Source organism: Sinocyclocheilus grahami, unplaced genomic scaffold (assembly GCF_001515645.1).
Source record: "Sinocyclocheilus grahami isolate Dianchi unplaced genomic scaffold, SAMN03320097.WGS_v1.1 scaffold421.1, whole genome shotgun sequence".
In the NCBI taxonomy this organism is placed as follows: domain Eukaryota; kingdom Metazoa; phylum Chordata; class Actinopteri; order Cypriniformes; family Cyprinidae; genus Sinocyclocheilus; species Sinocyclocheilus grahami.
The window spans coordinates 266,260-410,438 of NW_015505600.1; the positions used below are offsets into that span (position 1 = coordinate 266,260).

Sequence of the window (144,179 nt, forward strand, 5' to 3'; positions counted from 1 at the left end):
GTACTTATATTTGCCTGTTACATGTTTTATATTGTTCAGAAGTGGGTAGGTTTAGGGTAGTGGTGGGGTTAGGTGCTATAAAGTATACATTTATATAAAATTATTTATATTTTTACAAATGCATGCAAACTTCCAACACAAGAAATTCAAGAACTGACTGTTCACCCCTTGACAGGTACTATTGTAATGATACAATCAATGTTATTTACATCACCTGTCAGTGGTTTTAATGTTGTGGCTGATCAGTGAAATTTAAATGAGTCTTTTCAGAACAGAGCAAAATTTAAGCTGTTATTCATAAACAATCTTCCCCTCTGCTGAAGCTCTGAAATCACATTTGCACTGTTTGTTTAAAAAGTGTTGTTAGATGATTCATTTAAGCTTTTGATATTGTGACGGCTGGTTCCCAGGTGTCTGGTGAGCAGTTGTGACATGGCAAGCTTGAAGAACATGGCAGTGAATGAGATTTAAGATTTTTTTGGCAGGGGTGTAAAATATTTGAGTAAATGTAATTAATTACTGTACTTGAGTATCTTTTTGGATACATTGTAGTTTTACTGAGTATCAAAGATATTAGCAGATATTAGATATTTAGATATTAAAATGAACTTTTACTTCACTGCATTTTTTTGAATAAGTATCTGTACTCTTTACTCAACTACATTTGAAATGAGTGTTGCAGTTACACATTCCATTTTTTCTGCAGCAGTTTGTTTCTGCTACAAAATACATGATATCACCAACTATAGGGCACTGAACGTACTATATCTTATGAGTTCTGCCCTTACTTACCCAAACTTGTCAACAAAGCTACTTTACATGAAAGCAAGTTCCTTAGCAAGTAGTTGTGAATTGCAGGTGTTTTATATATGAGATGAGGACATGACTGCAGCCAGCGATGAGGTAAGAACCAGTACATCCAGTGCAAGAAAGTGATTTTTCGCCATTTTAAGGTGCTCAGTTTTATTTTGGTTTTAGAAGTGATCATAAATCAACTCTTTCTTGCTTTTGTTACATATTCTCTGTGCCTTGCCTTGGACTTTTATGTCACTTTCTGTCTCCCGTGGTGTTTGTAGTCAGTTTGTAGTCTGTTTGTTCATTGGTTGTCCCTTGATTATTCTCCCCAAGTGTGTCTTGTATCTTGTTAAGCTTGTTAGCCACCTTTGTATATAGTATATAGTATATAGCCTTAGTGTTTCTTTAGTTCTTTGTGAGTTGTTGAATGCAATGGTTGCTGTTTGCCCATCTTTGTTCCCTTTGGTTTTTGGTTTATTGTTTGTTGTAGTTTTTTCCATTAAATACCTACCTATAGATCCTTGCCTCTGCCTGTTTTCCCCAGCTTCTCCACAAGGTTACAGTTTTCCGGTACCCTTTCTGTATCTTGGGGTCGGTAGAATAAGTCTCTTATGCTCACCAAGGCTACCAAAATACAGTAAAACGTCTTGTATGTCTTGTAAATGTCTTGTATTTTAATCTATTTTAAAGTGTAATTTATTCCTGTGACACAAAGCTGAATTTTCAGCATCATTACTATAATAATTTTAATATGCTGATTTACTGCTCAAGGAACGTTTATTATTATCAATGTTGAAAACAGTGTGTGCTGCTTAAAATTTCATTCATCAACCATTCTTTGATGAATGGAAAGTCAAAAGAACATTACATTACAAATGTATTTACTCTTATTTTTGATCAAAGAAAAAAAAACTTGCTGACCCAAAACTTTTTACTCGTAGTGTATATAAAAGTCTCTTTGGGAGTGTATGTAATAGTAATTTTGGTGGACAGCTTACAACCTACTGTCTCTAGCATTAAGAATAATTGGTGTAACAAATTATGCACCAAACATATCAGAAGTTACTAAGCACCTTGTGTGATCTTCACATCTCCATGTTCACAAACGGCTAACACAATCCTACCCCGAGTGAGCCCACAAGCTGCTCTGAGGCTCGATGCGAGTCTGGACAGAGAGGTGTAAGAGATAACAGTCAGGCTTGAGCACATGTTCGTCTGCTGATGGCTGATGGAGGCTGACGGTGCCAGCGTCCGTCAGCGTAAGTGAGCAGCCAGGAGCAAATGAGATTCATTGAAGTTAAACGCTCAGGTTTGGCTAGCCGGCCACACAGCACACTGGTGTCATGTCACATTATGACCTGAAAGTGACGAGAAGGGGGAGTGAATGTGGAGATGTGTGAGGAGTGTGTGCTCTCTTAGTCATCTCAGAGAACATCCTTACTGCCGGAACACTCGCTTAAACTGCTATTAGGACGCATTTACATTTATCGACAATTAGTCTCATATGTTCTCAGTCTCAGTTTCAGATGGCACATCCACGGTCTGTTCACTGATTTTCTGATGGTAACTGCACACAAAACTGGCAAGCGCTAGCCCGAAAATCAACTGACTGGATGGCTTTATACAACTTCCAGCACTCAGCATGCACCAGTTTTGCTGGCGATGATTGTGTTTTGAGGAAGAAAGTCTGGCGGTTTATTGATATCAAATCTTTGAAAGATACTCAACATTTATTTGTCACAAGTATACTTGTTATCCACAAGGTTTTTTTTTTGTCTTGATCTGTATTAATTTTGTATCTGTAGTTAATATTTTATTCAAATAAATTTTAAATTTGACAGAACTTTAATATTGACATTTTTATATATAATAATTTCAATAATATTAATATTAATATTATTATATATTATATTATATTATAAATACTTTTTATTATTTACAATTTTTACATTTAAATTAATTATACATTTCCACATTTCCTATACTCATGGCCCAAAATGCTTATTTTACTTATTTTATTTATTTTAATTGTATTGCAGATAATCTAAACTTAAATAGCATGCTAAAAAGAAAAACTAACTAACTAACTGAATGCATGAATGGATGAATGAATGAAACTGTTTTATGATGGTCTTTGTCTGCATAATTAAGTGTTTTTTTCTTGATCAGAATAAGCAGCAAAGTGGAACAGACTTTATGCTTTATGCTAAATTGTTTTCCTTTGCAACTAGTTCTTCTTTGTATACAACCATGAAATGACTTCCATTGACTTGGAAACCTGTGCACGTGCATTGATTATGGAAATTCTCAAGCCATTCAGACTGGAGCTTATGATATTATCTGTCAAACAGTCTGTTTCAGAAACTTGACTGTTGATAACATTGCTTTTTTTGTTGCATCAGCTGAAAGTTGCATTAAATGTCTCTTTTTGTCTCAGTTTCAGAGAAAGTACTGCAATTTTTGCACACAATTTGTCAGGCGGTCTGTGGGTGTACTGTCTGGGGTTGATACTAACTGACAACTGACAGCAGTTGAATAATCAAATTAGCAAATAAGTAATTGAAGTCACTGGGTGACACTTTTTATGTCTCCTATAAGTTGCGTTAAATGCATATCCATCTTTACAAAGCTTCTGCTCTTGAGGTAGAATTCCGTTCCATTCAACAAAGGAACAACATCAAACTCTGTCTTTTATTCCTTCTGTATTGACTTGTCACATTTGAACACTGGGCCTTCAGAAACTCTTGGTTTAAAACAAAGAAATCTCACTATTGTCCCTCTCAAGGAAATCAGTCAGAGGCTGAGAAAACAAAACAGAAAGCTCTTCTAAATGAGACAAACCTTATGAAGATAAAACGACAATCAGAGCTCAGTGGATTCATGCCAGCTAAAACAAAGGAGGCCTTTATTGGCCTCTGTTGAATACTGGTGCTTTGATTGTGCAGAAACACAGCTGTGCGTCTTTATAGAGACAAACTGATTGTCTGTCTATACCTTGACTGTGCTGTGCAGGATAAAGCCCCATTATCCACAGTCACCTTCATCTGTGTCAGACTTATAATGGAGATTTTATAAAGCTGGCACTTTAGACAAATGTTTTGGGGAGAACGTCACACAGCCAATACAATGGCATCACGAGGCAGCAGCGTGAATAATACTTACCTAACAGCAGATGTACAACGTAATTGTAGACTTGATTTTTCATTCATTTTAGCCCTTGTCTGTGTTCTGCTATTGTGGTTTCAAGGACTTCTGATTTTCAGAAGCCGAATCTATAATAAGTCTGTCTGGGATCATAAAACAAATTTAAATTGTATTGTCAACAGCATGGTTCATGTTCATGAATTAAGCCAAATTCAACCCACGCTCATTAAAAAATGGTGCCTGTGGCGCCATTTCTGTAAAATGATTTATGTTGCTTCTTGCACATTTTGTGTCATTTTCAAAGTAAAATGACCAGTGTGCTGTACTACGAGCATGTTTAGTTTATCCGAAGCACATGAACGTGAATTTAGCAATGTTTTATTACTTTGATTTGTAATATGTATCATGACAATTTAGAAATGAAATGTCCGTTGAGTTGTGCTAAAAGGTTAAAACTCCATGTATAATAGCTCCATATATAATAATATTAAGAATAACATAGTGTACCACCTATACTAAACCCTATAAACATAACTTATTGTGCTAACAAAAACAAATATGCAATAAAAAACTATGCTGTTTTAGCTTGCTTCTGTAAGTCTCTGAGCTCTTTTATCATGACTCGTGTTTCACAGAATCTGTACCCAAGCATTTTGAAGTGTAGTGCTGTACCGGGTGAGTAACTGAACAAGTTTACTACGTCTGGAAAGCCATACATATGGAGCTGGTTATGTGTGCAAATGCCAAAGTTTATTAGTCATACATGTAAAAGCATGCAAAAATGTTTTGAGGTCATAACATAGTATCGCATGAGTTTTAGAGTTACTGTATGGTGTTTTACACCAACCAAAAGGCATTTTGAAAACAATCAAAAAGACTCGGTAGGCACCAAGTATGAAAGCACCTAAAACATAGCAAGCAAAACTTATAATCAGGTCAGCAATACTTGGCAATAATGGGACGTGCATCATTTCCCTTACCAAAAAGTTGTATACTTCAAGTTTATTTTATTAAGTATACTTAAGTAAATTTCAAGTGTATTTTTAAGTATACTTTATGTAGTAAGTATACAAATATCAGTGTACTAGTAGTATACTCGTAAGTGTACTATTTCAATACTCCTTGAGACTAAATACTTTTAAGTATTCTTGAAGTATAACAGTAGTTTTCTTTAAGTGAATTTTACATCATACTTTAAATATACTACTACGTTCCTATTTAGGTATTAATTTGTCTATATTTTGTTATATGAATATCTGAACATACAAAACATCAAAAGAAAGAACAGGGTATCTGCTTGTAAACAAAAACATTTTATTCTAGCTTCATGCATTCTTTTCTTAAACACTTGAATGTGGGTAAGTTTAAAAAAAAAGAAAGAAAGAAAGAAAGAAAGAAACAATATTTTGAACAAAAAGCTGAAAAAAGACTATGAATTGGATTCAGAACGATAATCAAAACGTAGATGGAGTCGATCAACACCTCAAAGCTTGAAAGTCATTATTACCTCTAAATGGGTTGACATTTTATTCCTTAACGTTGCACAGTTTTGATGCTGTTTTATGTCTGATGATCGTGTTAGAATACACGTGGAAGCATCTGTTGTTTCGGTTTCTTCTTCTCTTGTGTTTTGGAAATTCTGTTCAGAAGATGTGTACTAGCGCCCCCTACCATATAACAATGAAAACACGGATTCTCGAAGCACAAGTATAGCTCAAATATAAGACTTTTTCTAAGTATAAGTCAAGTATACTTAAATGTCATTTTGAGTGTATTTCTGAGAAGTACATAAAGCCCATGTCTGAGAAGTACACAAAAAGTTAACTGAAAGAATACTTTCCTATTTTTTTTTGTTTAAAATAAGTATACTAATAGCACACTTAATTAAACTTCTTTTTCGTAAGGGTTATAAAGCTCACACATCCCCTAAGTGTTTTTGTTAGTCTTTTTCAGGTATCAATACACATCTCAGCTCCGTTTAAGACTTTTTACCATGTTTCAAACCATTCCAAAATATTGTCCTTCAAAATAGTATAGAAGATCTAGAAAATTAGATCATGGCAATGCCAAGGTCATGGTTTCAATTCCCAAGTAATGTATAAACTAATCTATTCCTTTTTTTTGTAATGCAAGTCAATTTGGATAAAAGTCAGAGTTAAAATAATCAATACAATGTTTTATACTTTTAGAGTATTGTGTAGAAACCTCCCTTAGTTTGGTACTATTGCGGACTTTAGCAAATCCAATATACGAACACCTAAACCAAGTTTTGTAATTCTGGATATTTTTTTTACCTACAGTACAAGCAGCAGTCCAGCAGTTTTGTCTTCTGCATCAGCCCACCCTGCTGGTGCGTGTATATGTGTGTGTGAAACTTGCCCAGTTTCCCGCGCTAACACAGATGCACCAACATCTGTGCGCTGCAGCTCCTGCGTGTGGCCCTCTGACTGCCAGAGTGGATGGAGAGAACAATCTGGAACTTCTGTTGCATCACATGTCCTCTGGGATCTGGATTTATCAATTATAAATGTGCTGAGATGACACTCTCTTTCTCCTTTTACCTTTTTCTTTAATTTCCCATTTTTAAGTATTACATGTAGCCTAAATCTTAATAGGAAACACGCCGTACATTCCTAGTGTTAAGAAAGTTACTATGAAAATGTACTAATAATAATTAAAATGAAAGTAGTGTCAGGCCACACTTTCGATTAAACAGTTAGTGTCACTACAAACTAGAAACAAGCTAACTATAAATCTATTTGAGTGTGCTAAACGTACATGTACACAACCATTCAAAATGGAATTGTTTTTAAAGAAAAAATACTTTTCTTTAGCAAGAATGCAATACATTGACCAAAATTGACAATAAATGTTACATTGCTACAAATAAATAAATACAGCAAATTATTAAAATTCCGTTTTAAATCACAGGAGGTAATTATATTTTAAATACATTAGAATAGAAAACATTACTTTAAACTGTAAAATATTTTACATTGCAGCAAATGATTTCTGAGGGATCATATGACATTTGAAGCTGGTGTATTGATGTTGAAAATTCCGTTTTAAATCATAGGAGGTAATTATATTTTAAATACATTAGAATAGAAAACATTACTTTAAACTGTAAAATATTTTACATTAAGTTTACTGTATTTATTGATCATCATAGTAAAAAACAGTACTCAGCTAAATATTTTGCTTCAGAACACTTAAAAGTTTAGAAAATGAGTTTTGAGGATAGTTTAGGAAAACATTTGATTATTACATCAGCTTGATCAAATATAAAGCTGTATGCACTATATTAGCTTTGGAAAAGTAACACCATTTTGAAAACAGCTGAGAAGCTTGAATCTTTCCTGACTTGTGGGTTCAAGGTCATGAATTTTACTTTAGTATGGTAGATAGCTGCAAGTGAGCGTGTAGTTAGTGAACAGCTCAGGGCTAATGACTAGTCTGACAGGGGTGATTATTATCAGCTATCTAACTTTAGTCCACAGTGCAGGCCAAATGAGCGCCTGCGTGTTAGCCAAGGCATGTTAATAAGGTGCCAAACCGATAATGACTTTATGATTGGATAATTAGACAAATGTGTGTAATTGCTTTCTCTCCTGGCATTCTAACTGCAGGAAGACTCCCCACTGGCTCGGCAAGGTTGTTTATATGCTGCCGTGTGCAAATGTCACCTCCACAGACCGGTTGTGTAAATCTTTAAAGTTTAAAGTTTAACAATGAGACTTTCTCTTATGGACCCTTGTACAACTCTGCAGAAATGACACACTTCAGCTTCAAAAACGCACTAATTTACCTTGGCCTTGAGTTTTATTTTATTTTGTTTTAATTTAATTTAATTTAATTTAATTTTATTTTGTTTAATTTTTTTATTTTTTATTTTAAATAACTGATACTTTTATTCAGCAAGGACTCATTAAATTGATCAAACATGGCATTAAAATATTTATAATGTTACATTCTATTTCTAGTAATAATCTATTCATCAAAGAATCTTGAAAAAAATGTTAACAAATATATCAAGCGGCACAGCTGCTTTCTACATGGATAATAATAAATGCTGCTTATCAATAACTAATAAATGAATGATTTCTGAAGGATCATGTAAGAATGAAAACTGGAGTAAACTTAGCTGCTGAAAATTCAGCTTTGCGTCATAGAAATAAATCATTTAAAAATATATATTAAAAAGAAAACAGTTTATTTGAACTGTAATAATATTGCTATATATATATATATATATATATATATATTTTTTTTTTTTTTTTTTTTTTTTCCTTTTTCAGGTAAAATGTTATCAATAGTTATTGCATATTTTAACAAAGTTGGAATGTCATATTCGCTCAGTATCCATATGGGAACTCTCTGTTTTATAAAATATAATATTATACTGTATATCTTCTACCTGGTACAGCGTGTGCTTTCAAGCGATTCAGATAAAAGATGTATGCCAGTTTTATATATTATTTATGTTATTTCATGGTAAAACCCTAAAATCTCCAATAAACCCAGCCCACAAGACATTAGTATAAAACGACACTGTAATTGAATAAATGCCTGTTAATTTCCTCTCTCACGCTTCATCAGCAATGTTCAATCTGACAAGTCAATAAGCTCCAATCATTATGTACCAATTACAGAAACTGACAAAACAGTCGGAATACTGACATATACTGAGACTGTTGAATAACAATTTAACAGAGCAATTAAGGCGTCAATTCCAAAGACAATTATGTTAAACTAATAATTAACAAAATGATTAATTCTCAGTAAGATCAAAAAATAAATTAATGTAACAATTTCTTCCCGTCTGAAACGTGAAGAGCTTTGGTTTTTGGAGAGGGTATTTCCCTGACTTTCCGCAGCCAGGCCCACTGCTTTTTAATCCTTTGGAAAATTACTCTCCAGCTAACGAGTTCTCTTCAACCAACTCCAGACATCATTAAGGACTGGCTTTTGCCCAAGGCTGCGCATGAACCCCTTTTTCAGACTGTACACTTTATCCATAATTCAGCTCTCTTTCTTCAATTATTCAAGCAAATAGTGCAGGAAAATAATGGAGTTCACTGGATCTTACACATAAAACAATTTTAATGTTAGTTTGAATTTTTGAGGCTTTGAATTTGTGCGTACGAGCGAGAGAGAGGGTTAGTAGCACACTACTTCCCTTCCCCGAACTGAGCGGCCTGCCAGTGCCCATAAACACATTATCAAAGAGCCAGCGCAGTAAATATATGACCAGCGAAGCTGTGCGTCTGCGCATGTTCGACCCGGTGTCTAGCCGTAATCGCTTGGGCCCGCGAGAGCTTTCTCCACAAAATGCGAATTCCATCCGTTCGAAGGTCCTGTGTGCGTTAAACCTTCACAAAAGTTAAAATGTGAAATGTGCATCTGCACGGGATGTCAAAAATCATGATGATAATATCAAGAAGTCTCTCTAAATTTGTAGCCTAAATTGTTTTTTAAAACAAAATGACATGATTATCCTCATTACTGACAGTTGTACAAACCACGGACTGCTTTGATGCTTCACGAGCCTGTATGAATTAAGGGGTTGGCCTCACTAAACTGCTGGCATCATTAAAGATGACCTCTGGGGTTTAAGCTTATGCCGCGCACACACTGCTGCTTTTGATTTGGCACTTTGATTTGGGCTCCTAATGTGTGAGAATAAAAAAAAGAAAGGCAGTGATACGAAATAAAACATGTTGGTTTAAACCCAGCATTTTCATAAATGGCTTGATTTCCAAGAATCTCTTTTGGAAAAAACTGCTTAATCCAGGGAGTTATATGCCATCATCGTGCAACAGTTTGCAGCATCGCACAGAACTGCACAGACGTTACTCTGCAAGCATTTTGCAATAGCCAGTTGTCAAAGTAAAATAACAGTATCGCTTTTCCAGTAAAAATTAAGTAGTTGTACATGTCACATTGTATCACGCACTTAACTTTACTGTTGAGTGAGCTGTAGTTTTATCAAATGTGCTTGGATAACAGGTCCTCTGTATTATATCTAGCATTGATTCATTTTATTGGATCTGTTTGATTTCAAGAACAGTTCACCAATTCAAATGTGCAGCATTTTAGTACTTCTTTATAGCTACATATTTTTTTATAAATTCTGCTAAATTCTTCAAAGTGTATTCTAGTTGTTTAGTTATATTAAGTGTACATTTACTCTTCTGATCAAAAGTTTGGAATTATTAAGATATGAAAAATTAAATTTTTTTAAATGTAAGTTGTGGCCTAATGGTTAGAGAGTCGGACTTGTAACCTAAGGGTTGCTGGTTCGAGTCTCGTACCAGCAGGGATTGTAGGTGGGGGGAGTGAATGTACAGCGCTCTCTCCCACCTTCAATACCACGACTGAGGTGCCCTTGAGGCAAGGCACCGAACCCCCAACTGCTCCCCGGGTGCTGCAGCAAAAAAAATGGCTGCCCATTGCTCCGGGTGTGTGTTCACTGCTGTGTGTGTGCACTTTTGATGGGTTAAATGCAGAGCACTAATTCCAAGTATGGGTCACCATACTTGGCCACATGTCACTTCACTCTAATATTATTACGGTTTTCTATTTAAATATATTTTAGGATGTAATTTATTCCTGTGATGCAAAGCTGAATTTCCAGCATCGTTACTCCAGTCTTCAGTGTCACATTATCCTTCAGAAATCATTCTAAAATACTGATTTGGTGGTCAGTTATTAGAAAAAATTGACTTATTTTAATATTGGCTCTTCTGCTTTGATGAATATAAAGTTCAAAAGAACATGTATTTGAGATATACATCTTTGTAACATTATAAATGTCTTTACTATCATTTGATTGATCAATTTGATGCATCTTTCTGAATAAATTATAATTGTTATAAAAACAAAAATATTAAGTGGCCAAAAAAAAGTTGTAACATTTATAGTACTAAGAAATGTAACACCAAATCAGCATATTAAAATGATTTCTGAAGGATGGAGTAATGTTAAATTCAGCTTTGCATCACAGAAATAAATTACATTTTAAAATACATTCAGTGAAAGACACTTCTTTTAAATTGTAATACTATTTCACAATATCACTTTTTTAATGTATTTTTCATCAAACATTCAGCCTCGGTTAGTATAAGACACTTCTTTTAAAAACATTAAAAAACCATAGTTATTTCTGTTCAAGTTTCATTGTTTTCATGGTTTTAACTTTAGTGTTGTTAGCTATTTTTGTTGGTAGCTTCTAGTGTAGCTTTTAAAGGAGTACAGTATATTTACTGTAGCTGAACTACTTTAAATACTGACTAGCTTGTAGCTCGACAGGCATAGTTTCCTCTAACACTGATTTGCTGTCTTTCTGTTTGTGTACTTGACTGACATTACTCCTGCTGGCTCCAAAAAAAAAGCAAGTGAGTTCTTTAAGCAGAAAAGTTTGTTAATTGGGATGCAATCCATTTTTTTTTTGAACAGCGCCTCATGTTTTGAGACTGTCACTGCGCAGGCTGAATGTTTGAGAGCCCCTGTAGACGGCACGTGCAGTATTTCTCAGTAGGACAAAGACAGCCCGTGTCTGGCTGAGGTAGCGTCTAACTAATGGCCATCTGTGTGCGGCAATAATGAAAAATCTCAATCACGTATGGCCACGCAGGCTCGTTAGGGAGCAAAATAAAACAGACGATGGGCTCCGACATGTGAGAGCCATCACGCTAATTTCTGCCTAAAGGATACCTTTCAGATCTTCCAGACAGTGAAGCTTATTTCTTGGTAAAATTCCGTTTAATTTATACGAGACTCTTTCTGATGTAGTTAGTGGGTAGTCTGGCATGACTCCTGAAGGTCTTGTTCTTGTTGCCTAGAGTTAAACAAAACAGAAACAGGCAAAACCTACTGTTTTGCCAACAATCTTTCGTTTAGACTGAGGTGAGGTCTCGACGTTCCTCGCAAACCTGCTCCCGCACTGGAGGTGTGAACGACTGGGAGGGAAATAAAAACATACCACAGGCATGTACATTTACAAACGTGGCCCTGTAGATGGTGTGCCTTTGCTCTGCTCAATATTGTAATGTCTCACACATGATTCCAGCTGCAGAAGCTAAATGTGTGTGTGTATGTAAGCTATTCACGGCGCTCTCACCCCGAGCGTCCCAGGGCATTGGGTGTGTGGGTGTATGTGAGACTGTCCTGAGATAAAGCCACGCAAGCCCCTGAACGGCATGACTAATTTGACACATATCTCCGCGTCTCTTCTCTCACTGTCTGCCACCATCAACACTTTCCTCCTTGCCAGCCTGCCGTGGAAATGATCCCAGCGCGGTCCGACGCGCCGCTTAGAGCCATCCGTGCCGCATTTCTCTTAATGGACGCGGAAATCTCGAGCAGCCTTGACTTGCTTTTATTGTGGCAAAGGATCAGTCCTGGATTCGTTTAACCCCGCATGAGAGATTGTTATGTGTTCATAGGAAATTGGATGCATATGAGTGTCTCTCATTTTATGAGCGTCACGGTTCGGTTCCATTCGCTTTCTCTTTCACTCATACACGTCTTTCAAAACAAGCTGTTGTGCCTTAAGTTCCCATCATGGTCCCAACCGCTTGTTGGTTAAGCAAACCAGCATGTTTGTGACGAGTGGTGGGCCTGGTATAAGCAAAATTTGATATCATGGTATTGGCGATTTTATACCATTAATGTCTAAATTAAATATAATTCAGCATCAGCAAAAAAAGCTTCGCATTATATTGAAAACAGAAATCTTGAAATAGTGTAACTAGTATTATAAATCTAATACTTCTGACTGTAAAATCTGATTGGATGAGCCACATTCAAAGCCAATGTAAATAGTAGACATACACACATGATGCACACAACAGTCATAACAAAATCTGACTATTTTGGTTACTTTTCTTTTAATTATTCACATTAAGAATGATTCATAATACCACTATTAGTGATTCCTTTAGTACTTGTAGATTCCAGAGAAATGTATTAAGGTTTTCCATCCAGACAAATGCATGTACAAGGACCCAATAATGTTCAGTTATTGTTTTGTTTTGTTTTTTCCAAGAACTGGAACAGGTTCCCAATATCAGATTCTCACTAAATGAATATCATGGACAAGAACACTTAAACACTCAAAAAAACAAAACAAAAAAAAGCATACATCACGATTATATCGTTATATCGTGAGTGTTTGAGTGTAGGGAGGTAGAAAGATCGTTTGTAATCTGTACAAAAATTGCTTGCTCTTGTTGGTGCAGATAGCCTTGTGGTTACTGTGTCGACATACAGCACAACTGTGCTCGTGGTGACCTGAGTTTGATTCCTGTCTCGGCGTCCTTTGCCGATCCCGCCCCCCTCTCACCACCCAACGCTTTCCTGTTGTCTCTCTACTGTCCTATCTGCATAAAAGCCCATAAAAACTTTAAAAAATTGCTTGCTCATGATTGGCACTTTCTGGAGATCATCAAAAGGCGTTAACATTATTGAAATTTTGGTGAAAATTTGCAGGCAAAAATGGTCATTGCCGCTTGCAGGCGGCTATGGTAAGGGGCATTTACCCACCAGGTCAATCACAACACACACTGGCCCAGCTAACCAATCACAACACATTTCGTATTTCAGAAGGCGGGCCTTCATTTGATGCAGGAACTATTCAAGCCGTTCATGCCAGACTGGGCAGAGAGGTGTTGTAATAATGTAAAATATGTGAAAAATAATGTATTTTCGAACAACCTTGTATGAGAGCCTGTTCTAGTACACCCCCAAAACAAAATCAAGACTTTGTAAAAGAGCATAATAGGACCCCTTTAAGACACAATACTGCCACCTACTATGCTGGAATGTCGACCAGTTATTGTCACTGAATTACCATATGCCTAGTATTAACATAAAATTAATATTTCATTTTTAAATATTACAGTTGTCAATACTGGTATATCTTAGCAACCCTATTTAAAATAATGGTAATACTTCATTTAAAGCCTTTTATGTATAATGCATTTTAAAGGAATTCATAATATGCATTGCCTTGCTTTGTCTTTTCATAAACAATTGTAACAAAAGTTAAAATGCATTATAATATTTGAAGGTTAATTTGTCTTGTATTTTAATCCATACTTCAATGCATACTTTCTGTGTAACAATGAATAGACAAGTATTATAATGTATTATAACTGTGATTACAATTATTCATCACACTATGCCTTATAAGGTGCATTACAAGGCAAATTTAATGCATTTAAACTATTTATTAAAAGCTTTAAGTTACCAAAATAAGTATAACTGGTTCTCAGTCACCATGTACTCATGAAATGAATTCTATATTAATGTGACAAAGTTGCATTGTTGCATCATGGCTAAATTCCACATTGTATAATGCCTAACAACACAATATATCTAAATCAATATAAATATATCTACTGCCATACCGCATAGTCCTAGTTGTGTCCTTCATTCATCTGTGAGTGAAACAGGAAGACACAGAGAGAGAGAGTCAGACAGTAAGTGAATACTAAACAAAGACTTTAACTCTTCTATTATGTCTCTATAGACATCCAATTAAATCACTTGAAGGTTTACATTATTCTTTAATGATAGCAAGTCAGATTATAGCCTGGTGAAATCTTAATGCATCAGACTCTTTTCGGTAAAAGTGGCCTTGTCTTCTGTAATGAGATATGCGCTGTGAAATGTTAATTACACGCAGGGCGAGAAGCAAGAACTGCTTCCAGTTCTGACCCCATTTCTATTCTTTTAATAACAATTACTTGAAGAGAAAGTGGGTTAGAAGAAATTGTAGAGACTTCACATCTGAGACAAAGAAAGCCCTATGCGAACACACCTTACGCTTGTGTTACGCACTGAACCGCCGATATCAGATACTCTTTCGAATATTCTTTCCCACCCTCTCTTGAATTCTAACCAGACGGAATGTTCTGCGGAATTCTGTGAAACGAATGTAAACATGGTTAAAAGGGATAAACTGACCTGAGAGTGGCTAATCAAATTAGCCAAAATATGTCACAAACTAACTTTGTGAATGACAAAAGCCCTAATTCTGTGGAAATCAGAGTCCGGATTCCATGTGGGCCTGATTAGAAACTTTTTCTGTCTACACTTGAGCTACACTTCCAGTGTGTATTCACACCAGACACGGACTGACAGACGATTAAGAGTATTTCTACTCTTTGGGTGCGTCTGACACAACATTTTTGCACAAATCTGGTCCTGAGCGCACAGCGGCTCTGTTATGAATAACAGTAATTGTTCGGTCGCTCGCCGCCTTTGCGCCTGTGCCAACTGGCACCTGCTCCCCCGCGCGTCACATGACACTACAGCTGTGTCCACATGTTCCCCGGGTCGCCACATCAGTGCGAATAATGCCTGCTTTTGATCAGTCCCCCTGACTTTTTCCAAATGATCTCATCATATTACCGCAGATTGCTACCTATTACGGAGCGATACTCATTCGGCAATTTAGCTGCGAAAATTGCCCGGCTCCGAGGCTAATTTCAGCGGTGACATTTTACTGCGCCGCTGCTGGATAGACAGTAAATGACAAAGAGTAATTAACGCTAAATGAGTCCTTCGTTTTGTGTGTGTTTAAAGGTCTAGCCCATTCACTGAGTTCTCTTGTCTGACCCAGAAGGAATTAAACTTTGTGTTTGTCTATTAAAACAAAGGCGAACACAGCAGTGAGCTAAACAACATAACTCAGGAGTCTAGGGTAATGCTATACTGCTTCAGGGACACTGTGAGATAATTGCTATGTGTTGTGTGTGTCTTACACCCCATTTCCCTCGCACACAAAGAGCTTCACATACTCACAAAAAGAAACACATGGATTTATTGTGTCGCCTCACTCACTTGCTGGTAATTTGTTTGTCGGCTTACAGAGGACATTGGTGTGGTAAAAAAAAAAAAAGACTGTGAGTGATTAGATGTTTAGCATGATTGTGTTGCACGTCCAGTCAGATGAATGAGCCACTGGCTTTTTCCCAGGCATTTCATGACACCACTTCAGGAAGAAAAGCAATTCCAGTGTAGATTTATGCTGGCTCATTTGACGTGAGTTAGTAGTTTTTTTCTTTTCGTCGAATTCAATTGTACACGATAGATGTTAATTCGCGATTTACGCGTTTTGGCATGTTTTTAACTTCGTATTTTTGCTCTAAAGTAGACAGCTGTGTGGGTTACAGGAAGGGAGATGCACCCAAAAATACGCCTATGTGCTCAAGTCACTATTTCATCTAAGATGCATCATTCAAAAAGCTCAAAACCGAGTGCAAACACTGCGACACGCGCAGAGAGTTATGAACTCATCTCCATTATGGACTGACCCCGGGATTTATGGAAGAGGAAGTTCGGACGAGGTAGTAAAAATGAAATCATGATGACATTTAAATACGCTGCCTATTAATCGTACGAAAACAGAAGCTCCTCCTGCCAAAAATAACTTGCTGCGGCCCGCCGTCCAAGGCTAAAGTGTGGCGCATCGATCAGACCGATAGATATTTCCCCATATGTCTCTCACACGCTGGAAAAATCTCCACAGGCTTATATATCGGCAATATTATCTATTAGGAGAGATGAAAACCAAGAAATATCTTTTGTGGAAGGCTCGGATGATAAAAACGGCCTTGGTTATGAGCAGCCTTGGGAAAAAAGCCACCAGAGATGCCATTATTAGATATAATTTCCACATTAGCGAATGAACGGCATTCGAATGATATACTAATGATGACCTATTCGAGGATCCTACAGGACTCAGCTGTGTTTAGGGCCAGAAGTATTGGCCTTTGATGAGGAAAAGCCAGACCACTTAATGGAGAGAGCTCTGCAGAGTGGCTCTGCCACCAAAACATATATGCATAATGGAAAAATAATGGAATTTATAATAATTTGTTTAGCTGGAGAGAGAAACAGAGGGAATTAGAGCTGCTTGGTGCTGCAGCCTGCAGACTACATGCACCTCTGCCATAACAAGATTAGAATTTAAACTATGGAGCGAAAGACTCTCTCTGGCTAGATTAAATATTAAAATAGGCCATGCCTTGGCACTAGGCTGGAAAGCCTAGCTCTGTCTCTTTCTCCATGTGACATTTTCCAATTCTGACATATGCCTGCCAATCAAAGTGATTGACACCGAACACATCAGGCCACCTGAGCCCGATGAATTGCTAAGCGCTGCATAAGCATTTCTGCATACGTTACGCTTACGGTATATTGTGTCTGTTTTTATGCTTTTTTGGGAGCTTTATCCCCCGAATGCCCTATTTGAATGCGAATTGTCATGAATTATCCACAGCGTTCAGGCTCGGCCAGCGGAGACTGGATGAGCATCCTCGTGTGTCTGTTTATTTCACAGCGAGACGGGTTAAAAGGTTGTCAGAGTCTTCCTCAGGGCTTTAGGCTGATGCGAACACGTGTTTCCCTCCTGTGATCTTATGGAGCTGTTGTGTTGTGTGGGGCTCGTCAGAAGGCATTTGGATCTAGAGAATCTCTGAATGATGCAGGAGGTGTGGAGCACCACCGTGACCTGCCCTCCAGGGAAAGAGACCTGTTCCAGACAGACCTGTACCTGTTGTGTGAGTTGCAACTCAATCTAAACAGTAAAGAGACTTTTTTTTAGGATGCCATAATGAATAACTTTTGTATGTAGATGCAATCAGATCAAACGCCAGTACAAAGTGTGTGATTTAATTTTGGCCCTGCACTAGATTATCGTAGTTCTTATCATAACTTTTGTGTCTCTCAGATGTATGTGTCTGATGTGACGAGGAATTAGTTGTATTATTGAAGTTATGACATTAGAATGAACACAAAGTGCACTGAGCTCTAATGGGGGAAAAGGAAGGTAAAGATTTTCACTCACTAATTTGTAATTGCCACCAGAGGGAGCTAGGATAGTAGCTTTGGGATAGGATGAAATGAGCCGCTTCTGAAACTTCCTTTTCCTGGCCAACCAGATGGAATATTGCAACACCAAAATGCCATTTATGAACCATTAAGAAAACCCTGGGATACACAAAGGATTAAAATCGGGCAGTTTTTTCCCTTACCTATTCTTACTTGCTAATGATAAATAAATAAATAAATAAGTGAAAAGTGAAAATATTAATAAAAACACCTAATTATCTAAATAATAATAATAATAATAATTATTATTATTATTATTAGCATTCAGGTTTTTTCCCCCATGATTAGCACAAAATAAACTTGATTAGCTTATTAACTATAGACTTATTAGTAGAAGAGCTAAAAAAAACCTGTTAATTATAATAGTTGTTTTTGTTGTTCTTAATAAGAATAAGAATATTATTATTATCATCATCATTCATTATTATTATTATTTTTATTATAAAATCTCTATTTTCATCTGTTCTAATCAAAAGCTTAACTGATTTAGAATGGATGAGAATGCTGAGTTTCTCTAATGTAACTTTTGTTATATTTGTTAGATTTTGTTAGATTTGTGTCTTCCCTTAATTACATTTAAGCCAGATCCAAGTGTGGTCAAATCCACTGCTGTCTCTCACATCGGTAACAGCCATCGTGTTTCACTGCTGTTTCACCATCATAAATAGAGATATCTGCCGCAAGTCATATTGTATTTCTCTCATGCAGCCACATTTCAGCAAGCGCACTGTAAAATGCAAAATCCCTTCTTTATCATCTGATTCTAATTTTGATTTTTAATTGTAGCCTAATGTCACGCCATAGCTTCCTGTACGTGAGTCATCACTGAGGAATCTGTGCTGGCTTTGCCAGAAAGCTGTTTAGCAAGTGCATAACAGAGCAGCCCAATAGAGATGTCCCTTTATTGACACTGTTAGAGCAGACTCACCCTCACCCCGTGTGTTTACACACACAAATGAGCACACAAGCACCCACACACACAGATGTGCTGAAATCTAAGTCTTACAGCTGCCAACTCTCTCCCTCTTCATACCTGCTACATTCTAGGATTCTTGTTACCCAGAACTGTTGTTGTATCTGCTAATGATATGTTTATTTTCACTCAGTAGGTGTTCATACTGTAAAAGCATAATGACCAGAGGCCCCATCTAAGAGTGTTGATTCGATTGAAGGGTTTGATTGGCTTAGCAAGAATTTTGTCTCGTATGTGAATGCCCCGAACCAAGTCAAAAGTAAAATGAATTTAATTTGATTGAATTGATTTAATAAATGTAGTTTTGATTGGTCTCAAAATGCACAAAACAACAACGTGACTGGAAAGTAAACTTAAAAACAAATCAAATGGACCAAAGTGAGAATCTCAGCCCAGTTTTAAGGTCATACTGAGAATGTAAAGGACTATTCGGATCGCTTTTAGGTCAACTAAAGGGGGGGTTAGTTCTGTTAAAGATACTCATGTGTGAAAATACTGTAGTCTTCAAGCATGAAGAATTCTTCATGCCCCACATAAATCGCCAAAAAGGTATAATGTCACACTTTAGGGATCTGCTTGTTTATTTTTTGGAGGTTGTCAGTACTGTTTGACTGTGGCTCACGGCTCAACTAATATGGAACACACATCGGGCTAACGAACAGTGTTTAGTTGGAGCTGGTGTGAATGTTTTTCACCCCATGCAGGGTGGAGATTACCACCAGAGCTTCTGAGATTGACTAGTAAAACATTACATGGACTCCATCGTTTCACAGACTTCTCCTTTTCCCAGTGCAATTTGGAAAACATATTTGCTTTTACAATTAAGTCAGTAGCATAAGGTGTAAGGACTGTTTGCAACGCTGTCGCTGGGCAAAGAAAGAAAGAAAGAAATTTTTTTTTTTTTTTTGGAAATGGATAGGAATTTTTGGGTATGGGTTTTTAAAGTAATCTAATACAAATTAGAAAGACAGATAAAAATGTTACAGCAAAAAAAAAAAGAATAAAAACAAATTAAAACAAACATTAACTAATTATTGTAATTATTTTTTGAATGAAGTTAGCAACTACTCAGCCAGGATGCATTAACAGATCAAAAGTGACAGTAAATGTATTATTACAAAAATATGTATTTCAATAAATTATGTTCTTTTGAACTTTCTGTTCATGAAAGATCACTGAAGGATCATGTGACACTGTATTAATAGCTGCTGGAAATTCAGCTTAGCATCACATGAATAAATTACATGTTAAAATATATTGATATAGAATATATTTTTAAAATATTTTTAAAAAATATATATTTTTATTGTTTTACAATATTACAGCTTTTACTGTATTTTTGATCAAATAAATACAGCCTTTGTGAACATAAGAGACATCTTTCAAAAACATACCAATCCTAAACTTTTGAACAGTAGCGTATATTTATATATGAAATTATTTAGCGATTATTTTGTAAACAGTTTAGCTCTCTCTATATACAAAACAGGCTGCTGACAAACAGTATGTTCTCACAGTCCTGTAGAATTCCATACAGTATGTGTGTGTGTGTTTGTGTGTGTGTGTGTGTGTGTGTGTGTGGGTAAACGCCTTGTTTAAGGCACTGACGGGTGAAGGTCTCGCAGGCCGACCTTGGGGAACTTAGCTGAAACTGTATATGTGTAAATCCATTGCAAATCCCCAGACCTTTTTTCCCCCTTACAGCCCGACTGCCTCAAGAAACTGGATCACTGCACTGTTTACAAGACCTCATGATTCATTTGGGATAAAGGGGCTTGACAAGGCAGGACCCGGGTCACTATTTGCAAAGATTGTAACCTAAAACCGAGGTCGAAAAAATGTCTTTAATGAGGACATGAGGTAACTAGTATGAAATAATTGGACTTTAACCCATTTTTTACCTTTCTCCTGAAAATGGGAGAGGGATTTTAAAGGGTTTGACTGGATTGGGGTGATGCAAGATTGAACCCACTTATTTATTTATTTTTAAATATCTTTAAGAGAGCAACTGATATATGGTCAATGACATATGAAAGTGTCCAAAATAAAGAAAAGAGAAAATCTATTTTAATCTAGTGCACTCCTTGATTTTATGTTGGATCCATGTAGTTTTGGGGGGGAAAAAGAAAAGATAAAAAAAGAACACATTATACAATTTTCAAAAAAACTTACATGTATGTTATGGTGTGACAATCAAGTGAAAACTTCAAACATGTTTTCCTTACACCTTGAATACATGTGAGTGAACACATTTTAATAATGATATAATTATATTTTTTATTATTTAAAAAAAAAAATTATTATTATTTCTATTTAATTATTTTAACTATAATTGCTGTTTTTTCACTGTTATTTTGCATGATGAAAATAATTCACTAATAATTATTTTCTAACTTTTTTCCAAATTGTAATAATTATTGAAGCAGTTTTGCTAAAAAAAAAATCTAATAAATAAAACAAAAGTTTATGCAAAAGTACTTGACAATGCTTTCTTTTAAAAAATGTATTTATGCATTTATTTAAATTCATATAATATCAGGACAGTTGTATAACCCTAACATTGTTTTACTTTATGCCCCCCCCCCTCAAAAATAATAAATTTTATTTTAATTCAGAAGGTAAATGCACAAAGAAAATGTTAGTCAGTCGCTGGATTCCTCCTCGTTTGATGACCAGACGTATATGGGGCTTATCTTTGCTCAACATTATTTCTATGGAACTATCAACAGCTCGCATTCATGGAGCAAAGACAAAAACTTTGAAGACCTACTAATTCAGAAGGTAAATGCACAAAGAAAATGTTAGTCAGTCGCTGGATTCCTCCTCGTTTGATGACCAGACGTATATGGGGCTTATCTTTGCTCAACATTATTTCTATGGAACTATCAGCAGCTCGCATTCATGGAGCAAAGACAAAAACTTTGAAGACCTACTTTTGATATTGTTAAATCTTTTGTTTCTTCTTTTTGATGTATAATTTATTTTGTATTTATGTATATTTTTTATTTTTCTTGTGATTAAGTATTTCAATTTGCACCTTTCTCCGCTGCAATATCTTGTATTTCCTCAGCACGGTATAAGTCTACCTGGTTGGTGGGGGGTGTGGCTACAGTCTAATCTAATATGTTGTATTTTGTTCTATTTTAAACTGACTACTAAATAAAAAAATTGTTCACAAAAAAGAAAGTAAATGCATGCGCATCATGTTGCCGTACGTACAAACTTCATTTTTATGTATTTCTGAGTAGACGAATAGATAAGATAAAAAGAGTGTCACGTTATTGACCCTTAAAGTTAATAATGTGAAAATCGACTGAAATAAACGAATGCATTCTGTTCTTGATTCTTGATGTGTTTATTTGTGTCAAGCGACAACAAATGACAAGGCTTTTGTTTGCATGGTGCCGTCCTTTGTATACACTGTCATTATGTCTTACAGACCCTGTTTATGAGCAACACCTTTTTGATATCAGGCTTCTCTCGCTACGCTGCATTCCCTGTTGGCGCGTTATTTGATTATTTGGTACTCGCACGAAACCACAAGGTCGAAACAATCACCAGCTCATAAACTCGCTGATCGGGTTTGTACAGGGAATCATATCCACATGGCCACTCGATAATGATCAAATCTGCGATAAGCAATACAAGATTTTATGGGATATTGCAGAACTCACCCAATTGGCACCTGAGCTTAAGCGGTCGGAGTGGGAGAAATAAAGATCTGAAGCCTCTATTTGAGAGAGCTGGAGGAGCTAGTGCATTTCAGAGGAGCATCTTAACCCACCTCAAACCCCTTCATCCTCCACCTCCTCCTCCTCTTGCACCCCCCTCCTCATCCAGCGCTCTCAGTCTCTGTATCGGGTTTTGTAAGGGATTTGCCTCCCGAATCCCTCAAATCAACAGAGGATAGATGCCCATTGTGTTTAATCAAAGCACTTCCTTTTCATAATCCTTCAATTCTAACAGGAAGAATGGGAATGTGAAGGGGAATGCAATGGATGAAGCCCATGTAGGCCCACATTATACAGTCTCATTTGGATTTCTCCAGCAGGCAGTGCCAGGACCCAGGCCTTGTTTGTTGATATTTCATTTATCTGTTCTTTCTTACTTTGGTTTGTGTGTATTGGGCTGTTTGGGTTGCCATTGCTGGCATCTTCAGTTGTGGATAGATGTCAGCTCCCCAATCATGTTTACATTGGAGAATAATTGACTTGTCACCTGTAGAAACCTGCTTATGGATTTAATTCTGTAGCGGTGCTTGGCAACATACCTGCATATTGTTTATGCTCCCGTCAGGTGAAAGCAGCAAAATGTGTTGGAGTTGGCTTGCCGTAATCCTGTTCGGTCTAGTAGTCGAGTTAAACCTCGGGGATTCACCCTGTTTGCACTTTCTCCCATAAGTCCCTGGGGCAGTGCACCCACCTGACACCAAGGTATTCTAGACTGTTGTTATTGCGCTTAACACACTGCTACAGGTACGCATGAGTTAAAGGAATATTCTAAGTTCAGTACAAGTTATGCACAATTGGCTTGTGGCATAATGTTGACTACCACAAAAATTATTTCTCCTTAAAAAAACTAAAAATCTGGGTTACAGTGACAAACTTTCAATGGATATGAATTTAGATCACTTGTCAACGTGAAAATACTCACTATTTCAAAAGTATAGTAGCAACAAACAAAACAACATTTTATTGTGAAAGAATTGCACACTAATCTTGCCTGTGTGACGTTATATCCAATTTATAACAGTGTTTGCCATGATGACACAAAGCCATAAACAAAAAATCCTAAAATGAACACTAAAATAGTTTTACAGATAAACAATACAAGTCTACAGAAGAATTAATGTAAATGCTTTTCTAAAATAATAGCTACAAAGGTTCATTGGAAATATGTGCTTGTGGCGATGTTTCTTTAAAACTCCCCCCAAAAAAATACCAATATGTACAAATCACTTCAGTTTCCAGTTGAAATTAACACTAGAGGAAGTAAAACTGTGTAAAAATATGATTTACAGGGCCAGAGTTTTAAATAAGAAAGCTGCTTCATACCTTTCCTTGCACAATGTTATGCTGTGACTTCAAAACGATTTTAACATGCTGCGAAATGTTAAAACTGATACTGAAACTGATTTTCTAATGCAATAGGTTTACCTGGTAGCTCACGTGATACGGCGTTACTCTTGTGAGGTGAAGCGCATCGGTACGAATGCCATGAAACTACGGTTCGACGTAGAACAGCTCAAACTCGCGTTTAAAATAGCACGGTTGCATCAGTGAATGTGTTTTTATATCACTTTTGCTATTGTTAACACTCTCGGGTAGATTTAGGGTTGAGATTGGTGTATTTCCAACACGATAGAGCATTAACCTTTTAGCGACACTCCCCAGACATTTGAATTCTGAACTGCCGCAATATGTACCTGAAGCAACGTAATAAAAATTTAGCAACGGTCACATATTGAATGCATGTTTTAGTGTCACTCACTGGACAGTTCACTTTGAAACTACAGCGAAAAGCGCAATAACGTGTTGCAGAAATGTTGCCACAAGCACATATTTTCAGTGAACCTGGGTTGAATAATAAGCTCCTCCAAAAATTTGCCCAATACACTTTCATTCAAAGCTCCTCACTATAGCATTATTTAGTTTGCTTTTTTTAAATAAGAAAATGTGGTATGAGTCCTAATCAACATTATGCTACAAATGATTTACTTGTGCCAGACCTAGAAGATTCCCTGAGCATGTTCTGCTGACTAAAATGCTTGTGCAGAATCCAATTCCCAAAACAGTATGTCATCGGCAGACGGTAGGCAAGAGAAAGCGGAGAAAGCAAAATGGTTTAAGTTCACACGACATGGACTCTTGGTGGATCATTCATCCTTTACTCTGGACCACAAGCCTGGGCTCAGATCCAAGCAGATCTCAGCCAAGGCCTTTCCATGGGCCTGTATTACTCCTGAGGGAAAGGTATCTAAGCCTTCCCCACTACACAATTTCCCAGTGCCTTTCTACTTGAGTGGGTGGCCCCCGTGTGCCCTGGCTCCTGGTCTTTCAGTGACAGAGACCGCCCTCTGCTCTGGAGGAGGTGAAATCAAATCCCGCCGTCGGAGACAGCAGCGAACGGCAGGAGACCATAGAGCGAAGATTAAAGATCCATCTCATATTTTCCCTCCATGTGCACTGAATAAGCATTGTAACCCGTGGAATCAAATGCTTCTAATGTAGCCCTCAAGGGTCATGATATCTCGCACATGACATTTAGCTATTTTAAAACGTTTTCCCATCTCATATCAAATACTGGCAGTGAAGTCTGAACAGAATACTGTGTGTCGTCTACACTGAAGGTCTGACAATGACATTACCTTGGATCTCATGCATTTCAGCTTGAGCTGGAAACGGATGTGATGTGTAAATTGATATCGATGATCAAAGTAAACAATGTGACCCTTCATAGGAGGCTTTGATTTGAACCTTTTGAAGGGAGTCCAAACCAATTAATGAAGTTTGGAGTTGAGTCCCAAGAGTTTCATTAGAAGGCCGAACGGCGATTTCAAAGACAGCTGCCATTTCTCTCCTCTGGTTTCCTCTCAGCCCCATTCAGCACATTAGAGAACATCTAACAGTTAATTTCAGCTCACGATTTGTTCAAGAAACCCAATTGCTGAGTAGAAATTTTGGGGTCTAAGATTTGAGAGAATGGAGCCAAATGAAGTTTCAGTTTCTTCTCTGAACATGACGTTGTCAGACAGGGACAAATGTCCTTCTTCCTGGGAATGATTAATGTTAGCTGGTAATCTGACTAGGGTAGTTTAAGAGAAGAACAGGTTTGCTGGATATTGATAGCTATTCCCATCTTGGGTCATTCTCCAAGGAAACAGGAAGTGGCCATTGAGACTACTGAGCTTGGGAGGAAATGTGTTATAGCTGTTTGTGTCACTTGAGACAAGGAGTGCATTTAGATTGTTACAGTGTTGGAGTGTTACTAGTTACATGTAACAGCATTACGTAATTTAATTACAAAACAAATGTAACTGTAATCTGTTACAGTTACTGAGGAAAAAATGTGTAATTAAATTACAGTTCATCAAAAAGTAATCAAATGTAATCAGTTACGTTACTTTAATGTACTTGAACAAAAGTATTTGAAATAGTTACACTACTTATTACATTTTACATAGAGTAACTTGTAATCTGTAACCTATTACATTTCTAAAGCATAACCTCCCCAACACTGGATTTTAAAAAGCTAATTGAGGGTGAAAAATAATAATAATAAAAAAATACAAATAAACTAGAAAAATAGACAAAAACATTAAGTTTTTTGTTTTGTTTTGTTTTGTTTTGTTTTGTTTTGTTTTGATTTGATTTGATTTGATTTGCTTTGTTTTGTTTTGTTTTGTTTGTTTTCAAACTTGGTAGTTCAGTGTTTATTATATGACTAGAGCAAAACAATGACTTTTGGCATCATTGATGTAAAACTTTAACAATAATAACAGCATTTACTGCTCTGAGATTATAAAAACACCAGATAATGAGCTGCTTGTGTGTGAAAGAACACAGTTCACTCACATATATTTATTTAATTAAATCACAGCCTTTGCATTTTTTGATTGTAATTGTATCTTCATGCATTGTGTTTGAATACTTACAAGCATGAATGAGATTTGAAATAAAATTCAGTGTGTTCCTCACACACACGGCTTCAGAAGACTTGAAATACAGCGCAGATGTTGTAAAAGTAGTCATACAGACTTTTATGGTGTGATTGCTCAATTTCATCTCTTGTATGGAACATAGCAGAACAGGGAGTCATACAGGTTTGGAACGACATGACAAAATAAAAAATTTTTGGTAAACCTGAAACTATGATGTCTAAATAAAGTGTACTTTAAACCTTGGGATTTGTTTATATGTTTATTTATTAAATGCATTTATTTATTAATAGCTAAATTAACTAATATTTGCATTATCATATATACTTTAAAATATTTACATTTAAAACCTCATTTCTTTGGAGAGTGGCTTTTCCGTCTACTCTTCAGAAGTGTCAAGGAAACCCCTCAGTTACACACACTTATGAAAAGCAGTGCAGCTTAACCGAGGCCGGCCTCCTGCAGGAGATTTTGTCAGTTTGCTTTTTTCCGCCAGCAACAGGATCAGCCGTAAATACTCTCTTCCCAGGAGTGTGCATGGCTTCTCTTTTACACAGATTCACACACTCTCTATAGCTTGCTCGCCCTCTCCCTCTCTCTCTCTCTCTCTCCCTTTTTTTGTGGCTCCTACAAACAGTCCAACTCCTTTCTCAGCCATTGGTTCCTAACCCAGATCAAATGTTAGGGTTTAAAAAGCTCAAGTCTGATGTGGATGAGCAACTGCCCATAAAACACTTTAATCCCTAATGCTGTAATGTATTTAATTTCACACTCTCTGATGCCGTTGCCCCTTTTTAGGATTACTGAGGGTGGGGGTTGGGTCAGGGTCTGGGACAGAGGGGGCCACTCAAGCCCTTCCAATGCAAAAGATGAAGACTGAGGACGCCGCTCTAAAACAGTTGAGCTCTTCATAGAGCCGGATCCACAGAATGCCACTGCGCTGTTTGGATGCATGTATTTAAATTGGAGCGGAGGGCTTTAAAGAGCAGGGGAATGCAATGATATTTGCATTGTCCTAAACCCCTGTTTGAGAGACCCGGGCAAATCCCATTGTATGCGTGTTACTATGGAGCTTCATAAAGTTGAAGACCAATATAGTTGCGCCATTATTAGATGAGGATCTGCACAGGCGGATGGGATATTGGATGCAATAATTCCCTGCTAGGAGCGCACACATAGCCTCTTTTATATCGCCCTCTAATATCCAATTTAAGGGGTGAGAGGACCTCAGCCAACTGAGCCCACTAAGTTAAAATGCAAAGTCTTCAGCGTGAGATGGAATTAAGGCCAACTTTTCCTCTCTTCTGTTTGCCAACACTTTTGAGGTTTAAAGAAATATGAAACTTTTCCCCTTTTTTCTTATTTTCCCCTAGTCTCATTCACATGTGAGATAGATGCAACTGAAAACAACAACTAACTTGGTGTGAGATGAAAACCTGCAGCTTTGTGGTGTCGCATGGTGTTTGGTAAAGGGTTTGTATCATGCTTGGATAACTGTGCATTTAATTAAAAAGTAAATTAAGAAGATGACTGGCAATATTAGCACTGTTGGGCACACCAGCCGTTAACAGTTTCTAGAATCCTGTTATCCGGGTTAGGAAAATAACTTGAAACTTAACTTTATGCTCTTTAACAAAAAAGAACAGACTTCTATCTGTTTAGACAAATCCTTTAGTACCATTGTATTCAAGTGCTTCAGTTCCCCAGATCTTTGCTTGCATCTTCTAAGAGGTTTGTTTTACACATACACACACACAGTCACTTTCCACTTTCTTTTTCTGTTTAATTCTCCCATGGACTCTGATACAATCACTGCCAGCGGATGTATTTACTCATAACAAGGGCTTAGCTGCAGTCCTGTAAATAAGAATATATGGTGATTTATACTCGAAGCAGCAAGGATTGTGTTGCCCTGCTTGTTTAAGCATTTTACACTTTGATAAACTCACCCGAGGCTCTCTGCCACTTTGGGTACTAAACCCCCAGTGTTGACCCAGCCCTGCTGCCTTTTGCCCTATTAAGCAGGCAAAACCAATCTGATAAGTGCACATGCTGTTTTTGGCTCTAAATGTTGTTAGAGCTCGCCATTAAGTTTTTAGTTTGGAGTTGTGGAGATGACCTTTGCAAAAATACCACTGAAAACATCGATGTCACAGCCGACACAAAAGCATGAGATGGGGGATGTTTACTGCATTTATTATTTACTTTCCTGAATGCAAAAGCTAATGACAGTGTGCAGAAGTCATAAAACAATCCTCCATCTTATTATTTGATCATTTCTACTTGATGGCTTCATGGCCAAGAAAATGGAATGAAATACTGGCCATGTCAATAGTGGATCCATAAAGATTGTGCTATTTGGCTTTTGCTTTAGAATAATTGGAAAGCTCAGTAATCAATAACTAATCTTGGCTATAGTCAGATTAAATGAAATAAAGTGGTAAATGATGAGGCACACTATCATAAGGTACACTCACACCTTCCTTAGAAAAAATCACTATCACAATGACTTAATGGAAGAGTTTTTTTTCTCTCTCTGCATTGCCAGCTGTTTTAGATGAAAAATCTGCTCAATTCTGCGGAATAGATTGAAACATGACACAATTTGTTAAATGAGCTGAAAGTGCTAAACGCTGCATAAAATCATTCTCTTAATGACTATCTTTGTCTTGTTTTCTAACATAGAAATATCTAAACATCCAAAAAACAATATTTTACCTGATTTACCTGGGAGGGGGGGAGGGGGTTGAGAGACAAATGTATGGAGACAAAATACACATATTAAATCTATGAAATTTTTTTTTACAATTGTATGCAATTTTGCTTCCCTGGTTTTTCCCCCCTTGTTTCTTAAGGTTCCTTAAAAATAATTAGATTTATTAAGTAGTAAGATTAGATTTTTTTTTTAATTATTTATTTATTTATTTTATTTTTAAACAAGAAGACATGACAATTACAAACATTATCAAATTGCCAAAATATGCCAATATAGTTATATAATATTTGTTAACTTTAGTATAGGTGCCAATTCTTACTATTAACTAGTTGCTTATTAGCATGCCTATAATTAACATATTGGCTGTGTATTATTTCTTATAAAGCACATATTCTGCATGACCACATTCCACATTCTACCAACTCAGTTCTCTGGAAATCTGCAAAACATTCTGCAATTACAAATTCCCTTGTGGGTCTGCTCATTTCTTAGGATTTTAAGTTTCACAATCTGGAGTAAAACAGAAAGTATCTACAACTGTTAGGCTTGGGATCATGTCAAACTTCTTTATGTGGGAATTTAAGTAACCCCAAAAGTGAGTAAGTACACTCTAAAAAATGCTGGGTTAAATACAACCCAGGTTTGTAAAAATGTCCTGACAAGAAACCTGTCAAGGATTTGTCCAGGTCGTATTTCATGCCAAAAATCAGAAGAAAGAAATAAGCATATTTTTAGGACCATTCAAAAAAAAAAATTCTGCATCTGTTGGCATGGCAGTTAAGCATATTTTCAAGATATAGACACGCCTTCTTTGCAGTGTAAAGGCAATTATAGATGCATAGAAAGATGCAAAAAAGAAATGACCAATCACAATTCAGTATGCAAATAAACACAGTAAAGAAGACCAATAACATTTGGTGTGCAGATGTTTCAATGAGGTCACTGCTGTTATTTTAAAGTTGAATAGCAAACAATAATGTAGGATTTGTAAACTTTAATATAAAGTTTCTTATGAAAAATAAAAAAATCTTACATTTATAACTGTAATCAAAAATGTATAATAGTAAAATATACAGTAGACCTAAAACTGAAACGTTCAAAAGTGTGGGTTTTGTATGAAGTCTCACCAAGGCTGCCTTTATTTGATCAAAAATACAGTTTGATGCATCCTTGCATAAAACAAATAAGAAATTAAAAAAACTTTTGAAGCTGTAGTGTATCTATAATGGTAATAACATATACTATAGAATTGCTGGAGGTGTGAAAATTACAATTTATATTGTAATGCAATATAAAGACCAGCGAAAGTAAATTCATACATTTATTTGAAACACAGATTTGCATTATGCCCACTATGTAAACATGAAATTCTCAATTATTATCAGATATGTTATCTTGCATTATGGTTATTTATTTATTTAATATGGTATATTGCACATTAATTTCATGTAGAGACTTGCACATAACTATGCACATATACCCACCTTCAGCGATAAAGCCTAGTGTCTTTCCTTCTGCTTTTATCGTCACTGGGGGAACAAATGAAACCCATGTGTTGTTCAAGTGTAATTATAGTGTTGTAAAGTGACAGAACAACAAGAGTGTAGTTTTACTGTGCCGTAAATGCAGGTACGAGTCTTTATCAAGGGATCTCATGTTGCAGGGATGCTGGTCTGGGAACTCTGATCCTGCCCATGGAGACACAGACGGCCCTCGCTGTGGCTCCAGGGCCCCCACCCACACCAGGCATTACACCAACACCGAAGGGTCAGGGGTCAGTCTCTAAAATGTTTATTCTCCGTCCTGTGATTTTGAACTCCCCCCGCTATTTTGGTAGGAGCCCCAAATTTCAAAATGACTTCAAATGTGTATTTTTGTTGTCACAGACTGGAGCTCTGCAGAGATTGCTGGGGTGTGTTTATGAACACTGTCTCCGATGGTAAAGATCAGCGGCTGCTGTCTCCACAGCCAGTCGGCCGGTTATGGCTACACCATTAACTGCATTAACTGCCATCACTATGGTGTATGAAACAATGGTGAACATAATGGAGGTTATATTTTATTTTAGTCCATTATAAAATCAGGGTTATTATCGTTAACTAAACTAAAACAATAAAACCCCTATAAAAGTAAATAAATAAAACAAACAATGTCAAATAAATAATAATGCAATTATTTTATTTCAGCAGCATTTGTCATTTTAATTTAGTTAAACTTGAAGAAAAAAATGGTTAAGTAAAACTATATTGACATATAAAAAAAAACCAAACAGACAATTCATTAATAACATTTCATACTTAAAAAAATGACAGAAACACACAACAATATTACTAAAACCTTAACTAAAATTAAAGTGAAAGTATAAAAGAAAATATGAAAATAAAACCTATTTCAAAATTATACTAAAATAACACTGTGTAAAATCAACCATTGCTAACGATGGCCTTTTTTTAAACTCAACTGTTATTTTAGTCTATGAAGTACGTCAATGACACACTTCAATAAAATATCCGTGAGGCACATCAGTTCATGAAAAAATAACAACAAGTGCCATTCACAGAGGCTAAAATTGTATTTGACATTTTTTTTTAGAATAGATATTTTTATTAACCGCAAAAAATCCCCAGCATTGGTTTTTTAATAAAGAAAATATAATCTATATGTCAACAAAGTCACAGATGACAAAGACGGCTAGCTCATGCCCGTAACAACCTTCTTGTAAAGCCACACAATCACTATAGGGGTGTAAAACTCTGACAGCTTGTTATCTTTCAGTGACAGAAGCCAAATCAGCCTGGCTTACCGCCCCAATGTAAATCAGCAGCGTAAAACAAGCAGTGGCTAAATCAGCCAGAGACAGAGAGGCTCTTTGTTGCAGCGTGCAGATTAATATCTTAAGCGTGTACCATTGTTCAGAGTTATGTCACCAGTGGCCGTAATGATATCTTAAATTAATGAAGTGATGAAAGCGGCGAGGGAGAGGCCTGTGATTTACAGGATTGCTTTTAGCTGATGCACACCGCCATCACTGGAGATAAATCAGCCGCTGGGAGCCATGGGGGAAAATGAATGGATCTGCACACAGGTTTACAGTTCAATTAGTAAGGCACAAGGACGCCAGCGCAATGTAATTCGCCCGGCCAGGTGTTTGGATGAAATGAAACAATGGAAGATGTATGTTCTCCTGATGGAGGAACGTCTTAGGTCTTTGCTGAGTTTACATCTGAGTTATGCTTGTAAAATAGATATACCGTAAACACATTATTTCAGAATTTTTTGATGTTATGACTTCGTGACTGCAAGGCAAAGTGTGTTATTCTTGCACAAAATAATTCTGAATAATAATTTCTAAACACGAATTGATTGGTTGCCCAAACAGAAAGTTCCGCCCCAAACTCACGCTATTGGACCAACTGATCGAGCTGCAGTGTTTTAATAGAACCAGAATTGTTGTCTCCATATGTTCCGCTGAAAAATATTTTAACAGAAAAAAAGATCAAACGTGTGTGTAACTGATAATGGCTAAAGTTCGCCCTGATTACTACCAACCTGAGCCAGCTCCCCAGTAAAGCAGAATGACCTCCACATGCCCTGACCTTCCTTTTATTCTGCTTAAGAGGCAGGCTTAGGTAACTGCTGTGGTAACTGATGCCATTTTCTCAGAAAATCAATAATTAAATTCGGTCGTACATGGACCGGTGGCCTGCACCTGAACTGGAGTTTTGTATTCCATTCCCCCCCAAAGTGGTCCAGCATTCGCTCCAGATTACTTTCCGCCATGTCAGATCACATACACCACCAGTCAAAAGTTGGGACACATGTACTCATTGTTTATTATTACTATTTTGCACATTTTATAGTAATAGTAAAATCTGTAATGAAATGTCTATGAAATACACAATTGGAAGTGTGGAAATTATAAAATGCTCAAAAAAATAAATAAAAACAACTTTATGATGCATGCAGGATACATTATTTAACAATATTGAAGGAGATACCATGCTGAACACTTGTTGACTGATTTTCATTAATTTCACTAATCTCATTAATTTCATTGTTCAGTTTGATTTTAATTGTTAGTTTTTTTGTTTTTTTAAATGAATGAATGAGTCAATCAATCAATCAATCAGCAAGCAAGCACAAGTAATATTACAGCATAAGCATTCAGATAAAGATTTGTTTTAAGATCATGAGAAACATAAATTCAAGTATCTTTACACTTCTGACCGATAGTGTACATAATCTGTTGCAATACATGTTTTTAGCATTTGATAAGTTTGGGCTGAGGAAAGGAAAATTATTATTTTTATTCAGCAAGGACGCATTCAGTTGATCAAAAGTAACAGTAAAGACATTTATAATGTTACCAAAGATTTCTATTATTAATAAACGTTGTTTCTTGAACTTTCTATTCCTCAAAGGATCCTTAAAAAATGATCATGGTTTCCACAAAAATATTAAGCAGCACAAATATATAGTTCAGTCATGAAACTCTAGATGGTGCATTCTGACGGGGTGTTAACATAACTGATGATATTCAGAGAGTTAAACGACTTGGCACAAGCTGATTGGTTCATGCTGCATATGCAGCCAATGAGCTTACTGCCTTGCATTTATATGGCTGGCTAGCATTCACTTGAGATTCCTGCAGCGTGCTTTCAGAGTTCTCCAAAACCCTCCACCTTCCCCAGCTCCACCTGTATAGATCTGCTACGGGGTTATTTTATATGCTATTTGTGTAGCAGCAGTATGTCTTAAATACTCATGGCACCGTATCGCCATATGCATTGGCAGTAACAAGTTCCTGTACTTGCTTGCAGCAGCAATGATCTACAACTACAGCAATAACCAACAGCAGCAGCAATTCAGCAGCAGCGTAACCTATCTGTTCCGCCAAGACCAAATACATTAACATTGTCATATCCATCACCATGCTAAAATGTTCCGAGAGTTGTCATGATTGAACTGTTTTCAACACTGGTAACAATAATAAATATTTATTGTTTAAGCAGCAAATCAGCATATTTGAATGTTTTGTCTTGTGACACAGAAGTAATGATACTGAAAATTCAGCTTTGCATCACAGGAATAAATTACAAATTTTAAAAATATTAAACTAGTAAACAATTATTTTAAATGCTAATAATATTTCACAATATTACTGCATTTTTGATAAAATAATTGCAGCCTCTGTGAGCATAAGAAACTTTTACAACTTTTAAAAATCTCACCGACTCCAAACTGTTGAACGCTAATTCTTTGAGGTCTTGCTATAACATCAATTCTCAGCTGTCAGTTTCCTGTATATGTTTAAAGGGTGTTGTGGCATTACTGTGCTGTAGTTATCACCTTATCTGATGCTGGTTTTTGTTGAAGTGAGCTGTAAACTCATTTAACGGGGTGCTGCATGTGACAGTGGTGTAAACTTCACTCTCCAGCAGCACCTCAGTGTAAACCACATTCCCTGTGGCCCAGTTCAGCGCTCCTGTTCCCAGACCATTTGTTCACAAATGTCATGCTTTCCCGTGGCATGAGAGCTTCACCTTGCGAGTGAGAATAACTTTCTCTGGTGAGCCCTGTTTGTGTAATTTGGCTTGTGTGTTAAACAATCTCTTACTGATTTTACTTCTCTGCAGTTGCTTTCATTGTTACACTTATAGTGATTTTTGTATTTCAAAACTACTTATTTTTTATGTTTATTTTCATAAATTTTATAAACTGTAAATGTGATTACAGATCAGCACACACACACACACACACACACACGACCAGCGATGGCCAAGCTAACGTTTGTCTGAATGCAACCCGTTTCGCTTTGGAGCACCTCTCTCACTCTCTGGTTTAAGTTTCCTTTAGAGATTCGGAGAGACCCACAGCGTCAGACCCCATTCAGTCTATTGTTAATCGAGAGCGTCTACAATCAAAGTGAGGAGTGTTTGGGTCAGAAGCCTCAGCGATTGTGGCCTACCCCAGGGCAAGAGTGTGGCCCCCAGAGACACTAGCTCACCAACCTCCTTTACACCGCACAGCTATGAGGTTTAGCCTGGGGACTCGAGTGCTTCGAGAGCTAATGACCCACTCCAGAGATGTTTGCTTGATTGAGTACGTGGTTGACTTGAAGGCTACTTTTTTTTCTCATATTGATCCACAGGTGAGGTCTTCTGTTTCACTTCTAAACAGCCAACTCATTAATCAACCTTAACTATTAAAGTGAAATTGTAGTAGTAGATGTTCATTCATTCATCCATCCATCCATTCATTTATCAAATATCGAGTTTTCTGGCTTTCATTCCATGTCTGCTAGCATTACGATTATCTGTGTGTTAGTGTACTTAACTTAACTTGGCAGATCTAAATAAATAAATAAATAAATACACATTTGTTCAAAAGTTTGGGATTAGTTTTTAATGATTTTAAAGAAGTTTTTCATGCTAATCATGGCTACATAATTATATGATAAAAAATAAAGAAAACCAAAAGTAATGTTTAAAATGTTGTAATTTAAAATAATGGTTTTCTATTTTAATATACTTTAAAATACAAATTTATTTCTGTGATGCAAAGCTGTATTTTCAGCATCATTACTCCAGTCTTCAGTGTCACATGATCCTTCAGAAGTCACTCTAATATGCCGATTTATTATCAATGTTAGAAACAATTGTGCTGCTTAATATTTTTTTGGAACCTGTGATTCTTTTTCTCAGGATTCTTTAATGAATAAAAAGTTAAAAAGAACAGTGTTTATTCAAAATAGAAATATTTTGTAACAATATAAATCTTTACTATCACTTTTTATCAATTTAACACATATTTGCTGAATGAAAAAAAGTACTCACCCCCAATTTTTGAATGGTAGTGTATATTGTTACAAAAAACGTCTAAATAAATAAATGCCAAAAATATTGATGACTCCTCTTGAACTTGTGGGCGTATACAAATGTTGGTCCAATGAAAATCTCCCTAGATGAGGATGTCCTTCTCCTTAATACTCATCAATCAATTTTAACTATTAAAGTGAAATTGCAGTAGTAAAGAGCAAATCAAAGTAGTTATAAAGTTAATAAAAGTGGTAACACTTTACATTAAGGTTCATAAGTTAATGTTAATTAATGCATTAACTAATATTAACTATATAAGCAATACATTACAGTATTTATTAATATTTGTTCATGTTAGTAAAAGTACAACTGTTCATTGTTAGTTCATGTTAGTCCATTAATTAATATTAACAGATAAAAGTTTGGATTTTAATAATGTATTAGTAAATGATGTTTGAGATTAATAAAAGTATTTTTAATTGTAGTTAATTAATGTTAACAAATTAAAACTTATTATGAAGTGTTACCACAAAACTTTCTTTTTTGGCTTTTATTTTATGTCTGTTGGCATTGAGATCATCTAGTGTACTAGTGTACTTAAATTAACTTGACAGATACTAGTCAAAATTAAAATAATATTGATGACACTTCTTGCACCGATGTGCGCATCCAAATTTTTGTCCAATGAAATGCACTGTAGATATCAAACAGCATAGTATGGTTCAAGGCTATGAGATAAATGAAAGGCTGCTGGCTATTTAAAGGGAAAGGCCAATTCAAACATTGTTGAAAGAAAACTATATTCGTCAAGCCATTTCGAAGGTTTTCAGAGATAGTGTGACCTCATGAGTTCGATTATATTTTTTTTACTTTAATAGAACTGGCGTACTCATTTTTACAGTCCATGCTCATGTATAACCTTAGTTGGCATTGGTGGGGCTGTACAGTACAGTACATCCAAAAACATGGCCTATGTCTTCAGTATGCAAAAGCGCTGAATGTAAGGAGGCGGATGTGATGATGAACAAGAAGAGCGCTTGCCCGGCCCTCAAGGATGGTCTTAATTTTAAGACACCCTCTCGGCGTGTACAGACAGAGCTCATTAGAGTGTGCTGGTACTCTGAGCACAGGCCTGGCCCTCCCTGTGTCCTTGCACGAATATGGTCTTCACACGTCCTCCGCAAAAGCACTCCCGCCCCCACTTCTTTTTTCCCCTCTTCTCTCTTTCTCTCAAAGGTGCTGATCAATTCACAGCCTCCTCTGGAGGTGTGAGACTCATCCCTGCACTTTGTGATTGGCTCAGGCGTCACAAACCCTCCATCGTTCGCTCCCGTTCTCTTTCTCCCCCTCGCGCTATCTCTCATTGAGGGCAGCGGCCTACTCTTTTCACCTCTGGGTTCTGCCAGCCTGTGGCCAGGCTTCGGTCAAATGAAATCACACTAATCAAACTCCCCCCTCTCCTTCTGGCTCTCTCTCTCCCACTTTCTCCTCCTCTCTTGTGGCTCTGAGCCCATTAGCACACCTGAAATAATAACTCAAGTGACAAATGTTTTGGCACTTATAGCTGATAGACCAAGAGAAAGGGTGGGAGAGAGCACACCATGCTCTCAGAGACTCAGACACGGTATTTTCCAATCCCAACTGTGTCAACAGGGCAAGATGACAAATTCAGAAATCATCCTATGAGAAAACTCCAAAGCTTGATGTTAATAATAAAAACACAAATTCAAGTGCAAGTATTTGTGTGCTGCTTTAATAGAAATCTCATTTTCAAGACATTGACAGTGAGTTTCATTGATAACATGTTGTTTTAACAGTGCCCTTATAATGTAACAACATGCTGATATCTCACAAGTGCTTTTTTATGCTTGACAATAATCGACTGATATTTATTGGAAACTTCGCTATGCGTTTTTCTTAGTGTAAAATCCAATAATAATCCGTAGTAAATCAAATGTATTATAATGCTTAAAACTTAAAGGAAAGTAAGTAAACGCTGTCATATAATTTGTGAAGTTGTGAAGTCTAATTTTTAATTTTGACGCAGCCGTGCGTAGATTATTATTACCTGCATGTTCATTTAGATTTATAATTGTAATGTTACTGTTTGTGCTTCATTCCTAACTGATGTTTGCTAGTTACGGGAAAATAGAACATCATTTGCAACCGAAAACTTCAAGAAGGCAACAGGCTATTGATTTAATGAATTTTAGCTTTAGCCTATTAATAAGGCGAACAAAGGTGAAGTGAGACATTTTCTGTTGATTTGCCATTAGCGTTCTTCTTAACAAACATTATCCAAAAGCACATCAGTATCATCTCATACTACTTTGATAAACAATGGAGATTTTTTTTTAATTAATGGAAGAATAAACATCTTGTAAAGATGATTAAGCCTAGATTTTAAGTTACCATATCTGACATCCGTCATCAAACAAATACTTTGTCAAGTAGTTTTATATATTAATTAATACATAGCCTATACAGCCTCCTAAATTGTCATAATTGATTATCGTCATTATTAAACTAAGAATTCGTGTTTTAACAGTTATTTAAGAGTGGCGCGACATTATTGACTGCATTTCGCCTGATTTTGTGCGTGTCGGAAAAGTCATCGAGTCTCATTAGGAAACAAAGAAAGAAAATTCTGAAGGTTTCCAGTAGAAGGCGCACATGATCAAGCATACAGGTCACTGCAAGCCTTTGCATATGATAAATATGTTTTTCTGTTGGATCTTGTGTAGTAGTTTACATTATTGCAAATCCAATAGACCTGCAGTACGCTTCTCAATTAAGAGCGTTTGTTAAAATAATAAGATTAAGCATAAATAAAGCAAGCATAAATACAACAACAAACTGAAATAAAATAAAACCACAACGCCAAATAAAATAAAAACAGACCTATGAATATGTACATTAAAATGCATAAATGCTCAGTCAAAATAGCTCGTTCTTTTTAATGTTTCCAATTAATAAAATGTAAGCAAAGGCTAAATGTAATCATTTGAACTACACCTGTAAAAAAAAATATTTTAGCCAGTGTGTTTTTCCTTCAGACTAATCGTACCTAAAATTCGCGGACGCATGCACGTATCTGATTAATGTACGTATAGCCTAAAAAACGTATGAGCTATCCAAAGTGCCCAAAGTTTTTTGTATAGTTTTACAATTTTGTCATCATGTTATATGCGTAACCTTGTCAAGTCAATGAATTTAATTTTCCTCACGATTAGTAAAATACGAATTCCCTTTTATTATTTTATTAGCCACTAATTGTCTAAAACGTCTCTGTTGCGCGCTTGGATAAGGGAACTCTTCAAATAAATAGATACACGATTATTTGAATATTTACACACTTCACAATTGACAAGCACTTGAAACGCGCTGTAAGAGCATTATAACCAGGCAGTGGCGAGATCAAGAAAAAGTTAGTAGCCTGCTGTTTTATCCCAGCGCGTCTTACCCATTCCCGATAGTCTTGTAACTTTGAGGCAGTTGTCAGCAGTGGAGATGGCAGGGTTCACTGCTGACTGGCCCCTGGTCGCAGATTGCTGCGGGGGGATATGAAGGATGACCTCCGTTTGACTTCTGAACCACAGCGGCATGTTGATTTCAATGGCGACTTAGGCAGAGAAAGATTCAAATGAATAACAAATATTGAGGCAGAATGGGAACGTTCCTGTAATAATGACTTTATGCGTTCCAACACGTTCTTGTTAGATGGAGCTGTAGATTTATTTAGAGGCCCCTTGTTCTAAAAATAGGCATTTTTATATGCCACTTTATACTTAATCTATATGTAATGTATTATTTAGTATAGTAAATATAGTACATATTTTCCTAATTATATTTGAATTAACAAAATAAATTAAGTCTAAATTAAGTTATATAAAATATTTTAAGCATACTCAACCCCATTGCGCAGTTGTACAAATGTTGCCATTGATGCAAATACATGCTTTATCTTTTTGATTTGATAATGCATCAGGCGCACAGTTCAATTTCCTCGGTAAACAGTCGGACTTGTTTTTAAACTCCCAATTTAATTTCACCTCGAACGACTCGCATCTCTTTCTAAGCCCAAATTATCCGAAACGATGGCATTAACTCACTGATGCGTGCTGCAATCTGCTGACCCTCACTAAAAGGCAACCTAAACAGTGAAAGTCCTTGCCCTCATTGTGCTCTATAGCGTACTTTTATAGATGCTAATTGAAGGAACTTAATTACTTTATAATGCTATTCTGGTACTGTGACAGCAGTTAAGCGTTTGGGTAAGCACAGCTTTCATGTCATCCCGTTTGCTTCTCACATAATTGAGACAGACACAAAACTAATGTTGAGATTACAAACATCAATAAAACAATTGTGTTAACTAACTATAATATATATTAAATCTCAACCGCACATACTCAACTGAAATTAAAATAATGATTTAGATAAACTGAAACTTTATTGTCATAGTATATACATTATAGCCTACTTACCAATAAACGCGAGCGTGTTTATCTGTTCTACGGCGTCGGGTTAGGCATGCATTTGTTCTATCTGTTGCATGAATCCTTCTTTCATTTGTGTTTAAGTCCACATCAGATCCCTCGCCCGCGCAACGCGCACACTTCGTTTGCCGAGCGCTTTGGGAATTTGACAGTAATTTCTTGCCTGTAAATGTGCGCGGCGGATCCTACCGCTGCTCTTCCGAGGGAAGCGAGGGTTGTGTGATGCTCAAGGCGGCTGATAAGACACTGGTCCTTGCATGAATCGCTTCTGATCGGTGACAGATGCTCCTCAGACAAACTTCATTGCACCTTGTCACCGGGTCAGTTGTGTGCACTTCAGCCTAAAACAGTCAGTGTGTGTCTGAAGTCTCTTATTCAGCTATTTCATTTGAGCATTTTATGGAATGTGTATTATTTATATCAACAGAGAGGTTCTTTTGTTTAGGCAGAACACAAACCACTTCTCCAAATTGCAAATCTGAATATTTTGCACTGTACAGACTGACACTGAAACTACTGGAATGCCTGTTAAAAGTTCTATCCTCGACTTGGAGTGATAAGAACAGGAATATGATGACACGAAAGAGTTATTGTCGGGGGTTATTTATTTTGTAGTTCCTTTAACCTACAAAATAAATAAGTATGCATTCACATTTTGATATTATATATAATTATTATCTTTTCTCATTGAGTTGGCTATTATGTGTGTTTGAGTGTGTGAGAGAGACTGTGTGTGTGTGTGTGTGAGAGGAGAGAGAGAGAGAAAAGGAGTGAGAGTAGCATTAGAACAAAACAGAATAAGAAGACTACATTTTCCCTCCAGATTACAATATGTTCATTCCAGCCTTTCTTCATTTATGGAAGCATATCGACCGATAAATTAATGATTGATCATTCTTTGAACCAATAGACGACTTGATTCACTGTAGCACGCTTTGATTGGACACTGCACCAAACTCCTTAGATCCTACAGTAAGTGGATGAGCCCATTCACAAATGGCGGGGGTGTTTGGGCTGAGAGCGCACGCAGCACTGCTGAAGCGCACGCAGCATATGCTGTTTCTGAATAATGATGTTTGTGTGAAATGTAAAGTACACAGGCATATGGTAAAAACAATATTTCGTATTATTAGTGCAGTTCATTTATACAGACTTCCGCGTAAAACACAGGCGTGCGGGAAAACTTCATTACGCACACTGAACATGGTTTCCAAGTTCCTCGACTACTGTAAATGACGCTCTCCCATTTGGATACTCTGATCAGAAGTGATATTAAACAGTGTGTTGAGAGTGAACTGATGTGAAAGAGCCCACGTTCCATCTGTAGCTATATTTAAAGCATTGTTTTTATATAAACACCTACATGACTTTATAGATTGCGTTGCGTGTCTTCGAGCGCAGTGCAACCTAAAGCACAGCGCGGTCTCTGCGTGTCAGAGCTCGGTTCATGTTGAATCGTGGTAGTAGTGGTCTGCGCTTTTCTGCTTCCCACACATCTCACCCCCCTGCTTTGGCTGGAACTTGATGTGGCCCATTGCATTGTGCAAGACGCGACCTGTTATGGCCACCACTACTTCCGGGTTTCAGCAGTCTGGTCCAGATTCAGCTGCTCGAGCCGCGTTCAACACACACTCATTGTACACAAACGGGGAAAGGCAGCTCGCAGCATCGATCGTGGCTCCTTTAAGAAAAAAACTAAGCCAGAATTATCAGCCCACCTCCTCTTGATCTCATTTAGAAGCTATTGCATAAAAAATCAACTCAGGAGAAGAGAGTGATCAAAGAAACGAGAGAGAGCTTCATTTTTTGTGCATTTGAGTAGTATTCTCGTTAGGGGTGCTAACCAGTGGAAGCGCGCAGAGGATCATCATTCATTCAGCACTTTGACAAGCTCGCGTTTGATTGATTGACAGCCGGAGTGGCAAAAAGCCATGAGATGCGCTAGTTTTGTTTGAGGGGCTATTTTCATACTGCTTTGGAAAAGAAGGTTTTGCTCGATCCTTGTCGCTGTCCACGGGAAAGAAAGCGAAGGGGACCTATTCGCTGAACGCGTCTGGCTGAACTTGTGGTGAAGGACTGGCTTCATCGCTCGCTTGAAAGAGGCAGTTGGATTTTTTGGGAAAACATATCCCACGTTTGGAATTTGCGTGCTAATTTCCTATTCACCCTGGCCTCATAGGGGATATATTTTTGATAAAAGGAAGCCGAGGGAGTGTGGAGGGCGATGGCGCAGAGGGTACGTATCCCGAAAAGTTTCTTCGACTCCGTATTGTTGAATGCAGTTGGAAATACTGAAACGTGGCCGATGACATTCAGACTCGCAGTCAAACTTTCTCTTCTTTTGCCTACCAGTTTTGTTGTAACATTCAACTTTGCATCGCTCACATTCATGCATGCATACTTTCTAATTACATTTGACAGGGAGCAATTCTTAATTTTTGTTTAACCATAGTTTTTCTATATGCACTGCATTTGTTTAAGTTTCTTTAGTTTCGTCATGAGGACACATAATTTAAAAAAAAAACTTTAAAACTATTGGACTAGTTCAACTCTCATAACTAAAAGTTATTACAATACATGATATGATAATACATTGTTCAGGAATATTATTAGGGAGTTCAACAAATTCAACTCAGCTATATTGTTTATATATTCTATACAAAATAGTCTTTTTTTCAAACAGCATTACAATGAAACATAGTTGTGCGCTTTAACTCGTAAAGTTGACATTTACGGGTTGGCCACTTTTTCTTTGCATTTGTAATCAAATGTAAACAATCACAAAGTAGATTTCAACGCAACTCTCCGACCTTTTGCTTTTGATGGTGGATGTAGCACCCTGCTGTCTTGCTTACACTCTCTAGATTTAGATTTGAAATGTGTTATGGTCTCATCACACTTTCCCTGCAATATCATGGAACTTATAATAATTATGATAAATTTTCAATGTCATTGATTATTTTAAATAAACTAATCAAATATTACATTGAACTGTTAGGCACGATTGGACAATGTAAATTAGTGTTTAATTAGACTAATCCTAAAAGTGCTACGTATGTTAATATTGAACTAGTGTGTAATTAATTTAGTTTGACAACAGTAGGGTATAATAATCTATATAATACACAGTTATTACATGCAAATGACATTACTTATTACTTCAGTTGCATTTGTAAAAATAAAAATTCACATAAAAAGTGGCACAACACAACACTGCTCAGTCGTGTGATATTTTTTTGTGATGATCTCAATAAAGCTGTAGCTCAGTAGTCGATGTTGATGTGTCCGACGCTGTATTCTAAGTCTGTCTGTTTCAGTCTGTTTTTTTTTTTTGAGTTTTGCAACATCTTTTTGGATTTAGGGTTAAAACCACGAGATAGTCTGCTTGTACACTTGATATATTTAATTACTTTGTAATACCAGAACAAAGTGTTTTCATTTCGCAAAAGCCATACTGTTTTGTCCGAGAATATTCGATTTATATTTTCTTTTAGTGTATTTTTTTCCTATGTATATATTGTGTAAGAGGTAAAAGTGACAACATGGGAATGTTGCCCTTCGTGTGTGTGTGTGTGTGCAGTACGAAGATATAACCCACTATGGGATGGACGGAGTAGGAATCCCGAGCACGATGTACGGGGACCCGCACGCCGCCAGATCCATGCAGGCTGTTCACCTGAACCACGGGCCCCAGCTCCACTCCCACCAGTACCCGCACACAGCCCACGCCAACGCCATGCCGCCCAGCATGGGCTCATCCGTCAATGACGCTCTAAAAAGAGATAAAGACTCCATTTACGGGTACGTGTAGATAGCCAAGACATATTCTTTATGATTAACTTTGCCAGTAACACATTATTTGACCTGCAATAATTTCTGTAAAACATATTGAGAACTTAGGGCGCCATGCATGTTTAATCTTTGTAAAAGTTACTTATATTCTAAAAGTTTTCTCCTCTCACTTTTATATTAGTTCACCGTCTGACTGTTCGTTTTGCCTTTCTTTTTGTGACAGCGTTTTTTTTTAATTAGTTTGTTTTAAAAATCTTACTAATATTTCGTTTTAAACTTCAAAATTAAAGTTGATAAATACTGAATTTTAAAAAACACGATTGCGCATAAAACATCGATATGTATGTTATGTTTAAGCTATAGCTTTTTAATTGTTTAAACTTCAGGCCTAGTTATTAGTTAAATGGATAAAATGCATTTTTGGACAGCTTTATTACAATGAATTACAATGAACACTCTCACACAACCATAAAGGATATTTTCCACATAGCTCATAAAATGTGCAAACATATCTGGATGTGCGGAGTTACTCCAAATGCGCCTAGCATACAAAAGCTGCTGGAGCACAAGGGTTCTCATCACAGCGCTGGGTATAAATGTTGTTGTCGTTTAAAACAGCAATTTATTCGCAGAACGCGCCGTAGAACTTACTCGCATTCATTATGAATTAGATACGTCGCTAAACATTTACACAAGATATAGGCCCACTATTTGAACCATGGTTAAATTGCATGCTTGGCCTAGACTCAACGTGAGCATTTCTTAGATGCTGTGACCTCGTAGCCCACTGTTTATATTGACTGTTGTATTTCAAGTTACATGTGATCTGACACAGTATTAAACACAAGTATAAAGCTCGTTATAATGTAAGTGACAACACACTAATCGACATAAACGTACGAGTAAACACTTCATATCTATATGATCGTGGCGCAGTGGTACGCACGTACTTTTGATTGGTGACAAATTAAAAAGAGTTAATTAAAGCTAAATTTCTCAAATGCAAATTAGATTGTTCTAAAGCTTCCAGTAGAGACCGCTTATACACCGAGAAGGAGTTGTAAACTCTTATAAAATGTCATGTGCTAATCCAGAGCTTTCCCCGCATTGACCTCTGTGTTTTTTTTAATTCCAGGCACCCTCTGTTCCCACTTCTAGCACTAATTTTTGAGAAATGTGAATTAGCCACTTGCACACCTCGAGAGCCCGGTGTGGCTGGGGGCGATGTGTGTTCGTCAGAGTCTTTCAATGAGGATATAGCAGTGTTTGCAAAACAGGTCAGAAACTGTTTTATGGCGCAAAAAGTTTTTCCATGTTTTATTGTGTAGTTGCTGCGTTGACGTATTCTCTGTAACTTTAAATAATAGGCTACTACTAAAAAAAACCACACACGGGCTAATTAATGCTTTTACATTTACTTATTTATTTTTTTTAAGAATTTTTTTTTTCTCTCTCTCACAATTTTAAATTATTTACATGCATATCGTCTCAGATTCGAGCAGAAAAGCCGCTATTTTCATCAAATCCGGAGCTGGATAATTTGGTGAGTGCAAATTAGTATTATTATTTTGTATTTGCCTCCAAGAGTTTTAATGTATAACTTTTATAAAATATTCAGAAAGTGTTCTTTAGACAGAATTGTCTGATTTCTTGATGGCATTGCTATTCGCTATGGATATTTTTTTTTCAATTTTATGGAATTTTATGGTTCAATTTTTTATGCTAATTGTTTTTTAGCATTAACGCTTTATGTTGGCGGAGGACACACGTCCCTCTCATTAAAACATGGATTAAAGTGATAAATTATTCATAAATGAAGTATAATTGGACTTAATTGCAGTGCATTGTCTAGAAAGGGATCTCAAGTCAGAAATGATCCAAAATGTCATAAATCACTTAATTTGTTTGTAATTGTCTTGGGCCTGTTTATTTTGTCACATTTAAAGTGAACTTTTTTATTCATTGTCAATTTTCCCCAGATGATACAAGCCATTCAAGTTTTACGGTTTCATCTTTTGGAGCTCGAAAAGGTAATCCAAGTTTACCCCAATTGGCCGGTCCTCTCTTCAAACCTATGGGCCTCATCTGCATAAATGTATTTTTCCTGGTCTGTTGTAATTAGTGTCAAAATCAATCATGCTGCCTATTTCTCCTCCGAGTTTAATTACAATGCAACCTGCCACCACGGCCACAGATATTTCATAGCAGTAATTTCAATGTTTCTCTGCACGCTGTGCCACCTAACGTAGTCGTAAGCGCTTTTTGTTCATTTATTCTATTATATTGACTATCGTTATTCCGGAATACAGTCGACCACGTTAATGGCACGTTTTGCGCGCTTATCTGTTATCAGCAATACTCTTTGGAGGAATTTTGTCAACACCTGTTTCCACGTCGAGAGTGGGGCTATCAAGTGATTTATCGCCAAACCATATCGTTTTACAGTATTGAATACACATCCATTGGCTCCAAATCTCCAGATATTTGCATGATATGTGTGTTCAGATAACACGGCGAAGCAATAGTTTGAGCATTCAGCCATAAATGAAGAATTCTCCCCTCGCCACTAAATGTCATCCGCCATATTATTCCCTTGTAAAGAGACGGTAATGAAATAACTAGACGAAATTAAACAGTTTACCTTAAATGTCAGTCAAACAGGTCATCTCTCTAATGGCCACAACCCCGGGAGCAGATGAATTTTACACGGGTGTTGAATACGGTGTAGCCCGTGAGTCGTCTTGTCAGTGTCAATTTTCGGCGATATCTCTATTTTGAGAGGGAGTAAAGTTATTTCACATTCTGGATGCGTCTGATAGCTATCAGAGAAGGCCATTGGGAGAGGTTTTCCATGTCAATAGGAGTTCTGGATGCACTTGTCAGTTCGCTGTGATGACCCTTTGTGATTGTTCCCCCCTCCTTGCTTCCCTTTTATCTATAGGTACATGAACTTTGTGACAATTTCTGTCATCGGTACATCAGCTGTTTGAAGGGAAAGATGCCCATCGACTTGGTTATAGACGACAGAGAAGGAGGATCAAAATCAGACAGTGAAGAAATTACAAGATCATCGGGGCCCCTTGATCAGGTACGTGCAGGAGTCCATATCTTTTCTGGCCATTCAGCTCGTCTTTTGGGTCACTTTCTCTGCCCCGCCGTTATTTGCATACGATTAAGGCTTTTAAATTCCATCGGATTGAAAAATTTGGAATAATGTGGCCCATTATTGCTTCATTACGGTTTGATCCCGGAACTGACCCGAGGAGATTAGCTCGTGAAAGCATTGCCATAAACTTGACCTGTTTCTTGTCGATTTTAATTTAGTCCTTTCCCTCTTCTTTTCTCTCGCCCGCTTTCATTTAACCAAACCAAACGGTTGGGCTATCTGTGGTATCTATTACTATCAAGAACCAAGTGGAGACATATCTATAGTAGACATTTAGAGATTTGGTGCTTTGGTTTTCTGCTTCATTAGTTGCCTTGTCAGTGTTTTTTCCTCAGACGAGTGCGTACAATGCTTAAACGCAGCGTTCTACTCTCAGCCTTTTGAATAGCATAAGCAGCGCCGTCGTGTTTTAGTACTGTGCCATACAGTATTTTGCGTTTATTGGAAAATGTGTGCAATTCTGTTCCTCTGTGCCTTTTTAATGTGCGGCAGCTCATACTTGTGGATCCTTTGACGTTCTTCAACTCTAACGCACTTTTAATTCAACTATTACGCGTTGTTCAATGCTTTCATCTGGACACGCTGCATAATATGTATATATCTATTTTAAATATAATGATATAAGATTTGGGGAAAAATTAAGTGGTCATATTAAGGGGATTAGCAGATTCACCAGCATAAAAAGTAATGAAGCGATTAGGCTAAATAATTTAAATCCGTCATCTTCCATATGGCTGAGTGATCGAATAAAGCATTGACCAGTTGTAGCTTTCCAATGACTGCGTCGGCCACCAGTTTTATATGAGGGAGAGAAAACCCTGTCCCATTCATTACCAAACAGGGACTCTTAATAAAACGACCTTTGGCTGCTTTAGTCTTTTCTACCTCGGCTGTGTTCATGATTATGTTAATGCGCGGATCTGTACAGATAATGCATCGAATTCAAAGGAAGCATTAACTAGCATAATGCCAATTTTGTTTATAACTCTTTGAACAAAACTCTATCAGAAAGCACGTGTCAACATTTTTGAATACATGAATTACTGAGCAGAGATGAATTTAAGCGATAAAAATAAATTAGGCTTATATGAAGACCCCTGGGTACGTAGGTATATAACTTGATAAGAACAATTTATGCTTTGCTGGAGGCCACGAATACAGATCTTTAATTGACTTTAAGATGAAGACATGTCCTATATATTTTTTTCTTGACATGTAACACCCAAATATTAGGGTTAAGTATTAAATATTTACGTCTTCATGAAAGTCTGATTCCTCAATGTAAGCTGACCAACTTTTCAGAAGTTTGCTAATGCGAGGTAGAATCTGTTTTTATTTGATTATGAATCCTAAAAAAAATGCCGCTAGGTTAGAAATGTTCTCATTTAAATTTGGATGAGCTGCAAAGAGAGATTTAACACTTAAAATAAAAGTGTTTCTACATTTAAAAATAAGTTTAGATAGCCTACGTATGGGCGGTTTTTGGATAACAGCTACAGAGTTAAAGTTTGACTTTAGGTCCTATATGCATTTCACATCTCATTTTTTTGTGGTTACATTTCTGAGCTTGCTAGGCGGTGACATCCCTAACGAATTTGCGTCGCTCATGCATTATCTCGTTCCATATGTATTTTTAATATATGCCCTCGGGCATAAAGTTGAATTGGACTGGGAAAAAAAAATCTCCTTTGTGCAAATTCTCAACAATGTTAACAAGAGGGAGAGAGGCGGTTCATTTATTCAAAGGCCAATTTATTCCAGCAGGAATACTGCAGCATAAGAAAATCAGAAATATACATAGAATTTATTAAACTCCGTGGTCCAGCGCTGTGCTGTGTTTTCGTCCTCCGTGCAGCGAAGCATCGTATCAATAATGTCTCAACTCCGGCTTAGCATTGTTTTGCAAGTATCGAGTGAAGAGAAAGAGGGGCAGAGCTCAAGGGTGAAAAAGTCAGAGCCTCTCTCTCTCTTCACTCTGGTGAATGCGGCCCAGCCAGTTTGGATCACGTTGTTTTCCTTGTACTGCCTGATAAACGCGCGGCCATATGAGCGGAGGGAATAGTTAGCAGCTAGTTAACCCCTTCACTGCGGTCTTCACTCTGAAGAATCAAGTTTTTGGTTGTTTGACAGCTACCACGTCACATTAAGTAATTACTACACTACTGGGGAAAAATAGTTTTACATAGGCTATTAGTATTAAGTGTAGTATAATATTAAACAATATGAGCGCCACTGTAGTAGGCTAGTGTCTAAATATATACATGTATAATGGTTAAACTTTATAAACTATGCTTCATACCGGAATACTTATAAAATAACAAGCTTGATCAAACTTCAAGTGTATTTTTGTATAATGTATAATTCGTGTAATGTGTTTCACTGACTTGTTGGAGAAAGTTGGATAAGTCATCTCTGAATTAAAATACTGACTGGATTGGTAAAAACACATGGCATTTTCATTCAACCTGAAACTAAAATATTACTACTACTACTAACAAAATAAATAAATAAATAAATAAAAACTCTAAAATGATTTGTGTGATGGTAATGACAACAGAACTGACAACCATTCTTTGTTATAAAACATTACGTTAATTGAGATTATAAATTAACTAGAATTATTAAATTAATTTTACGTTCTTAGGAAGTAGTACAAAATAGAATTTCCCTGATTTAACACTGTTTATGCATTTATTATCAAGAAGACAAAACAACTTATGAAAAATAGTTTTCTTAAAAATATTTGAGTTCTTTTCTTTTCTCAATCTAGGGTACAAAAAAAGTTATCCTAGTTAAAGAATCACTCTTATGATATATTCTTCTTACTATTCTTGTTTGAAAATAAAAAAGTGTGCTGTGTTACAGAAATAGTTAAGTGAAATTAGTCATGAATGATTGATTTTGATACAACATTTACCAACAAATACATTAAATGTCGTCAGAGTGCTGACTTTATCTTTTGTTTCGGCATGTTTATTGCCTTCTTGTGCCTCAGTGCAAAGCAGGCTAATTTGTTTTCCGATGGGCTGGCTCATGGCAACTTGTTTATGACGTATTTGCTCCGTGCTGACGCTCACTGAAGGCAAAGTAAAGAGTCTGAATGCATTTCCATGGGCTGCAGCGTTTGCACAGTTGTCTTTAATTGCAGAGAGGCACTGCCATTTGCTAATGAACTCAACGCCATGAAAACCTCTGCAGTGCTTAAGACTTCAGTACTCGAGGGCTCTTTAGATTATTCCATGCGGCCTGAAGAGGGGATGAAATAATTTAAATGCTGAATAGTTTCTCTGTTTGCAGTTTCCTTTCTGTTTTGTTCAGGGCCAATTTAAAAACTAAGGGTGTTATTACAGAGTAAGCTATGTTATTAATGTATTGCATAGAGGCCACCCAGAAGTTACCTTGTTTTTGTGCTTAATAATTTGTGAAACAAAATATAATTTTGCATTATTATTTTTTTTTTGTATTATGCTCAGCTTTTAGTGAATGAGAATATATGGGCCTGTTTTAAAGCGTTGCATAAATAATGTCACTGTTTCCCTGTCATGAGAGATTCTTTCAGTTGTTGTTATATCCTCACTGTTGAATGTATCACTTGTGCTCAAGAAAACATCTTTTTGCACTTTTGAATGAGAACCGAGTGTACAAAATCTGTTTTTAGTCACTCTGTTTTTAGTCAAGTAATATTTCACGTGCTTTTGTTTTTCTTGTGAACCAAAAGTATTGTCTTTTTAAGTGTAGATTATTTGCTTCTTTTGATAGTACACTAGTTGGGCACTGTTGAAATTATTACTGTGCTATAATCATAGTCTTTGTTAAAGTAATGAGAAGGTGAGATCCCTCGTTCTTTATCTTGACAACTGTTGGCTGCTGTCAACGATTCAACAAGTGATATAAAGAACAGACATGTGACTATTTTACCCTGGCACGGGAATATCAAATTGTGGTTACTTCGATCAGTTACATTGAAAACAGGCATTATGCATTGAGTTAACTGCTCTTTTTAAAGAGGTGCTCTGAGTTAAGTTCATGAGATTGTTTAAAAAAATTGCCGTATTCATATATATATATATATATATATATAAATATATATATAAGCATATAATGTTGCTTGTGTGTAACTTTCCCCCAAAATGATAAGTTTTCCATAGTTAAACTTCTTTGCAATTCCATATTTTTTAAACATAATTTGTCTAAGAGAATGGTCAACATTGTATTTTTAAGAAATTATGCTTGAGGATCACACTATGAATTGTTTTTAAGCCAGTGATGTGAAAGCTATTGTAATTAAAGGAGATGTGTTATTATCCTACAGTGCCATTAAGGGTGACTCTACTGGTTTTTAAACGAGATCTCACCCACAGGCCATTTTAAGAGATTTTGCTTTCTCTGTAGACCAAATCCAAGCAGATTTTTTTTTTCAGCAATTATTCCCCCCTCCCCAATTTTGCTTTGTAAGATTTGTTAAAGGAGGTGTTTGGGGGATTGGACTGTTCTAGCATTCACCCTCCTTTTTTGTGTGTTTCTGTGCATGCCATTACCACATCCATTCATTTAAGAAGCCTTAATGTTTTTGCACAGAGTTGAACCAACAGCCACGTGGTCTGTTATCAACATTGAGGATCTCAGCCTTATCAACAGCCCGGAGTAAACAAATAAACAAGTGTCCTGAACAGATTTAGTTTTTGGTTGCAATCCACTGGGCAAAGTTCATGTGTGAATCTTGTGCTTCCCAAGTATTTCCCAGCAGAGCTTGAGTATTTTAGTGAGCTTGTTCAAGTGTCCTTGCTAATCTTGTTTGATGAGGCATATAAAAACTCTCTCTCTCTTTCTCACTCTGTGTGTGTGTGTGTGTGTGTCTCAGTCCATTTTGTTGTGCTATCTAGATGAAGCCAAAACCAAAAATAGTACAATGTGACACTGGTGGGTCTGTGTTAAAAAAAAAAAAAGGGAGTGAGAGAGAGCAGTCACTGTGGCATGGAATTGTAAACATATACTGTTTATGAGTTTTCTTTCCCCTGTGAAGTCTACAGTAACCTGAAACATTTTTCTTTATTATTATAAATGAATTGGAAGCCCAATATTCTTTGCATGAGTGCGTGTATAATGTGCAGAGAAAGAGAGCTTCCATCTAAGACCCAACACAATGAAAATGCAATGAATTGGAATGCCTCACCGATCATAGCAGAATCAGAATTTCCAGCAAGGAAAATCTTTTCATGGCGAATTAAGTGGTGGAGGAAGAAAATGGTAATGAAAAAAAAAGAAAAAAGGGAAAGGCACAGATGACAAACGCTGCTCCCTGGGCTACGCACTGCAGATTTAAGAACTTTAGCTAAAGCTATGCAGAATAGAATGTGGAAAATTGAATTTACTAAACAATTAAGCATTGAATTAATCTACATCCTGCACTTGAGAGAGAGAAGGACACGAGGAGGGAGAGAGAAAAGGAGCAAGGGAAGAGAAAACATGTGGAGGGGGAGGGGACGAAGCCCAAAAAAAAAGAAAACGACTGAATAAATCCTAGCTAGCTCATTAGAGGGACAGTGAATATATCAAGTGTGTTGTTGTGTGCAGCAGGACAGCATTCTCTCCGCCACGGCACTCATCTCTCTCGTAACCATCTGCATCTACACCGCCTCCACCCGCTGTTCATTTTGGCCCACATATTTACTCCTTCGCTTATGCGCCTGTGTGGTTTCCTCCGGGTGTCTGCTCACTGGTGGACTGCTCTGCGTTTTGGACATTTTTTTTTTAATTAATTAGTTGTTAGATCTGTGGTGGATGAGATTGTTGGGGCAGTTATAAATAGACTCGAGTGCACCCTGGAGATGTCACTCACCCTCGGACGAGACCCTCCCCCATTCCCATGGGGCCGAGCGGCAGCCTCCCACAAGCCCCGCTGCTCTTTTGTTCAATTACAGTTAATGCAATAGTTTGCTATTTTCTCGTTCTAATTATATTTTCGAGTGGGATTTGTTGTGCGTTAAAAAACATCCTTTTACGTATGGAGGCTCTGGGGTTCTCGGTCTCCAGGGTGCTGTACCATTCTTTTCCACAAAGCTCTGAATAAACAAGTTCCCTCCATTTTCTCTCTCTCTCTCTCTCTCTCTCTCTCTCTCTCTTTCTTTTACAAAGGGTTGTAGAAACTGGCAATTTCAGTTTTAACTGTTTGCTCCCTGGGCATGTGTTCTAGATTACCTCTTACGGCATACTTTTGGTATGCTGCAGAATACACCATTTTTTCCCCCTGGATATTAAAAAAAAAAAGCATATCTGGAGTGGCTGGCACTATTATGCCTGAGGTTTCTAGGAGACTTGTGGCAAGTCTATAAAATGCAATTTGGATTGTTTCAGAATTTTGGATTTTTTGGATTGTTTGAGAATTTTATTTTATTTTTTACCTAGAAATATTTTGAGTGGTTTTAATTCAAAGAGTACCATATAAATAAAAGAGAAGAATATTCTCATTTCTCTATACATTGGTTACATATTTTTATGATAATAATTTAACTTTTTTTTCACAAGCATGTTTGTGCATATATGTAGTAATAAACAATCTGTGGAGCAAAACCCTTAATAGATTTCCACAGAAATCGAAAGCAATTCATTCCCAGAGTTCTACTCATTTGCTTATGTAATATTTGGATTATAGTTTCAGTAAGAATACAGTATTTTACCTACATTTAGCACGTGTTTAAATCCTGAGAACTGTGAATATTCATGTCAAAACCTGCATTTAAAAACACAAAATATATTTTCTGGGCCAGAATTCTCATCTCTGATACGCTTTTTACATCAGAAAAGATGCTGTGGCCTTCATCTCATATTTTCCTGCTACTTTTGTGGAGGCAGCCAGTGATAAGAGGCAACATCTGTTTTGTTCTATAGTACAAGTAGACCCTGCATGGGGCTGAGTGTGTGCAGGCCCCGGCTCGCCATTGTTCCGTCCACTTCTCTTTATCCTCATGTCTGCTCCATTTGCCACATACCATCCGCCTAACAGCTGACACTTTCTCTTTATTATACACCTAAGCTTAATTGTCAATAGGATTTCTCTCTGTTTTTTTCTTCCTCCTCTTCCCAACTTGAAGGAGAATGGCTCTTATTTGATTTCATTTTGATTCGCTAGGCCAGCGAACTGACACATACGCACACACTTATTCCCTCCCTCGCTCTGGGATATAAGAGTGGTGACTGACTGGCTCTTGTTGTATTCAGAGATCTCAAGTTAGCTAGTGCATGTGAATGGACAAGCATGCACATCTTAGCTGCTATTGCTAATTCTTCTTTCTTTGTTTTTATATTTCGTTTCTGGACTATGGATATCCTGTCACTGGTAATACAATGTTTTTTACTTACAGTCTAGTGTGTGTTCTTTAAAATAGTGCAATTGTGCATTCTGCTCTGTGAAATGAGAAATGTGTATAAGGAAGCCAGTGATTGTGTGGCGTCATTAGAATGCTCAGTGACAGGGTTTGGTTCAATCGTTCTTGTAAACTGTGCTGACTGAATTGTCATGTGAGGTTGTAGGGCCTGGAAAGAGGTTGAAAAACAATTAAATGAGGAACATCTGATAAAGCCAGCTGTCTTTGTAGCATGGGACTGTAGCCTGTGTGTGTTTCTCTGTGATCTGATGCCTGATTGTGTGCCTTATTCCCTCTCTGTCTCTCTCTTCCTTTCCGCACAGACTTCATGGAACAGAGACCATGACGATACAGCATCTACACGCTCCGGAGGAACACCAGGACCATCCAGCGGAGGACACACATCACACAGCGGTGACAACAGCAGCGAACAAGGTAAGGATCTGAGACACCCTATGATGCATATGAAAGGGATAATGTACAGTCAGCCTGTCATTAACAGTTACTTATCAATTAAATGAATAAAAGGGCAAGGAATATTGATTTGAGTTTATTAAAGAGACCACAGAGTGATAGGACAGAAACTAGCACAGTTAGGTAGAAAATACGGGACAACGATTAGTTGCACAATACTTGATTGAAGCATCGACCAATCAGTCAAGAGAGCAGTGTAGTAAGTATGCTTCTATGGAAATGTCACTGACTATGCAGATGTGTCCAGCTTACCATCTGAAGCCGAGCATGTGTATGGAGAGAGTTAAAGCAGATGTTTAGGCCGCTGCTGGCTGGTCATGTGGCGTAGGTCCATCAGCTGGTTATGATAAGACTGCATTAATGAACCTTCCTCTGGGCCCATCTGGACAGGGTGTCTGAAGAAAGCCGCTGGTGATGACAGTCTAACAAAAGAGCTTTTACACTGATGGAGCTTTATGCGTTCTGTTATATTCCAGATGAAGATTCTGGAACTTTCAAAGAGAAATTAAATATTCTCAAAAAAAAAAAAAAAAAAACTCTCTTGGGTATCTTCTTGGTAGGATTTGACGAAAGCCAACTTCACTTCAACTGTAAACTGAGTCATCTACTGTTTGGCACTGTGATTGGCTAGTTCTGTGGTTTAGCCAATGAGAACCAATGTGGGAGGTGCCGGATGGAAGGGTGGAGGAGGGTTTCAAACAAACTGTAGGCAAAAAGCAACTTCATTTATTATTGAAAGGGATGTCAAGGCAGCAGTTTGAGGGCTGCACAGCCAGCAGGCAAAGCAGGTTGAGAGCAGAAAGGACCACATTATGTTCCAGATGACTGAGCAACGATTTATATACCAGCGCCGGTTTTCTCCCTCCGCAGAGAAGGAGAGCAAAAAGAAAAAGGCCGGCCTGGCCTAGTCGGTCAGATGGCCAATGACTAATGGCCCAGTTGCTCACAACACTCTGATTGGATGCCTTAATGAGCACATTTTGTGCCGAGTTTGGGCTCCTGCTTGTGGTGACCTTTGCTCTTTATTGACCAAAGTGACACGTCATTTTTCACATACTTCCAATTATCGCCAGGCTTTTAATGTTCACCCCCCTCCTTCCTCCCCTCACGTTCCCTCACCCAAGTGTTTTGGATGAGTGTTTGTTGTGTCATACGCTAGTGGGAAGAGGCTGAGCTATGAACCTGGACGTATGCTGAGTGTGTTCAGCTTGAACAAATGACCCAAGCACTTCAGACCCTTCAGTCTTATTCACGCCAGTGAAGGTTTAGTGGAAGTATTATGCTAATGTGGGTTAATTTCTGATTGTGTAAAGCAGTGCTGCTAACCGTATTAGCATGTTCTGTAAGGATTGACTTCATAATCCCAATAAGACCATTATTCTGCTGTTGGCCAAGAAACTCCTGCCAATATGTCCCCAACTGGTCCCCTCACTCGCTCAGACTCGCGCCCCCCCTTCTGTATTGTGCTTCTTTCTATGTGCTTATGCTTTATAATTAGCATTAACAAGCTATCTATGATACAAATATCTGTACAACTTCTGTAAAAAGGCTCTTGTTGCTACTGCGCTGTTCCTGCATCTTTAAAACCAAAAAACATCAGTGAATGAAATGAGAATGGCTTCTATACAGAAACTGCATCATAACAAACAAGGATACGCCTTCGAACTGCATAGGAACATTGTACCCACATGCATAACATAGTAAATCTGTAACCCATCAACATAGATATTGGCACCATAGCTTATGGTTCTAGTTGTTGCCATCCGCACCATGTTTTCCATGCTGCACCTAAATATCATCTCAGTATGACCGAGGACAGCATTTTCCTTGTTCGTGATTCTGTACGCTTCAAAGTGCGAGTGTCCCCTTAAGGGAGGAGGATAAAGCCCGCTCCTTCCTCTCTGCACTCACAGAAACTTTCTTTGTGGAGTCCAGCAGAGACTCAGCCCAGCCCATCTCTAATTAGACCCCGTTTATTAGTGTAGCGTGCTTGTATGCACCCGCCTTTGTTTAACAGCCACCCACTCGGGGGACATCTTCTTGAATTGTATCTTGAAGCCATCTTTTCTGAGTGTCCACCATCAGTGGGTAAAAAGAAAACAAATCATTAGTATGGACTGCTGAGTATTGCTCGCTCTGGACTCTTGGCAAGGCCAGTGCCCACCCAGATTAAAAGAGACACCCTTGGGGTGCAGCGGGAACGCAGGCGATATGAGCCCCTACCAAAAAAGGGCACGGCACGTGGAAAATGACATGCTCTCACATACGCAGAGATCATGCTGAGTGTTTTGAAAGGCTTTGGGTTTCCTCTGCCTCATCAAAGGGTCTGGGAACAAGGTGATGACTACAGGAGTCAGATATGTATCAGCAATTACCAGGACCCATTTGTGAAAGGCCCCATGTGTGCCAAGTCAAATAGTTCCTGTGAGGCTCTTGTTATTGTCTGCATATATTTACATGCAGAGCCGTGGACTCCAAAACTGTACTGCGGTAAGACTGGGGGAGCCAGTGAGAGCTCCAGCGAGTTACTCAAAGCGAGTTAAGAAGTTCATTTACTTCGACCGAACTCGACAAGAAAGACTATTGACAAATGTGACCATTCAGCTGCGGTGTGAACAGGTCAATGTACATTAAAAACCCACTGAAATATGTGAAAAAGTCTTGTGCTGTAATGTTACATTGACTCGTCAGGTGCTTTTACTTGTGTCGAGAACAGCTGCAGCTAAACGTCATGCATCAAACTGATCATTATTTTGTTAGATTGATTGTGGTGAGTGCTGTTGTCATCATTGACTTAATGGTCAGTTTGCTAGCGGCCTGTGTGAAGGTCAGTCTGAGCGAGAGCTCTCATTGGCTCCCGGCCACCATTTCTGATCTGCGATTGGCTGGCATCTGAGACTGACCAGCAGACACGGCCTCTGACAGGATGCCAACGAACCTCGGGGCCTGGATCCACCCACCGAGTCCCCGCCTCACGTGTTTGTCAAAGTCACCCGTTAATTGCAACGATTGTCCAGCAGACTGGAAGAGCCCAGCCCCTTTCTCTCTCGCGCTTTCTTTCTGTCTCTGAGTGCCGCCTGCATGCCTTTGCATTTCTCATGTGCTATTTTCAGTGCTCTCCTCAATTGCTGAGTGCACTACAATGCTGATCACTTTCCTTTTTGATTTTACAGCAGGGTCCTGGCTTTGTTTAGCTCAGTCACTTTGAGCTGTTAAGAGGACGCCTCTCCGCTCACTCGCTCGCTGCTGTCTGGATGCCCTCGCTCTTTGACTTTGTTTTTTTGCTTTAATCGTGCCTGGTGTGTGTGAGTGTTGTGCTTCAAAGAGCAATAGGAGCTCTATGTTGTCATTCAGGTGTAGTCAGTCAGTGGTTGTTCCTGCCTCACTAGATTCTCCTCTGTGTATGCAAAAGTGCTGCAAGCAGGAGGGGGAGGCTGAATGCTCTCTGCGCTCCCCGTGTATCAGTGGCAGCACGTTGGTGGAGTAATCTGGTTAAATAAGAGGCATAATGGCTGATAAAAGGTGTGCGGTTTTTATAGTGCAGGGATCTAAGAGCGGCACCGGGCGGCCCGAGCAGCCCCTGCTGTTTTTCTCTCTCATTCACATCATACACACCCACAGAAGGAGCAGAGAAGAAAGAGAGAAGGGAAAGCATAGAGAAAGCAAGGGATCACAGGAAAGAGAGCAAGGTGCCAATTCCAGTAAGTGTTTGGAAATGCATGTGCTTGACAGGAAGTACGAAATCAAAGAGCAGTTTTTATTTTACATAACACATCATGTTCTCTCTTTCAAGCCCCTTTGCATGATGCTGTCATGAATTTCACATTGTGCCTGCAAATGGCTAAATTTAGCTATTACGACAAAGTCAAGGAGATGCCAGCCGGTGTCAGTGAGGGGCACGAATGTTGCCGTGACCTCAAGAGCCACTTGGCAGTTTTGTCAGGTTACCTAAGGGAAGAATCCAGCATGGTGAACCTTGGGGAATCCAAACCACTGGCGTGTTTATGACCCCACTGAATCTCAGTAGTGATGGCACAACCAACAAGCTACCACTTGTTTCTCCAAAAACGATCAGCGCCAATTGTTTTATGGCCCCACTCCTGATAAGACTCTGTGTACGCAATGTGGTCCCATGGTGAAAAAAGGGGAAACGCCGCCGGTTCCCACACCAAGGAGCAGTTTGCCTTTGGGATTAGGCTGATGTCCTGTGTCATGTGGGAAAAGGAGAGTGAAAAGTGAGAAAGTGCAAGCAAATAACCTGCCCCCCTCCTTTCCCCATATATCAGCTGTTTCTTCTGCTTTCCTAATCATTGCCTTTAACTAGCTTTCATAGCCTGATTGAGCACCTTGTCTATGGGCAGATAATACTCATAAAGCTGGTATGATAAAGTGTCACTGTTGTGTTTGCTCTTCTGTTTGCTCTGGGATTTAACTACTGCTGAAGTACTTCTCTTCTCTCCCCCTACCCACGATCATGTGAACTCTGGGAGATGGCTGGCTATGGCACTGTTGACATCTTTCTCTTCTTCTATCCACTCTTTTTTATTCTTTGATATGAGAGTTTGGTTTAATGTGACAGTGTTCCATCTCTTCTTGTCATTTTGAAGTGGGCAATATCTGTGCCTCTAGTGGCACCTAAAAGAATTGCAAGTATTTAAACAACCCAAAATTGTCTCAAGCTATGTTGTGGGGCAGGACTGCTTGTTTGTTCTAACAATGGAAGACAGGGGAGTGTTTGAAACTGCAATTCTCTATGGTACCACTAGTAGTGCAGAAATTACACTCTTCACCTTTAAGGATGTTTAACCCCAGGGAGAGGGAGTTTTGTGTTGGACTCATTTGCTATGTGATGTTCAGTTTAAGTGGGAAGCAGATGTTAAATTTAGATCAGATGCTATAATTGTGGCGTGTTAATGATGTAGATACTTTGCATCTGTCTCCATGTGTACTGGAAGTCCTTCAAAACCAGTCCTTTTTTTCTTGCCAAAACCAGATTTTTGGTGTTTGCTAAATATTCCCTTTACAGCCACTCACTGTCATCATCGCTCATCTGCATGCACATTCTCAAACTTGAAATTATTTTATCTCTTTTCTCTCTTCATTAGATGTTCTGGTTAGAAACATTACTGTAAGATCAGAGCAACTGTAGAATTATTACATTGTTATTGATAGAATGGTGATGATTTTTGAAATAGCTAGCAAGAAGAGCTCTTTTTCTAATAAATACTTGAGATGTCCACTTCATTCATCGTTGATTCGTCAGATGCAGGGTCACTGTTAAGAGGGGTCATGTTATGTTTCTCAATTTATGTTAGCTTTCCCGATCTGCCTCTAATAGCTGGGAAACCCCATTGCTCCGTCTGAAAAATCCCCATGCCGTGCCCCGTCATCTGATCTGTGCTGGAGAGGTTCATGTGAATTTGACAGAAATCAGCACAGCTCATCACTGACGTGTCACAACGCACTAGGTCTGCTGTAGAAGACCGGAGTGAACATTACTCAACACGACCTGGGAGGAGCAGTGCGCGCCCACCAGGCGACTATCAGATACACACACATCCAACTTTTCAGGAAAGAGCTGATATAACCCAAAGAGATATGCTATCACTGCTTGGCTCGCCTGATAGAGAGGGCAGGAAGGCCAAGGAGGGAGGTGAAGAGGAAGGGAAAAGAAGGGAGGGATGCAGGGGATGTTGGGAAGGGAGTCTGAAGAACAGTGAACGACAGTAAACAAACAGGCTTTAACTCTTTGTTCATTAATTAGATGCTCTTGTGTGGCTGTGTCACATGCAATCGCCCTAGTTTATTTAGGGATTTGATAAAGAGATTAGCAATCTCTTTTTGGGGTTATCCTCTGCCAAAAAGATGTCTCTTGTTGACGACTCTCTTCTACAATATCCCCACTGACTTGTAGGAGCTATTCTAGTCAACCACGATGAGCGCCTGATAGGTTGTTTCCAAATAAAATTAGATTAAAACTATAAAACTTTCTACAGTCATCGCAGGAAAAAACATTATCCCAGCAGGATAATCCTTCCGTGATCTGTAGGGATGTGCATTTTTTCTCTAAGCAGGAGGCCAGTCTTTTTATTAGCGGTATCACAGTGGATTCGAGTCCAGCTTAAAGCCACAAACAGTATTGTGCTAATTTTAGCCTCTAAAGAGGATGAGGATGAGATGCCTGCTGCTAGTTTGCCATATGCTGCCCTACCGATAATACTGCGTGAGGAATATTTTCCTGCCGATAGCGACTGGGACTGCACGTGTGAGGTCCTGGGACTGTTACAAAGATACGTGAGCTGTCCAGAAGAGATATGACGAAGAGATGCTTGGTAGTGGGTCAAATTGTACTGATAGACCAAATTGTATTCTCTGACAGTCAATTTATTCTTCCATATGTCATCCTTTTCAAATTTATTGACTTTTCCAGAGCATTTGGTGTGTCAATTGCTGTTTTCCCTTACACATAAATTTACCCTGATGAATAGCAATTTTTGTATACCACTTGAGACCAAATAACTACATTTGGGCACGTCAGAATTCCATCACAAAGACCATTAATGCATGAAGCCTAACAAAGAATGAAGGAATTTACCAGGCCTGTTTGGAGAAACCCCAGAAAGCCAATTTCATGCGAGCAAACACCACCAAAGCTCCATATTTGGGGAATTTGGCTTCCCTTGCACTGTGTGCTAAAGCTATTTGACCTTTGTATTTGTCACCAGAGACTTCTCACAGAGAGGGATTATTTGCTGGGGTGCTGGAGTTTTGGAGTGACGGTGGACGAAGGTGTGTGCAGATGGAGACCGGTGCAAAAAGCACCAGGGGGAGGGCTGTGTTAACAACAGGCCGAAAGCTTGACCCAGGACTGACCCTTACTAAACAATCCTCTCCCAGATCCCAGCCCTGGTCTATTGACATGGATACCTGCTGAAGGGATTTAGGGGAAAAGATAAAGACCTCCTCAAGCGTTTTTTTTTAAGATTTAAGGAGTGAAAGAGAGATAACAAACAAACACAATTGTGTATGCTTTTAGAGGGTGTGTATGTGTATGGAGAGAGGGTGTGTTTACCTTAATGTGTGCTTGAGAGAGTGAATTCATGTGTGTGCAAGCATGCATGCACGTGTGGGTTGTTTTTTTTTTGCAAGAGGTAACCTGATCACCAGCCATGCCCTAGGAGCCCAACGAGTCAAAGAATGGCAGGAACCAGAAAGATTCCCAGGTTGATAACCAAAAAATGCCAAAAAGGTCCTAATAATTTTTCCTGCTATTTGTGAATATATGTGTAAGTGCGTGTGTGTGTTTGTGTTTTGTGGTCTCAATAGAGGACTGCACAGCCGAGATGTAATGGAATCGCCCACGTCCAGCCGTCCCTGCTCTGTTGCTGTCAGGAAGCAGACGTTCAGCCTAGCTCTGTTTCTGTCACTTCCAGCTCTGAGCCTTATCTCCCTAGTTCAGCCCAAGCTGATAGAACTACAATTCCCCCACATTCCCTCTGTTCCACTTCCTGTGGCCTCAGCACGTCTGACAGGGGTGAAATTGAGGCTTTTGTTAGATTGCAATATGTTTAGGCATAATGGATTTGCCACTTTGAATGAAGGACAGCATATGAAAGACGGAAATGCCCCCTGATGTTACAGTTCATCCTTGAATGACTATTTTTCCTATGTCTTTATTTTCCTGTCTTTATTCTTAACCATTACTCAGAATGAAGCGGTCAATGTTTGGCTGTCCGTATGAGTCCATTAACCCCTGCTTGTAGATGCTGTAACTACACTATTTCTCTACTGAGAGCCAATCAACATAGGATTTGTATTCTGACTGATATAGCCAGTATGTAAATCTATATGGTAATGGTAAAAGACTGTAAAAACGCTACAGTAAAAACCTATTTATTGGTTAACGGTTAAGTTCCCCTACAATATTTGGTGAAAAACTGAATTGGACATTACAAAAACTGTAAATTGACATTTCGAGAAATTCCTGCGTTACATTTCACATTTGATATTTGTTTTTTTTTGTTGTTGAAATAACTGTTTTCTTTTTTAAGGTTGTATGTTACATCTAATGTTGTTAAATTATTGTTTATTGCATTATTTCAGTTTCATGTGTGTTACCATGATGGTATTTAGTATTTATGTGACAAACTGTGCACCTTCTATATTTGTTAGTATTTTCCTACTCGGCTTGTGGAAAAGCTGCTTGTGATGAGCTTTGGTTCATGGTTCATTTGGTTCAGCATCATGTGACTTTCTCATCACCACCTGCTTTTGGTGGGTATCAGTGTATTACAAAGGTACTAAACAGATTTCAGCACTTCTATAGATTGGAATATTAACATTATATCGGTTAATGAAATGTTTTTTTTTTTAATGTAAATTTGAAGTTAAATCTGTAAAATTTAAAATGTTGCCACCATATTTTTTTTACAGTAAAATTTGGGCAACCACAGCTGCCAGTTTTTACCATAAATTTTACAGATTTTTTTTTACAGTGTTTATTTTTTGGCTCAGATGTAACTAAGATGAATAGCAGTGCTAACTGTTAGGTTTCTCCAGCTTTTATAAACTCTTTGGGTGAAACTCTTAATCTCTGGTATGTTGAGACAGGCTGCTCTTCATTCAGATTGGCGGATGCATTATATCAAAAATAGAAAAGCCATTTGATGTTACAGTTCACTTGGATTACTTAATTTTTTTCTCTGTCTTTTCAGTAGTAACAGTGCCGTCCTTTTCTTTATAAGCGGGGCTCATTGTGTGTAATTCTGCCATACAATTCACTCTCGATGTTAACTACATTTAACAAACGCAGGGGAAGCCAAGCAGGCTATTATTAGAAGTGAAATACCCTCACATTATCTACTGTACTACAGCCCAATGGATGGCGATATGCCGTAGTTGGGGAAAATCCCTATGCATTAGAGCACTTATCTCAGCCTGTGTCATTTAGATAACTGCCATGTGGAAAATTATCTGCCAGAAGCCAATAATGAAGACCGCTGCAGTTAACCACACGGCTCTGGTTCCGTTTCGCTCATTACCAAAATATACCAAAAAAACACAAATGAACAATACAAAACAGTTTGTCTCCAGGCCCCTGTCTGTTACCCATATTAAAAAAAGTTGCTATGCACAATTTAATTATATATTTCAGAGTAAAAGGATGGGTGTCATCTTTTTATTTGGCTGTGTGTGTATTGTTTCAGATTCACCTAGAGTAGATGATGAGAGGTTTAAAAGCATTCAGATGAGTTGAATTCCGGGCAGATTGCTGCAGTAGTGCTGTTGTTGTGAGCCAGCGAAGGCTCTTAGCTTTTGTTGCGAGCCATGTTCCTTTTTTAAAAAACACTTTCCTCTCAGCCATCCGGTCTGCCTGGATATCGAACAAAGCTGGCCCTGGAGAAGGTGTCAAAAGCTGTCTGAGAGAGAGAGTGCGAGGGAGAGAGAGGGAGAATAGAGTATGTATACTCTTTGTGAGTGTGTGTGTGTGTGTGTGTGTTGCCTCAGTGGAATCAGAGGACTCTTAAAGTGTTCCCGTTTGAACCTCACCCGCCTGCCTTTTCTGCCCGCCTTATATCTTCAGATTTAAAAAAAATTACAAAGGAGAAAAATCAATAGTTACACAGTAAAAGTGCTTGACATGAAAGGGTAAACTCAGGGCCCTACACTTTCATTTGACCATTTTCCCCCCTCGACACACGGACTGGAGGAAGAATAAAAAGAGGAGGAGGGGAGGGAAGGGGAGAGAGTGAGAGAGACCTCAGTTTAATGCTGTGTTTGTGCCCCTGGGCCTCCATACGCTTTCCAACGTGTCGGGGGTCTTCAGTGGAAGTGACCCCAACACAGACACGGACGAAAGAGAGCCGTAACATTTGCAATGACATTTTTGCCATCACCTGTGGGTATGTCAGCGGCCTGATCTCTGAGACCTGGGAATATGCATGAGGAGCTCTCAGCTAGGACTCACGCGGGTGACTCCATTTAATTAGAGGCATTATAACACTGAATATGAGCCACATTATGCACGTATTACCCTCTCCGTTAGCCCTGCTGCGAGGCGATGACAGAGACACACGAGGTATGGCTGAAAGACTTGTAATTACACTCTTTTTTTCACCAAATTATGAATTACAGATCTGTCATTGTCATCATATGCGGAAGAACAGAGGGAATCAAAAGCACCGTCATTATTTAAGATGCCTGCAGTTATTTAAAACTGTCATTATTTACTGTCATTATTTCAAATGAATCCCGGGTAATTACGGATTGTAATTATGACTCTCCGCAGATTAGTATTTACAGAACAATTTTTTTCTACATAATTATAAATCGGAAAACTAGTTATCTTAGCAAGTTCAGCATAAATACACAAATATGCACAGCTGTGCATGTAAATATCACAAGACACACGCGATCAAGAGGCAAAAAGAGTCGACATAACTAAAGATCTGCTACATTGCCACCATGTCGCATCTCATTAAACCCTCGACTTTTCTTTATATTTTTCTTTCCAAGTCAGAAACTAGAAGAGCTAGGGCCATTTTACTAGAGGAGCAAGTGATTGCAGTCAGTAGACCGCTACTAATGTTTGTATGTATTTTAGGAACAGAAAATGTATGGTGGGGCAAGTGTCCACGGCAAGCTCCCTGCTAATCTGAGTGTCTCTTGTTGGGAATCATACCGCAGGAATTCCTGCATGTTCAGAATATTTTTGAGGTGGGAGGCGCTTGTGACCCATGCAAAGGGAACCCCCGCTGCCTGGTCCATTCTAACCATGTGAATGGCCTGAATACAATGAACCCGGCTTTATCTTTTCTTCCCCGACCCTCCCCTCTTCCCATTCGCCCACTCTCTTTATATGCAACTCTCTGTGTGTGTGTTAGAATGGCGAGTGTGTGAACATGTGTGAATGTGTGCATAGTGAAAAGAAGGCTGAGGTTTTGCAGGACCAGGAAAACCATAGTACAGTGTGTGTTTGAATGCTAAGGGAGAGTGAGAGAGCAGCACAGGTCGCCTGACTCCCTCCACAGGGAGTGGCCAGAGGTGCTCTAGAAATCATCCATGGACCAAATGTGGTGTAAAGCAAAAGCCAATCTGTTTCCACAGCTTGGCCCCATCCATCAGACCATGGCCAATAAAATTCTGTCAAAACACTTCTTGAAATTGGGCAAGAAGCTCTACTGCATGAGCTATGACAGCCTGACTTATAACCAGGGCCTAAAATTAACACTCGCCAAGCGCCAAATGCAAGTAAAAATCAGTGATGTGAGTATATGTGTCGCCAGTAACCTTTTTTTACTTAATTTTTAACAATGCATGAGAGTGTGATATGGTTTAGCACAATTATCAACAGCACTGCTGCTCCACACAAACTCCATCTCTGCAAGTGATGGAGTTTGAGTCACCTATAACGTGCATTTGAAAATGCAACGTGCCAAGCATGTTCCCAAGTTTGTAACGAGAATGGTTGTTAAATCTGTCACAGTTCAATAGTACTTATGGATATTTCTGTATTGATTTGTTTAATTGCAAAAATAACATTCCTCTGTTTTCCATTGCTTGGACAAACAGGTAGCCCCACCCCCAAACTCACAGTATTGGTTTATCCAATGCTGTTGTTTTTGTAATCCAGTTTGGTGCCACTATTGGCACATACATTGCATACTTCATCTTCATAAAGTTCTATAGGATCAATAGGAGCCCCCGTCTAGACCTAACCAACCAGCCTAAGCTGGTCTTTTCAGCAGAGACGTCATGTCAACTTCTTCATGGCATGTGAATAAACGCTTGACATAGTGACATGGAAATGTGCTCGATGGATCGGAAGTGCCATTCTGCTAATTTGTAAAGCAGCAGAAAAATGGCTGACACTGGAGTTTTGGGTGCACAAGGCGAGAGGAACAGGTAGTGTCCTTTTTGAGTAATCAGATCATAACAGATTAGCCCACATCTTTCTGATAATGTCAGAAAACTCCTTGAGTAGGTAAGAAAGAGTGGTGGAGATAGAGAGAGAGAGAGAGAGAGAGAGAGAGAGAGACGGCTGGAGAGATCGAGAGAGCAGGAGACCGGTATCGAGATGGAGCAGATGAGCCAATCAGAAGAGCTGGCTGACAAAGGCATGTTGGGAAGTTAACCTGATTTTAGCAGCAGCCAGGCAGCTAGAGCGTCACAGGCTGATCTCACGCGTGGATGTGTGTGTGCGAGTGTACGAGGGGGTCATAAAAAATTATTTCCCTGGTTAGCCGCGGGGCATCCTCCTCAGCCTCTGGCCTGCTCCAGTCACTGGCCTGCTCTCTAATTGCTGCATAGACTCCACCACACATGGCCAGATGAGATGACATTTTCCTCTCTGTCAGTGGCGAACCGGACCGAGCGTCCCCCCTCCCTGCAGTAGTTGCTAAGACGCTGTCATAAGCCATTAGCAGTTGGCCAAAGTTCGCCCGTGGCATTTCCTCATGGCATCAGCGAAAAGGAGCATAAATCTGCCAGTGGAGCCTGCTGCTGGACTAATGAGGCTGTGAGCTTGTTTATGGACTAGCATCATTTTTATGATTATTTCCACCTTTTCAGCCTCGCCGCCATTGCTCGTCTTTATTTGGCGCGGGAAGAGTGCAGAAGCTCGGCAATGCACTGACATTTTGACACAACAGTGCCGTATAGACACTGCTATATGTCTGTGCCGACACTCCGGTGCTAAAATAGATGAAAAATTAGCCCTAGATGAATAAGGTGAAGTGTTGAAAAGAGGAAAATGGCGGAAGTTAGCATAACGACTAAAGTCACATCATATTTTTCACAGCATATATACGATTTTTCTTTTAAATAGACACTGCCATGTGCTAACAATGACAAAAAAAGAGGCAAAATGAGTTCCAGACATGAGTTGAATCGCTATCAAATTGAGTCAAAACTGGAAATCCCAATAAAATTGACAGCTTTTGTTTCTCTCCCCCTCATTTGCCTTGAAGGTCCAGGCCATCAGAGGTCAGTTTTTAAGGAAAAATATTGGGGAAGGGAGGTTAAATAGTTCAAAATGGCTAGAAGAGGCGGAAGACAAAAGCTCAAGAGAGCACACACGCAACAGTTACCTCAGACATCACTCAAACGCCCCCTGCCCTCTTTTACTCTTTTGTCGTCCCCCCCCCCTTCTTCCTCCGTCTGACCTGATATCCAGTGTGCTTCTGTTTTGCTAACTCACATGGGACAAGCCCTGGGTTTATTATTTTAGGCTTTGCTGAACACGAACTAGTCTTTACACCGGATTTGGAGCATTTGCTTCTAATGAAAATTATGTCTTAGATTACAAAACCAGCGGTGCCACTGCCTTCCCAAATGGGAGCTGGGAAGTTCTATTTGCCTAAAAACAGTCGGAAGACAAACTGCTCACTAAGCCAGGGCTGTTTTTGGCATAAGTTAATGATGTAATCGACACTCCTTTGACGTCTTATAGAATTTTCTTTCTCTTGTGTCTGTGTGTGTTGGGGGAGGGCAATTCAACTCTGGTCAGTTTCTCAGTAAGTGACTGACTGAGGGAAAGTGCCCTTGTTTAAAAGGCAAAGCCACTGTATCTACATAAGTCTTCACTTAAAAAGTCTCAGTCTTTTCTGGGGCTTCTCTCCTAGGCGGAGAGGGCTGGCAGAGTGTTTTATATGGAATATAGAAAGCCTTCGCTCTCCTAATGGCGTATATAATTCAGGTGCCTGCAAGGCATGCTTTTAGGAATTATTTTGCCTGAGGTAATGGGGAGCAAAGACTCTTTTAGACCCTTGATTATTCTATTGATGCATGGAGCTGGGAAAAAAAAAATTATCTCCAACCGGATTACTGCAGACATTTCCATTAATTATCAATGATACAGGTGCCTTATGTCGCTGACTGAAAGCTACAGCGAGAGAAAGAGTTAACCCACCATAATCTCTCTGTATGAATAGCACTGGGGCTTTTGGAAGTGCTTTATACGTAATCAATAAGTTACTCTCTCCATTCCTGTTCCTCTGCTATTGAGACCCTTGCAGTTGTGCGGTTGTTTGCCTCGCTCGTGTTTCTTTTATGGTTTATTATCTGAATCGTGGCTTCATAATAACAATTATCAGAAGTCTTCTCGGTGGCGTGTTTGGGCTCTCGTTGAGGGAGAATGCGTACAATAATTGGGGATCGGAATAAAATCAGCATACGCAAGCAAACCGGCAACATGAAGCTAAAAAGGCGACGTAAGCCATCTCCTCTGCTCTGGTATGTTGAACTGCCCATTATAAATCCTTATCAAGCACCCACAGGTTGCTGCAAGCAGCCATGCAGCATTGTTATTAAAATGCAGCTCTTTGAAAAGCTGCCGTTTTGTGCGGCAGCCATATTTACCCCCCCTTCCTCTTTTTCATAGTGTGTAACTCTCCCACCTGAGGTAAAAAGACACCGGGGCGAGCTTCAATCAATATTTCCCTGGGATAATGAAGACTAAATCTCTCTGTCATTCTCAATTCTTTGGTGACTCACTGTGTTGGAAGGCAGGGGGGAAATGCAAACTTACAAGTCCATTGTACTCTCTCTCTCTCTCTCGCTCTCTCTCTCTCTCTGAGCATTGTGTGGGGATTGAGAAAGGGGGGGTTATTTATAAAAGTATTAAAATGAATGCATTCAGACATGACGCTTCAAAGCTATACTGAAGCACTGTTGTTGCAAACTTACCCTGTTACCTAGTTTTTGGAAAACTTAAAACAAAAAAAATAATGCAAGGCCTGCATGAGTGTTGAGCGAGGAATTGACCATTTAAATGACTCCTGTGTGTATTTTGACAGGTGATGGACTGGACAACAGTGTGGCGTCACCCAGCACAGGAGATGATGACGACCCCGACAAGGAGAAGAAGAGGAATAAAAAACGTGGTATCTTCCCTAAAGTGGCGACCAACATCATGAGGGCCTGGCTCTTCCAACACTTGACGGTGAGTGGTCAAATGTAGTGCTAATGCTATGCACATGCTTGCTCACACACACAATTTATTTTATCTTGCCTAGCCTTAACCACACACACTAAGTTTGAAGCCAAGAAAAAAAACAGCCTCAAGCTAAAGATAGCAGAGATAGGATGAGACAGAAGTAAGCTGTCATTTTCCATTCATTAAACTTTTATTTGTGGAGAATTTTAGGAAAACTCTGTGCAATGTGTGTCAGGGAATTATCTGTATTAACAAAGACTGGAGATAGGGATAGGGTACATACAGTGGTCCCAAAAATATTTGGGTACTAACTCGACATTTCAAGATGTAGGGATGTCATTTAATTACTGGTATATAAGGAAATATCATACCAAGTTTGTTAGGCTGTGGGGAAAATAAAAATTATATGATATTCAAAATGAAGACTAAAGTAGTTGTAGTAACATTTTAAACCAAGTGGTGTAAGCATCTAAATACTTTTTGGGACCATTGAACATCTAAGTCACATGATCAAAACTGAGTTAGCTGGTTAGTTGAATGTGTTTTGGGAACTGGTGGTTAGTTCTCTTACTGTGGCTGTCCACACCTGGTATAGAGAAGTGATAGAGCAGCATGGGCCATTGATGTGGTTGGCTCTTCCTCTTGCTTTGATGGATTTCACTTCCTCCATTTCATTTACCACAAAGTAATCGGAGTGCTGTCAAGACACCACTTATCTCCATATATCTACCCTTCTCACAGGCTTAACGCACCTCTGCCAGCCTGTCTCTCTCTCACATACACATGCACACTCTGCACAACTCATAATAATAATGTCTCTTAATTAAAGACAGTGAAATGTTCATGTAGGTGTATTTTCAATAAACATATTACTTAAGCCTTCACTTGTTTGCATTACGCTTTATGACTGAAGTAGCTATTATGGCTCAGCAACGTGTATTTTAGGTGTTAAAAGGAAATGTGTTTCTAACCAAACTGGAAGTCAAAAGGGAATCCATTTGATCAGTGCCAAAAGCCCCCACATGCTCGCTCCCCCTTGGCCCCTCCATTCCTACATCTGTGCCACAGAAATGCGCCTAAGCACCCCAGAACTTCACCTGCCCCAAGCATGCCCCCAACACACACACATACACACTCTAAAACCCCCACCAACTACCACCTTCAGTGGCCCCAGGAGAAAGGTGTGTGAAAAGAAAGCCATTTGCCCATTCACACAGGCACACACACGTACACACAAACAACAGTGTGGAATACCCACAAAAGCACAGACTGATGGAAGTTTAGTTTCCTGTTTGTCTTGGCTGACCAATATGGTGGACAGTATGTGTCATTGAGGGCTTGTTCTGTCTCAAGTGTTTGTGTTTAACTATACTTTAGGGACAAAGCTGTCACAAGGAAGTTTGCTAAATCTGACAAAACCCTTTTAAGGAAAGCTTGAAAGTAAAACAAATATTTATAAATAGTAAATGTTTTGTTATTATTACTATAGAAATGCTAAAATACATATATATATATATATATATATACATACACACACACACACACACACACACACAAGTATGGTTAGGGTTTAGGTAAGGCTTAGAATAATATTCATACTATTGCTTAGACCTTAAGTATACCTTAAGTCAGGGGTGTCCAACCCTGCTCCTGAAGAGCTACCATCCTGCAGATTTCAGCTCTAACCCCAATCAAACACACCTGAACCAGCTAATCAAGGTGTTCAGGGTTGCTTGATAATTACAGACAGGTGTGCTGGAGCAGGGTTGGAACTAAAGTCTGCAGGATGGTAGCTCTCCAGGAGCAGGGTTGGACACCCCTGCCTTAAGTAATAAAATGATAGATGTAACTTTTCATTCATGCTCTGTATATCTTAAATCATGTGGCTTGTTAAGGAAAGGAAAGGAAAGGAAAGTGCTATTACATTTAAGCACTCAGATGTAGTATTTTTTTCACCCTAGCAAGCACTTAGCAGTGCTCTACCAACCACTTAGAACACCTTTGCAAACAACCACATAGCAATGAACAAGAAAACACCCCTAAAAGCCTAGTATCATGACGGCGAGTGCACAGAACTCTTTTGCAGCAAAAGGGTATTTACAATGACAGTGATTGCTTGTAGACGTTCCTACTTGATTGTAGTATTCAACTGTATCAGGCTGCTGATCTGTTTCTGTACTCTCATTAGTAGTCACAGAATTGTGTCCATGCTTATTCACACAAAGTTGAACTATTTTGCTGTATCGCCAACCGTCGCTATTGCTCGTTTAGCAAAAAACCCCAGTTTAGTGAAAATGACTTATTATTGCTGTGCATCTCATTGCCAGTGTAAACGTTCCTTAAAACTCGTGAGATGAAAAGTGTGTGAGATGAAAAACAAAATAGAGAAACCAATAACATGGAATCAGAGTTCCTGCTAAAAGATTGTCTGAGAAGAAAGTGTGAGAGAAAAGCATGGATAGATTTAGAGACAGACCTAAAGAGAGAGAAAGGACATTGACTTTAATACAGAGACAAAGAGTCAGATCGAAACATAAATGGAAACACTTTCAGTCTCTGCCGTAAACAGGTTTGCACAGCACTCCTTACAGCAAACTTGGGAAATTAGACTTATTTCACTCCCTGCTCCGAATGCTTCACTCTGACAGCTCAGCATTTGTGTGGGGAACAAAACAACACACAGCGCGTGAGGCATGGATGATTGACCTTACGGACAATGCAGTCGTCTTGCCTTCCGTCTCTAACTGACTTTTACTCAAAGGACGTCAGAAAGTCTCAAGTGGGGCCACAACGATGTGGGAGAAAGTGGGAGAAAGCACAGGATTGATGGAAGAGGTAGTTGCTGAACCTCTGATGTCCCTTTTCCTCTGAACTGATGTGTGAAGGAACAGTCTTCAGGTCTGGCCCTTGGAGATAAAGACAGTGGCAATTAGCAAGCGGCACAAACAACACACACAGATGATAGCCTTCTGTCTCAGGGAAATATAGATTACATATGTGTCTCGCAGTTCAACTACAGCAAGAATGCCCTCTTTGCATGTCACATGAATCAACCAGCGAAGCCATTGTGCCAAGACGGAAGTGTGAAGTGGGTGGCAGTACAAGATTATTCTGACGAGCCATTCTGTGGAAGAGAGGAGGAGAGGAAAACAATAAGCGGAACGGAGAGAGATACAGAGGAGACGGTGAAGGCTTATGGGGTAACTACACCCTGAAGCTGCACTTTAATCAGTTGTTTTCAGTACCCGGTTATTAGCCGGCTTGCGAGGCAAGTGGAAGCGGGCGTTTGCAGGTCTGAGAATAGTATGGAGGAAAAGAGGGAGAGATGCTATCTAATTACTTGCCACTCACAAGTGTTTTAGCATGCTGTAAACCGGCGTGAACACATTACAATAAACTTTGTGGTGAAGTAAAAAAAAAAATTAATAAAAACAAGACAAGAGGCCCTAAACGTCTGTTATTTTTCCTGCTTTAACTTTTGTTTGTTTTTGTTTTTTTATTTTATCTGAACAAAGATAGTGTGATTGTGCTAGGCATCCTGGAGGGGAATGCTGGGTGCACTGAGCAGCTTTCCTGTTCCTGTGGCCGTGAAATTGGACTCTTTGCCCCCCCCTCCTTCCCATTCCTTTTTCCCTCCTGATTTTCACCCTCTATCTCACAAACAGTATTTTCTTGTTTAATTTAACAAGAAATGAGTAATAAATGGAAGCCATTGCCCCAAATCCTGCTGTGCTTATGTTTTTGCACTCAGCTCCCCAGTGAAAGGGCAATTTGCTAAATTATGTGATAGAGTAATTAGATGAAAGCCAGGCTTCAGATTGTTGCTATGCAGCCGCAGTGAGGACCGATCCTGGAACAGCCAAATATTAGGCTGGCACGCCAGGCTCTAGGCTTCGTTCTGTTTGTACACAGAACCAGAGAACGGGAGGGAGCCTCCATCACAGCTCGTAAAAAGCAAACCACAGCACAATATGCAATCACCCGTTTCCCCCACCCCCCATTTTACGTGCTGCTTGTGTTCAAAATGAAACTGGAAGGCATAATCGCTTTTAATGCAATTAGGCTCCAATTTAGCACCCTCTTCACACACATGTAACAATTCTGGTGGAGGCAACATTCTTGTTTTTCTCTTACATGCTGGGAGCACATTTTGCCAAACCTCAACTGTGCTGCATCTTGAGCAGAACCAGGTGTGAAAAACGCTATAACTCATTTCTGCACTCGATGGACTGAATCGTGCAGAGGGCCCTGAGCTAGAGGGGGAACGGGCTGTGTCCTCTTCAGGGAGTTGGGCTGAATTTGTTGCCCCATAGTTGGAGGCTGGAGTCGGGGGGAGAGAGTCGGGTTTGAGTTGGCCTGCTGATGATTTCCTGGGCAAAATTACAGATGTTCAGCATATGACCTCCTCAAAAAGTAGTGCTTGGAAAGCTCAGAGGGGTTTTCAAGAGGCTGGACTTCTCGGTTTTACTTTAAAACAACACTGGCAGGGAGTCATACATTTGGCACAAAGCAGTGAATTTTCCTACATGTCCATTTTAATTCACTTTTTAAGTCAAGTTAATTTACTCACATATCTCCCACATGAATCAAAATTTAGGACCTTGTGCAGGGGAGAAGAATATATGTGGTGTAAGTGTACTGCATATCAAAATATTAGCATTTGTAATTATATTATTATGACCAAAAGCTGAATAAAAATGCAGTCTTATTCATAGTGCTTAGCATTACATACCATCCTAAAAGTTGTCTGTGAAATGGAGTGCTGCTGCGTGTTGACATTGTTCAAACAGTAAGACCCTGCCACTCATATCGCCATAGCAACTGGGTGCCCCGACATACCTTATCACAAGGGTTCGGACCAGAAGATATGCTGCCCTGACCACCTTTGGTTGTCATGCTAGCTTGTTATCATGTTATCACCTCTACAAAAAATAACTTGAATTACACATAGCAAACACATAAAAAATGGATTGCCAAACATAATTTTAGAAAAATCTTTACAATGGGACAATGATGTTATGCATGCCATAATATGTACACGTCTCCCAAAGACTACCATGGAATTACCATCATGGTAGTTTTCAAAAACGTGACAGTACAGCAGAAATTTTTGTAAAGGTAACAAGTATTTGTACGGCCCTCCCAAAAAACAAACACCCTCAGAATGGCTTTCTACATAACATCACAGCATCCCTTTTGTATTGCCTTAATACACGGATGCCATTATTGCAAGTGAGGTTCCTTTGTCAAGAAGAGTGACGTCCTTGTAAACAAACTTTAGGCATGGTAACAGTTAGCCAAGAGCCCACTCTGAATGGCCTTGTCAAAAAAGCCACCCCAGCCATTAGAGGTCAGAGGCCAGCCAGACCTCAGATGCCATTAGTCCGTGGTTGTTTATTGCCGAAGTCCTTGGATGTCAGCGCACTGGACACCCATGGCAACCCCAGTGTGGCACTTCGCATTTGGCCTGGTAGGGAGCTTACTCTCAAGTTTTCTCTCACCTTTACTACACAATTCCAAACCTCAACACAAATCAAATGACCGCAGCCAGTCACTCCTAAGAAATTGGAGCTCCGAGTATATATTGTTTTTACATTCATTCATTCATTTTTTTAACAAGAGCAGAAAGTCCATGCAGATTAATATTTGCAAATTTAATTTAGCAGCCTAAGGTCGCTGGTTATTTCTTAATTTCATCTAAGTAACAGTGAGTACTACAGGCGCCACAAAATTGAAATAGCATCAAGGAATTCTTCAGACAGTGTGGATCAAGCCTTGTGGATCTTTGAAAAAAAAAAATCGCCGCCTTCTGTACTTTGTTCCTCTGAACTGTGTCTTTGCCATTTTACTATATTTCCTGCAGCCAACTGGGACTCTACATCAGCTGTTGTAGCTGTTTTGGTCTCCGTGGTGTTTTTGTTTGAGAGAGAGGATACATGTTTATTTATGTGTGTGAGACATTTGGAAGCAATGACTTGATGCGTTTTATAAAAGTTGGTGTCAAAGAAGAGGCAGCTGAGTCAATCTTAGGGCTGTGGCTGCCCATTGAGGCAGGATGTGCCCCCCTGCTTCCACATCTTGTAATGAAAACATCATCAATTACCCCACTGACAGGCCCCTGGGATGTGGGGCAGGCAACTCTTTGGGGCTGGTCTTTGTGGATAGACAACCCCCTGCACCCCCACCCCTCACCTCCAGAGAGGGAAAGAGAGAGAGGGTGAAAAAAGACTGTATATCCATCATTGGCAAGGCTTCCAGGGTGACAGCATAAAAGGCATTGGTGTGTCATGGACAGAATGGATCGAATTGGTAAACTCCACATGGTGCAATGAGAGGTGGATGGAAGCTGCTCTGTCACTGCTGACACGGCCTTTCACAAGCCATCTGTGCCATGATTGATGAGCACCACATCAGAAGACCTTTTTCTACCCAAGCCCACCATGGCGTCCCCAACATCAGCTGCACCTTTGGACAAAGAAAGAGCCATGTTTAATTGACACCACTCTCTCTTTCTGCGTCCCTACGTGGTGAGTTGGTTCCCTTCCTCTGTAACATCCCTAAAAGGCAGTTAAGTTTTACTTCATGTAACCTCTGAACTTTTGGAGCATAACTGGTCCAGATGAGAGCTGTCCCTCAGTCTTAATCTCCCATCAGTCTTCCTCACTGCTCTCAAGAACCTGACAATTTTATAATGCCCAGAGGGCCAGCCACTGTTGCAGCCACGTCAATGAAGAAGATAATGTTCATGTACTCCATTTTCCAGAAGCACACAGGTGGGCCTCACTGAATTCCATCCATGCAGCTTGTGAACATGCACTCTTCGGCAGTTTCATTACGTTGTCAGTTAGAGAAAGTTATACGCTGGCCTGCTATATTATAACAGTATTGTATTTCATTATCAGCTACTTGTGAAGAGTTAGCAGCTAGCGTCTGTTTAGTGTGAGATCATGCTAGGCCTGCATACCAGCCATTGCCTTAATATGAGAAAGCGTGCTCTCAGTTTTAGTTTCTGTGTAAATCCCACTAAAACGCACTGTCAGCATGAACTCCTCAGCCTTTCTAGAGGAAGCTTGAAGCTCAGGTGTGGTGCAAGTTTCTCTATTATTCACCAACTCCTGAGCAGTCTGTCTGTCAAATAAATTCAGAAGCCAACTGAGGAAATAAAGTATAAATATCCTGAAGTCTAGTACATTCCATTTACATATCCACTAAGCACCCAAATGTTGGTGACCACAGTAGTGTTAGTTCAGTTGTCATTGGGATGGATTTATGGGGCATTTAGGGAGGATGTTAATCAGGGATTATGGTAGGTGCTTGATCCACAACTGCCAAAGCTGGGAAGGGCAGAGGGTACAACCCAAGGTGACATAAGGACAGTGGAGACAACAATATTTGGATGTCTGTGCAAGTCTATATTCTACAGCATTGCCAATTTGAAACTTTGGGTGCCAGTCCAGCATGCTCTCTTCTGTAATCCAACATAATCAGAAGTGTCCAGTTGGCCAGGGTTTAGCTATGGTCTGATAAAGGTCCATTGGTGTTTTTAGATGTTGCTACGTTTGTTGATTCAGACCAGGCTTTGCTGAATTACCCTAGCTATGCTGTAATCGTCAGTGCTCAGGGATCTTTCCGCCTGCAGTCAGCAGCTCAATACCTTTTACTTACAGCCACTGCAGAGCATTCCCCCACAGAGCAGAGCTCCAGCAGTCTGTCCCAGATGCTCTTGGCTCACTCTGTTTGTGTGCATGTGCTCGCCAGTGTATGCCTGATGGATTATATGGCAGCAAAGACGCGGTAATCAGTTTGCACGTTTGCTGAACTAATTTATCAATTTGGTTCCTCTTACTTGTAATCTCAGCCATGCGTGCCACTCTGAGCTCATTGTGCTTTTCATCTGGGGACAAACAGTTCTTCAGGAGGAAAGGGCACTACCCTCAGGCCTCTTGATGGGGCTTATTTTCCCCTTCGTGAAGAAGTCACAGGGCATCAATAGAATAATTGTCTGGCAATGTGTCTGGAAAAAAGTACACACATATAAAAACACAAGCTCATTTATGCATCAGTATCACACCTAGACTGATACTGCTTTATTTTGCATTTCCCCATTCCATTTTTTCAAGCGGAGTGGTCTGAAACAGAAAAAAAGAGAGGGCAAGCATTTTATAGTCTATGGTGTATCATTAAGTGTGCTGGCTTGGAGAGGAGATAAATTCAATTATTTTATACCATCATGCGTAAGTGCATAAATTGTTTTATGGAGCTAGCATGTCCTGTGCACTGAATCCAAGACCCTTTTAAAGTGCCGTTGTCTTTGTTGTCATTGATTTCCCAAGGCGATGAACAAAGGGGAAATGGTCTCAGACACTTAAAACCTCTTAGATTTGTCTTATTTGCCTTAACTTTATCCAGGACCTGGCATATATTCAACTATTGAATAGGATTCTCTCCATTTAGCTTCGATAGTGGATCTTGACCTTTTCCTGCCGCGCTGAGGGCATGGTGTTTCCTGTCGCAATAAGGGATGCATGGCTGCATGGGAGTTCCATTGAGAGCACTTGCTGATCCATGTCGTCCCCATGGAGATTGCTGCGTGCAGCCAGGGGATCACTCCCTTCTGTGTGAGGAATCTGCAATGTGTGTCTTGAACCACATTTCATCAGATTAGATTCACACGTTAATAGAAAGTGAGGTCACTAAGAGAGCGGATGAGAGTGTTGGTCCATGGGCCTTTTTATTCTTCTTTCTGTTATCAGCAGAGTGTTTTAGCTGTGGTGGAAAAAGAAGCAGACAGAGTCAAGGCGCTGCTCACTTGTTTGTTACGACAGATTAAGTCATTGATTTGTATAAGCTGTGCACCGATGGAGAAAGATCCCTCTTCCGCTCAGTGAAAGATAGAGAGAGAGAGAGAGAGAGAGAATGGAAGAAAGAAGAGGTAGGAGAAGGATATAAAACAAGATGGCAAAAAAGAGGAGAGGAGAGATATGTCTCTGTAAGGCAGTTAAGTTTTACTTCATGTAACCTCTGAACTTTTGGAGCATAACTGGTCCAGATGAGAGCTGTCCCTCAGTCTTAATCTCCCATCAGTCTTCCTCACTGCTCTCAAGAACCTGACAATTTTATAATGCCCAGAGGGCCAGCCACTGTTGCAGCCACGTCATCGGAGAAGATAATGTTCATGTACTCCATTTTCCAGAAGCACACAGGTGGGCCTCACTGAATTCCATCCATGCAGCTTGTGAACATGCACTCTTCGGCAGTTTCATTACGTTGTCAGTTAGAGAAAGTTATACGCTGGCCTGCTATATTATAACAGTATTGTATTTCATTATCAGCTACTTGTGAAGAGTTAGCAGCTAGCGTCTGTTTAGTGTGAGATCATGCTAGGCCTGCATACCAGCCATTGCCTTAATATGAGAAAGCGTGCTCTCAGTTTTAGTTTCTGTGTAAATCCCACTAAAACGCACTGTCAGCATGAACTCCTCAGCCTTTCTAGAGGAAGCTTGAAGCTCAGGTGTGGTGCAAGTTTCTCTATTATTCACCAACTCCTGAGCAGTCTGTCTGTCAAATAAATTCAGAAGCCAACTGAGGAAATAAAGTATAAATATCCTGAAGTCTAGTACATTCCATTTACATATCCACTAAGCACCCAAATGTTGGTGACCACAGTAGTGTTAGTTCAGTTGTCATTGGGATGGATTTATGGGGCATTTAGGGAGGATGTTAATCAGGGATTATGGTAGGTGCTTGATCCACAACTGCCAAAGCTGGGAAGGGCAGAGGGTACAACCCAAGGTGACATAAGGACAGTGGAGACAACAATATTTGGATGTCTGTGCAAGTCTATATTCTACAGCATTGCCAATTTGAAACTTTGGGTGCCAGTCCAGCATGCTCTCTTCTGTAATCCAACATAATCAGAAGTGTCCAGTTGGCCAGGGTTTAGCTATGGTCTGATAAAGGTCCATTGGTGTTTTTAGATGTTGCTACGTTTGTTGATTCAGACCAGGCTTTGCTGAATTACCCTAGCTATGCTGTAATCGTCAGTGCTCAGGGATCTTTCCGCCTGCAGTCAGCAGCTCAATACCTTTTACTTACAGCCACTGCAGAGCATTCCCCCACAGAGCAGAGCTCCAGCAGTCTGTCCCAGATACTCTTGGCTCACTCTGTTTGTGTGCATGTGCTCGCCAGTGTATGCCTGATGGATTATATGGCAGCAAAGACGCGGTAATCAGTTTGCACGTTTGCTGAACTAATTTATCAATTTGGTTCCTCTTACTTGTAATCTCAGCCATGCGTGCCACTCTGAGCTCATTGTGCTTTTCATCTGGGGACAAACAGTTCTTCAGGAGGAAAGGGCACTACCCTCAGGCCTCTTGATGGGGCTTATTTTCCCCTTCGTGAAGAAGTCACAGGGCATCAATAGAATAATTGTCTGGCAATGTGTCTGGAAAAAAGTACACACATATAAAAACACAAGCTCATTTATGCATCAGTATCACACCTAGACTGATACTGCTTTATTTTGCATTTCCCCATTCCATTTTTTCAAGCGGAGTGGTCTGAAACAGAAAAAAAGAGAGGGCAAGCATTTTATAGTCTATGGTGTATCATTAAGTGTGCTGGCTTGGAGAGGAGATAAATTCAATTATTTTATACCATCATGCGTAAGTGCATAAATTGTTTTATGGAGCTAGCATGTCCTGTGCACTGAATCCAAGACCCTTTTAAAGTGCCGTTGTCTTTGTTGTCATTGATTTCCCAAGGCGATGAACAAAGGGGAAATGGTCTCAGACACTTAAAACCTCTTAGATTTGTCTTATTTGCCTTAACTTTATCCAGGACCTGGCATATATTCAACTATTGAATAGGATTCTCTCCATTTAGCTTCGATAGTGGATCTTGACCTTTTCCTGCCGCGCTGAGGGCATGGTGTTTCCTGTCGCAATAAGGGATGCATGGCTGCATGGGAGTTCCATTGAGAGCACTTGCTGATCCATGTCGTCCCCATGGAGATTGCTGCGTGCAGCCAGGGGATCACTCCCTTCTGTGTGAGGAATCTGCAATGTGTGTCTTGAACCACATTTCATCAGATTAGATTCACACGTTAATAGAAAGTGAGGTCACTAAGAGAGCGGATGAGAGTGTTGGTCCATGGGCCTTTTTATTCTTCTTTCTGTTATCAGCAGAGTGTTTTAGCTGTGGTGGAAAAAGAAGCAGACAGAGTCAAGGCGCTGCTCACTTGTTTGTTACGACAGATTAAGTCATTGATTTGTATAAGCTGTGCACCGATGGAGAAAGATCCCTCTTCCGCTCAGTGAAAGATAGAGAGAGAGAGAGAGAGAGAGAATGGAAGAAAGAAGAGGTAGGAGAAGGATATAAAACAAGATGGCAAAAAAGAGGAGAGGAGAGATACAGTGGGTACGGAAAGTATTCAGACCCCCTTACATTTTTCACTCTTTGTTATATTGCAGCCATTTGCTAAAAGAGAGAAAATGGAAGAAAGAAGAGGTAGGAGAAGGATATAAAACAAGATGGCAAAAAAGAGGAGAGGAGAGATATGTCTCTGTGTTCTTCCTTCCTTCACTCTGCCCTTCTTTTATTGAGACAGTGAAATGACATAAGGGAGCAACTGTAAAATGCCTTTACCTTCTTTTAACTCTTTTCCAACCGTGACCAGGTTTCTCCTCCCCCTCAGGCCTTCCATTGAACATTAATTAAAATGGCCAGGGCAAAAGGGTAATTATGATAATAACATAATAATATCGCACAGGTTATTAGAATTTTTGTGTGGTTCCGAAATTGCTTCCTTTGAGTATCCCATTTCAGTGGAATTAGCTAAAGGATAATTTCCTTGAGAGTAAAGGCATTGGAAAGGATTCCTCGGTCAAGGTGCAATATGGTAACCTGATCCTCTTAACATTTAATGCACCATGAGTTCCTGCTCCTGGCACTCGGCCCCCACCTTCAACAAACCCAGTTTTGGCTACTGGGAGGCAGGAGGGTGGAGTAGCTTGTGTACCGAAGCATGCATTAATAGCACTGCTTTGCATTTCACTTGCAGCCCTCTTGATAATAGCTAAAACAATCATTTGGGTTTTTATCAGCTTTAAACGATCACAAGCCACTCTGATTTTGTGTGTCAAGCAAAGCCGCTGGCAGGCGCTCTCTGGAACAGGGCCGGCCGAGTTGGTGTACCTCTTTGTCCGTGATGCTACCTGACTGACTGTGCTAAAATCCCCATCCCAGCAGATATTAGACTCCCCCGCCGAATGCCGGCAACCCACCTCCAGCTGCGGTCGGCGTGGCACGGCACGGCGCAGCTGAATTGCTTTTGAATGTTCCCCCCTCAAATAGGCTGTAATTACAAGCTTAAAGAGGTTTAGTGGTCCAGTAAACTACATAATCACCCCTGAATTAGCCCGGGCTCATCAGCCGCAGTCCACCAAGCTCCAGTCAGTGTTTGCAGGCTGGCCCCCTTATTACCGTGTGACTGTGAACAGCAGGTGTGGAACAACACGCATCCCCCTTAAACACAGACTCCCCACCCTTCCACTGGGATCTGTAATGAGACCGAATAAGAGGCTGCTTACCCTACTGCGACTGACTTTAGATCAGTGCCTGAACCTGGCTTACCTCTTTGCAGAGTCTGGTGGCGCTTGAAGCTATAGGCCACCCCATAAAAATTTAGCTCTGCTCTACTCTATGTAAAACTATTCAAATACCAGCCACTGTCTTCAAATGAAGTGCCTTACAAATCTGGGTGTCCAGATACGTGTTATTTTGTCTTTTGCCTGTTGCACTTTGCATTTTTGAATGCAAAGCCCTTAGCTCAAATTTGATAATGTTGATTTAGCACATTGTGGGCTTGGAAGTTTACACAGATATGGATAGATCTGATTTGTATTCCGGCCCACACCCATCCTTTAATTTTAGACTTACATTCTGACCTCAGCTGCCTCCAAACCGAAAGTGCCTATTGCCTACCCAAAAGCACTTGTGTTACACCCTCTTCCCTATCCCAACAAAAAATATTGACAAAAAAGGATGACTAATTACCATGCTGGAAACCAAATTAAACATCTTCTTTTATCAAAAGTAGAGATTAAATGGCAAAAAATTGCTTCCAAGGGTGAAATTTCCCCAGCTTAATCTTGTTGTAGTACAAGGATTTCTAAAAACGCTGCGTGTGAATAATTCATGTGCTGGCTTTGTGTTGACTTAGCTCACTACAAACTTAGTGGCGCTCCCAATGAAGCACTCCCACTTTCTGTGAGCCAGCCAGTCACCAACTCCGCCAGGGCATCTTAAGCCCTGGCCTCCAGTTGTTTTCCAAATCTAAGATCTTTCTCCCTCTTTTGTTGTTGTCTCATTGGTGAATCAGAGTTAGGAAGAAATTGGGTTACAGAAGCTTTGTTGTTTTGTCTTTTTGCTCTCGCTCTCTCTCTTCAGTTTTCCATATGAATCATGTTTTGTTTTTCTTAATGAAGGACAAAACTTTATGTTTATGCCACATACACAAAAAGGAATTTGAAATGTCTCAACTCTTCCTCAGCCAAGAAATATCTCTAAAGTCAAGACTTACTGTGCTTTCTTGAGAAATAACACCTTTCTCTGATAATAAATAACTTTCCAACAAAGCTGTGATTGTTTCTCTCATGCATGTTTTACTGATGAAGACAACGAGTGCACAATTTTCTGGTGAGACGATAATGCTCTTTGCCAAATATCAAGGGTAATCCTTCCTCCCCCACCCTGAGGTTTGGGCTGAATGTTGTAGGTGGCCCAATCGCAGAAGGCCTGAAGCTGTGGCTCTGGTGCAGTTAATGCTAGCAGAGCTGGAGTAGGTGGAGCACTAAACTTCAGACCTAATCCTGTTTTCTCAAGGGCCAAGCCACGGAAGAGTGGTGGACGCAGCCCACGCATACAGTGGCTGGTTCTGAGATAGGATGTTGAAATGATACTCAGTAGACACTTTGGCCAAAATGGCCCCTGGATCAAGCCTCAGGCATTCCTCAGGGGCAGCTTGGCTTCCATGGGGATTAGCCACAAGGAATATGGAAGTGAGGCAGCAGAAATGAACCCATACATACTCACCTTAAAAGGACCTGTTGACCTGAGTCGCCCCTGCAACGTATTTACTATTTAGACAGCACGTTGCTTAGCGAGATAGGCACATAGTGGAAGCATTGTCAGATGGAGCCACTAGGATTAATTCCCGTGTTCTGCGACTCAAGGGGCATGCCTCATTTTTGTGCCATGCCTCCCCACTCCTTTTCTGTGTGAAGAATAAGCACCATGTTCAGCGCACACTTATTTTATGAAGTTAATCTTGTGTGGAAAGCTTCTTTAATCCAAATCACACAGGATAGAGAGAAATGTTCCCTTAAATAGAACATAACGATAATAACGGTAATGTGGGTAATGAAGGCAGCGGAGTGGGGAAGAGGGGGTTGTGGCTGATTGTAATTAATTGGTTAAATGGAACACAAAAAGACGTGTCCACAGCAATTGGGGGGAGGATGTGTTCAGTATGTGGCCCTAGCCAACCCTGGGAGTTGACGGGTAAAGAAATACTGCTGGGATTCTGGCTTTTTTTTGTGGGGGAAGCAAAATGATGAAGAAAACACAGAGATGAAAGCAACTTCCAAAATAGTTCTCCCCTCACAGTGAACCAGAGGAGCCTGTCTAAGGACCTGATAAGGAGCACAGCTGGAGCTCATCCAGACCTCCTCCTCCCTGTTCTATATACACACAACTCTCCCGACAAAGACATAAAGACCAAGAGTACACACCTCTCATGTTTCTGCTCTCATAGTCTGGGTTGTACCTCTCAGCTTTCAGGGTACAGTGCAGTAAATACTGGAATTCTACCCTCTCCCACGGAAAGGTCTCCTGACACAACTTGACTCCTCATATCTTGGCTGTATTCAAAACAGCATTCTCTGCCATCGCTCGAAATTGTGGGTAAGGAGAGCAGAGTCAACCAAGGGTTGGGGGAAATTCTGAGTTCGATTTTGAGCAGCAATCTTGGGCTCAGAGAGAGCACGAGAGAATGGGAGAGACCTGTTCACCTCTCTTATCTCGCCGATAGGACACGGACTCTATGCTCTTCCCCGCCATTCCCTGTCTGAGGGGGCCACAGAGGAAGATCGGGAGGGACTATTGTTGATGCACTGCTAGACACAGACACACACACACAGATAAGATACATGATGGAGAACTGAGCATGGGGAGGACATTGTTGGCTTGGTATCCACCAGTGCAGAAGAGGCTGGAAATTCTGATGAAAGGAGTAGTATATTTGGACAAGACGTATCATTAAGATAGGCGAAAGGAAACAGGGAGGATGCGTTGAGATTTTCCATCTGTTCTTTAGGCAGTATTATTGCTTTCTCACTAAAGCATCACGAGACCCTGAGAAAACAATTCTCAGCCAGTACTGCTGCCAAGAGGATTAAAATACTGTCGCTCTCTGACTATTATAAAATCTGTTGGTTTCTCTCAGTTAAACCAGAATCTAAATCACACTGTTTTGACGCATAGGGTTACTTTGGTGTTTGGAGAACCAGACAAAGAAAAAAAATTGTTTCTGAACATATCCACTTCATAAGTTTATGAATGCTTTTATGAAATACATCAGTATGACAAGGATGGAAAAGATGTGTGAGAACATTGTTCAAAGAGACAGAATGGAAGAACATTTGTAAAGAATGTGGAAAAAAAGGTCTGTTTTGCATTTAGCAAACAGAAAGGTCCAAAACAACAACAAAAATAATAACCCAGGTATTTTAGCCATAGAATTGATCTATCAACCTGCCATGATTGCACATAGATACTGGACAATTTACATATAAACCAAAAAAAGGTAGGGCTTAAGTTAACATAAGGGCTTTTGTGTGAGCAGCTATTAATTAAAAGTGAATAAATCATAGCTGTATGTTTTCCAGATATGACGAGTAATAAGTGTAAATGGGGCTTCAGTCACTGCTGCCCCATTCTGCTCAAATACAGGTGTGGCTACCTCGAGGTCATTATGACAACAAAGGTGAGGCACGCTCGATGCTGTGGTCGGAAGAGCTTGACCCAGTTGGCATTTGTACAGGAATCCTGTTTGGGTACTGCTAAATGCTCATGGTCGGAGCCACCTGTCAATCACAGAACAGGTCTTTGTGTGGGGTTTCTAGGATTTAATGAGAAGTTAGGATAGGATTAGGTTACATTTAAGTTGAGCTGAAACTTGACTGCTCATTTTCTCCACCCCATTGTGCATTGTTGTAACATTTCATTTTGTAAAGTTGTCTAACAAGTTGCCTTAGTTGACAGTCCTCCTCCCACTTCTTTTCTTGAAAGCGAAGCCTGTACAATGCATTCTTCATTCTATATCTCATCAAGATATTTAATATTTGAATTTTAATGTGAATGACTCTTAGTTACCCATTCCTTTGCAAGTTTAGACCATGCAATGACTGACAAAACATAGTTGTAGAAGAGACGGGTTTCAAAATAGCAGATTGCAAAAGAATCTTGTATGCAAATGGTCTGGCGAAAAGAGTTTCTTGTTTCCAAATCATGTTATCGGAGTGTAACAAAGCTGGAATTTAACCTGCTGTCCTTAAAATCTTTCGGTGTAGGAGAGGTAGTGAGCAGAACACAACGATGTGTGAATTCTCAGCCTTCATACCTGGAATTGCAGCGGCCCAGAGCTGGAGTCATTCTTTGCAAGCCAGCAGCAGAACAGTCAGTGTTTGTGCTATCACATAGCCTTTGGCACAGCTTTCCCCTTAAAAGTCATGAGGCCTCTGATACTTTTGTCCAAACATGTTCCCTTCACTACAGGGCTGACCAGCCATCATGCCACACTCAATGCCATTTTTACCTCCACAGTTCATTTGTAAAGTTGAGCATGACCGCTGTTCTCTCTCTGATGATTTGATGAAGTACAGAACAGGGCAGGAATGACATAAATGTGATGTTGGACTTATACGTTGATTTTATGATTGTAGTTGCCATTACATTTTTGATGCTCAAAGGCCTGCTATCAGCAATTACCACTGATCAGATGACAGTGAGAGAGGCTGGAATGTTGTTTTCTCACATTTCCAGTCCTGGCCCTGGTTTCACACAAACCTCATCTTTGTGGTTTACAATGATGGACACTGGAAACATATGATAAGATAAGATAAAAAAATCTTAAAATCTATTTAGAAATGGCTGGAGGCGACACTTACAATTATAACTTTCTGCATGAAATTATCCACAGTTTGTTCCAATTACCTACAATTGGATCACATGAAAATGACAGAGCGACAGGAAAACAGCTCGCTTTCTCTGGCAGTACCAGTAAATAAACATGCATTCAGCAACATGAAAGACATTCCAATTTATTATTGCTTGAAAAAAATATCAGACAACCCGTGGCGCCAACCATTTTTACATTTTGTTTGTTCATTTGGAAGCCTTGTTCTTATTATACCTCTGAAAGGGTGAATCAGAATCACAGTTGCCAATGTCTTCCTTTCCTTATACGTTAGATCACATAAGTAAAAGTAAACTATATTCATAAGTGCCCTTTCCCTGTGACATGCTTGGCTCCTAGTTACTTTGCTGCAGTGTCAAGGATGTTGACTCGCTATGGTTTGAGGACTAGTAGAAAACATTTTTGTTTGTAATAGTGATTTGCTAACTCCTCTGTTAAACAGCGATCTGTTGTCACTTTGGTAGATTTGCAGCCCAACGCCAAGTTAAAGCCTCTGTCTCTGTTAATCCCTATCAGGTTGTGCAAGGTTTGGTAATGGGCTTAGAAGGTCTGAATCTGTTAGCACAGTGAGTCAAACAGTGGAGGTGTCTAGGTCCGATTATTGTGTTAACAAAGCATTATATGAAAATATTGTACCACAGAAATGGTAGAGGGGTTATTGCTGTGCTTTAAGACCAAAACACAGGGTTCTATCTCTTTTTTTATCTCTCTAGGTATAAATGTGGTGTAAACATCTTTGCACAATGTACCTCCCATTGTACATGCTCAGCAGGGGCCTCAACACAGGCTCTGTCTTGTCTTTTTTATGAACAGCACATTGTTTAGACTCAAAGCTAGAAAGCTCAATACTTCATACTAATGCTAGTATAAATCAAGCAAATCTCACCTCACCTTTATTTAAACAGCTGGATCAGCAAAATATCAAGTTCTTAACTTGGCTGTATTGAAAACTGTTCACCTTACTTTAGTATCACCCATGTTGTTACCTTTTAGCTAACTGGCTAATCATCTGTAATGACGGTAATCTCACAAAAATTAAAAAAGGAAGAGGTATGTGTCAGATTTGTGGTTTGTATTCCACACAAGGCTTCCGATATCCATTGTCTATCATGCATTCATGGCAGCAAGATGACTAGAATAAATTTCAGTGGGGTTGCACGGCACAGCACTCTAATTACTGTTTCTGTTCCCACACTTCACTTAACTTTATAATTGGCTTGCCTTTTTCGCTGCCATTAATTACACGATTTCATATTCCATTAATGACTCTAAGAAAGAGACACACCTCACTTTTTCACACTAATTAACAGCTGCTTTGCCACTTTTCTGCACAAATGTGTGAGCAACGTCTCCATTCTGTACCTCAGACCTTTCTCTCACTAACAAATGTGTTCATTAATTTATTTATTTACAATAATTCTCATGTAATTTCCTGTTGTTTTTTCCTCTCTCTCTTTTATCAGCACCCATACCCTTCAGAAGAACAGAAAAAGCAACTGGCACAAGACACCGGGCTGACTATACTACAAGTGAACAACTGGTAAGTCAATTGTACTTTTGTGTTTACATGCAATCAATAGCTTCGCCCCTGGCAAGCGGCTCTTAATGATTTGAATTAATACACTCCCCTCCCCCCCACTTTTGCTCGCTCCTCCCATCTGTCTCCCACTTATCGCCTCAGCTCCCTTCAAATCAATTCACCCAAAGGGATATTGCCGCCAGGATTTTTCCGACTAAATAATTTTTTTGTTCACTCATTCAAATATGAATCCCTGTGAGAGCAGCTACTCTTGCGCCTCTGTGAATCCTCTCTCAAAACCTGTCTGTCCCATGCTTACTGTGACACAGAACTCTATGTCTCAGCCTAAAAAGCTATTGATTTTGTCGTTTCCACCATTAAAAGTTTGACAGAACCTTCACAGGGGTGTGTTTGTTACCAGTGATGGCTATCAGCACATACTTACTGTTATTAGCCGTGTCTAATGAAGGGCCTGAGATAGGGAGTGGGGAGGTGAAAACTAACAAAGGACGGAACGTTTGATGTAAGAACATAAAGAACAACCTTCGCCACAAATTCTTTCATGCCAGGCCATGAAATTCTGTTCGCAAACTCACTCCGCTCTTGTTCTTTAAGTGTCAGAGATTGATATTGCCAAGGATCTGATTACATGCCCTAATCCATTTTGCTGAATGAACCGGCCTTAATGTAAGCACTCCCAACATGGGATGGGAGAGTTGTTTTAAAAAAGCATTCCGATACAAATGAGAAATTACATATTAATTACTTCACAAAGGCAATCAGTAGCCTAATCATCCAAATAGCCAAATATGAACCATTAAACTACTTTAAGTTACAAGAGAAAAGCAAAAGAAACTAGATCACATCTATACATAGCCATTTTTATAGAACGAGAAAACATGTATGTGTACATTGAAAGCATTTTTCTGGCTGTTGTCATTGCAATGAGTTGCCAACTGTAAAACAAAAATAGTTTCACTTAAGCGTCATGTCATTTGTACGTGATAGTTGCAATTACTGTAGAAACTGGTTGTTAGAATGGGCGCAGTCTAATGTAGCTGCTGTGGATAGTGCTATGGAATGCCCATCTGAAAGTTGTTTGTACCATAGTACTTGTTGGTAGTACTATATATTTTTAATATTCATTAAAAATTCCGCTAGCAATTATTGTTTTTACAAAATGCATTGCTAAACATATCACATTTACTGTAATGCAATATACATTTGTATCCTGATTACATACTGTAACGTTGTTATTCCATCAGGCTTCTCAAGCTTATTAACAACCAATCCCTTGCTATGTACACCAGATGTTAGGAGAGTGAGAGAGATGGGAGACGTATTAAAACCCATTACACAAAATGTAATTTCTGACAATATAATCCTTACCATTGTTCGGTTCGGTACCTTCGAGACAACCGGTGACTAAGAATGAGGATTAATTTACAAAAGTGGCCTATCAGTGGGACGCAGGCTGACGGACACAAGGGAATCTTGTTGGGGTTATCAATTTCTGTGACCTCACAACAACCCATGGGAGATCAATTCTTTCAGCCATATTAGTTAGCAGAGAACACACAGGCAATTACTTCACACACTGTCCTGTCCTACCCCAGCATTCGGCTACTGGGCCGAATCATTGTGTAGCAGGGTTTGGTGTATGTTGGAAGAATTGTCATATTGCCTGTGTTTGTGTGGATGCAGGAGAAGGAGCACTTGTCTGAGCAAGTGTGTAAGCGATGAGCCAGAGGTGGCCAATTTAAGCGGTATTAGCTGTTAAACCCTGCATGCTCGGATATTGCAGCCTTCTCTCAGATTGTGTGCATCAGTGTGGATGTGTTCGGATATGTGTGTAAGGGTGCAAATGACATGGAAAGTGTATATGAAAACAGAGGGGGAGAGAGAGAGATGCTCAGTACATTAGGGGTTAGAGAGTAGGATCTGTCGTTTCATAGGCCCGTGGTTGTGCTTAGTAGGAAGCTCACCATTGGGTGTCTCCATGGCAACCCCTGGTGATGTTACCTCCTGACCTGCTGATTTTTAGAGGCAATTTCCCAAGCTGTGATTCTATTCATCAGACTAGTCAAAGCACCGGGCCAATACAGCTTATTTCCAACATACAATACTCGTGCAAGATTTAAAAGATAAATTCCAGCATTCCATTCTAGCATGCAAGCATATAGATTTAATTTGCTTAGCATGCAAGTCCATATAATTTAGCCATATCTCAGAACAAACATTTTGTTGATTATAGGACTTAAGGGTGAACATGTGGAAACCACAATGTGACATCAAACAAACAGCTAACAGATGGAGCTAAACAAGAGATCAACCAAAAATTATGGCTTCCTTAAGCCCTGCTCCCATAGACTTGTTAACACATATGTATGTGTCCATTATTGATGAGGACTCCGAGAATCTGCAAGCTGAAGATTAAATAAAAAATGCTAAAGGCCGCGTGGTGTACGGATCACTCATGAATTATTGGCGCTAACATAACGTGAGGGACTGCTGCAAATCTGGGTCCACATATTAACAATCGACCCACGTGGGTGAGTGTGTTGTTTAGTCAACATGCATTGAGAGTGTCTGAAAACTATTCTTCAAATCTGGATGATACGCAATAGACATACACTTAGTCACACCCTTATGGTCACCCTTACGCACACATGAGCACAGACGCATACGCACCCCCGGACACGCATGAACACACAGAGACAGCCTAAGACGCGGTGAGCGAACGTGGCATTGAGGAGGCATCGATGTGGGATCTATTTTTGGAGGGAGATGTCAGAGCTTTGATAGGGATTATGTACAACTCCATAATGATGTAAAGGCACAGTCAGTTGTTCGACATACAAATGCAAAACTTTCATTGAAATAATGGTAGAGTAAGAAAAAGGAAAGTTGCAGAGAGAAAGAAAAGTTTTAGCCTTTGACGATAAGAGAAAGCATTCTCAGAACACTCCATAAAGATCAGTGATGTAAAATCAATGGGCGGGTCATTGGGTTTCACGTGTTGCCCGTTCTTCCCTTCCTGACAGAATTGAATAATCTCTTTAAAGATGCTGTTTAAACCTTAGGGATGGATTGTTTTGTCAATAAGGCGGCTTTTATGAAAGTCTTAAAAGCATGGAGTGAAGTGTGGCGGGGCTACTTTAGAGAAACAGCGTCCACACACCCTGGATCAGGTTTCTGTGCCTGAGAGAAAAAAAAGGAGCGATAGCAAAATAAAGAGAGAGAACTGGATGACTGGCATGCTTCACTTCTCTGACAGCCAAGCCCGCCCATGTCAAGAGAAGTTGAAACTTGTTCAAGAAAAGCTCTGGATGATTGCTCTATGTGCTCTTCGTGTGTAGTATCTGGCAACGTTCTTATAGCTTCGGGGGAAAATGTCACCCCTGACCCAATAGGTATCTTGGATAGGCAGTTTAACTTATACGAAAGCAAAATCAGAAATGAGATCTGTGTAGTATATCAGTTGTTTCTACTACACCACGATGAGATTTAAATGGAAAGCAAATGGATACTTGCTTGACAGCAAAGATTATAGTTTATTTTGAAGACAAATTTATACTTATATAAAAAAATAGCAAGGAACTCCATTAAGTCTATCACAGAGCAACGTCTGGGCAGTAAAATTTTCCTTTGGATTCTGTGTGTTTACTAAATCCATGATTCTAGATGTAGTGTACACTGACAACTTACTTGCTTAAGCTGAGCATGCGTGCATATGCGTGAGTCTCACTGTTCATGCATGCATATGTGTATGTGTGTGTGTATACGCAACAGCGGCCCAAAGGATGCAAGCAGGTCTGGGTGAGATGAGCCATAGCCCATGTCCCGGAGCGGCCTTCACACAGCCTTCCTGTCAAGGTGCTTTAGCGTGAATATCCGTGGCCTTTCAACAAAATACCAACAAACCCTGGGGTCAAACCGCCAAACAAAAGACATATTTACACCAGTGAGACACAGGCATGCGACCCAACCTACACCCTCAAAATCCCCTGCTACATCAGGCGGAGATGGAGACATAGTGGAGAGCTCAGCTCCATGAAGCTGGATGGATATAGGGATTGTTTGCCTTTCTGCACAGTTGGGCTCAGTCTGTTCTCAAGTATTTGCTAACAATTCTGCCATACTGGAATTTCAGCACTTGCTCAGACCTGAACTCTGTGTTGTGTCAACAGTAGACAAGTTGGAGTGGTTCTCTCTCGGTGGGTGGGGGTGTGTGTGTGTGTGTGTGTGTGTGTGTGTGTGTGTTTAGTCATGTGAAGTCGTTTGTAATGTGTGTTGGGGCGCATGAGCATGTGTGTGCGCGAGTGTAAACGAGACCAGCGCAGTTGAAATAGTTTCTTTGTTTCGGAGAGAATGCATCTCTATATGTGGAGATATATGTGCATGGATGGCTCTTTGGCAGTAAGTTGTCGTCAGATATGTGTGTGTGTATGCATGCATTCGTACAGAGTCTGTGAACCATACAAGGGTGCACCCCCCTCTTTCTCTCCCTCCGTCTTACATCACAACAGGCCCCAGGCACTGCCAACATTTTTTCTTCTTTTCTCTACTTTTTTATCCTCTCTTTTGTGGGGGAATGTGAACATGACAGACGGAGGGTGGATCGGCACTAGAGCATATTGGTTATGTTTATAAATCTAGGAACAGATTGGACCGCTGATTAGCGAGCGGACCACTGATTAGCTAATGAGCTTTTAGCATTACAGTGATTGCAAGGTCACGTTGAATTTCACCCCTCCAACAACAACCACAAAAATATACACGCTAGAGCGAGTAACACTTCATATATGCATTCTCTACGTATAACGCAAGTATAAAGAATAAATATGAAAAATATTGCCCTATCCATATTATCTGCACTGTTAATTTCACCAAATGAAATTTCACAAAATGAAAACTAAAATAATGAAAACTCCTATCTGTCACTGGTTGGACAGATGTTTTTTTTTACATCATGTCAACACTTACCTATTACATATAATAGTGCATGAATCAAACAGTGCCATGGTACTGTATATAACAGAATACCCGATGTGATGTCAGCATGGTGCCATCACAGTTTTTATAAGGGAAGCTGAAGCAGCAAAGTGACTAAACTTGTCAGACCACAAATCTTAAGCTTTCATTTATGGTCTCTACTGGTTATTCAAATTACCATACCATCAGGTGTTAAAGTAAAACTTTTTTTTTTTTTTTGCTCAGGTAAATTCCTGGTGCGTGGTTAGTAATGCCAGTCAGAGCTTACGTGTAAGGTCTTGTATGTGTGTCAATAGAACTGGCGGTGCCAGCATGAGCTCTACAGCGCCCGGCAGAGACCACCACAGTGACAGCTAGGCAGAGGCCCCATTAAACCTGCCACCGTGATGTCATTTCCTCTCTAATGTGTTGGGATGTCAACTGGCTGCCAGTTGACATCCCAACACTGTGCGGTTGTTTTTTTGCATGTTTGCGCAGACAGAGAGGCAGTGCCCTCTGGCCCAAGCATTTGCCTCTGGCATCAGGCTGCATGAAGAGCCCTCAGAGATAGATGACAGCATGGAATGGAGGGTTTTCCAATGTTGTGTTTGTAAAGTGGGCATATGATGGTGCCCTCCCTCTCTGATGTATCATTGCTCTATTTCTCTTGCTCTCTCTGGGCTGGGTGAGGAATCAGAGGAGAGCAGGCAGGCCATGTTCATGCCAAGAATGACCTCATAGTCCCCGGCTCCAGAGGAGTGGGGAACCGTCTCTGAAGCATGTCCAGCACCTCGCAGCAGTTGCACTCTGCTTTGTTTTTCAGTGGTCGTTTGAATGCCACAACAGAGGTTGATCACAGCAATGGTCTCCTCTCACCTCAAGCCTGGTCTGAAGTCTGCATATGTCTTCCTGGCTGCGTTGATTTTTTGAGCAACTCATAGAAATCTCTGTTGCACCCCTCTCTCCTTCTCACAGACCGGCTATGTGTTTATAAAGTGTGTCCCAGGCAGTGGCCCCACTCTTTAATAGCGGCTTTAGAGGGGACTTCACAGCTCTGTTAATGGAAAGGTTTCGACTTTGTTTGGTGAGAGGAGCTTGTGGGGGTGCACCAGGGGTGAGTTTGCTGAAGTAATGATCAGCCTCTGCTGGAGGGGGGCTGATGCAGCAGGGATTAGACCAGCCCCTACTTGAGACTTCCCCAAAAGCCCCCTTTACATCTCCTCTGTTTTCTTTGGGCAAGCTGTTTTGCCTTGCTAGAGTGGACCAGGTAATCCCGGTAAAGTCTAGGAATCTCTGGCCACATACACACTGCAATGTTTTCGGGAAGATTACTAGATTTAAATGTGAGATTGAATCCCCCAAATTAGTGTTTGACATGAAGATAGCTGTGCAGATCTCACAGTTGCATGCAAGAAACCTGGAAGCCACCAAGTTTGGGATTAGCTGGTGTAAGCAACTACAGCAAAATCTGCAAATATGTCAAGACACATGCCTATGTTTCTGTGACTTTCTGCCACCACACCTCGGATGAGCTGTAAGTGTCTAAAGAAGAATGACATCACTGTACTAACAACTAGTTCATGGCTCCTGCTTCCCTAGACCCAGTAGAGTGGGTTCTTCTCATGGGATTCCACCCACGCAGGCCAGTCTAAGAAACAGCGGAGGGGCCGAGGGGGAGGCCGATGTTATTAAGAACGTGACGAGAGGTGAGAAAGGCAGGAATATGCAGTGCGAGGGGAGGAAGAGGGGTGTGATGGGGCTGAATGGAATTGTCTGAGGTGAGAGATGCAAACGGGTGTTGGAAGTTGGTCCTTTATGTATGCCCCATTCCCCCTTGTCTGTCTCCAGCAATGGAACAGGTTAACGCCACTCCTCCAGACCTGGGTTGCTGTGCTGATTTAAAAAAGTGTGTAAATGTATGTATAAGTGTGTGTGTGTGTGTGAGTGAGTGAGCGGGTGCATAGAGGGGAGGCAGGAGTGTAAATGGAATTTGTGCAGCAAACAGCTGGACTAGTTTATTTAAGCACAGGTAGGCCATAGCGACTGACCCCAGAATGACTTGGAGAGAGGAGGAGCCAGGGTGGACTTTTATGACTTTAGGTTGAGATGAGATGCTCGTATTTATGAAATTTGCCTTGAGGCATGCCAACATGTGAATTACTAATTACTTAAGTAAATGGATCTCCAGAGCAGATAATGATAATAAAGTTAGTTTCACCAGAGGGGTCTTATTGCATGATTAGCTAGTTGATTTATAGCAGTTAGCATGTTAACCGGTGTGCACTAAAATTTAGTGCCAAGATACAAGCTACACATTATTTTGAAATTGTTAAATTACAGTTGAGCTTTAATTTTGAAAAAGTAGTTATTTACATTACAAGCTAACAAAACAAACTACATTGTAGCTAATTAGGGAAGCAATCTAATTTAAAATGTATAACTATTTAATGATACAATTTAAAATTACATTTTTAAGTGTAATTTAATTTATATAATTTAAAACTGGCACAAAACTGAATGAATCTGAATGAGTGTTTTTGAATGAATGAACATATCAATTAGGGTGACAGCATTAAATTGAACCTATAAATTCATAGCCAAAAAACAGAAAGCACACCAATTTAAACTGTGTTTCCATAGTAACAAACATAAGCTTTCAATAAGCTTTTTGCTTCATATTTAAATATTAAAGAATACCTAAAATGCCACACAGGGACTCAAATATTTATTTATCTATTTTAGATTGAACAAATCAATGAATATTACTTTATGCATGAATTTGACTTAGTTTGATGTGTGTGCACGATACAGCGCAACATTGAAAATGGCAATGTAGCATTGTCACAAAGCAGCTTGTAACTGGAGAACTGCAATATTTAAAAATAATTTGAGCTACTGTCACACTACTAAACTACGTCCCAACACAGAGTTAGCACAATGACTAAATCGATAATTTTAACTGATAATTATCTTAAAACCATAACATCTTTTAGATATTTTCTTTTCATGCATATTTTTACTGAAGATTCCTGTAGAGCCACAGATGCAGATCCGAATCATCAGATCATTCTATTCCATCGGTATTACTGATATGCCTGTTTGTGGGTTTTTAATATACATGTAAATGTAGCTGAGTGTGTTGAAATGCGATTTCATGAGTGAATTTGGTTCTCCGTAGTCATGCATGCGCCCCCTCACACAGTTTACATCTGAGAGAGAGGGAACGAGCGAACGAAGGGGGCATTTCTTAGAAAAATTACATACTTCATATGCATTTAGATAGACATACTGAAATATAACCTTTTGTATCTTCAATCTGGATCTTTCCAGCAACGCTTATTAAATTATTCCCTAATTGGTCACGCAACAAAGGGAGCTGATGAAAAAGACAATTTCTTGCTTTTAATTGGCCATTTCATGTGCCGTTCGTGCTACACCTGTGCGTTTGTAATGAGAGTGGGATATTAGCAGAGGACCTGGTAGACCCGACAGAGATCAGATCGACTGTCAGTAAAGGCGGGAATGAGCAATAGCGCTCCAACAGTTACGAAACACACATGCGCTAACAGAATGAGAACAACCAAGCCTCCATCCAGGTTCATTTGGCTCATAAACACTAATTTCAGTCTTTTTTTCTCATCCTTTTAGTAAAGCTGTGTATTTTCAACCCTCCTCTTTTTACCTTACTTTGGAGGTGCCACTAGTGACGTTTTGCTTTAAAATAGCCCCACATTGTCCCACGCTAGGCTGAATAGTTGGCTTCATTGTGTGCCTATGGGAAGTAGAAACTGAACAGGCCATAAATGCAGTCCTATAGCACGGAGAGGTCGCGTAAAGGTGAACTTTTACTCCTAATGGAGGCTCCAGCTTTAGCCTGGCCCGTATGGTTCTCTGCTCCTTTTGATTGCCTTCTTAACCGTCAGCGCCAGGGCGTCCGCCTGGCTCACAGAACAGAGCATGACCATTCTTTCTCTTTTTCCTCACACTCCTAAACCCCCTCCCTCACCCTCACCACCTCTCCATCCCCCTGCCTGGTATTGTGTAGCACTTGTCCTTTGTTCCAGCTTTTGGCGCATCTGGCCTTAGACATAAGAAGGAACGAGAGAGGAAGCTTAAGATACCTTTTTTAAAAAAGAAAGAAAGAACAGCCATTTCCACAATTTAAAAAAAAAAAAAAAAAAAAAAAGGTAAGGGGGGGGGGGGTTGGGGAGGGGAGAAAAAGGGCGTCCGCCTGGCTCACAGAACAGAGCATGACCATTCTTTCTCTTTTTCCTCACACTCCTAAACCCCCTCCCTCACCCTCACCACCTCTCCATCCCCCTGCCTGGTATTGTGTAGCACTTGTCCTTTGTTCCAGCTTTTGGCGCATCTGGCCTTAGACATAAGAAGGAACGAGAGAGGAAGCTTAAGATACCTTTAAGAAAGAAAGAAAGAAAGAACAGCCATTTCCACAATCTGAAAAAAAAGTGAGTGGAAAAAAGGCAGAGGGAAAGCGAGTGAGCGAGGGAGGAAAATCCAAACGGCAGAGGTCAGCAGATAGACAACAGTGCCCCCCCTTTGACCCCAGCCTGAGATGAAGGCAGTAAAAGGAATGCCTAGTCTGAGACTCCCCCTGCTCTCCAGCCCGCTGCTGGTGATAAAACTCCAGACATTCTCTCATTTGATGGTGCACTGCCATGTCAGTACATTCCTCCCCTGGTCTTTTTTTAAGCCTTTAAGGTGATATCGTAGAGTGATATTGGTGATATGAGAAAGTTGTGATCTCTGGTTAAATAAATTTAAAGAAAAAAAAAATTCAAGTTTTACACCATGAGAGACAAATTATTACAGTGATATTACCATGGGTAAACATGAAGAGTGCCTTAAAATCCCATTAATCATGGTATGGATGGATGGCTCAAAAATGCTATTGTTCAATAGTTACATTTATTTAAAAAATGGTTCAATTTATATAATAATAATTATATTGTGAATATTAATTATATCTATAGTAATATAGTAAATTATACAAACTGCAAATTGTTCTCAGTTGCATTTTCCAATGGCTTAAACAGTCAAAATTTAGAGTTGGAACGATCCGTTTTATAATTAATAAAGAAGAAGCTTAGCAGATGCCTATATGAACATTTCTTTGTCTGTTAGTCCTGCTCTTTCTCTTTATCTCTCCCTTTCTCTCTACACCCCAAGGTCTCCTCCCTTGCTTTTCTCAGCCTGAAAACAGTAGCGGGGCTATTGTTTCCTTAAAAGTCTACTAATTCCCCCCTCAAATGTTAAAATGGAAGTGTCCAACTGTGGTAACAGCAGGAGGACATAAATCAAGTTGGAACCCCTGAGCATGGTCTCCTGGAGGTGACCAGGGTCACAGGGTCACTAGAGGGGATTTAGGCACAACAAGGCCAGAGCACTCCGATGTATGGTGCAAAGAGGCTGGGGGTCAGAAGCTACAGGGACCAAATATGTTTTTGTCACAAATGTTATGCACAATACGCAGAATAGCAGAGCAGCCTGTTCTTTTTGGCAGGGAAAAAAAACTCCTCATTGAACCCACAGTTTCATTATTCTCCCTCTAGGGAGACAGAAGGAAAAAGAAAACATGCCTTGTACTTATGTTCTTTGACAATGCAACACTTCACGTTAGCAAACATTTCCTAAACACATTAATTCCTGTGGTGCCTATCAACTGCGTTACATCTGGCATCAGGGTTTGAATGGTTCAGTGGTTTAAAATAAAGTTGTTAAAAAAGAACTGCATACATAGAGGAAAACACCACTTTCTTCAAAGTGCTATTGTGCACTTCGCTTAGTAGGCAATATATATTAAGCTAGCACAAGTTTGTACAAGTCGTAAGCTTTGTGAACATTTCTGTGTTATGGGACAACTCTACAACACTCCCACTGGAGTACTAGAGGATTAGAGAAAAAATCCCTCAATTACCCCTCTGATTAGCTATCTGGGCTGATCTGGACAGCAGCAGGCTTGGATGTGACTGTGTTTACAGAAAAAGATAGCAAAAACTCCAATAACATTTCATTCATATGTTGCATCTTGTTTTTTTACAGGTTCATTAACGCAAGAAGAAGAATAGTGCAGCCCATGATCGACCAGTCCAACCGAGCAGGCAAGTCCCCCATAGTTTCTGTATTCAAGTCCCACAGGCGAAAGCCCCCTGCAAGCCATGCACCCGGAGGCCCACCTGCCGGTAAATACTTAGCCCAGCCTGGATGTCAACAATGATTGACCACTAAAATCCATCCAATTAACCCAAAGCACTAATCATGCTGACTTGGGCACTATATAACTCAGTGACGAAGAGAAGCGAGCAAACACGTACGATGGATTAAAGTATTGAAACAATAACTACAACTGGATCTTCTCTATCCAACTTATTATACTAGAGAACAGTGGAGAGTTGTTAGGTCAAGTACAGAAGATATTAATCTTCTTTTTTTAACTTTGTATTTTATTTTTGAAGTGGCCATGTTTGCCTCCCAGCTAAGTTCTTCCTGTTAGTGAACAGTGCCCCTGGTGCATGGCTTGTTGTGGACTGCTGTAAATTTTATTACCTGTAATAGGGTTCAGGGGGCAGGGTAGCATTAGGGACTCAGAAAAGTTCAAAGGCATTCATTGGGGTTGAGTTGTTTTTCTTTTACCAAATAACCCCCCAGCATACACACACACACTTTGAAAAGCGTGAACTCGCGGTAAGTACATCTCCATTAGCTTGTGTGGGGGAAAAGATAACTTTGATTTACCTTAATTTGTTTGGGTTGTCTAAACATGTTTCCTGTATTACATAATATAGGCTTAGCTCTTTGTTCCCAGTACTTAAGCTTCATTGGGCATGTTCTGTCAAGTGTTTTATCTCTCATGAAACCCAAAGAAACTGTGTGAAATGCCTAAGTCTGCATGCGTGTTAACAGATGATGTTTCTCCTGCGACTTAAACTTAATTAAAAGCACTAATTGACCACTGATTGTTTCCCCCATATTCCCTCACCATGCCCTCCTGCAGTAAGTCAAGGAGCTCCCGAATATAGGCTTAGCTCTTTGTTCCCAGTACTTAAGCTTCATTGGGCATGTTCTGTCAAGTGTTTTATCTCTCATGAAACCCAAAGAAACTGTGTGAAATGCCTAAGTCTGCATGCGTGTTAACAGATGATGTTTCTCCTGCGACTTAAACTTAATTAAAAGCACTAATTGACCACTGATCGTTTCCCCCATATTCCCTCACCATGCCCTCCTGCAGTAAGTCAAGGAGCTCCCTACAACCCAGATGGTCAACCCATGGGAGGCTTCGTGATGGACGGCCAGCAGCACATGGGAATCAGACCACCTGGTAAGACCTTGGCGTGTCCCACCTTCCCACAAGCCCCCTCCTTCTCTTCCGCACTACCTCCTTTCTCAGTCTGATTCTAAGATCCTTGGTTTGCACAGGTGTGGTCTAATGCATGGCACCCCTTTGTCCTTTCATGTTTCCTTTCTGAGACCTTTGCTTTCTAATACCCATCTTCCCAGAATTTGCTCTTCTCTCTGAATCTAAGCCTCTTCCAACCTGTGTAATTGGTCACTGTTGCTAATCACTCATCCCCTCCCACCTCACCACTTAAGATGCAGGATTTATCCAAAGCCAGGCTTCTTTCCAACCTTTAGCCTTTGAATGCATTATTTACTTGTTTGTTTACTTATATTGTCTTATTTGTACCATATGGTGTTCTTCTCTTTTCTTTTAATAAATGGGGAATTGTGCTTTTGTTTCTTGACCTCCTGTCTCTGAGCCGTGGTCTGTTTATTTTCTCATCTTTCGGCATCTTCTTCGATTGTTTTCTCTCCTTCTAGGGCCTATGAGTGGGATGGGCATGAATATGGGCATGGAGGGACAGTGGCACTACATGTAACCTTCTAGTTAACCAATCGCAAAGCAATGGGGGAAGTAAGTACAAAAGCAGGGTCACCAAGCATCCATAATTTCTGACATGTTTTCAGCGATTAATTTTGCTTTTACGAAATGGGAGAAACAAAAATGTCTCTTTTCCTCCAGACAACAAGCTGCTTTCTCCTGCTTACCAATACTAATATTTCCTGTACTTGTGGGTGACAAGCTCCGATCAAGAGTTTGTGTGCTTGTGTACGTGTGTGACCTGTGCTGCCCTTTCTTACTTCTGAACATTTTTGGCCATGTTACTAAACAGTGCATAGAGTCATATATAAAAAGGGGAAATGAGTGTGGGTGAAAGAGAAAGATAGAGAGAGCGCAGGAGGAGGAGGAATAGCTGTGTGGGGAAAGAGGCAAATGGAGGGTGGGGGGATTGAGATTGGGGTTTTGGTCGGAGAAGGGGAGGGGTGTGTTACCATAGCAACAGACTGATTGGCAAAATGTAAGCAGTCTGGAGCAGTGCAAGGAGAGAAAAGTGCATGTCCCCAAAGTGTCATAAATCTATCTCCCTACAGTTGATGCATGAGTTACATTTATACAGCAACCTGCGAGGCAACGCACAAAGAATCGCTCTCTCACCCTGCAGCAAAATACATAGCCACACATTTGGAAATTATGTCAGTCTTGCATGGAATGTTTTAGGTGGAGCTGCTTCTATCGACCCTGGCTTGGTCCACTATTTTCTTGTCTGTCTTTCCTAATAGGATTACTAATGGCAAAGGCAGGGGAGATGAAGGAGTGCAAAATGGAGGTGTGCACAGCAGGGTACACAGCTTAGTCCAGCCTAATTGACTATATCCAAATTAAATATGCCATCAAAAGCGGTGTGACAAATGGATTTGACTTATTCAGTATACAAAAATAGCGATCATTAATGCAGCCAAGCACAGAATACCTCTGTTGTTAAAGAGACTCTCTACCTCACTGTCTTTAACCTGAGAGACATGGGCTGCTAACACAACCTCTGTGCTTTAAAACGTCACGTCCCCACTTTGTGTGCGTATCTAAACACTGAAAGTGTTTCCCGGTGTCCAAATGGCTGCTTACAGCAGCTGCCATAGTTCCCAGAAGAGACGAGAGAAACCTGCTTTAAACAGCCTCAGTTTGCTTGCCGAATTCTGTAATTGGGCCGCGTGTGGAATCTTAAGATGAGATGGGTTGAGGGGGAAAAAGAGAGCGAGCGAGAGGGGGAAATGAGGAAAGAAAAGGAGGCAGAGTGTGACAGAAATATGTCGCCATGGTGAAGAATGCCTGGTCTTTATGGCTTCATCGCTGAAATTTCCTACCTTGTCTAATTTAAATATTGTTACTATAGTTTCTAGGTCAATTAAATGTAAGTGATGTGTTTTATACTTCGCTACCAATTAAATTAATAGGTTATTACAAAAAGCGTTATCTTATTTGATTAAGAGACCAAGGCTTCATTATATTTTATAAGCAATTTTCATTAGTTGAGGAATTCTCCTCAAGGCGAGATTAAACAGTTATTTGCTGGGAAGTCCCAAGACCTGAAATTAAGGTGTTCCAAGCAGTCACACTGCAACATTACTTAAAACCAAAGCCAATTAAACCTACTTAGCAAAGCGTTATGCTTTCTGCCCATGACGATTATAGAGCTTATAGCTCTCCGAAACAATACACCTGTCAGCGTGGATAAAGCCTAGCTACTCAAGTAGAAGAGGGCAAGCCTTTGATTAGCGAGGGAACGACTGTTTTATGACCATTTCCCCCATACCGTTCTTTGCATTTCGTCAACAAAATTAGCCAAGGGTGGCCAAAATGTTTTCATTTTAATTTCAAGACAATAGTGAGAGCAGCGAGCATTAATTATGGGCATATGGACAAAAATGTCGCCCTCCCCGTCCGTACTTGAATGCAGCTGGTATGCTTTGGTGAGCTGGAAGCTCTGCTGGAGACTCCTTTGTCTGAAATTTCATTACTCCCATTCATTAAGCAGAAGTTTGTTAACCTTTTGCAGGGTCAAAGTACCCATTTTTCCATTCTGAACTTTTACTTTTAAGGGGGGAAAGTCTTCGGGGATTTGGCTCCTGTATTGTCCATGTCAAACATCCCCTGTCGATTTGGTCCCATGGCACCTCTGAAAATAGACAGGCAAGGAACTCAATGTATTGATTGACTTATTAAGTGAAAAACCACATTTGCAACGTCTGCCCTTTTCACATCCAAGCATTGCTTTTCTGATAGACTGGATGTTTTCCTTCCTCACCAAACAACGTGTTCAAGGATTGAAATCAAATACAGCTGATGACCCCTCAAAAGCTTGGGTCAGTCCTTTAGTGATAAATAATTGCAGGGGCATACAGATTACCGCATCAGTGCTAGTGCAAAACACCAACCATTATATATGCCATTCTGAAGCTGAAACCTAAAGACCTACAACCAGGGCAATAACAAAAGAGATGTTTTTTATTTTTTATTTAAGGTTGATTTGTTGCTTTGTATTGCCGCTGTCACAGGGTTAGTGGCCTTTCTGCTCGTGGCACGTGCACGCACACAGGTGAGGCCTCTCAAGTGACGGCCTTTGTAAATTTTCACCTTTCGTCTTTAATTTAAGCACAATGGTGGCGTTTCTCTGAAGGGCTCTCAGAGTGAGCCACAGACCTTTGCTCATTGTGTTTAAAGTGAGATAAGTGAGGGGAGAACGTAGAATAAAGGCATGGCTTATTTTACCTCATTTGTCATTGTTGTGGCTTCCTCTGGCATAAGGAATTGACTCGTGGACACACAGCAGTTCATTTCCACCTATGTGCCATTTAGTGTTAGACTTTCATTTATATCATTTCGAAAGTACAACCTTTACTAGCATGTGATTAAAAAGCTAAAAGTAGATTTATGGATGAAATTTTTTTTTTTTAATTATGTAAAAAACTAATAATAAAGTCAATGCCTTTTAGAATATAAACACATTATAGTCACGGTTATCCAGTGGGGAGCCAATTATATAGATTTCATCACAGCATTGTTCTCTGAGATGAATATAATATTAGCAAATTAAGCCTAATAACAGCTACATATCGACCTTCTGGTTGACCTTAGTGAAGGACAAACTTCCGGTTGACTAGTCGGGTATGAATGTGGCGGATTCCAGACCTGATGGATACGACACGGAGTACAGATCCCTGGTGCAAGCAGCAGTAAAGTGCCATGTTCAGGCCAGTGAGTTAGTCCCTAGAGAGCCTCCCTCTCCCACTACACGGATTCCTCTTCTAGTCTCTTCCCATTCATTACAGAGGAAAGTCCTCTCTCAAAGGCTTCTCTTACAACCACATGACTCATATGCTTTCTGGTGCTGTGATTGTAGAGTCACTTCCTTGTAAAGGAAACGATTGGTTTGATGACCTTCCAATATAATAAATATAAATATATATATATATATATATAAAATGTTATGTCTGACTATTCCAAATTCATCATCAATAATCGCTATAATCTTCTCTTTTTTTCCCTTCTTCCTTAGGACTGCAAGGCATGCCAGGGGATTACCTGTCACACAGTGGCCCGGTGGGTATGGCTATGGGGCAACCAGGCTACGGCGCCTCCCAGATGCCCCACCACCCTGCTCAGTTGCGGCACGGCCCTCCCATGCGTTCCTACATCCCTGGACACCCCCACCACCCAGCGATGTTAATGCACGGAGGACCACCTCACCCTGCCATGCCCATGTCAGCCTCTAGCCCCCCTATGTTCAATCCAGGAGACCCTACCATGGGAGGACAATTCATGGACATCCATGCCCAGTAATTTACTAAAACGGATTCTGTAAATGACTGCAACGGATAGACGAGGAGCTGCGATTGGTTTTTCTGGGGCTTGCCAAGAACCGATTACATACTGACTTGTTACCGAGACTGAGGAGCTTGCATCTTGGCTATAGATTCGGACCAAGAAAAAAAAGCCAGATATCTGTATACTATGGGACACTTTAAAAGGAGGTGCCCTTTGCTTAGACACAAAAAGAGAGCGAGAGAGAAAGAAAGATTGAATTTATTACTATATCAGCCTCTAAAGGGGAGGGATGAGGACATACTGTATACTGTTGTAAAATTGCATTGGACTTTCATAAGAACTGGGAAAAAAGTATTGTAAATGCTATCGTATTGTTCTGCATATTATGTTGTTTCTAATAGATTGTTTTTAAAAAGGATGTGAACTTTTTTTTCTTTTCACACTATGTGTGTGCCATCTCCATAGACTTTTGGCCTCCTCCATAAATCACTTTGCGTTTAAACGAGAAAAAAATATATGTGAATAAATCAATAATTCATTGAACACTTGTTTGCCAGGCCATTTTTTGTTCTGCGGGAGGGCAGATTTCCCATGACCCATCATGGCCTTAAGAAGAAACTGAGTGCTATCCACCTGTCTGAGCCACATCCTCCTGCCTTTCAGGAGGCCTCCATTTTGCATTCCCAATTTGTACATCATAATGGAACTGCCCCCAAATCAAATTATTTTCACTTACCTTTACTGGATGTGTGAAAAGCTGAATGTGAAGAACAAGCGTGTGTGTGAGTGAGTGAGTGAGTGAGTGTGAGCGTGAGCGTGAGCGTATGTGTGTGTGTGTGTGTGTAAAGCCAACCCATCAAACTTTTACGTTTAAGTTATAAATGGGATTTGGGATACATATATGCTTTTGATTAAGCAAACCTGTTTTTGAGATATTGGTTTAACGTGTTGCTATCACTTGTTTGAATTTTGAAGAGTTTATGTATACATTGTAAATGAATAAATTTTGTGTAAAAAGAGGGGGAACTATTTTTCATATATTTGTGGTTTCCAGGCCTGGTGTGATTTTACATAGGACTGGTTCATTATATGAGGCTGTTTACTGACCCAAACATTCAGGTTTTGTATGGCTGTCATTCACAAAATACTACAAATCCTTTAAATATTTTGGGTAACTTAATTCCATTAATGTTTTCAGATGCCAAATAACAGTGTGGTTCTCTGTTTCTCATTAACACATTTTGATTAACCTAATATTTAAATCATTATCCGACATTAGATAACTAACCTTTTTTTAATATCTTTAAAAAAAATCAAAATGGTTATATTCATTAGCCAATGTTCACTTTACTTTGATTTGCAGGTTTTGTTCTTGTTAATTTTAATAACATGCATTACATGCTTTTGCCACCCTTAGTAATGAATCCAAAATTAAACCTCCTGATCTAATTCTCCAAATGATTAACTAGGTGTTCAAATTTGAGATATCAAAACCATAAACCTAGATCTTATGTAGGTGTTTAAATCAAATTCTATGAGTCTATAAGTCACTTACAGATTGTAATTTTAAAGTTTCATAAACTAGACCTACATGTTAATCCCATCTAAAATTCTTGGGTCACACCTTTTAGCAGTGTCCACAGAGTAATTAAATTCTGAGCAAATGAACAGGAAGTTATTATTTTATGAGTTGCATGTAATTGCAAATTGTTTGTTGTAGGCTAATTCATTATAATAACGCAATGCGAGTTACAAGAAAACACTGAGTGGTAACATGGTCTGAACACCAGGCTCTAAATACACAAGATGAGTCCAACTATAAGAAAAGGACAGCATATATCACATATATAGAGAAAGAACATGTTGCAAGCAGATTGAAATGTTTGTCTAAATGCTGCATATTCAACTTTCTCTCGTACGTCTGCTAATGTGCAACAAATGTGCGGCCTGTTCGAAGGAGGCTCAAACGGGGGGCTAGATGAGGTGGAGGGACGGATAAAAGAAGAATTATCCCCCGTTTAGCATTAAAATTCATTTAGATAAAATTGCCACAAACACTTAAATGGGAAGATTAGTTCCCCCTCACGCCTTATTTCACTCAGTCAATGGCTCCGTCAAGAGCGCTTGAAACGGCATTATCCAGACGACGACAGTTTCTAAGCTACCGGCTAAAACCGAGCGCTTAAATAATTCTAAATCAGACACAACTAATCGAAATGTATGTTTACGATGGATTCGATACGACCACGACAGGGAAACGTGGTATAGCCTATTCTTGGGTGAATGCTGGAAAAACTTACCCAGCTTATAACAAAATGGGTGATGCCAGGTTAAACTACACTCCCATAATAAATCATTAAGTTCCCTTTCTTAAACCCGTCCCTCGGTTTTCTATCGCCATTGTATTTTTATTACCTTTTCTTCTGAATGTTTTGCTCTCAAGCAACGCGGAACACAGGCGACGTTTTAATGACACCGTTTCAGCTCCTCAGATTTGAATTCCTCAACCGTTCGCCATTCGGTGCTCTGGAGACACGGGCGGAGATAAATCCCATGTTTGACTGCCATCTTTAGGGGATCTGGGAAACTGTCCCTAAGAGGCATGTATATTTTATATCTTGAAATTTACGCAGATATTTATTATGGACTAAAATAGTAAAGTAGCCTACTAAAATGCATTAAAAATTTGATAATTGTGTGTAAAAATAATAACAACAAGCCTAAAAATAAATAGGCTAATTAAAGTGTTTTGGTGTTTTTGTCACGCTTTGTATATTAGGCCTAATGTGTTCATGTTATCAGCTGCTAATGTTAATGAACAATGGGCTATATGACCTATGTCGTATTTTTTTTGAAGAACCCATTGTTTATTGTTGTTGCTGTTGTAATTAACTATTTTAATGCGTGGGCTAATGTGTAACAATAGTAGGCTACGTGTAATAAAGCATTGCGTGTATTTTTATACTGCCAATGCACAGCTAAACCTTTAATCAAATCTATATAGTTTAATAAAGATATCAGGAATCATGCCTACATACTGTACAAAACATTAGAAAGATCGGTTCTCTGTTAGTTCCCTGAGTAGGTAGCCTAAATGTCCTAATGAGCGTTTCGTGACTGTTGCAAATGAACATGATTATTGATTTTCTTCGTTTATCTGCAGTAAAAGACATATAGGGACGACGCCTTTTCCATCTGTTGTTTAAGAAGAAAGAAGAAAGCTTTTGTCTGGCTTTGACCACATACTGAACTCTGTGAGTAATGACTGAAAGAAATTTGTTCCATAAGCACAGAGGTGCCCAAACAGGACTTTCTGCCTCCCATAAAGTGCAGCATGGGCTGTGCTGTTGCATGTTTCTGTCATCTGTACTCTGTATTCGAGTCGTTTTGCTTCAATTTGAAAACTTTCACAAAGGGTCATGTGTCTTCACAGCACGCGGCGGCAGTAGCCGTGGCAGATGCAAATGTGGTCCACTCTCCATTCACTGGTCATATTTTAGAGGGTTATGTCCACTCCGAGAAGTGTGTTTGTGTCAGTGATTGATTTTTCATTTAGGCCTATTTATTTTTTATTTTATTTTTTTAATAGGCTACTATTTTATTTTAATTCTGCAAAAAATAAAAGTAATAATTTCATTTACATTTAGGCTACATACTCCCACAATGTATTACTTATTGTATATAACAGCAATATTAAAATCACTGTACACTTACAAATAGGCTATGTCAGAACAGACACTGTAGACCATATGATTTTAGTGGAAGGTGCTAGAATATTAAACAACTGAAGTTATTTGGAATCGTCATTTTACAGTATCGCAAGCACTTATGCAATTGCAAACAATGCAAGAAGTAAAGTGTTTTAATAACCTAAGCAACATTTCAACTAATATATTTAGCATTGATTTTATTTTTGTATTTTTTACAGTTTATATGTAAAGTAAATAGCCTATGTCACCTTTTTCGCTTTATCTTTTATTTTCTTGTTTGTTTCAAAGAACTCATGAATGCACATTTCGGCAATCACACCAGGCCAACCTCAAAACAAATAAAACATAGCCTAAATAAATGAATATAAACAGCCAGGTTGATTTATATAAAATTGAAAGACCAATAAAACGACGGAATTGTGAGAACCCGATGCTTGATATATCTGTATAAAAGTGCAATTTTGTTTCACTAAGGTCGCAAGCGTGTTACCACATGCAATAATGTTATGTGGCAGCTGGTGGACTACTAGAGAGAAGTCTGGAGTGAAGAGATGGAGTGTCCAAAACTGCAGGGCCATTTTGGAAGTCATCTGTTTCCTTGGTGACTTCGCCCACCCCTGAAAGCCCCTGGGCTCCAGGATTGTTGGAGAGAAACGCGCTATTTTCTGCACTATCATCTATCACTGTCACCACGTAATGATTCCCTCGCAGCTCCTTATTGATGTTTGTAATTGCATTATCTCATAAGGGGGTGATCAATGAAAGCGGGCTGCATTCGGGGGCCAGAGGATGCAGGATTGCTTTATTGTTCGTTCAATTCAGTAAGCGCTTATTATACAACTTCGTACTCCACAATTAAAGAATATATATGTGTATGCATGTGTGTGTGTGTGTGTGTGTGTGTGTGTGTGTGTGTGTTAAAGGGAAATAACATGTTTTTGTGTAATCTCGTGGAAGTAAACAGCATTAAAATAATTAACAATTAAGTTACATAATTCGACTAAATTCTAACATGTTTACGTGCATTAAAAGACATATCGCGTGCAATAACAGCACAACATAAAACTAAGTAACAATGTTTGGAATAGACTGTTTATGAGGACTCAAGGCAATAATATTTACTTATTGTTTGTGCTAGAACAGACCCGAAAAATATATTTAAAAACACAAAGTGACATCTAGGTGGCTTTAAGAAGTAGAGTCCAAAACGAAGCAGGCAAATTAAGTAATAATATCGTGTTTCAGCTTTCAGAGGGAGGTTGGTAAGCCTACGAATCAAACAAATGCGCCCATTTCCGTGAAGGACGGACAACACGAGCATTCCCACTGATGCAGCAACACATTAAGAGACATTAGAATGGCTTATCGTATCTCTATAAAGACAGCAAAGCATTGAATTAGTAAATAAATAAACTAACATTTTAACATAAAACGCTATTCATAATTTTAAATAAAAAGTCAGTGAACACCAAATGCCTTGTAAAAAATAAATTAATTAAATAGGCTATGCATGTTCTTTTTATTTTTTTTAAGCTACTGTCACTAGGTTTTGTTAAGTGTTTTGAATTGCGGCAACAGCACTGAAAACATACGATCGATATATTTATGTATTTACTGATGCATAACCTGAGCTCTTAGCTCTGTTATGGCACAGAAGAGCTGCTGTCGTCAGATATGAATGCAGATATTCCACAAGACGTGCGTATCAGTCTGTTCCTGCAAATACACTGACGCTTATGTTGGGACAGTGTGTGTCTCTAACTGTAGGAGTTATTACCTTCTGTATTTATTGCTTATTTACACAGATATTATGCTATTATTATTATTATTATTATTATTAATTCATGTAAAATTCGGTATAGGCTACTTATTTGACTGTTTAGATGGCAAAAGTATTTATAGGTAAAGTAGAATGACCGCTGCTATGCTACAGCTCGGACATCGTGCAACAGAACCGCGTAGTATCTCTGAACCTCTCTCTCACTTTCTCCCTCGATCACTATCAAGGTCAGCACAGCCGCGGCTTACGAAGGACAAGAGCCGGTAAAGCAGCCTCGGATGTCAGTGAAAGGTGCGCCAGCTCGGCTCCCATCTTCACCTGGTGAGATCCGATCCAATAATAGCCGTTGTGTGTTAGGCTTTAATGAGGGCTCACCGACCCCCACCTGCCCAACAGTCCCGATGAATGCCAAAACGCACTCAGCAGCATCATTTCTCCGCTCTCTTTTATGTTATGAGGTATTATGTTTCGCTTACAATAACCACTTATGTTCTCTCGTCGCTTTGATCCCGGTGAGACAGTGAAGTACGATGCATCTGCTGTTAGGGGCGAAAGATAAACGCAACACACATTCAAAGAGCAAAACTAAAAGAACCTATCAAGTTATGAGAACTTTTGCACGATCAAGGAAGTAAAGTAATACAGTATTTTACAAATAGCAACGTACACATAGGCTAAACAAACATAGACACAGATTTCATATAGGATAATTAAAGGCTATTATTGCATGCATTATTTATTCAGCCAGCCTAAAACAGAAACTTACAGGCTCCTACGAAAGAAATAAAATAAAACTCTTAACAATTATTTTAATCAATGTATTCCAATCTACTTTCTATATAATAGACGCGTTTGAAAAAAAAATGATATATATATATATCTATATACCTATATATCTGACATCACTTAATTAATAATAATGTTCATCGCAATATGCAGATACCCCTTCGTGAGGATATTAATCACAATGGCAAGATTAGAAATAATTATGCAAAGGGCATTAAGAGTGTTAATATGCAATTGCATTATGCAAAGCAATAGATGTAGAAAAAATAAATCTTGTAACGAAAACACAATTCTTATTATTAATTCCATTCTAAGTATGTATAAAACCAAAGACTTCTTAAGTCTAAAGAGAAACGCTTGATACAGTAGAAAATCCATGTGTGTCACATGACTGGGAACCGAAGGTGAAAAGGTCACGACTGCTTTAGGTAAATATGTGAGCTGCAAGTTGAGACAAGGCAGAGAGTCACAAATTCCACTCGCATAGCAGAAGAGTGATAAACCTCTGACCCGAGGCCAGTGGCCTCCTCATTTATTTATTTTCGGAGCCTGTAATTCGGTCTATGGGAACGTTTCTTTTTGATGTGCCAGTTTTTGCTGCAAGAATCTGATGGACAACGAGCCAAACATGGCAAAAAAACCCCCCGATACATCAAAATGAACCATTAAATATTACAGTTCTGAATTACAGTAGCATATATAATAGCATTATGGTAAAAACTAAATAGTTAATCAGTGTATTAAAATATCGGCGGATTTAATGATCAAAATGTGTGAAAATAATGATAATGTGCAACATTTTCATTAATAATAATAACTTTCATCAATTAAACACAAAACAGAATGAAGCTGTGATTATCAGGCAACGTGCATAAATAGATCAAGATTAGCTTTAGATTTGGGAATGTTCTTGAATCTGAAGTTGTTCAAATGTTTACCAAAATGGGGAGAGTTGGAAAATAATCCTAACAATGTATGTAGGTGAATGAAAAATAAGGATGCATGAGATAATAATAATAATAAAGTGTGTCAAGCCTATAGAATCTGTATTCTATTTTCGTTGGTTTCATGCATCATTTAAAATAAATGTGTACTATTTAGCATATACTATGTAAAATAATAATAATAATAAAGTGGTGTTACCATAATAATAAAAAGGACTAAACTAATCTTGTCCCTTTAATAAACTTGGGTCTATAAATCAATTGTTACTACAAAGTTTTTCAAGGTAAAAACACATAATAGTATAATGATCATTAATGGTTTACTTATGATTAGTCCAGTTGACCTGAACGTTTATAAGTTTTTATAATTTAAAAGAAAATTATGTGTATAGCCTATATATATATATATATAAATTACATGCATGGCGTTTAGTTTGTCTTGACGCATTGGTCTGCTTTTCCTCTGTGCAAATGGCGTCTTTGTGCTCTGGGCTGATTCTCTAGTAATGCTGTAAATGAAACAGTTGTTTATTCACACATCAAGCTCCGTTTTAAGACAACCATGTCCTAATGATGAATTAAATCCGGTAGCGATTTCAAAGTAACACCCAGAGTGTATCTGTTCCTTACAGCGCGCATAATTATCAGCCACACATCCGTGGCGGGTTAAAAATGTCAGCAAGAAGCTCTCTCACCTTGTCAGTTTTTCGGAGTTGCGTGTTTTCACTTTCCCTCCCTGAAGTCGTAGTGCGTGAATCAGACACGGATACTTTGTTATTGTTGAAGCGAGGAAGCACGCGCAAATCCACAGGATGGTATCATAAATGTTTTCGCAATGTTCATTAAGTAAATCTAATTATAAGTTTCGGGATGCAGCTGTTTTTTTTTTTTTAGTTTTAATCAACGGGAGCCATTTTCACACTTTATCACTTGTAAACACCGTGCAAGCGCAGGGAAACTATTATTTAGAGAGAATGCAAATTCCTCAAGGGTGAAATAGACAAATTTCAACACCAGACTCTATTAAACAATCATAAACATGAACGTTTATATTTCTTTGTGCAGCTTCAAATCATTGACATGCAACAAAGACTGTACAATCTTATTATAACCTTTTGAAGTTGTTATTATCTTTATAGCAGACCTTTTGTTTAGCATGATTGACAGTGCTCATTCATTATTTACATATTCTGTCATTGCAGAGGCATCAGAATAGATTATCCTGCTGGCTGGTTCATTTGAAAATCTTTATATTTATCCATTTATTCTTCTGTTTTCTTTTCTTTTCAGTCGTCTCTCAGTGTAAGCTTATGGGTACAGGACCTATATTTTGTCTGACTGTGAATCTGGCGTTAGACCATGTGACAGGCCACAAGTTTATACCAGTAGGACTGTTTATTTTACACAAGCATTTTAAGGCGCACCCATTCAGGCAACACAGGGATGGGCACTTGGCTGGATTACTAACTTAGCTGCCATGGTGTCATGATGCCAAAATACTGGCATCATCACACACAACTGGGAACAGCTGGGGGAACAAAATTAATAAGAATATTCTGGAGTAAGAGAGTAATACGAATATACTTTAGAACACTTGAAATAACCTGCTTGTATGTCTTTTATGTGAAGAAAGTGACCTGGTTACAGTAAGAGAAGCTTCCAGAGGTCTAAATCCTGAACTTGCATAACCCAAAGCAACGCTTTCTGCTGTGTAGTTTATGGTCCATAGACAGTTTATAAAGAGCAATGTAGTCTATCAGACTGGCTGACTGCCTCAAGAGATTCAGTTAGAACGAATGTACTCACTCTGCTGTGGAGGTTTTCAGGTAACAGCGGGAAGCCCATCGGCTACTTACCCTAAACTAAATATTAGACATTAGCCCTTTAAACTGAAAAACAGAGGAGAACATGAAAAATGGATGACATGGCCGCTATATATTGTTGTTCTGCTCCTGTGGTGTTGTATTTGGTGCCCATTTTTGGGCAGAAAAAGAATTAAAATGGCTCTTTAGGGTACATATTTCTAAAATTAATGAATTTATTCATTTAATATTTTGATAGTGATTTATCCCCCCCCCCCCAAAAAAAATATTTATTTTATTTATTTATTTAGTCATTTAGCAGACACTTTTTTCCAAAGCGACTTACAAATGAGGACAATAAAAGCAGTCAAAACTAACAAAAGAGCAACAATATATAAGTGCAAATGACAAGCCTAACACAGTACACAGTATATATATATACACACACACACACACACACACACACACACACACATATATATATATATATATATATATACATACACATATACACTTATACATACACACATATATATATGTGTGTATGTGTCAATATATATATATATATTGCATTTTATATATTATATTATATATTTATTTATTATAATATATGATATATTACTATATTTATGCAATTTTAAAATAATAAACACCCTGTAATTCTCCGTCCTAGTATTATTTCCCATTCCACAGTAATTTAACGTCTACCTGTCGCAATATGTTGAAAGCCCAATGAAGGATTAGCTGAAGTGTGAGTAAGAGACAAATTCACTAATGTGTGAGAGAGCTAGAAACAGAACGCCCAAATATTTGAGCTGATTCGAAGATGTGCCACCTCCGTTCCTGCAGTCCGAGCCTGTTTATGTCCAAGATAAATCTCTCTCCACTTAGATGTAAAGGAAACAAATCCATCTGATAAGGGACCCTTTGCCCTCACCCCTCGCACTTTACTTTGGACAAGGCTACACATTTAGCATAAAAGCTTTTAGTGCGCCGTGCCACAGTCGAGGCAGGCTATTGTTAGGTTTTGTGATGGATTAGCCTGAGATCCAACTAAGAATGTTAGTGTTACACGCTAGAACATTTTTGAATTTATTCGAGTTTGTATAAGCAGGGTCAGCGACACTAAATGGGATGTCAATGGGTAAAACACAACACGAAGATAAATAATAAGCACTTTAAATGAGTAACCTGAGTTGCACCTCCGCAGATCCGGGATAAAAGCATTATTTGAAGTGAAGGGTGTTGGCTTAGGGGTTAGAAGGACAGGCAAACCGGTCTAATGCCGCCAGGTGTTTTTGCCTGGATTTTACATTAAAAACAACATCCATCAGCCTGAGTCATGTTTTATTTTATTTTCATCTTTGTTCGAGATTTATGTGGTGCTCTGACGTTGCATTAAAATTGCTTTCTCTTCCCTGACTGTGTTATCATTCGTTTCACCTGTGAGTTGTGCTAATTTCCTATACATGGTAAAAGGACACCAGTATTTGTACAGTTTAAGTGTACCACATTATGATATCATGAGCATTTCATGCCAGTGCTCATAGTCTTTGTGGTGTAGGTTTTCTTTTCCATTGCACGATCCACATTATGGAAAAAACAGGCTTAGAAGCCTTTTTTCAGAAACATTTTAAGAAATGTAACTAGACGGATGCATTGTAACCTTAGGCAAAAACATGTAGAAAAGAACATTATAATATAAAAATTTGAATTGAAATGTCTCCCTTGCTGTCTCACGCCCCTTCTCTTGTTGTGATGGTGTAGTCCATCTCCACTCTTGGGATAACAGACCTTGATTTTTCACTTACAGCAGCAGTTCAGTTTACCGATGAATTGTAGCAGGGTGCTAAACTGTGTCCGGGCCACAGTCAATGTTTATGTCTACCAATCAACTGCAGTGTGCTTATGTTCTATGGTATTATAGACACAGCAACCTTAAAACATGCCAGGCGTATTCAGAGGTGTAGATTTATGGCATGCTGAATTTCAGGAGCTGGAAAACAAGCACACTGGGGATGTGTATGTGTGTGAGAGAGGGTGTTTGTTTTCTGTGAAGAAAACCTCTATTGTTTATTCTTCATTTTCCCACTCATGATGTAGATTCTTATCTTATACAGGTTGCAGGTTTTTATGTTCTCATGAATGCATCTATCTGTTCCTCACTTATGCCAAGAGTCTTATTTTTGATAAGGTTCACCAAATTAGGTTCACGATGAAACAAACTAACAAGCAAATACTCACAACTGTACACTGAACATGGTCCATATTGTTAGTATATTCTATATATATATTGTATAAGTCTCCTGAATTCATCTGATAGCTTTGCGGAGGAACAGACTAAATTTGAAGTAATCATTCCCTAAAAGTCTTCCACCCCAATGAGCTGTTCGCTACTGTGACTGTGAGAACCAACTCAAACTGACTCATGAACAAATCATTCAGACTGGTTTTGTAACCTGGATCAAACAGTATATTGAATCAATCTGACTCAAGAGAATGATTCATTAATAGACGTCACAAATTATTACATTTATTACAGATCATTTAATTCATATAAACCTTTTGCATGGCTCAAGAAGACTCACCGCTGATATAAATCACCCTGACTGTTTTATAATACTTTTCACTCTGCTTTTGCATCCTTTGACCATTCATGGAAAAGAGTGACAATACAACTCTTTAAAGTTTCTCCTTTTGTGTTCCCAGGAAGAAACAGGGAAATAAACAGGACTGGAAAACTGAGAGGATGAGTACATGATGACAGGCTTTCATTATGTTCATTATTGGGGGAAGTAGTTGATTCCATCCTTTTTATAAAACAGCAATGACGTTGAGATGCTTTTACTCAAAATACCTTTTCTTTTTGTCATTGAACTGCACGTGAGCAAAAAGCAAACAGACACTTAATCCTGACAGAGAGAACAACTTGACATCAATTTGTCCCTAGAGGAGACAGGTCCTCTTTCTCCACACACACACAAAAATGCAAATCCCCCACCACCCTTCATTCAAAATGTTGTGCCCCAGTAATAAATCCATAACCAGGGAGCTATTTTATAAACGTAAGGCTAACCAAGGTTAAAATCAAGAGACATCTTATTTATTGCAATTTCGTGACCCAATTCTGTTGCTAAAGTGCTCTCTACACATGGAATCCCCATCGTGCAGGAACTTCAGTGATTGAGAGGTTTTTTGGACTTTCGGAACCCCAAGGGAGAGGTCAGCGGGCCAGAGCACACTAGTGTGGACAGAGGGAGTTGCCCGTCCCCTAATCCCAGACTCCCTCAGAAGGAGAGGCCCAGGCCAAGGGGAGTTGGGGGGTTGGGGGGTCTGCTAGAGGCCCAGTCAAACCCCCCCCCCCCCTTCCTTTTCTTCATAAGGTAAAAAAGCAGCCGAAAACCTAGGGGTGACTCAGAGGACACGGTGTCTTGTAAAACACATGCACTTAATATTAGAGCCATAAAACTTGTTAAATTAAAAGCTATTTTGGAAAATTATTTATTTTCATTATTTGATGTCTGGCCCATGATAGAAGCCATTTTATCCTAGGGCTAAGGGTCTGCCAGGGCGCAGGTAACTACTGTCAACAAGTGAGAAATCCCGCGGTACGATTTCTCACGTGTGATATGCTCCTTTTAACAGGGCTGCACAATTCACTTGACTCAGAAAAAAAGAAAGACACGGCATAAATTAAGACGTGAGGTGACATTAAGAATTAAGAATGAGGTGAAAATACCCCTGGGCCGTTGTGTATGGTTCGGTCCTTAGAATAGGTTGAGAGACAAAACAAAAAGAGCTCTCGGTGATTGAAAAGCTGCAAAAAGCAATTATGATGTGAAAATATACAGACCTCTGGTTGTAGCCGCAGCAAACGCCATAAATCGTGCTGTGTGCTGTGTTTACACTGAGCTGAGCTCACAGTGCCTGAACGGGATTGGTCGGCATTGAGGAAGCGTGACCTATATATAGTATAAAGGTAAGTTAAGAAAAATAAGAATTAATTTATCCTTTGTTTTTTTTTATTACACACACACACACACACACACACACACACACACACTTTGGAAAGTCATACGAGTTTGGAGCGACCTGATATATATATATATATATATATATAGTATATAGTTCATGCATATCTGTTTTAAAAAAAATCATTAATTCATTTATTAATTTTTCTTAATTTACCTTCTTACCTTTTGTTCACAAATGTAAATATAAAGCAAATTTAGTTTTACCTCAGCATTTTATTTTGTCACTTAGAATCCCTAAAATTCCTAATGATTGTTTTTATGATATAGAATTTTTTTTTAATTTTACTTATATATCTCATACCTTTAATATGAACAATGCCATTTTAATTTTGCATGAATATGCCCCTAAATCTTTTGATGTAGCAAAATGCATTGGATGCAGTTTGCCTTCCAAGGATTTTTCGATCTTTAATGTAAACCAGCAAGTACGTGAAGGAACTCCATAGAGTTCTGAAAATTTTGTGGACCATTTGATCTTAGAATGGAAAGGTGCATTAAGGCCCACTATGGTTTCAGTGTGTGTGTGTGTGTGTGTATGTGTGTGCTTGCCCTCACTAAAACGACAGTGAAAAGCCATTATTATTAAAAATAATAAAAACACAGACGCACTCACATGCCGAAAGACACATGAACAGACATGCATTTACCCAAACACATAGCCAAAATGCACTAAAAATTTACGGCTCTAACATTCCTACAGGGTCAAGCAATTTATCAAATCCTCCACATTCTGGTTTCAATTACACAGCTTATTGTGAAAAGCGGCTATTTTAGCAGGTTCATTTGACTCAGTAGGGGACGCGAATGCTCTCGGTTAATGCACCTTCTCTGAAGGCTGCTAGTTTGGGCCTTGCTGAGGAGCCGCACCGGAGTTTTGTGAGAATAATGGACAGTGGCCTCCCTCTCTCTCTATCGGCTTTTAACAGAAAGGGCTATGACTGTGGTAGAGAGGTGATAAATCCACGTTTTATTACTGAAGAATTCCACTCTCTCCACAGGCCTGACAGCTCCCCACGTTCTCAGACCCTTTTGGACAATTTCGACACCGTGTCCATCTGGTTCTGATTAAGTCCCAATTGGCCTGCATCGCATCCAGAGCGAAGACGCGAGACGGCGAGAGAGAAGAAAGAGAGAAAGACGGCAAGGTGAGAACGAGGAAGAAATGGCAAGAGCCAAAACGACAACAAAGTCAGATCGACACAGAACAACTGAAAGCCGATGCCAACAGCAGAGAGATCCGTAACTGATGCCTAACATGGGCGTCATTACTGAAACACAGGATTGTTACATCAATAGCCCAGCCATGGCCAAAAGACATTATTTGGAGTGAGTATCCAGCTTGTAGCTGGTGTTTATTAGCCTCTCTTCTGGCACCTGCTCCCACACAATGCATGCCAGCAGTCTTCCTCGCCTTCATTCTGCCTCTCACCATCAAACTAATGACGGTGGTTAAAAGAATAGTTCACCCAAAAATGAAAATGTCACCATTTACTCACCCTCATGCCATTTCCAAACCCGTCCTATGTTATTTCTTTGTCAACAGACACAATTTAGCTTATTATTTTCTGACAATCAAATCTAATTCTGACACATTATGTTTGACGCGAACCTAATCTCAAGTTTCAAATCTTATTAATGCACCATTTTGATCTGCACTGATGGTAAAATCTAAATGAACTAGATATATTCAAGTCAGAAATGTTATCTAATATCACAGAATCAACCCAAATACATGAATGCACTTCCAAAACTACTTTATATGGGTTTAATTAGGTAGAAATATAAAGTTTGGGATCAGTAAGATTGTTGATGTTTTTTTTTAAAGAAGTTTCTTACACTCATCAAGGCTGCATTCATTTAATCAAACTACAGAAGAAGAAAAAAACTTGTGAAATATTATTGCAATTAAAAATAGTGGTTTTCTATTTTAATATACTTTAAAATACATTACCGTTCAAAAATTTGGGGTGAGTATTTATGTTCTTTTCTTTTCTTTTTTCGTTTTTATTCTTTCTTTTTTTTTTGAAAGAAATTAAAACTTTTATTCAGCAAGGATGTGTTAAAGTGATAAACAGTGATAGTAAATGCTTATATAGTTAGAAAATATTAAAATTTTGAATACATGCTGTTCCTTTTAAGTTTTTATTAATCAAGGAAACATATATATTTTAAAGTATATTAAAATAGAAAACTATTATTTTTAATTGTAATACTATTTCACAATGTTACCGTTTTTCCTCCGTTCTACCGTTTTATTTTGGATCAAATAAATGCAGCTCTGACGAGCAGAAGAGAAAAAAGAAAGCAATGTATATATTTATTTACCACAGGTTACAATTTGTGCAGTGTGAACACTGCATTTTTGCTTTAGGTGAACCGTGGTGGTGGCCATTTAAGTAATCTCACCAAATCATAACCCAAATATTGCCTTAAGCAAAACTCATTGACAGCATCTGGCCAACTCTCACCAAAACAACCTTCACTTCCATATCACACTGATTAACCAGCGATCAGCGAACTCAGAGGTTAACCAGTCTCTGTTCTTCCCACAGAAAACGTCAGTAGAGATGGATTAGAAGAATAAACACTGCATTAAAGCATACCCGTGTTAATTTCTCACAATTGCAATAGCGTATTGCTGGGACAGTACAGCGGTAGAGGGAGGTAATGTGCATGTGTGTGTGATGGGATGGAGGTGTCATGGTGTGTCTGACCCTGTGGAGACCCCACGCCTCCTCAGACGATGAATCTCACCTACGCAGCTCGGCCTTTTCTCTTGAAGAGGCTTCTCTGTAAAAATAGTGTTATTAATAAAAACAGATGTGGACATGGACAACCGCAGTCAACATGTGTCTCAGATTCTCACAATAAAGGAATACTTCTTATATGGATTAATAAAAAAGTGAATAAACACACTGAATGGACTTTACGTAAAATGATCATTCAGCACTTTTATACCCAAATGATAAATAACAATTTTATGAATAGCTGTATCTTTTTTTTTTTTTTGCTTGAAATTCAAGACATTAGTACCTCACTAAATTGAAGAATATGAATACTATCATGAATTTCAAAAAATAATTTTACAAATCATTACGCAGACTATAGAGATCATATAATATGGGAGAGTTTATTTGCTGTTTTGGACTCATGAAGTTATGTGCATCATAACTCTGTGGAATAACAATATCATTAAAAGCCAGACCGGACGGATAAATCATTATTGCCATTAATGTCTGTGAACCTATTCAAATAGGCTTCTCTTTCCTAAAGTCTCCCCATCTGTGTGGGCTTGTGTTATATTCAAATCACCATAATCAACTTTGCTGTGTATGCTGCATCTGGAAACGATAATTAATGGCATTGTTTAAAACCTAATTTTTGCATCCTTGATAAATGAATAGATTGCTAATGGTATCATTTGAATGAAAAATGAAAGCTTAAGAAAAGCATATTAGTAGGAGGGGACTGTTGATCCGCAGTGAAAAACGTTGCAATCTGTGCCGTGTTTATGGTTATTTTGAGTATGGGAGTGTTGTAATGGCATTCTCAGTTCAAGAAAATCTTAGTTCAATAATCATAAAAATAAAAATGGGATAAGAAAGCTATTTCATGCACCGACATCACTCTGTCTAGAATTCCCAAATAAATGAAATCAAGCCTCTGTCATCACCTGCCATTTGAGCCTTATTCATGTCATATCATCATTTCATCTCTGCAGAACTAATTCCGCACAGCCATGCTGTGAATCATATTAATCACAATCTTCCATTTCAGATTGTGTGGAATATTCCTTTCTTTGAGGTGAACCATATTGTTAAAAATGGGATTAGGTGACTTTTAAGAGCAATTGTAAAAAAAAAAAAAAAAAAAAAAAAGCAAGGTTCTAGGGAATCTTAGAAACTCAAAGCAAATGAAGTGACACAACATACAATGATTAAATAAATAGCATTTCCTTTATTTGCATAGGTTCAGGAAGCAGTAAAGATCATTACTGGGAACTCAGAGGAACTATTGATGAGTGTGAGCTTTGGCTGTAAGAAAAACAGAAATGCAAGACGCAGACATGTTACGTCAAACTATCAGTTCCCACTTAAGCTCGGTGACATGCTCCTTAAACTGAACGGAAAACTGAGTTTAACACATAAACACTCCAGATTTGTTTTAACACAGAGAAAGGCTGATATGACGCAGACTGATATGTCTCCCGTAAGCACCACTCGGACTGTGATGACATTGATTATGATTTCCAGCCTCTCTGAGGTCGATCTGCCCGCCAGCACAGTCAGGCTGACCTGCTAATGCCATATGTCTAGAGTAAGAGCTTCTGGATAGAAAGGAAATCTGACTCTGGTCAAAGTCTAACGCCTGAACTGTGGTAAAACCACTCGGCCTGCTGTTATTTCTGCCACGGCGGCCAATATTTTTGAAAGTTTGCACCGACAGAGATTTTAAATCAGCCTGACAAGGCTTCGCTCAGATATGCTCCAAAAGCATTCGCAGGTGAAGCAGACGTTAAGCTCGAGACAAGTGCAATTTACGAGTCAGGTCGGAGAGCAGCCTCACAGAGATGGGGGAAGTGTGAACAAATTCATTTCTTTTGGTAATCTCTCTCTACCTCTCTCTCTCTCTTTGCTGTCTTTGTCAAAATGAATGACAACAATTTGGCTGAGGATCTGGGATGTGCAGGCAGCATTGACAGGCGAATTATCAGGGGCCCAGCGCTCCTTATTATCAGCGGAGAACTCATCAGAGGTGCGGCTCCAGGAGTCCTCTCTGCTGTCACTATCTGTCAGTAGGACAAGCTCTGCTGCAAGGGCCAGCTGACAGGTCATTTCAACAATAACAATTACTCCGATTACTGGTGTCATAAACAATTCACCCAAGGCAGAGCAATAACAAAGCTTTATAATGCACAGCCACATAAATAAATGCCAGCAGGTAACAAGTCATTTACCAGAGGAATGGATCCCAATACATGGCACGTTTCATTGTTGCGGGGCAAATGAAAGCAGGGCGCTGGAAACATACATGATAACAAGAAACAGGTATTCGGCCATTAGAAAAATTACACGATAAGCCAGTGCACAAGGTGTACTGTGCAACATTGAAAAAGAGCAACTGCACGCTCACTTAAGCATTGGCTATTTTTTAATCAACGTTTCGGCTAGTAGCCTTTGTACTGTGCAACATTACCACACAATACAACACGACAAACAAAAAAGAAGAAAAGATTATAGATAGATAGATAGATAGATAGATAGATAGATAGATAGATAGATAGATAGATAGATAGATAGATAGATAGATAGATAGATAGATAGATAGATAGATAGATAGATAGATACAGTAGATAGATAGATAGATAGATATTATTACTAATACAATTGTGTATTTTAGCATTATTTACCATGTTAAAGCATTACCCTTATGGAAATTAACCATGGTTTTACTACAAATAAAACCACTATAGTTACTATAGTTAAACCATGGTAACCACAAATTAGCCATGGTTTTGCTACCCTAACCATAGTTTAACCATGGTATTTGTAATAAAACTGTGGTTATAGGCCTACAAATGGTAATCAATACACCTAAAACAATGGTTAGCCTACTACAATAAAGCCATGGTTAATTTTCTTAAGGGTATAGCCTGTATCTGTTCTGATGTTTAGTGATATTGATATTGAAGTGATTGATATAATAGCATGTGTATTAGCAGTAGTAGGTGTTTCAGCAATTCAACAATTCCAAAATCCCTAATGAGGAGAGATGTTGAGCAATTAACACATGTCAAACTCGCCATCATCAGGTGCCTCTCATGTTCTCACTAAAGGGCTGCATTTTTCCCTTCTCTTTCTGTGTGTCTGTACCCGCGGGCATCTGCTCGAATGATTTCTGTTTTTCTGTCGCGCACCGCAGCTCTTCTGTGGACACCAGCTCACGAATCCTTCACTCGACACTCGATTTCTGTCTTTTAGCAGCAGACAAATAAGACTGATGCTTAACGAGAAATAATGGTAGCGGTCGCGATGACCATCGACTTTGTTAAAGACCAAGACACTTTCAAATGACACAATTCTCCAGGCTGAATTGCTATATAGAAAAATGATCATCCGTATTTCGGCATGCATTTTACTAAATGCTGTCTCTGTAAATGTAACATTCTATTCTATTCTATTTAAAGATGGGTCAAATCGTTAATAAATACTAATAATTATATAACAACGTGTTTTAAATAAATATATTACAATATGTACTGTAATAGACTTTGGCATGATTGTCACCTGTCAATAGGAAAAGCATATTCTCGCTTTTCGAGATAATTCAATAATTCAATAAGTTAAATAATTCGATTTTTTTTGTTCATTTACCGTTTAAGTCTGCCCCCCGGTCATTTGCCTGAATTTATTAAACGAACATTTGTATTAAGAAAACGATATAGTTCAGCTAATTCCAAAGCGTTTAAGAAATCGTTGAAATAATACAGTTATGTTTAACGAAAAAAATACGCATGGAAATGCTAAGTTAAAAGGTTTAAATCTGCTCACTGCCCGGAAAAGCTAAAAGAGGCAGAGAATCAAAACGAGAAGAGGACACGCTTCAGAAAACTGTTGCTGACTCTCCACAAATTCAGTTAGAATAGAAATTAAAGCTCGTATATAGAAAGGAAGGGGAAATCGAGATTAAGTTTGTTATAAAACGACACCGCGTTAATTTTCTTAAAAGTAAGCAAATAGATTATTATAAATATATGCATTTCTGTGTAAAGATGAAAACATATAAGTAATCAAGCATACAAAAAATGAGAAAAACACATCTTTCATTATTTATAATAGCCACAACTGTAACATCACATTTTTGTCAGCTAATAAAAATAAGATATGTAACAATTTCTCAGTTGTAAACACTGGTTCACCATGCCTCAGAATTAAATGTACAAAATGAATGTGCCAAAGCTTTGCAGATTACATACAGCAAAACACAATCACATTTCTGCCAGCATTTCTATCCACAAGAATACTCCTGACATTATTCCAACTACATCTGATTGAATATATCTAGAGGAAACAAGATCCAACTTCACCCTGACTTCTGATTAACTGAACTAGTTAAGCACAATTCCACGGGGTGTAATTGAACAAAAGCTGGTAAGAGCCTTGCCTACGGTGGAGGATGAGAAAATGTGCTTTTGTTACCAGTTCTCAGATGAGAGAGATAGTAGAGCTCATCCTGGTGCTGGTTTGGGGAGGGTGGGGGGGACTCACTCCTCTCTCAGTCAGCTGCAGTTCGTCTTCTCTTCTTGGACCACCATCCTTTTTGGGTTGTGCATCTCATTTGCATACATTTGTTTCCAGCCGAGGAGGCCTTCAGCTCATTAAGGCGTTCTCTTACAATCTCCCAGAATCCTGCTGCTCCCAGCCACTACCTGCTGCGGAACGAGGACACTGCTAGGCGCAGGAGAAAAAAAAAAGAAAGAATGAAAAGAAAAGAAAAAGGAGAGGGGAAGAAAGCAGAAGGGAGGGGGAAAAGGCAACACGTTCTTCAGTCCAAAACAAAAGCCGGGGGTTGGTATAAAGGAATCCACTGTGTGTGTTTGTGCCTTGTTTTCTACTCTCCCTTGGAAGCGGGCACCGTTTTGTGTTAAGTAGCCTCCTGTCATGACAGATACCTCTGTGAGTCAAGAGTCAAAGTTGAGGGGAGGGTCAGCAGCACAACATGCAAGCCAAGCACTGAACGGGATACCTATCTGACTGGACAGCACTGTCTTTTTTGGAAGGTTTGTGACTCTAAAAGACCAAAAAAATTGCTTCCAATTAACACACAATCCTTCAAACCATCAAATAATATGATTTTACTGTTGCTATGCTTTTTCCAAAAAAGTCTGATTGCTTGGAAAAGTAACAGCACACCTCAATAAGCCACATGATTCGAGGCATCATTCACATCTGTAGCACAAATGGTGTGGGACAAATTACACGCCAAATTCTATTTCTTAGCGTTAAGGGTTTGTTCATAACCATAAACCCGAGTACGAGAAATATTGATGCTTGCCTTAGCAAATACCACTAATAAACAGTCCATTGAGTCTGAAGGCATGGGTAAATGCTGATACGGGGTGAAGTGCTGGGGCGACTTGAGTTTATTTAAAGCATGACGACCCCTGGCCAAAACCTGCTTCAGTGGAGGGATGAATAAAATTTTAATGGCTCATAAAACACAGCAATTCCTCTCAGTGCATTTTTGACCGCATTATTCGTGGCCGCGCCGTGTCGCCTCTTTTTGTCTGCAAAGTGAAAAGCTGCAGTGAGTGGCCACGGTTGGAGCTCTACTGGCATGAAGAGAGGTGGGAAGAAAAGGAAAGCCATGAATACGACGGCATGATTAGTGGCGTGAAAGAGACTTTCACACACACACACACACACACACACACACACACACGTTTACTTATCTAAATAAGGACATACCACAGACCTCTATTGATTTACACTGAGCTAAATATATTTATTTAGTTATATGTTCTATAACTTTTTTTTTGCATTTTACAATTTTTATTCAGACATTTTTAATTTTAATGTTTAATTTTAATCTGTATGTGATTTCAGGTTTTTCTATCCTTATGGAGACATTTAGTCCTCCATTGTGGGAAAAATCTGACCCACACATACATTTTCAAATTAAGCAAATGAAAAATACTGCAGACTAATTCTGCACTAACTAAACCTCAAGGAAACGTTTTGCAATTTTTGGAATTACTTTTGGTAACACTTTATTTTAACATGGCACAGCTATACATGTTAAATGTACTTATTATAGTAGGCTAATACCAGTAAATTTTGCATAATTATAAGCAACTAAACCAAACCCAAACCTTAGTCATATAATAAGTAAACATTTAACATTTAGACATTTAGCAGACGCTTTTATCCAAAGTGACTTACAAATGAGGATACAAAAGTACACTGTAACTACACTGTAACAAAGTCACCTTAAAATAAAATTTAACCTTGTTTATTTTTTTTGTCATTCATTCAATTGATCCATTTTTTAATCAATATTCTAATTAAATTGTGTCATATTTCACTTACTTCTGGGGACAAACTATATAGCAATAGAATAAGTACATTGTAATTACATTGTAACTACACTGTAATAAAGTAAGCTTATTTATTACCACTAATTTAATATCTGAATCAATATGCCAATTAAGAACGACCCCCAAAGGGAAATTCTATGATATTTAGCTTACTTCCAAGGTACAATACACCCAACACACAAAGATAAAGAGTAAAAACTGTCACTTTCAGATGTAAAGCCAGTAGGCTCCAGCACAATGGGAGGGGGGTGGGGGGGTGCGGTTAAAAATCAAGCATTGTCTCTTGATGAAAAAAACCTCTCAGCCATATTCATGTTTGCTCCACCCATGACATGCACCATTTGCTCGCATGGAAATGGCCCTGGTGTTGATTCACTCACCAGTCGAGCTGGCCTGGGGGCTAGATAAATAAACATGCATCTGTTGTGTTATTTAATGCTCTGTGTCTTAACTGTTGGGTCCGAGTCTGCAGGCTTCACCAGACGCAGCTCGCACTGAAAAACTCAGCCGCCCGTCTGCCCTCAGCACGACAGCTAATGCTGTTAGCATAGCGGCAATCCATCACTCTCTGGATGTGTGTGTCTGAGTAAACGTATGAAAGAAATAGAGATGTAAGCTGGATCTCCCTGTGTGCCTGCTTTCAGAGTTTGTGTGCATTATGGGATTATGGAGAGCGGCTGTCAGACAGACTCTATATCCCTGCTCAGTGTCAGTGGTCACCACGTCTCTTAAGGGTTGCATTTTATTTTTTGCCTTTATATTGGTTTTATATACTTTTGAGATTTGTTCCAAAATGTCAGGCTGTAATATATTTTTATATACTGGTAATATATAATTGTATTTCTATATTACATATTACATTATAATATAATTGTGATTTTATATATATATATATATATATATATATTTAAATTTTCAACAGGTATCTGAAATATGGAAGGTATGCATATCCTGTGTGCCTGCTTTCAGAGTTTGTGTGCATTATGGGATTATGGAGAGCGGCTGTCAGACAGACTCTATATCCCTGCTCAGTGTCAGTGGTCACCACGTCTCTTAAGGGTTGCATTTTATTTATTGCCTTTATATTGGTTTTATATACTTTTGAGATTTGTTCCAAAATGTCAGGCTGTAATATATTTTTATATACCGGTAATATATAATTGTATTTCTATATTACATATTACATTATAATATAATTGTGATTTTATATATATATATATATATATATTTAAATTTTCAACAGGTATCTGAAATATGGAAGGTATGCATATGCTAATTATCTAGGGTATTGTATTACTTTAACTTCATTATTTATCTTCAAACCACATCATGCATTTTCTTGTGTTATGTTAGTGCTTTAAAGGTGATTAATTGTCTTGCTTTTCAATCAGACATTAATTTGTACATATTTTTAAACTCATCTATCTATTATTTAACATTTGCATTTATCATGAAAAAAAGAGACATAAACATACAGATTGATAATCTCCACCTGATTGATAAAATGTCCAGCATTCAAATTTGTGTTAAGCACAATTATATTATAATAATATTTGCATATTGGTATTATTTAAAACATCAGTTTGCATAATGATTCACAATTAGTCTTTCTTTTTCCATATATTTACCCATTACTTTGAATGTTACTAAAAATTCCTCTCGCCTTCTCACTTTCTGTTTTTTAAATATTTGTATTAACTCTTTATTTATAATTTTCACTTTTACCTTGCAAACAGTTGTGTTTACTTCAGGAAATGCAAATCTATTTATATTTACTGTCTATTTGCGTGCATGTGGAGAAATGTTTCTTTGTTCTATCAAGCTGCAAGAATATTGCCCTCGAACACACAATAAAGATATACTACAGCTGTTAGTATATTGGCATTTTAGAAAGCCTATATACTTTATAGGCATTATAGCAAGCGTTATCTTATCAAATCACTGGAATGAACATAACTGAGCGATATTATTATTCAGACCTTTCTAATGATGACAAATAGACCCAGTGCTTTGAAAATTAGCATGGAGGCTTGTTTATATGAATAGCATTTGTAGACAAAAAGGTTTATACGTTGGTTTTGGATTCTTTGTGTATATGGAGGACTAGAGCCGTGCTCTTGAACTGTGGATCTGCTCAGGTCGTGAGACTGTAAATATACAGGCAGAGACCTGAACCCATAAATCTCCCTGTGTAGTGCCTGCCGTCTCTTACACATGGCCATTACACACACGCACACACACACACACACATACACACACGAACACACACATCTAATGTACTGTACCACAAGTCACCCCAAACCCACAAACATGACCCGAACTGTGTTAACAGTACAAGTTACTTATCTGTTTCTCTCATGCAGCCTATTAGGACAAAATGTTTGTAATAATGAATAATAAATAAATTGCTCATTAATAGTTAGTAAGGTAGTTGTTAAGTTTAGGGGTGGATTAAGGGATCTAAAATATGGCCATGCAGAATAAGGCATTAATATGTGCTTTCTAAGTACTAATAAACAGCCAATATGCTAGCAATATGAATGTTAATAAGCAACTTGTTTATAGTAAGAATTGGTCCCTAAACTAAAGTGTTACCATCAGTCTATAAGGAGTTAACAAGCATTTTGCCAACTTAAAGGAGGGGGGGGGGGTATATTTATTTGCATTGTAAACTCCTAGAGTATTAAATTAATTTGTGTTTTCTCAAGGGCACATGTACAAAAGTGAATAAATGGAAAAGCATTTTGGGGGATTTGGCATCCTTGTTCACCTACGGCATGCTGTGACAGTTCCAGTTTGATTGCAAGCCATTATTTCATACTCTTTTTAAAATAATTTATCATCACAGAAATACAAATCTCACAACACAAATGTGATTCTCCTTGACTATTGTCTGGTTAATTTGTTTGTTCTCTGAAATACGTTTGCTTTGTTTTTCCATTTTTATTAATTTTTTCCTCTAAGTTGTGAATGCACGTGTTGGGTAGCGTGTAAAGTTAATTGATTTTCTTTTGTTTTCCTTCTCTTATTTACCATTTGTTTGGATTCACCGTACAAATAAACATCACCTGCTGCCTGCGCTTTCTTTGACTCTCGCACAATGCACAAAATCTCAAGGCGCTTTAATGTTACCCTGGCACAAAAACATCAAATATAAATGAAGTATTAATACATATCAATAAAATATTAATTTAAACTACAAAGCACATATATATATATATATATATATATATATATTTATTTATTTATTTATTTATTTATTTATTTTTTCATTTGATATTATTATAATTATTCCATACATTTTTTTGAAGTAAACTAATAGTCACACAAATAAACAACTGAATAACTAAAATGATGAATATAAATAAATACACGCATAAAACAAATAAATAGATAATTTGTATATACTGTTACATGTGTATTTCATGTGTATATGGGTGTTTGCTTCTTGAAAATAAAATAAAATCAATATTTTCTGAACAAAAATGTCTTTTGTGTCTAGCGATTAGAAAAACATAGCACAGGGTCTCCTGGCACATCACTGCCTTATCTCACTCACTGCCACAATGTATCTGTGATTTCTGGAGGCTGACCTGATGTGAAACACTCTCGGAGAGCTGCTGTTGTTGTTGTGTATGAGACAAAGCCCCTGCTGCCCCCTACAGCCTTCCTGTCATGGCATCACTACCTCAATGTTTTCACACAACACATCGGATCAGATCAATCAGAGGCCCAAACTAATGCTTGAAATGATGGAGGAAAGTAATTACTGTTTACCAAAATACACGCTTAAGTAAATATCGACTCCACGGTATAAAGTTCGATACAGCAGTCATTTATAGATTAAGAGGTGGATCTTTAAACACATATATTTTTTAAGGCTGTGATGTCTGTAATGTGCTCATTAGAATTCATTGTATTCACACAGTTAGCAAGGTCACCACTTTGTATTGAGCGATGAGTGCCGGAAGAGAGAGAGAGAGAGAGGAACTGTCTAAAAGTAATTGCTTTGATTCAAGCACACTAGAAGACCTTGAACCTGGAACTGAAGTTTAAATCCCCTTATGGAGAGACTGCTGTCCTTTTTAGGAGATGGCCTGTAATGCGTGTCGTTACAGTGCTTCTCATACATTGATGTAATTGATAGAACATCAAATAGCAATAAATTATATGTTGTATTACAGACTTAAGATGGCAGAATAAAATGAATACACTTTTCTACATTTCCAGAACAAATGCATGTGCTATGCAGTTGCTAAGGTTTTTTTGCATTTTGTGTGTTTGTGTGTGCGTTGTTATGCGGTTGCTAGGGTGTTCTGGATGGTTGCTAAGTTACTTGCAAGTCCAAGTTAAAAAACATAGTGTATAGTACACTTTAAGTTTATTATTTGATCTTCTAACCATGTATTTGCCGGTGTTACGTTAGTGCTTTAAAGGCGATGGGTTCTCTTGTTTTTAATTCAAACTTTAAAATTATGTTTTCTATCTATTTTTTATTTTTTTACATTTAAACTGATCAAATAAATAACCAAACAACTACAGTTTGAAAATCTCCCACTGTCTGATAGAATGTCCAGCATTCAAAATTGTATTAACCGCAATGATATAAAACAGCTATTTAAAATTGTAATAATGTTTTATAATATTACTGTATTTTTGATTAAATAAATGCAGCCATGGTTAAAATCTTATCAACCCCAAAGTTTTGAACAGTCATATCAACTCAAGAACACATATATCAGTGGAAACATTTAAATTAGGGAACACTATTCACTATTAACTACTTGCTTATTAGCATGTATATTACTAGCATATTAGCTGTTTATTAGTACTTATAAAGCACATATTAAAGCCTTATTCTGCATGACATCAAAACACAAATACAATTACCTTGCCCATCAGTAGCAGTTAGAAGATTATTGAGGGAAAACTCTAGTTAATAGTGAATCTGTGTTCCCTAATCTAAAGTGTTACCATATCAGCATTGTATTGTTGTATTGACCACTGGCCAGCCCACTCCCTAGATATCTGTACTGAAAACCTTCTTTGGCCTATCACTAATTCCAACAATATTAAACTATAGTAATATTTAAAAGCTTATTGAGTTTTCTAAATGTGGAGAACATCTGGAAACAAACAAGAAGACATCAAGCTTTATGTTATATCTGAGCTTCCTATATTTCACATAGAAGCACAGACCAACACACACAGTCCATTAGCGAGCGCAGGCCCAGCCCAGGTCATTTGTGTGAGAAGGGCAGCGGGCATAAAGAACAGGGAGTGTAGTGAAGTGGATCGGCACCCGGTGCTCTCTTACAGTTCTGCCATTACAAGCCATTACAAGTGACCTCTGACCCCTATCCGCCCTCAGATGAAACAGCAAGTCTGGTCTTGCTCCACTCGTTCAAGAGGAAGATAAAAGACGGGAGGGGGGAGTAAGTGACCCATTCCTCAGACATGTCCCAAACCCACAGACGCACAGCTCCGGGGCTCTCCTGTGGCTATGCAGATGCGAGAGAATGCAAAAAAAAAAAAAAAAGAAAAATTTTAATCACCAGAAATCTCCAATTACCGCACAGCTACCCGCCACGAATCTGTCTCCTCGGGACGCGTTCCAGAAATGACAGAGACGCTTCAGCGAGGCCTCCACACACTCCTCTCCACGGCACGCGCCACCCTCACGCACCCATCCTGACAGCAGACGTATCTATAGTGGATGCCTCCTAATTACTAGACGTCTCCTTTCCTTCCCCACTGACCTAAAGAAGCCAGATGCACAAATTCTGATCCGCGATTGGTCAGCCAGCCTCACTGCAATCATTTGGAGTAGGGTTCACTGTACTGTCCGCAGCAGCGTGGCACGGCGGATGCATGGAGTTCGTGTTAATTAACATGGGGCTGTGCTGTGGGTAACTAACCTCAGATGAGACTGTTGTCAGAATCATTCAGCCATGCACCCGGTTCATCCTCCTCAAGAGCCATTATTAGAATACAAAGACTGATTTGAAGCAATTTAAATCAGTTTTCAAAATTGAAAGCGGTTGCTTATAAATGTTCTTGTTTATTTTAGTGGATTTTAATGGACTCAGTAGATAGTGATTCGATTTTATTTGTAAAAAGAAATGAAATACAGCACTTTTTTGCTCAGTCTTTTTAAAATCTCGTTCTGTTTCTTTAAGCTTTCCGAATAGCCCAGTAAAGCAGCAACCAATGATATGATTTTGTAAAATTTTGGGGGAAAAAAATTGATTGCATTTATGCAACTCAATCTTCATAAAAATTTAAATATAAAGAGATACATTTCCAACTCGAACAATTTTCGGAAAATAAATAAATATGTCCAAATTCATGCAAACCAATGAGCAAAAATGTAAAATATAGTACGTGTCTAAAATAGTTGTGATAGGGTTGAACAAATTCATCGGCAGTTAAAGGTAAATTATGTAATTTATGTTCCACTACTTTAGCTTTAGTTCCACTACTAAATCATGTTTACAAACAGATTTCCTGAACATAGAATATTTAACATTTTTGCAAATTGGATCACATTAATTTGAACAATGTTTCTCAAAATCACCTGATTTTTAGGGGGGAGGGGGGAGTATCAATGTCTTAACCCTCAGTGAGCTGTAAGCAGAAAAATTTACAAATTTGCATTGCATGATTTGATAGAACATTTCCAAAGAATGTGTGAAATAGTTATGAATTGCAACAAGAGTTTGTTGGTTTATGTCCTAAGCAATTTTGTAGCAGTATATAAAGTTTATAATTAACTTGTGTTTATCATTAATATGATGTCTTTGACAAAGGTACATTTTACTAGTGCAGAAATTAATTAATTAAATAAATAAATAAAAAGGAACAACGTTTGAAATACAAAATGAGTTTTAACTCATATGTTACAATTAATCATTATGGAATAAATAATCTCTGCGTGCATGCCAAACTAGCTGTTGGCGCTAACGAGAATCTGTGCAGCGTCGCAAACTTCAAAACATCGACACAAATCCCTTCTCAAAATCTCCCGTCAAAGGCAGAAAGCAAAATTCCTTTCTTCGCAGCAGCTTTGATATCCTTGCGCTGGAGCCAGGCTAATATTCAAATGTAAATATTAAACAAGGCGAAACAGAGATCCACGCAAAGGCCTTTTGTTCGGAGGCACTTGGAAAGCAGTCACCCTGAAACAATAGGTCAAATTAGCATGCAGCAGCCCTGGAGCACAGGGCCGTCGCACAGTGACGAATCCCCCCGTCCTGCAGGGGCAAGGGGGTGGGGGGTCCTGCTGAAGATCCGTCTCAGCCACTGGCAGTATGTCAGGCCCATTCGCCTTATTCCTCACTTTGAGCACCTATCCAAGAAGAGAAGCTGTGGGAGGGCACAAGACAAGATTAATAGAGGAAATACCTGGTGATCTGACAAATGATGACAGCTGATAATTACCTGGCAAACGAGAGGGCCATCCCCTCGTTATCTAGTTTCTCTTTTCGAAGAGATTTTTCACCTCAAACCCTCCAGTTTATAAGTACGCTCTCATTATAAAGCCAAAAATGGCTGCTTTGCTGAAAGAAGATCTGTTCGGAAAGTGGAAAATCAAATGAATTTAAAGGAAAACCTGAAGGTAGGAGAGATTAAAAAGGTGACTGTAAAGAAAAGAAATGACGTCAACACCATTACCACATTAGGAATATCGAGAGACCAGCTATACATAAGACCTTGCAACAAATATCACTCAAAGTGATCTGCTGCTCTTAAAACAATCATGATTATTCTGCATCAAGGCATAATTTCGATGCCATTAAAAACATTTCAAAGCAATTCAGAAAATATCTCAAGGACACTGTGAGGTAATGCCTTGGGTTTTCCATCTAGCTTTGAGGTGGCAGATGCAATTATAAAGACACACACACACTCAACCCCCCACCCATCATCACAACCTGCATAAACAGAGACGACAACTTGAGATTAATGAAAGGGCCCAATTTAATTGTCAGGCGTCAAGATCAAGCTGAACTTAACCAGAAAATACACGAAAGGTTATCAGGCTTTTAAAAGGTTTGTAATCGGTTATGACCAGTATATAATTAGAAAACCTGATCTGTGAAAAGGGCACACTTCATGATCTTTGGAGAATAATCAAGGACAACAAAAACCTAAAATCAATAGAGACTGAATATAAAAAGATTATGCTGCGAGGAACAGAGTGGAAAAGGTTATCAGGCTTTTAAAAGGTTTGTAATCGGTTATGACCAGTATATAATTAGAAAACCTGATCTGTGAAAAGGGCACACTTCATGATCTTTAGAGAATAATCAAGGACAACAAAAACCTAAAATCAATAGAGACTGAATATAAAAAGATTATGCTGCGAGGAACAGAGTGGCATACAAAACTAACCAAAAGACCACCAGGTTTATTCAAAGCCATCTACCGTGTGAGGTAAAACTTTGCTTTTCTTTTCACATCAGTGGAGTTACACACTCGGTGCGCCACTTCAGTCTTACAGAACAAAATAATCACGTTGCATATACATCATATCAGTTGACGTAATGGACGTTTGTTTTTGTAGCGGTTCAAGGGTTGCGCTGCCATTCCACGAAAGATTTCTGCCACATGCAGCTCCGTTTGATATGCTTAGATATACAGCGAGCACACTGCATCGCTCCAGCACTGTCAAAATCTCACCGAAAATGAATTCACAAGGGTACTGAAGGTTAGAGTCTTGTACATTTCACACCTGTTTTTTTTTCCCATTCAGAGTTCTCTTGACACAGGAGCGTATTTCTAGCCAGCCCTCCTGAGTTTTAATTGAAGTCCAGCCCGAGATAAGCTGACAGCACCCTTGCTCTGTTGGCTTGAGGAGGGAGAACTTTTGGCAGTCCTGCGGCCCTGTTCACATCAGCTTAATGGGAAAGAATGTGAAAGCACTTAACACATAGAATCAGAACGCTGCAGGTGTGACCCTGCACATCACACCACACATATCTGGGCTCATGGCTGAGCAATACAGTACAGTGATGATGTCAGATGGTAATACCAAGTAACCTGATTTAGCCTACCTTCTGTTAACATATTCATATACCAGAGAATTTACACAATACTCCAAGTCATTTTAAACCATGGTACAGTATTAGCAGTTACATGTGCAAACAAATGATTCCATTTAACACAATAAAAAAAATAAAAATGATAAATTATTTTATTAGTATTTTTTAATAATAAATGCTATTTTTATTTTAACCAGGATGCACGTATCTCAGTGCACAGTTGGTCTGCAGGACGTCCCGGGTGACAGACAGGTCTACGTGTGTCTGGGAGTGGCATGGGGTGACTTTGTTGAGGGCAGTAAGACCCATGTCGTGTTGTGTCAGCAGTGTGGATGCACCATCTTCCTGTTTTTAGCGAGCAGGTTCACAGCACAGCAGGAGAATGTGCACACAATCTCCACCTATCACCCTCTTTCTCACACACACATAACATTAGCTACTACACTTTAAAGTAAACGGCGGCAAAAGGCGTCGACACTTTAAATTCGATTTAGCGGTGCATGTGAAAATGCTCTTTGTGCACTTGCTGCTTGAATAAATGAATGGGTAATTGTGCTGTCTATGTCGTTACGGAGAGGTTGATGGCAGCACGGCAAAGTCAATGTCGAAACGAGGTCGTTTTCGCATACGGTGTCGTTGCCTGTGTTAGTCTGTCTCCGAGATCTGTCCACACCTTTGCAGTCTAAACGCAGGCGTCTTTTTGCGTCTGTGCCAAATCGCTGACACCGCAATTAATCACATCCTAATGAACATCCACCTCCCACCCGTGTTGCGTCGGCGAGCTTAATGAGCTTAAAATTCGGAGCGCATAAGAAGGATAGTTTTCATTTTCCCTCCTGTAGGCAGCGAAATAAATGATGCTGTGTCCACCGTGTTCTATCAAATTTCTCATGGCCTCTTTTCAGCGAGCCAAAGCCACAGCGCCGCATTATGAGCCAAACAGGAGTGGCGAAAGGACGATGATAGAGCCGCGGGTTGTTCATCTAGTGACACCCGGCGTGTATGATTCAATAGTGTGGTGTTAAACACACAGTCCTCCACATACTGAGACATCCGCAGTGGCTCCTACAGGAAGCCTCTATATGGGATCTGGCTCCACTGTTGCCCAAATAAGGCCCTGTTGGATGGCGAGGCCGTGTAACTCATTGGTGTTTATACCTCTGATGTGGAGATGGTGTTACCTGTGCCGGCTCATTTGGTGCATTTCATCCTGAAGTTCACTTCAAAGCGGTGATGACGGCTGGAAAGTAGTCACTGAGTGAGTTATGCTGAGGTATTAAAGCACCTCCCTCATAAACACTGTGCTCATTTGTTCCTTCGATTCACTTAAAAATGGTGTAGAATGATGTGCTTGTTGCAATGACTAGCCTGTTAAGGAATAGTCCACCCGAAAGAGAAAATATTTTGAAGAACAATAGATCCACAATGATCAAAATGACCACAGCTGCCTAGATTAAAAAAGGATAAGACACCAGGAGAAAGGTGCATGTGATACACTATATTGCAAGTCTGTTGATTAATATGTGTGAGGAACAGGCAGAAATGTAAGTTGTTATTGACTGAAAATCTCTCAAGTTTCATTCTGCACATTTAAACTACTGCATTAAGACATGTGAGAACTAATGTTGTCTTCACATGCTATCGGATATTTCTTGCTTCCCACTTTTGAAGTTGTAATTACGAGTTTGTCGTGTTCAAGTGCTTTGTTCTCAGAAAGAACAGGACCCAAGGACCCAAATTGTATTAAAGCCTAAATGTATTTAATATGTTCAACCAATAGCCAATGGATTTTGAATGTAGCATCTCATTTGTTGAGAACCATATAAACATTACTTGTGCTATTGATTCTTAAGTTTCAATCAAATAACTGCTATTTTAACTGAGTAAAATACATAAAATATGCATCAAATGATTATTAATATACATTAATATGGCAACAGAATGTAATGTATAGGGCAAAAATACTAAAACTTTACAGTACTAGAGTGTTTCTCTTCTCTGCCATGTTTACAATTTACGGCCCGCCCAACTCGGAAACTCTTCCAGTCGTAAATACGACTTAAGAGGCCGTTCATGTAAAAATGTTTAACTAGGAAACTTATATTTAACATAATTCCCATAGCACACGAAGGCAGCATAACAAGGCATCAGTTCACTATAGGGGACCTGACTCACATCCAGTATATAGTCTATACATCACGTATTGTTATGGCTTCCATTGACTTTTGTCGCGTCACGCCACTCGTATCTGGAGCAGACACGGTGCAGTGGTGTTTGGCAATGTGTTTACATGTTGTTTTTTAGGTCAGTGCAAGAAACTGCATTATTATTTTACAACATTATTATTACCTGTAATCCAGAGCCTCAGGCAAACTGGGAAAACAGATTATTTTCTGCGAACTGGTTCTTTCAGACAGCTTGTTTCTATGAACTGGTTCAATTAGTTAGTTTACGTAATCACGCAATGACTTGTATTATTAAACGTGATAAAAGTGGATGTAAATAAAGCAAATTAAGTGAATAAATTAGTCTTCATCAGTTCACCTTTTTACATAAACAATGAGAAACCATAGGAACTTTCATTTCGCCCCTCCATTCAAGTGCTTGGTTCACGCTTGCGCATATCACTCACTCATCAGTCTTCGATCCAAGTCGGAATTGTTTCCTCAGTGCAGTGACTGTTGAAGTAATCAAATCACTGAATGAGTTGGAAAAACCAGCATCATAGGATCATATACACTGGTATATTGGCTCATGTCAAGTCGGAGTGACTTTCTGGCAGTCCAAAAGTGAGTTTTGATTGAGAAACTTGTAGATCTCTGCTGCTCGAGCCGCAAACTGTTTCAGACGTTTCAGTCCGATTTGGTGAACTGGTTCAACTTATCTAAAAAGAACCGGTTCAAAATAATGATTCAGAGATTACTGTGGAGTGGTTATGGATTACAGGTAAAAAAATGTTGTAAACAATCTCCAGTTTCCTGCACAGACCGATCGTTTCACTTCTTAAGACCGCAATATATCGTCAGTAGTCGAAGGTATTAATTTTATGTTCATCATGTTGCCTTTTTTTAATTCTTAGAAAAGTGCAGCAGATGTCTTTCATTTTATGAATAACCAAGGACCACAGTTTCAGCTAAATATCTTCTTTACTGTTTTACTGAAGAAAAAAAAGTCACATATTGGATGGCCTGAGGGTTAGTAAAATAACAGTACATTTTTATTTTGGGGTGAACTATCCCTTTAAGTATTAAGGTCTGATCTGGGATGTGTGTTTTTATTTATATTTTTTGTTATTTTGTGTGTGTGTGTGTGTGTGTGTGGTCCAACGCTATCTCACAACCAATTCGTACTTATTTTACGAGGTGTCTAATTCGTACGACTTCACTCGTACGATTTTGTGCGATTTGTCTAGACCCCAGTGACGGGTAGGTTTAGGGGCGGGGTTAAGTTTAGGTCATTCGTACAAATTCATATGAATTGTGCAACTCGTAAAATACGTGCGAGGTCATACGAATTCGCACAAATTAGCCACCTCGTAAAATATGTACGAATTGCCATGAGATCGGGCTGGTGTGGTCTTATATTAGTGTGAACCTCATATTTAGCTTCAGGTATGGTTTTTCCTAAAGAGTTTTCATAACTTGCAAGGTGATGTAAATTAATTAGTGGTGGCAAAGTAATTAGGACGTGTGCAGAGACTTCCCCACTGCTTTGATGAACGTCCCAGCCTGTCAAACCTCAATGAGCCTGTGAGGCATCTGCAATTCACAGAATATTGGCACTGGATATGTGAGAAACGAATATATGTATGCACACCTCAGAGATTTTTATACATTTTATTCATACTAAGCCGGCTTTATAACATATACAGGCTTGGAAATGAAAACAGATGCTCACATTTTTAATTTGTAAATTACTTTTTTACCTTTTTTTTAATTCTGGAAGGAGGTTAGATTGGGCCATATGTGTATGTTTTTCCCTGTACTGACTTAATTCTGATATATTTGTATATTTGCAAGATACAGAAGTTAGTGAAATGATCTGACGTAATGCAAAAGAACTTTGACTTTTAAAATTAGACAATCTGAATATGACCGTTCATTAACAATGTTGTTGTTTTTTTGAGAGAATGTAAAAAAATTTGAAGAAATTACATTTCAAATGCATGCATGCATAATAAATAAACAAATAAATAAATGAAAGAATGAATGAATGAACATGGTCAGTAACATTGTTTTCATTATAATGTGTGATTTACTAAGTTTATTCAAATTCTTAACTTATTTTGTAAGGATTTAAATAGGGCAGTGCTGTAAAATTAAGTTTGGGGCCTGAGGTAAGAACATAAGGTTTTATCAATATTCAACACTTTTTGAGAGAATGTAAAAAAATTTGAAGAAATTACATTTCAAATGCATGCATGCATAATAAATAAACAAATAAATAAATGAATGAATGAATGAATGAACATGGTCAGTAACATTGTTTTCATTATAATGTGTGATTTACTAAGTTTATTCAAATTCTTAACTTATTTTGTAAGGATTTAAATAGGGCAGTGCTGTAAAATTAAGTTTGGGGCCTGAGGTAAGAACATAAGGTTTTATCAATATTCAACACTAAAACTGAACTAAAATAGCATCTATAAAAATGTTAATTAAACTAACTGAACTAAATGCTATAAATGGTACCATTTTACAAAAATAACCCAGGTTATCACAGAGAAAGTAGAATATAATGTAAATAACAACTGAAATTTCAGAATATCTGAACAAATAAATGGGAAAAACACTACTTATCAAATCATATTGGTTAATTCAGAAAAATAGGAAGATAAAAACAATAGCCTATCAGTGCTTTTATACTTTTTAAACCTTATGGGTGCTGTTAAATAAAGAAATTGTGGTTTACTGTGGCCGAATAATGTCTGCACCTGTAGTGTATAGTTTCATGATCTGAAATGAAAATAGTTAATTAGAGATGAATAAAACATGGTTTGACTATCAGTAGCGCAGTGCAGGGATCAAGTGCTCAGTTAAAGGATCTTCAGATCAATGTTATTGCGATGCACTCAGGTTACTGGAACACAACCGACAGGAAATGATTATCATTAATAAGAAAACGACTGTTTTACTCTGTGGGAGGCTGGGTGGGCTTGGAAACGCTGATGTTCTGAGCCGGAAGCACATTCAGTGATAAGCCTTCTGTTGACTCTTTGATAGGTTGATCCATTTATTACTGTCCTATATGGCATATACACATTTATGTAATTAGGTGCATTTTATTATTTACATTGAGCATTGCTTTTCCTTGCTGTTCAGGGCTTTAGAAGAGGCCTACAGCCCATTTTTGGTCTGCAGCCCACCAGTTGAGAACCATTGATTTAGTATGGTAATATTCACATTTTATCTAGAACTGCAACACCACAATCTCTTGTTCGTTTTCCATGGCCGGACCACTTGATCCTAAAAAAGCAAGAAGTGCAATAAATAGTGAGCATGTCCTAAAATATACTACACTACATCATTTTAATGGGATTCACCCACCATACACCATCTTTTTGCCGCAGATCTTTGCATTCAGCTGTGCGCTCTGGGCTTTGGGTGCGCTCTAAATGTGGAAAACGCTGCAAAGAAGCACAGGGAATAAAAACTACAGAAATGAGGTCATGTTCCTGGATTAGACACACAATGCAAAGGAGGAGAAACTACTAAACGACTCGCAAATCAGTGTGAAACACTATTCATAAAACATTGAATGTTTTTGCATTTTAGATGAATTGTCCTTTGAGACGCAATTCAAATGTGAATTTTAAGAAATTAGGACAAAGTGTCTCATTATCCTCTACAAGAAGAATGAGAATAACTTATCTCCTTGGTGGAAAGAAAAAAAAAAGCAAAAACACTTTTGAATCATGCTACTGTAAGACTTCACAATTATTTATAAACGTATAAATTATTTATACCTTACATCACTAAGTCACACACTTAATGTGTTTTTTTTTTAAAAGCTGAAACTATGCAGTTGGGGGGATTTGTACCTGAAATTACATTTATTTTAATAATCCAAAGGAGCCAGGTTGATTCATGAAAGTTAAATTATGTTTCTGATTAGAATAACACCAGTCACTACATTGCTGGCGTCTTAATCTCAGCCTAATATCAACATAACATACTGATATTTCCACAGTAAAACAATACAGCGCAAAACTAATAACACAATTTTAACAGAAATTGGGTTTCGACCTTAAACACACATAATTAGTCACAGGTCAGGAAATAAAAAAAAAAGTATTACATGCACACTGGAAAGCAGAATATGGATGTTTTTGTTCTGTTACTTCTCAGAAGTTGAACTTACAGTACAGTGTGCGTAACACCGCAGCAGTGACTCCTGGGAAGGTACATATGGGAGCGCTTGACAAGGGGGTAACTTGATAAATTGTTTTTCTCTTCTCACTCTGCAGTTGTTTCATCACCTCACAAAGCTTTGCTTTGCATATACTATGAAAAACAGCTATTGTAATTAAAAAGGTGGCACGGTTCACCTCTCGGTGCTGGTAAATTGTTAGCAGGGGGCTTGGTTGGGGTCTTCATGCCCTCCACCTCCTCAGGTCTCTGCCTCTGAGACATCTGCGTATATGACAGAGTGAATCAAGCACCCCTGCCTCTGAGCACGTGTCACCTTCCAAAGTGAAAGGTTTATCGCCTTGGAAACACATCTGTAAGCATCGAGTCTGGCGTGTTAAACATCTAGAAATGGTGTATAGAGTAGTAAGTAAATGTGGCGCGTTTCTCCTTTGATTATGGTTGCCAGTTGGCGTGCCTAATTGTGTTTGTTTCATTTGCCTGGAAAGAGATATCTCACAAATTTTAAAGTTACATCTGCCCCGCAAAGCTGTTTGTTGCTTAGCTCCAAAAGTTCTTGTGTTGTGACAACATTGAGGAATGTTAAGAAAAATTAAAGCCGCTTTGAAGCTGTTAGATAAAAGCAAGCGTAGGTGGACAGAATGAGTATGAAACCTGATCTCAGGTCTTTTCTTTTGATGTACGTCTGAATCCAGCGGTTTCCACTGTAGTACATCTGTGTCGACCTTGGCCAAAGCTGGCACGGTCCCCTGGCGCACACCCCAGTTAACATGGCACATGACCAAAGAATTGCACAGAAACTCACTTCTCTGGAAAATCTCTCAGAGAAACTCGTCTCCTACCTGGTAGACCAGTTGTCCCCTGTATTTTATTATGTTTTGATTCAATCTGACGAAACGTAATATTTTAATTGAATGTTTAGTGCCAAACCCCTCTGAGCAATAAATTT

At 39.0% G+C, this 144,179-nt stretch overlaps 1 protein-coding gene across 1 annotated transcript; it reads left to right on the forward strand.

The window, feature by feature from the left end:
- Nucleotides 1-42,094: 42,094 nt before the first annotated feature.
- Nucleotides 42,095-106,096, forward strand: LOC107551348 (homeobox protein Meis1). Its single transcript, XM_016232922.1, has 13 exons — nt 42,095-42,740; nt 44,085-44,305; nt 45,432-45,573; nt 45,789-45,839; nt 46,276-46,326; nt 47,238-47,384; nt 55,150-55,261; nt 70,096-70,241; nt 88,956-89,032; nt 100,046-100,104; nt 101,232-101,321; nt 101,822-101,915; nt 105,397-106,096. Exons 1-12 carry the CDS (start codon nt 42,729-42,731, stop codon nt 101,878-101,880), a joined length of 1,167 nt encoding a protein of 388 aa, XP_016088408.1. The 5' UTR covers nt 42,095-42,728; the 3' UTR covers nt 101,881-101,915; nt 105,397-106,096.
- The last annotated feature ends 38,083 nt before the right edge of the window (nt 106,097-144,179 follow it).

What these genes read in the sequence shown, in the direction of transcription:
- LOC107551348 (XM_016232922.1), top strand. An exon ending in TGACAACAGCAGCGAACAAG is followed by an intron (nt 55,262 to 70,095) that starts GTAAGGATCTGA and finishes GTATTTTGACAG; the next exon opens with GTGATGGACTGGACAACAGT. An exon ending in CATGGGAATCAGACCACCTG is followed by an intron (nt 101,322 to 101,821) that starts GTAAGACCTTGG and finishes CTCTCCTTCTAG; the next exon opens with GGCCTATGAGTGGGATGGGC.